The sequence below is a fragment of the Chionomys nivalis genome, chromosome 16, assembly GCF_950005125.1.
Source record: "Chionomys nivalis chromosome 16, mChiNiv1.1, whole genome shotgun sequence".
Taxonomy (NCBI): Eukaryota; Metazoa; Chordata; class Mammalia; order Rodentia; family Cricetidae; genus Chionomys; species Chionomys nivalis.
The window spans coordinates 65,759,297-65,903,475 of record NC_080101.1 but is presented as its reverse complement, the minus strand read 5'-3'; the positions used below and the strand labels follow the sequence as shown (position 1 = coordinate 65,903,475).

The following is a 144,179-nucleotide window of genomic DNA, read 5'->3' as shown; positions in this document are numbered from 1 at the left end:
AAATGGAGAAAGAAGCATTATTGATGCTTAAGAGGCCTAGTTAACTATATAAACACTGTACTGCTATGTGGAGATATTTTCTTTGTAATCTAACAAATAAAGCTTGCCTGAAGATCAGAAGGCAGAGCTAAGCCACTAGTTAGCCATAGAGGCTGAGCAGTGGCAACACACACCTTTAATCCCAGCACTTGAGAGGTAGAGGAAGACCAAGTTCTGTCAGTTCAAGGCCACCTTTTGCTACACCAGATTGAATTAGTCTAAAAGAGAAACAGAGCCAAGTGGTGTGGTTCACACATTTAATCCAAGTACTAGGGAGTTGCAGCGAGGAAGTAAGCTGACTGGGCAGAATGGAGAATATAAAGCAGAAAGAGACAGCTCATAATTCAGTCTGAGCTTTTGTCTGCCAGGTCCCTGGCCAGCAAGAGGCCCTGATCCTGTACAAGAAGATCCATCGGAGGGATGAGTGTGTTCCTGACCAGCGGCAGAAGCCCCAAAAAGGGAGCACAGACATTCCTCAACCCCCTAAACCTTCTGGTCATTCTACAGGGGTTTCTCTCACTGGCTACTGCCTCTCTCTTCCTATCCCATCCCAGCTTGCTCCCAGACACCCCTTCCCTTCTTTGGGGCCAGAAGATCCCCCAGCTCAGCCTGTTTGGGGGCTGGGATGGGGTGGTGAGTGCAATTGGGTGGGAATTCTTTTGTTTCAATAAGCCTGCAAGCAGCAAGCTAGGCCTTCTGTTTGTGAGGTGGCTAACCAGGAAGGGGCCCTGATCCTGTACAAGAAGATCCATTGGAGAGCATTTGAAAGAATACATGGGCAGGCACAAATGCACAAATTCCTCCAACAATCTGAAAAACTACAGGATAACACCAGAACCCAGGGAACATACAACAAGAAGACTTGAACACCCTAATCCAGAAGAAGTAGAAAAAGTAGACATTAGGAAACTGATAGAGTCCCTTAAATAAGATGTGAAAAACTCCCTTAAAGAAATGGATGAAAAGAATAACAAAAAATTCGAAGAAATGAATAAATCCCTAAAAGATACTTTAGGAAACCAAGAAAAACAATCAAACAGGTAACAGAAACAGCTAAAGACTTGAAAACTGAAATGGAGGCAATGAAGAAAACACAACCCAAGGGCCAGCTGGATAAAAAAATGAACAGAGACTACAGAAACAAGCATAACCAACAGAATACAAAAGATAGAAGAAAGAATCTCAGATGATGAATACACTATAGAGAAAATAAACTCACTGATCAAAGAAAACAGCAAATCCAACAAATTCTCATCACAAAATATCCAGGAAATCTGGAACAAAATAAAAAGATCAAACCTAAGAATAATAGTGGTAGAAGAAGGAGAATTACAGCTCAAAGGCCCAGAAAATACATTCAACAAAATTATAGAAGAAAACTTACCCAACCTAATGAAGGATATTCTTTTGAAGGTTCAAGAAGCATACAGAACACTGAATAGACTGGATCAAAAATAAAATCCTCTCTCAATATAATAATCAAAACATAAAACATACAGAATAAAAAAAGATTATGAAGAGCTGCAAAGGAAAAAGGTCAAGCCCGCTTGCATCCAGAACCCTTCTCCCTTCTGCCCCCTTTCCTCTTTGGGCACATAACACAATCCAGCTCAGTTTGTCTGGTGCTGGGGGCAAATCCTCAGGGCAAGTAGGCAGGCAAGACTTCCTTTGTTTCACTGGCCGGCCTGCAGCAAGCAAGGTAGGTGCTTTGTTTACGAACTACCCAACCTGCACAGAGACCTGATCTCGGCACCAGGAGAGACAGCAGTGTGGTGAGTTTGTGACTGGCGGCAGAAGCAGCCCTGGACAGGGAACTCTGAAGTTCCTCATCCCCCACCCTATACTCCCTGGGCTCCCTGCAGGGGCTCTACACCCTGCATACTGCCTCTCTCTTCTTGTCCCACCCAGCTTGCATCCAGAACCCTTCTTCCTTCTGCCCCCTTTCCTCTTTGGGCACATAACACCATCCAGCTCAGTCTGTCTGGCGCTGGGGGCAAATCCTCAGGGCAAGTAGGCAGGCGAGACTTCCTTTGTTTCACTGGACGGCCTGCAGCAAGCAAGGTAGGCGCTTTGTTTACAAAATACCCAACCTGCATGGAGATCTGATCTCGGCACCAGGAGAGACAGCAGTGTGGTGAGTTTGTGACCAGCGGCGGAAGCAGCCCTGGACAGGGAACTCTGAAGTTCCTCATCCCCCACCCTATACTCCCTGGGCTCCCTGCAGGGGCTCTACACCCCGCATACTGCCTCTCTCTTCTTGTCCCACACCGCTTGCATCCAGAACCCTTCCCCTTCTGCCCCCTTTCTTCTTTGGGCACATAACACCATCCAGCTCAGTCTGTCTGGTGCTGGGGGCAAATCCTCAGGGCAAGTAGGCAGGCGAGACTTCCTTTGTTTCACTGGCCTGCCTGCAGCAAGCAAGGTAGGTGCTTTGTTTATGAACTACCCAACCTTCATGGAGATCTGATATTGGCACCAGGAGAGCCATCAGTGGGAGAGCTAATCTCGGTACCAGGAGAGCCGTCTTTGGGCACGGAGATCTGATATTGGTACCAGGGGAGACATCATTGGAGCACCAGGAGAGCTATCACTGCAGAGTACCATCACTGGGAAGGTACAACAGTAGGCAAGAAGACCTGATCCGGTAAAAGAAGATCGATAGGGAAGCATTCGGAGAAAGAGATGGGCAGGCGCCAATGCAAGAATTTACCCAACAATCTGAAAAACTATATGAAACCACCAGAACCCAGCGACCTCACAACAGGAGGACATGAACACCTTAATCATGAAGAAGTAGATAAAACTGACTTTATGAAAGTGATTGACGCCCTTAAACAGCATGTAAAAAATGCCCTTATAGAAATGGATGAGAAGTATAACAGAAAGTTTGAAGAATTGAGTATATCAGTGAATGATACCCTAGGAAACCAAGGAAAAACAATCAAACAGATAATGGAAACAGTTCAAGACTTAAAAACTGAAATGGAGGTAAAGAAGAAAACACAAACAGAAGGCCAGATGGACAGGGAAATTCTAGGTAAACGATTAGAGACTACAGAAGCAAGCATAACCAACAGAATACAAGAGATAGAAGAAAGAATCTCAGATTCTGAAGATACCATAGAGAAAATAAACACGCTGATCAAAGAAAACAGCAAGGCCAACAAATTCTCATCACAAAACATTCAGGAAATATGGGACACAATAAAAAGACCAAACCTAAGAATAATAGGAATAGAAGAAGGAGAAGAAGCGCAGCTCAACGGTCCAGAAAATATATTTAATGAAATTATAGAAGAAAACTTTCCCAACCTAAAGAAAGATATACCTATGAAGGTTCAACAAGCATACAGAACACCGAATAGACTGGATCAAAAAAAAACATCCTCTCGCCATATAATAATCAAAACACAAAGCATACAGAATAAAGAAAGAATACTAAGAGCAGCAAAGGAAAAAGGCAAAGTTACTTATAAAGGTAAACCTATCAGACTTACACCTGACCTCTCTATGGAAACCATGAAAGCCAGAAGGTCCAGGAGAGATGTACTGAAGAAACTAAGAGACCATGGATGCAAGCCCAGACTACTATACCCAGCCAAGCTTTCGTTCACTATAAATGGACAAAACAAAATTTTCCAGGATAAAAACAAATTTAAACAATACGTAGCCACAAATCTAGCCTTACAGAAAGTAATAAAAGGAAAATCACTAACCAAGGAGTCCAACAATGACCACAATATCTCAGACAACTAGAGACCCTTCACCAGCGCAACACAAAGAAGGGGAACACACAAAATTTACTACTAAAAAAAAGACTGGAGTTAACAACCACTGGTCATTAATATCACTTAATGTCAATGGACTCAACTCTCCTATAAAAAGGCACAGACTAAGAGATTGGATACGAAAACAGGATCCAACATTCTGCTGTTTACAAGAAACACACCTCAACCACAAAGACAGGCACCTACTCAGAGTAAAGGGTTGGGATAAGGCTTATCAAGTAAATGGACCTAAGAAACAAGCAAGTGTGGCCATACTAATTTATAACAAAGTTGACTTCAAACTTAAATCAATCAGAAGAGATGGAAAGGGACATTTTCTACTCATAACAGGAACAATTCATCAGGATGAAGTCTCAATCCTGAATATCTATGCCCCTAATATAAAAGCACCCACGTACGTAAAAGAAACATTGTTAAAACTCAAGGCAGCTATCAAACCGCACACATTAATAGTAGGAGACTTTAATACTCCTCTCTCACCAATGGACAGGTCAATTAGACAGAAACCTAACAGAAAAATAAGAGAATTAATGGAGGTAATGAATCAAATGGACTTAACAGACATCTATAGAATATTCCACCCAAAGAGGAAAGAATATACCTTCTTCTCTGCAGCTCATGGAACCTTCTCAAAAATCGACCACATACTCGGTAACAAAGCAAACATTCACAGTTACAAAAAAATATTCATAACCACCTGTATCTTATCAGATCACCATGGATTAAAGCTAGAATTCAGCAACAATGCTACCCCCAGAAAGCCTAAAAACTCATGGAAACTGAATAGTCAACTACTGAACCATACCTGGATTAAGGAAGAAATAAAGAAAGAAATTAAAGTCTTCCTTGAAGACAATGAAAATAAAGAAACAATATACTCAAACCTATGGGACATTATGAAAGCAGTCCTGAGAGGAAAGTTCATAGCACTAACTGCCCAGTTAAAGAAAACAGAGAAAGCACACATTGGAGACTTAACAGCCCACCGGAAAGCTCTAGAAAAAAAAAGAAGCAGACTCACCTAGAAGGGGTAGAAGACTGGAAATAATCAAACTGAGGACTGAAATCAACAAAATAGAAACACAGAAAACAATTGAAAGAATCAATGAATCAAAAAGCTGGTTCCTGGAGAAAATCAACAAGATTGATAAACCCCTATCCAAACTAATCAAACGGCAGAGAGAGAATTTGCAAATTAATAAGATCAGAAATGAAAAGGGGGACATAACCACAGACACAGAGGAAATTCAGAGAATCATTAGATCTTACTACAACAGCCTGTATGCCACAAAACTGGAAAATGTAAAAGAAATGGACACTTTTTTAGATAAATACCATATACCAAAGTTAAACCAGGACCAGGTGAACAATCTAAATAGACCTGTTAGTAATAAAGAATTAGAAGCTGTTATCAAAAAACTCCCTACCAAAAAAAGCCCAGAACCAGATAGTTTCACTGCGGAACTCTAACAGAACTTCCAAGAAGGCCTAATACCTATACTCCTTAATGTATTTCACAATATAGAAACAGAAGAGTCATTGCCAAATTCCTTTTATGAAGCTACAGTAACTCTGATACCAAAACCACACAAAGACCCAACCAAGAAAGAGAATTACAGGCCAATCTCACTCATGAACATTGATGCAAAAATACTCAACAAAATACTGGCAAACAGAATCCAAGAACACATTAGAAAAATTATCCATTATGATCAAGTAGGCTTCATCCCAGAGATGCAGGGCTGGTTTAACATACGCAAATCTATCAATGTAATCAACCATATAAATAAACTGAAAGAAAAAAACCATATGATAATTTCATTAGATGCTGAAAAAGCATTTGACAAAATTCAACATCCCTTTATGATAAAAGTGTTGGAGAGATTAGGGATACAGGGGTCATACCTAAATTTAATTAAAGCTATATACAGCAAGCCGACAGCTAATATCAAACTAAATGGAGAGAAACTTAAAGCCATCCCACTAAAATCAGGAACACGCCAATGCTGTCCACTCTCTCCATACCTCTTCAATATAGTTCTCGAAGTTTTAGCAATAGCAATAAGACAACATAAGGGGATAAAGGGGATTCAAATTGGAAAGGAAGAAGTTAAACTTGCATTATTTGCAGATGATATGATAGTGTACATGAGCGACCCCAAAAACTCCTCCAAAGAACTCCTACAGCTGATAAACGCCTTTAGTAACGTGGCAGGATACAAGATCAACTCCAAAAAATCAGTCGCCCTCTTATACACAAAGGATATGGAAGCAGAGAGGGAAATAAGAGAATCATCACCTTTCACGATAGCCACAAAAAGCATAAAATATCTTGGGGTAACTCTAACCAAAAAAGTGAAAGATCTATTTGACAAGAACTTTAAGGCATTGAAGAAAGAAATTGAAGAGGATACCAGAAAATGGAAGGATCTCCCTTGCTCTTGGATTGGGAGGATCAACATAGTAAAAATGGCAATTCTACCAAGGGCAATTTATAGATTCAATGCAATCCCCATTAAAATCCCATCAAAATTCTTCACAGATCTTGAAAGGACAATAATCAACTTTATATGGAGAAACAAAAAACCCAGGATAGCAAAAACAATCTTATACAATAAAGGAACTTCTGGAGGCATTACCATCCCTGACTTCAAACTCTATTACAGAGCTACAGTAATGAAAACAGCGTGGTACTGGCATAAAAAGAGAGAAGTCGACCAATGGAATCGTATAGAAGACCCGGATTTTAACCCATAAACCTATGAACAACTGATTTTCGATAAAGGAGCTAAAAGTATACAATGGAAGAAAGAAAGCATCTTCAACAAATGGTGCTGGCACAATTGGATGTCAACCTGTAGAAGAATGAAAATAGACCCATATCGATCACCATGCACATAACTCAAGTCCAAATGGATAAAAGACCTCAATATCAATCTGAACACACTGAACCTGATAGAAGAGAAAATGGGAAGTACCCTACAACATATGGGCACAGGAGATCGCTTCCTATGTATAACCTCAGCAGCACAGACATTAAGGGCAACGTTGAATAAATGGGACCTCCTGAAACTGAGAAGCTTCTGTAAAGCCAAGGACACTGTCATTAAGACAAAAAGGCAGCCTACTGACTGGGAGAAGATCTTCACCAACCCCGCAATAGACAACGGTCTGATCTCCAAAATACATAAAGAACTCAAGAAACTAGACTTTAAAAGGATAATTAACTCAATTAAAAAATGGGGCACTGAACTGAACAGAGAATTCTCAACAGAAGAAGTTAAAATGGCCAAAAGATACTTAAGGTCATGCTCAACCTCCTTAGCAATCAGAGAAATGCAAATCAAAACAACTTTGAGATATCATCTTACACCTGTCAGAATGGCTAAAATCAAAAACACCAAGGATAGCCTTTGCTGGAGAGGTTGTGGAGAAAGGGGTACCCTCATCCATTGCTGGTGGGACTGCAAACTTGTGCAACCACTTTGGAAATCAGTGTGGCGGTTTCTCAGAAAAATTGGGATCAACCTACCCCTGGACCCAGCAATACCACTCTTGGGAATATACCCAAGAGATGCCCTATCATATGACAAAAGCATTTGTCCAACTATGTTCATAGCAGCATTATTTGTAATAGCCAGAACCTGGAAGCAACCTAGATGCCCTTCAATGGAAGAATGGATGAAGAAAGTGTGGAATATATACACATTAGAGTACTACTCTGCGGTAAAAAACAATGACTTCTCGAATTTTGCATGCAAATGGATGGAAATAGAAAATACTATCCTGAGTGAGGTAACCCAGACCCAAAAAGAAGATCATGGGATGTACTCACTCATAATTGGTTTCTAGCCATGCATAGGGGCCACTGAGTCCATAATTTGTGATCCTAAAGAAGCTAAACAAGAGGGTAAACCCAAGGAAAAACATATAGATATCCTCCCAGCTATGAGAAATAGACATGACTGATGGGCAAAAAATTGGAATCTTGGGGGTGGGGTGGGATGGGGATGAGGGGTGATGGGGAGAGAAAAGTGTGAAGGAGAGGATGAGGGGAACTGGGGGAATCGGGGTGATTGGGGATAAAGGAAGGTTGGATAGGGGAGCAGGCAAACTCATACCTTAGTTAAGGGAGCCACCTAAGGGTTGGCAAGAGACTTGAACTTGGAATGGCTACCAGATGCCCAGGGCAATGTCCCCAGTTAGTTCATTGGGGCACCTGAGGATAGGGAACCTGAAATGAACCTATCCTATAATCATACTGATGAATATCTTGCATATCGCCATAGAACCTTCATCTAGCGATGGATGGAGATGGAGACAGAGACCCACACTGGAGCACCGGACTGAGCTCCCAAGGTTATAATGAGGAGCAGAAGGAGAGAGAACATGAACAAGGAAGTCAGGACCATGTGGGGTGCACCCAACCACTGAGACAGTGGGGCCAATCTATTGGGAGCTCACCAAGGCCAGCTGGACTGCTACTGAAAAAACATGGGATAAAACCGGACTCTCTGAATGTGGCGGACAATGAGAGCTGATGAGAGGCCAAGGAGAATGGCACGGGAACTTTCATCTGGCGATGGATCGAGAGAGAGACAGAGACCCAATTTGGAGCAACGGTCTGAGCTCTTAAGGTCCAAACGAGGAGCAGAAGGAAGGAGAACATGAGCAAGGAAATCAGGACCACGAGGCGTGCACCCACCCACTGTGACAGTGGAACTGATCTATTGGGAGCTCTCCAAGGCCAGCTGGACTGGGACTGAATAAGCATGCGTTAAACCTGGACTCTCTGAACATGGCGGACAATGAAGGCTGATGAGAAGCCAAGGACAATGGCACTAGGTTTCGATCCTAATACATGAACTGGCTTTGTGGGAGCTTAGCCTGTTTGGATGCTCACCTTCCTGGACCTAGATAGAAGTGGGAGGACCTTGGTCTTCCTGTAGGGCAGGGAATTTGGACTGCTCTTCAGTATCGAGAGGTAGGGGGAATGGACTGGGGGGAGGAGAAGAGGAGTGGGGATAGGGGGAGGGGAGCGGGGGGAGTGGGCAATATGTGGGAGGAGGGGGAGGGAAATGGGAAACGGGGAGCAGTTGGAAATTTTAATTAAAAAAGAATAAAAAAAAAAGGAAAAAAAATAAAAGTTGAATCCAAAAAAAAAAAAAGGTCAAGTAACTTATAAAGTTAAACCGATCAGATTTAGACCTGACTTCTCTATGGAAACCATGAAAGCCAGAAGGTCTTGGAGAGATGTGCTGCAGAAACTAAGAGACCATGTATGCAACCCCAGGCTGCTATACCCAGCCAAGCTTTCATTAACCATCAATGGAGAATACAAAATATTCCAAGACAAAAAAATTTAAACAATACATAGCCACAAATCCAGCCTTACAGAAAGTAATAAAAGGAAAATCACAAACCAAGAAATCCAACAAATGTCCACAATAACTCAGACATCTAGCGACCCTTCACCAGCACAACTCAAAGAAGGGAAATACACAAACTCTACCACCAGAAAAGAAGAAAAAATAACCAGAGTTAGCAGCCACTGGTCATTAATATCACTTAATATCAATGGATTCAACTCACCTATAAAAAGGCACAGACTAAGAGACTGAATGCGAAAACAGTATCCAACATTCTGCTGTTTACAAGAAACACACCTCAAACACAGAGAAAGACATCTACTCAGAGTAATGGGTTGGGAAAAGGTTTTTCAATCAAATGAACCTAAGAAACAAGCAGATGTGGCTATACTAATTTCTAACAAAATTGAATTAAAACTAAAATTAATCAGAAGAGATGGAGATGGACACTTTATACTCATAATAGGAACAGTTCATCAGGATGAAGTCTCAATCATCTATTCCCCTAATATAAAAATACCCACTTATGTAAAAAAAACATTACCAGAACCCAAGGCTGACATCAAACCCTACACACTAATAGTAGGAGATTTCAACACTCCTCTCTCACCAATGGACAGGTCAATCAGACAGAAACCTAACAGAGAAATAAGAGAATTAAGGGAGGTAATGAATCAAATGAACTTAACAGACATCTATAGACCATTCTACCCAAATAGGAAAGAATATACCTTCTTCTCAGCATCTCATGGAACCTTCTCGAAAATTGACCACATACTTGGTAACAAAGCAAACTTCCATAGATACAAAAAAATATTAGTAACCACCTTTGTTTTATCTGATCACCATGGAATAAAATTAGAATTTAACAATACTACCTCCAGAAAACCTACAAACTCATGGAAGCTGAACAGTCAACTACTGAACCACCTCTGCGTCAGGAAAGAAATAAAGAAAGAAATTAAAATCTTCCTAGAATCCAAAGAAAATAAAGACACAGCATACCCAAACCTATGGGACACTATGAAAGCAGTGCTAAGAGGAAATTTCATAGCTCTAAGTGCCCACATTAAAAAAAAAACGGGGAAAACTCACATTGGAGACTTAACAGCACAGATGAAAGCTGTAGAAAAAAAAGAAGCAGACTCACCCAGGAGGTGAATAAGATTGGAAATAATCAAACTGAGGGCTGAAATCAACAAAATAGAAACACAGAAAACAAACCAAAGAATCAATGAAACAAAGAGCTGGTAAACAAGATTGACAAACCAGTATCCAAACTAATCAAAAGGCAGAGAGAGAACATGCAAATTAACAAGATCAGAAATGAAAATGGGGACATAACAACAGACACTGAGGAAGTTCAGAGAATCATTAGGTCTTACTACAAAAGCTTATAGGCCACAAAGTTGGAAAATGTAAAAGAAATGGAATTGTTTTTAGATAAGTACCATTTACCAAAATTAAAATAAGACCAGGTGATAGACCTATAAGTAATGAGGAAATAGAAGCTTCCATAATAAAACCTCACAACCAAGAAAAGCCCAAGTTTTAATGCAGAATTTAATCAGAACTTCCAAGAAGAGCTGATACCTATACTCCTTAATGTGTTTCACATAATAGAAGCAGAAGAGTCTTTGCCAAACTCTTTTTATGAAGCTACAGTCACCCTGATTCCAAAACTACACAAAGACCCAACCAAAAAAGAAAATTACAGACCAATCTCACTCATGAATATCAATGAAAAAATTCTCAATAAAATTCTGGCAAACAGAATCCAAGGACATATTTAAAAAATTATCCATTACAATCAAGTAGGCTTCATCCCAGAGATGGAGGACTGGTTCAACATACAAAAATCTATCAATGTAATCCATCATATAAATAAACTGAAAGAAAAACACCATGTGATCATTTCATTAGATGTGGAAAAAACATTTGACAAAATTCAACACCCCTTTATGATAAATGTTTTGGAGAGGTTAGGGATACAAGGATCATACCTAAATATAATAAAAGCAATATATAGCAAGCCAACAGCTAACATTAAATTAAATGGAGAGAAACTCAAAGCCATCCCACTAAAATCAGGAACAAGACAAGGCTGTCTACTCACCATATCTCTTCAACATAGTTCATGAAGTTCTAGCAATAGCAATAAGACAACATAAGGAGATCAAGGGGATTCGAATTGGAAAGGAAGAAGTCAAACTTTCTTTTTTTGCAGATGATATGATAGTGTACATTAGTAACCCCCAAAACTCTACCAAAGAATTCCTACAGCTGATAAATACCTTCAGTGATGTGGCAGGTTACAAGATCAACTAAAAAAAATACACAAATGATAGAGAAGCAGTGAGGGAAATCAGAGAAACTTCACCTTTTACAATAGCCACAAGTAGCATAAAGTATCTTGGGGTTACTCTAACCAAGGAAATGAAAGATCTATTTGACAAGAACTTTAAGGCATTGAAGAAAAAAATTGAAGCGGACACCAGAAAATGGAAAGATCTCCCATGCTCTTGGATGGATAGGATCAACATAGTAAAAGCGGCAATTATACCAAAGGCAATCTACAAATTCAATGCAATCCCCATTAAAATCCCAACAAAATTCTTCACAGACCTTGAGAGAACAATAATCAATTTTATATGTGTTTCACAAAATAGAAGCAGAAGAGTCATTTCCAAACTCTTTTTATGAAACTACAGTCACCCTGATTCCAAAACTACACAAAGACCCAACCAAGAAAGAGAATTACAGACCAATCTCACTCATGAATATCAATGAAAAAAAACCAGGAATAGCCAAAATAATCTTATACAATAAAGGAACTTCTGGAGGCATTGCCATCCCTGACTTCAAACTTTATTATAGATCTACATTAATAAAAACAGCTTGGTATTGACATAAAAACAGAGAAGTCGATCAAAGGAATCAAATAGAAGACCCGGATATTAACCCACAAACCTATGAACACCTGATTTTTGACAAAGGAGCTAAAAGTATACAATGGAAGAAAGAAAGCCTCTTCAACAAATGGTGCTGGCATAACTGGATGTCAACCTGTAGAAGAATGAAAATAGAACCATATCTATCACCATGCACAAAACTCAAGTCCAAATGGATTAAAGACCTCAATATTAATCTGAACACATTGAGCCTGACAGAAAAGAAAGTGGGAAGTAGTCTACAACATATGAGCACAGGAGACCACTTCCTACATATAAACCCAGTAGCACAGACAATAAGGGTAGCATTGAATAAATGGGACCTCCTGAAACTGAAAAGCTTCTGTAAAGCAAAGGACACTGTCATTAAGACAAAAAGGCAACCTACTGATTGGGAGAAGATCTTCACCAACCCTGCATCAGACAAAGGTCTGATATCCAAAATGTATAAAGAACTCAAGAAACTTGACTTTAAAATCTATTTAACCCAATTAAAAAATGGGATACTGAACTGAACAGAGAATTCTCAACAGAAAAAAAAATGTCCAAAAGACACTTAAGGTCATGCTGAACCTCCTTAGCAATCAGGGAAATGCAAATCAAAACAACTTTGAGAATAGCATCTTACACCTGTCAAAATGGCTAAAATCAAAGACAGAAATGATAGCCTTTGTTGGAGAGGATGTGGAGTAAGGGGAACACTCATACATTGCTGGTGGGAATGCAAACTTGTGCAACCAGTTTGGAAATCAGTGTGGCAGTTTCAGAGGGTTTCCCAGGTGTCCAAGAAGATGTCTCCAGCTTGTTCCTTGGGCAGCAGAGGAGAGGGTGCCTGAACTGTCCCTATCCTATAGCCACACTGATGAATATCTTGCATATCACCATAGAACCTTCATCTGGCAATGGATGGAGATAGAGACAGAGACCCACATTGGAGCACTGGACTGAGCTCCCAAGGTCCAAATGAGGAACAGAAGGAGGGAGAACATGAGCAAGGAAGTCTAGACCATGAGGGCTGAACCCACCCACTGAGACAGTGGGGCTGATCTAATGAGAGCTCATCAAGGCCAGCTGGACTGGGACTAATGGAGCATGTGATCAAACCGGACTCTCTGAATATGACTGACAATGAGGGCTGACTGAGAAGCCAAGGACAATATCACTGTGTTTTGCTTCTACTGCATGTACTGGCTTTGTGGGAACCTAGCCTGTTTGGATGCTCACCTTCCTAGACCTGGATGGAAGGGGGGGGACCTTGGACTTCCCACTGGTCAGGGAACCCTGACTGCTCTTTGGACTGGAGAGGGAGGTGGAGGGGGAAGGGGGAGGAGGAAGAAAATGGGAGAAGGGGAGGAGGTGAAAACTTTTAAGAAAAAAAAGAATTCATTCTGAGGTTTCATAGAGATAGCATCCAGTCTGATGACTTGTAGAGACAGGACTGCCCATTCAGTCTGAGGATTCAGTATAAGAACTAGTAGCTGGTTCTGCTTCTCTCATCTCTCACCATTTACCTCCTAGTATCTGACTCTGGGTGTTTATTAGTAAGATAAATTAGAATTCACACTACATTGGGTATAGTTCAGTAAACTGTTAAAACAGTATTTTCCTGCTAGTTGAGCACAGTTTTAGAATAAAGACCTTACTCCTCTTGAATTTCAGAGCATGCAAAGTCTTAGGAATCTGTGATGCATTAAGTCAGGACACAAAGAAGTTTCATTAGCAGATAACATTATTCTGTAAACATAGTTATCTTAATCATGGTGTTTGGATTTGCTTTTGCTTGCTGTGTGTGCATGCATGCATGCATGCATGTGTGTGTGGGAGGGTGGGGGTACTTATTGAGAGAGTGTCTAATGTAGTCTATTCTGACGTTGATGTCACTATAGAGCCAGAGTCAGTCTTGAATGTCTGATCCGTTCACTTTTACCTCCTAGATGCTCAGATTCTAAACATATGACACTGTGTTAGACTTTAGATGTGTGGGAAATAGTTTGCTTTTCATGATATTTTTGTTTTTGTTGTATGACCCTGGTCCAGGACCTCCTGCTTGCCCTTAACTATACCCCCAGTCTAAGCAGTATGATTAAATAAAAAAATACTACATTGAAAAGTTAAATAAATTTCAAAACTATTTTATATGTTTCAGTATCATTCCATGTGTGTGTACATGTTTATTTATAAGGAAAATAGTAGACAATACAGAGAAGGGTATGAAACTCATCCTTAACATTACAACTCAGTGGTAACCGTGATTCATATTATGGTAAATCTAGTGACATCTTATTTCTAAAAATTATTTTTTTATTTTTAATTATGTGGATTGTCAGGGGTGTTTATGTGCATGAGTGTAGATGCCCATGAAGACTGGAGATACAGATGCTGTGAACTACTGCATTTGGATGCTAGGAACCAAACTCAGATCCTCTACAAGAGCAGTTAGCACTCTTAAGCACTCAGCCATCTCTCCAGTCTCTCTAATGACATTTGAAAAGTCAGTGTGTCTTTTATATCACCGTGTTCAAGAACAGGAGAATTCTGTTCTTCCTCATTTCTAAAGAGCTACATTGGCCGAGATTCACTCACTGATGAAGGGCAGAGGAGACAGCAGAGAGGATAAAGTTTCCTGCTGATTGTATTGTGACTCTTCCCATTGTTAGAAACACTTCAGCAGTATTTGTTTTGTGAGGAAGCTGAATGAAACAGCTTTATAACTTTGCAGTTAAAGAATCTTGTCTTTCTTGAACTTTGATTTTATTAACTTATCCTATTTAAATTTAATTGTAAACAAAGCCTAGATTCACCTGAGAGAACTGCCTAGATTAGGTTGGCCTTTGGGCATGTTTCTGGGGATTATATTGATTATTATTTAATGGAGGAGGGCACAGCTCACTTGAGTGACACAGTAGCAGGCCCCCAGCCCTTAGCACAACTGTTTTCATGATGGAAATATCAACAACTGGAGACCAAACATTCAAATATATGAGCCTGTGGGAACCATTCTCATTCAAACCACCACAGAAAGACTGGAATCTGCTATAAGAAATAATCCCTAACTGGGGACATCTCCCTGGACACCTGGTTAGTTCCTTGGGCAGCTGAGGAGAGGGAACCTGAAATGGCCCTATCCTATAGCCATACTGATGAATATCTTGCATATGACCATAGAACCTTCATCTGGTGATGAATGGAGATAGAGACAGAGACCCACATTGGAGCACAGGACTGAGCTCCCAAGGTCCAAATGAGGAGCAGAAGGAGGGAGAACATGAGCAAGGAAGTCAAGACCGTGATGACTGAACCCACCCACTGAGACAATGGGGCTGATCTAATGGGAGCTCACCAAGGCCAGTTGGACTGGGACTGAAAAAGCATGGGATAAAACCAGACTCTCTGAACATGGTGGACAATGAGGACTGCTGAGAAGCCAAGGACAATGGCACTGGGTTTTGCTTCTACTGCATGTACTGGCTTTGTGGGAGCCTAGTCTGTTCGGATGCTCACCTTCCTAGACCTGGATGGAGTGGGGAGGACCTTGGACTTCCCACAGGGCAGGGAACCCTGACTGCTCTTTGGACTGGAGAGGGAGGGGGAGGGGGAGAGGAGTGGGAGGAGAGGGAGGGAAATGGGAGTCGGGGAGGAGGTGGAAATTTTTTCAATAATAATAATAATAAAATAATAATAAAAAGATAAAAAAAGAAAAGAAAAGAAATAATCCTCTTTTCCCCCTTAAACTGGTTCTGGTCAGAGTGTTTTGTCCCAGCCACAGAATGAAACTAGAACAGAAGTCGGAACTGAGAGCGCGACTGTTGCTGGGATGACTTGGTCATAGCTTTCTATATCTCTGGACTATTTTGTTGGAGGGCTGTGGAATATTTTGGAACTTCTGGTTAGAAAAGTGGTTGAATGCTCAGAACTTAACGGGCTGTTCTAAAAGGAGCTTAGAAAATAGTAATGCTGAGAAATACACTGCCTGTGAAGGCTTGTCTTGGGAAGTTTCAGAGGGAAATGAAGACTATCAAGATCTGAGATAGGGGCCATCCATGTAATTTTTGGCTAAGAACTTGTATATTCTGATCTACTGGGGCTAAAGAATCAGCTTTGATTAAAAAGAGAGCAATGTCATTGAGTGAAATTTTCTGTTTCATTGGAGCAATAAAAAATATTATCTCAGAATTAGTACACAGAGTTGGTCTAAGAGGAGCAGACTATATTTTGAGTTGCCTGGGTGGTATTAATTTTGAGGCTACAAAGAGGTCACAGAGAGCTTCAGAGGCTTGGCCCCATATGGAAGAGTCAGAGTCTCTGTACAGAGGCTGGAAGAGGTCACTGGTAAAGGTTCAACCTCATTTACAATGCAAACCCCTGAGTTATTAGAGATACCAGGACCATGAGACATTTGCCAAGGACAGCAGTGTGTGTGGAATGGAGCCCACCTAAGGCTACAATATGAATCATGTGTGCACAGCACTGTGTGAGTGTGTGTGTTTGTGGAGCCCACCTAAGGTTACAATATGAACTATGTGTGTACGGCAGTGTGTGTGGAGTGGAGCAAACCTAAGGCTACAATATGAATTATGTGTGCACAGCAGTGAGTGTGTGTGTGTGTGTGTGTGTGTAGCCCACCTAAGGCTACAATATAAATTATGTGTGCACAGCAGTGTGTGTGTGTGTGTGAAGTGAAGCTCACCTAAGGCTACAATATGAATTATGTGTGCACAGCAGTGTTTGTGTGTGTGTGTGTGTGTGTGGAGTGGAGCCCACCTAAGGCTACAATATGAATTATGTGTGCACAGCAGTGTGTGTGTGTGTGTGTGTGTGTGTGTGAAGTGGAGCCCACCTAAGGCTACAATATGAATTATGTGTGCACAGCAGTGTGTGTGTGTGGAGCCCACCTAAGGCTACAATATGAATTATGTGTACACAACAGTGTGTGTGGAGTGGAGCCCACCTAAGGCTACAATATGAATTATTTGTGCTGCTGATAGATCTTCTGGCGTCAGAAGAGTTAGTGAGTCTCAGGATTTGGATTCACATTGCTGGACTCGCGTCTTGCATTGACCTGATTTTTCTTACTCCTTTGTTCTTCCCTTTCGGGACAAGAAAGTACTCAATTTTTTAAAATCAAGCCCACAGTTCAGAGACTTTGGAATTTTAAAGGGAAATAGAGTTTTTAAAGACTGCAGAACTTTTAAAAGTTAGGTTGTGTTTTACTTTATGATATTAATGAGAGATCCTGGGGAAAAGAAAGGAAAGGTTAGAACCTGGTTATCTTCATGTTACCTCTCACTTCTATGAGTTTTCCTCCATCAGGGATTTCCCTTTTCTTCATAGCAAAAAAAGTTGACCTAATTTGTTTATTGTTTTTCTCATCTGTAAATGTTTGTGTTTCTTTAATCTTTAATCATACATCCCAAAGTATCCACAGTGGATGGGACTGATGAAAATGAAAGGATTGGTTTATATACATTGGCTGAGTAATATTTGTAAAACTTTATCAGGAACACCTGTAGATAGAATCAAGCATGCAAAACCAGAGCTGGGAGCTGCTCAAATGGTAAAGTGCTTGCTAGGCAAGCGTGAAGGCCTGAGTCAAGTCTCAAGAATCCTATTTGAAATGTCAGACATGGAGGTGTGCCTCTAATTCCCACATTGGGAAGGATGAGACAGGTATATACCTACAGCTCACTAGCTGGCCAGCCCACACTATTTGGAAAGTTTCATGTTAGTGAGAAACCATGTCTCAAATAAAATGAAACAATGGATGGAACCTGTGAAATAACACCTACAGTGTTATTTGATCTCTGAATGCACAGGCTTATGTGTGCTCATGTGCCCACACACATGAACACAGCAATGCACACACATAAAAGATATGATAAAACAGTAATTATTTACCTTCAGATAGGCAATTGTGACAATTTTGGCATCTTTTGTCAAATTTCATACATCCGGATAAATTCTGGTTAAATTCCTTGCACATTCCTCCATTTGGCTCAGGTAACATCTCTGGAGGCAGGTCTCTCTGACCCAACTCTGAGGGGAATACAACAATCACATGTAAACACTATGGGAATTTCACCATACGGGGCTGGGCAGATGGTTAAGTCAGTAAAGCACTTATTCCATAACTAGGAGGACCAACGATCCCAAGAACCCTTGAAAGAAACCAAGTATGGTAGCCTGTGATTTAATGCCAGGGCTGGGGAGGTGGAGACCGGAGGATCAGTGGGCTGATTGGCCCAGCTTGCTCAGCCTTCTTGCTGAGTTCCTGGCCAATGAGAAGGTTAATTCTTATAGTCGGGAGGCAGTGCAGGTGATTCTGGAATTGGAGACCAGTCAGGACTACACAGTGAGAGCCTGTCTCACATATATAAGAAACAAAAACACAATGAAAGAAAAACTAAAAATAAAATAGAAAAACAAGTAGGTGGCTCCTGATGAGCAACACTCCCCCCCACATGTATGCAAACCTAAACGGACATTAAATAAAGAAATTTATTTGATAAGTAAGTCTAAATCAATTAAAACTTAAAAACTTTATAAGCTAGGAAAGGGAGCCTATGTCTGTGGGATATCTCCTATATCCCAAGAGAGGTAGAGGCAAAGGATTACAAGTTCAAAGTTAGCCGAATGGGTGATAGTCAGGAGAGTAGTAGGATAAAAAGTTAGCACAGAAAAATCAGAAGCCTTTATCAACAACAGATGAACCAAGTAAGAATCAAGGAAACAATCCCACACCATAACCTTAAAATCAACCCACACCATAACCTTAAACATCAGTCAATCTTGGAATAAATTTCACCAAAGAAGTGAAAAGTTTACAATGAAAACTTTAAGACATAGCAGTCACACTCTGTGACCTCTAGTCTGGGCAAACCACAGCTGTCTTTACAGCACAGTGCTAGAATGTTTTGGTTGTCACCAGCTATGAATATTACTCCTGGAGCATGAGTTTCCTACTGTGCAAACAACTATTCTGGAATCTGCACTGGACCTATGCCTGTCCCAGAAAAAATCTGGATGAATTGCCTGCCTCTCCTCTGCCAGCTTTTGTTTACTGATTCCATTCATAGAAACAAAACTTTAGAGCTGGACAAGGCGGAACATGCCTACAGTTCTAGCTCTTCCAGGGGCTGAGCAGGAGGGCACCTTACTAAAGCCAAGGAGTTGAGACAACCCTGTGTAACATAGCAAGACCCAACTTCAGAAAACAACAACTACAAAACACAAACCCCGAGAAAAGTTCATAAAGTTTTATGTCCGACACACATGAGAATGATTTCCAAATATCCTGTCTCCAGCACTCATCTCATTATACTCTGGCAATCAGAGAAGGACCATGACTCTAAAAGTGGAGCAGATGCAATCAGTAACAGTGTGGTGGCATCTCAGTAGTATTTTAATAAATAAAGCTTGCCTGAATCTCAGAAAAGTAAACAGCCACACTGGCCATCCTTACAGACCAGGCATTGGTGACACACCTTTAATCCCACTAGCCACATTAGTTTGCCATAGAAACCAGGCTGCAGCAGTGCATGTCCTTAATCCCAGAACTAAAAAGGATTATAAAATGAGAGGAGGCAGCTCTCAGTCTCAGTCTTATTCTGAGGCTGCTGGAGGTAGGATCACCATTTTTGTACTGAGGTTGAGGTAAGAGCCAGTGGCTGGCTTCTTTGCTTTTCTGACCTTCAGGTCGAACCCCAATATCTGTCTCTGAGTTTTTACTAGTCGTGCTTTACAATGTCATCAATTTAACTTGACATAATCCCTACCCTAGAGGTTGCTGCTCTTTTGTAATTGAGTGTGGCACTGCCAAGCCAGAAGTATACTATGATTATACATACACTAATACAAAGAGTAAAATTTCATTCCATTTCATACATGACTCACTTCCTGAAGTGGGGAGGAAAATCCAGGCCAATCAAAGAATTTACTGGGCAGAGCATACCCTTTGTGAGTCACCACTTTCTAGAATTTCTCTGCCAAGAACAGAGCCAAAAGGCATAAAAAGAAAACGTGCCAGTCCTGCGGGCCACACATGGATAGGGCAAAAGGAGACCTGAAGGAATTCAGAAGAGGAAAAGCACACTGACATAAGGATGATGTGGTGTTGCACATCTGTAGTCATACCACATGGGAGACTACAGTAGGGGAATAATGGACTCAAGGTCAACCTAGGATACTTCTCCAGAACAGACTTTTACCATGAATCACGAGACAGGGAGAGAACAGTGAACCTAAGTGTTAAGTCACACATCTGTAACCCAGCACTTCAGGAGTGGAATAATCAGGGTCAGATGTGGTGGCTACATACTGAATTTGAGCACAGCCTGGGCTACATGTAGAATTGAGAAGGAGGGAGGGATGGAGAAAGAGATTCACATGCATGATTTCTAGGATAACCTATTAAATAAGTCTGTAATACTATAATTGAAAATGCAATTAGACATGTCTATTGGAAGCGCCCTCAAAGAAAGACACATAAAAAAAAATATGACCCTTGGCATCAATGAATTTACTGTCTACTTGGAACATGCCCACAAACAGTGAATTCAATGCAAAGTCAGGGATTCTGGGTTCTATTGGAGTTACAGAGTATAATTATAAGGAGAATAAACACTGATGGTTATACTAAACTATAAACGGTGCACACTCAGGTGGTGATATGTAGCATTGGTGTTAAATTCCAGATCATAAAAGGAAATTATTAATCATTTCCATTCAAAAATTAACATAATCTACAAATCAAGATGGCTTGGATGTCTTAAGAACCCCATAATGGTGAGTTGCCTTTTCTTCTTACCATATATTTTACAGAGGACCAAACAGGTTTGCAAGCTGTGTAAAATCTCATGCAGTTAATTTCCAGACATAGCCTTCATCATCCATCCCAGGAATCCACAGAAGATGACTGGCATAACTTTTCTTCTTTCTCCAAATGTTCTTGCACTTTGTTCATGAGTTCAGGAACTCCTAGTTAAAACGTAAAAGCACAGTTTTCATTTCCATTTCCTAAGTCTGTGTGTACCTTAGTTGGTTTCCTCTAAGTGTATATTAGCACCAGGGGTTGCCAGATCAGCTTCGTTGATAGGGTACTTGCCTTGCATGCCCCATGCCCTGGGTTCAATCCCCAGCACCACCTAAATAGGCACAGAGGCACAAACCTATAATCTCAGCTCTCAGAAGGTTGAAGAAGGAGGATCAGAAATTAAGGTTATCCTTGGCTACCTAGCAAGTTCAAGGTCATCCTTTGATACATTAGGACCTGGTTTCAGCAGAAATTAAGACCCTCTAAATGGCTTCAGTTTTCATCTTCACCATCCTCACTGATTTCTGTTTGATAAAGAGTCTTCTGAACGAGCCATTATTGAAGGTCATGGAAATCTCATTGTCCGCTAATTTGTTCACAAGTATTTATTGAATAATTACTGCACGATGAACATTGTACTAAATGTGGTTGAGCCAATTGTGAAGATATCATCCCTATAGGGAACTACAGTGATTGCCTTCTGAATTCTCAATCTGTATGGCTTACCTATGAGGGATACGAGAGGTTGGCTGTAAGGCTTAGGAAACTGATATTTTCTTTCATTTAAGCTTCCTTAAATTATTGTATTATTTAAACACTGCAAGATAGCACAATATTATAGTTATTGGCTTCTTTCTTCTTGTTTGTATTCCAAATGTGCCCTCTTGTGGTGCTGTTTGTATTTAGCTAGGGCCTGTTACTGTTGGTAAGGAGCCAACTGCAATGACAACTGTCTCAGTTCTGTCCTGTATCCCTCCCTGATTTGACTCCTGACCTTACTGCACACATGAACTTCTTGCCTGAGATGGAGCTCGGGAGAATGAGGCCTATACCAACCTTAAGAGCCAAAGCAGCTCTCAAGTAGAAAACAGGTGAGAGAAGTTTTTGTTTTTAAAACTATTTTATTACAGACCTTTGTTTGCCTGTTTTCTAAAAAAGGTAGTTCAGGCTTGCCCTGATCCTCCTGCCTCAGCTTCCTATATGCTGGCACTATGGATATTATAGATCAAGCGTGTGTGCATGCGCACATGTGTGTATATGTGTATGTGTGTGGTATATGTAAATGTATGTGTTTGTATATGTGCAGATGTATGTGTGACGGCTGGAGAGAGAAGCTGGGCATCTTCCTCTGTTGCTCTTTTGATACAGTTTGTTCACTAAATTCACAGAGATCTGTCTGCCTCTACCTCCTGAGTGCTGGGATTAAAAGCATACCAACACTGCCCGAATTTAAGAGATTTATCTTTTTTTCTCAGGTAACTTTTTGAATACCCAAACTTAGAATCTAATGCAATCATTTTTTGTGTAATGAATAAAACTTTAGGAATAACATTTCTACTAGTTGCTGGGATTTTTCAGGACCTGATACCCAATTTGCTTCCTTCGTCCTCACAGAAATTTTCTTTTCCTAGTATTGCAGCCTTAGCTTGTAGTAGGTGGCTTAAGAAAATAAAAACAATAGTCAGTCAGTGGGTCCCACATGCTCATACTGCTGGCTTTCTCAAGTTCATTCATATCAGTGTTGGAGCAACATGTTGGTTAACAGCTTTAACTTCAACTTTCCTAGCAGCAGAGATCAAAGTGTGGTTGACCTAGATGCATGAAGGATTCCAAGAGATGATATGTTTTATATTAGACATTTAGTGTCACTCTTCCCATATGGTCAGACTATAAGCCCGCCAGGGAAGAACTGGCATGGGGCCTTCCATACAGTCCCAATGAGGAGCTGTTTTAGGTTTCTTCACCATCTTTGGATTGCTGCCAAAAGGGAGGGCTGTTGCGGGAGCTCCTTCTGCTCCTTCAGCCAATAGCCACTGAGATGCCAGCCCACTGGGGTGTGGTCTCTCTCCCTTTAAAAAAGCGGCCACTTCCCTCTGCTCTTGCTCTGGATTCCCATTCTGCTTCTGGCGAGTAGGCTCTATTCCTGATTGCACAGAGGGCTGTTGTCTAGGACGGTGATCTGTAAGTTTTTCCCCCTTAAAATAAATAACCTCTCTAATAATCTAATTCCAAACTGGTGTGGGATTGTTTGTGACTTACGCCTCAGAGGGCTTCAGCTGCCAGCTGGGCCATCTCCTTTCTGCCTGATAAGTGAGCATTACACAGGTTTGCGGTCAGCTTGGCAGCTTCTGCCCTTACTGCTTTGTGGATTCCCAGAGATCACAGTGCTCAAGAATGGTAAGATTCTGGAAACTGTCTGGAATTTATCCGCTCCAACTTTATAGGAACTTAGGTAAAGATACAGTTGGGCATTGGAATTCCATTAGTATTTTTCTTATTTATGCATGTGCGTTATTTGTACACACGCACATGTATGGGGCCCAGAAGTCAATGTCAGATGTCTTCATCTAGTGCTAGGGTTTCGGTCACTTGCCACTATACTTCTTTTTGCTGCTCTGAACTCAGATCTCCAAGTTTGTGCAGCAGACAATTTACCCGCTGACTGAGCTATCTCTCCAATCCCCATTTGTGCTTTTTAGTTAATCATTTAATAAAGGGGAGGTTTGATGGAAGAGAAATAGGGTGCTGTTTATGCATGGATCTCAGCTCTTACAAAAGGAGAACAATTCTGGCAGTGATGCACAGCATTCTGAATATAATTAATACTACTACACTGTACTCAAATAATTAAGACAGAGGTGGGAGCAGAGCTCCGTCATAATGTGTGAGGTCCTAAATTTTATTCTTAGCACCTTAAAAGGGAATTAAAAAGAAAAAGGTAAAGATGGTGAATTTCATGTAAACATATTTTTCCCAAATTTCAACATTTCTTTAAAAACAAAAAGTAACTGTCGGCATCAACATTTAAAATATTCTCTACATTTCTTTTGTATTAATAAATTTAATTATTGATTAATTAATTTATTTTTGCTTTGTGACAGGAGTCCCTCTTCTGTGACCCAGACTGACCTTTAGTTGGTTTTGAACATGTTGTAATCCTTTTGCCTCAGGCTTTGAATATTGGGATTACAGATATAAGTCACTTACCTAGACTTTCCAAACTATGCTATTACAGTTTTTATTTCTTTGTTAATTATGTTGATTAATATAACCTCTTGAAAATATTTGCTTTGAATGTTGTATTAATTGTTACTATTATTAAACTATGAAGTATGTAGTATAGTTCTATACAACAGTTAAGGAATATTTTTTTCACATCTTCCAAGGACACTTGGATATCATATTTATTTTTTATTGGAAAAATACATATCTGGACTATAGTCATATATAAAGTTGTTTGATTTTTAAATATAGATTGAAAATGTGGCTCAGTAGTAGAGCCCAGTATGTATTCTAGCCCTAGCATCTGAAAAACTAAAAATAGAAAAATAAAATGGGACTGGGATGTCGCTCAGTAGTAGAGTCCCCTGTTACAACCACTGACAGTGCTAATGTATGTGTAATAATTGGGCTAGGCAGTGTTCTATGTCATATATTCTGGTGTCCATGAGAATGCTGTCAGACAGTCCAGATGCCACCTGTGTGAGGAGCCCGAGGAAGGGGTCCCTGCATTCCATAGGTATTGGCCAGGCGCCCAAGGAAGGGGCCCTTGCATTCGATAGGTATTGGCCTGGCCTCCCCTAGTTCTGTTTACTTTCTTCTAACTGTAATAATGAGGACCCTTCTCAGAGGATTCAAGTGTACTAATGCATTTTTATAGAGCTGCAGCTAGACTAACTCTCAATTCTTTCACCTTTATTTACTTGCGCATGCATGTGCATTTACGTGCATGTGTGGGTACAGGTAACAATGGTGTGCATGTGGAGGTGAAAGGAGAACTTGTGAAAAGTCCATTCTCTTGCCACTGGGTGGGTTCCAAGGACTGAACTCAGGTCATCAGGCTTGGTGGCAAGTGCTTTTATCTACTGAGCCATCTTGCTGACCTACAATTAAACTAACTCTTAAAAAATGAAAGGCTGGGGCCTTTAAAGGATTCTTGGGGGAAAGAAATCTAGAGAGGGAACACCCATGAATAATTGAAGTGCAGTGGTCAAGAAATAGGGCAGACTGACTGTTCTTCATTATAAGCTTGATATTGCCATGTGACAGGGTAACAGTGGTGCTCCAATCATATCTGGAAAATCAGATGATATTTTCTAACAACCAGGAAACTACTCAAAATGTAGAGTTCAAAGCTGGGTGTGATGGTAGATATATATAATTCTAGCACTTATGAAGTGGAAAGGTTGAGAGTTCAAGACCAGCCTCAGTTGTAGCCTGGGTTACATGAGACCCTGACTCAAAATAAATAAATAAGTAAATAAATAAACATTGAAAAAAGGAAAATAAATATGGAATTTTTATCCATCCTCACCTTAAATATATTTAGGAGTAGTGTCTAATTATTCATTTATTATTAGTGATTGGGACTAGAAATCCTTGGTCTAGTAAAAAGCTCTCCAAACAATTTGACTTATTAGCTTAAATGAGACTAAAAGTGAAGAATTTGGAGAAAGCAGTCTTCGTAACTAGGTATCAATCCCTAAATCGTTATGTTCACGCTCCTGTGGAAGATGATTAGACAAGAAAATGTAAAGCTTCCTTCCAATCCAGAAATATGTAATAGGGAAGGAAGTCACTCATGAATTGCACATATTTATTGTTGCAATTGTCGTAGCCTGGAAGTGCTTAAGCACACGTAGTTTTTGGTGATGGTACCTGCTTTCTTCTTTACATTTCTTCAAAGTTTTCATCAGTTGTGTGTGCTCCATCTCTCTTCTTTCCATCATGATTTTCATCTGCCTAGCGCCTATCAAAGCCTTCTTCACCTCTTCTCCTGTATCTGTCTTCCCCTCCTCTATTAGACCTAGAAGACATGTTTGAGGTTTCTTTTAAATTTATTAGGAAACAGTAACTTCACCAGTTTTTTGTGCCCCCTAAATTGATTGCTCTTGTACAGCCTTTCAATCTAAAGTGCTTCATGATGAATTAGCTGTCAGTTGTCTTGGTGACCTGCCTTCTGATTCTCACGTGACAACTCCTGAACAAACCTATGCTTATTTGATTTCAGTCTTGTCATTTTCTACAAGCCCTGTTTTCTTTTATCCACTTTTCTCTATCACTGGGTACTCAGGGATGTTTGTATTAGAAAAAAATCAGAATTTATTTTACAGTTTTTATATGAAACATTCAGCAGAGGAATTCAGTGAACAATTTCCCTTTTTCAGTTTAAATTACCTTCCAAGAAGCCATCAGACTAAGAATGTATGTCTTATAATACATGCATAGTAACTTTTTGTTTTGTTTTGTTTTGTTTTGTTTTTTTGTTTTTTGAGACAGGGTTTCCCTGTGGTTTTGGAGCCTGTCCTGGAACTAGCTCTTGTAGATCAGGCTGGTCTCAAACTCACAGAGATCCACCTGCCTCTGCCTCCCGAGTGCTGGGATTAAAGGCGTGCACCACCACCGCCCGGCTGCATAGTAACTTTTAAGTGTGGACACTCAAGAGATTATAGAAAAAAGTTCCAAGTTCCAAATCTAAATGTGATTTTATATCACATGAAGCCAAATCTGAATTCTTTTCTAAAAGAAGGGAAAAGAACTTGTTATGAGGATGGAAAGAGGGCACAGCTCTTTTGTCTTAGCTCTATTCTAGACATGACTAGATAGGATACACCCAGAGGCACGGATGATAAGAGAAGAAGTAGAAAGAAGCTGTTACTCATTCTGGAGCACCACCTTAAGACCACAGGTGGTAAGACAGAACCAGTAACCAGAAAGAGCAAGGAGCATGCACTGCTGACAGCACTGTGGAGCCACCATTTTGCCCCAGACAGCCTACATCTGACTTCTCACTCCTGAGGAAGCATCCTGGAAATTGTTGTTTGTTTGTTTTGTGAAGTTAGGGATATAACTCAACCATGGCTATACAATAAATTTAAGGACAGTATGGAAAATGACTCAGAAACAAACTAAAACAAAATCAAAAAGGAGGTTATGTATACAAGGGAATTATACATGTGTGCACACACAAACCGTCTATCCTAACCACATGAGTAAAAGCACACGGAAGCATTCACACTCCAGTAGCAAAGAGGATGAGCTCCCAATTCTTTGCTATAAATACCTATCGTCTTTACAAACCAAAATGCAAATGTAAGTTTCTTGTAGAAACGGCTGTCAGATTATTTTGAGAAGGTAAATAAGATACATAAGCTTCTTTAGGATAATGCAGAGAAACTCCTCCGACAATACTAAGCTGACTCTCAAAGTCTTTTTTTTTTTTTTGACAACATGTGCCAAATAAAACTCAATATTTGAAAAACTTAAAAATTTAACCTAAAGAAGGTCTGCTGTATCCTCCTCAATTTCTTTCTTCAAAGACTTAAAGTTCTTGTCAAATAGATCCTTCACTTCCTTGGTTAGAGTTACCCAAAGATATTTTATGCTATTTGTGGCTATCATGAAGGATGATACTTCCTGATTTCCCTCTCTGTATCCTTATCCTTTGTGAATGGGAGGGCAACTGATTTTTTGGAATTGATCTTGGATCCTGCCACGCTACTCAAGGTGTTTATCAGGATAAAAACAAATTTAAACAATCCGTAGCCACAATTCCAGCCTTACAGAAAGTAATTGAAGGAAAATCACAACCCAAGGAGTCCAACAATGCCCACAATAATTCAGACATCTAATGACCCTTCACCAGCACAACTCAAAGAAGGGAAACACACAAACTCTACTACCAAAGAAAGAAAGAAAGAAAGAAAGAAAGAAAGAAAGAAAGACCAGAGTTAACAAGCACTGGTCATTAATATCACTTAATATCAATGGACTCAACTCATCTATAAAGAGCCACAGGCTAAGAGATTGGATATGAAAACAGGATCCAACACTCTGCTGTTTACAAGAAACACACCTCAACCACAAAGACAGTCATCTACTCAGAGTAAAGGGCTGGGAAAAGGTTTATCAAGCAAATGAACCTAAGAAACAAGCAGGTGTGGCCATACTAATTTCTAACGAAGTTGACTTCAAACTAAAATCAATCAGAAGAGATGGAGAGGGACATTTTTTACTCATAACAGGAAAAATTCATCAGGACAAAGTCTCAATCCTGAATATCTATGACTTTAATATAGAAGCACCCACTTATGTAAAAGAAACATTAATAAAACTCAAGGCAGTCATCAAACCACACACACTAATAGTAGGAGATTTCAACACTCCTCTCTCACCAATGGACAGGTCAATCAGACAGAAACCTAATGGAGAAATAAGAGGACTAAGGGAAGTAATGAATCAAATAGACTAAACAGACATCTATAGAACATTCCACCAAAATAGGAAACAATATACCTTCTTCTCTGCAGCTCATGGAACCTTCTCAAAAATTTACCACATACTCAGTAACAAAGCAAACTTCCACAGTTACAAAAAAATATTAGTAACCACCTGTGTCTTATCAGATCACCATGGATTAAAGTTAGAATTCAAAAACAATGATACCCCCAGAAAGCCTACAAACTCATGGAAACTGAACAGTCAATTACTGAACCACACATGGATCAAGGAAGAAATAAAGAAAGAAATTAAAGTCTTTCTAGAATTCAATGAAAAGAAAGACTCAACGTACTCAAACCTATGGGACACTATGAAAGCAGTGCTAAGAGGAAAGTTCATAGCACTAAGTGCCCACTTAAAGAAAACGGAGAAAGCACACATTGGAGACTTAACAGCTCACCTGAAAGCTCTAGAACAAAAAGAAGCAGACTCACCTAGGAGGAGTAGAAGACTGGAAATAATCAAATTGAGGGATGAAGTCAACAAAATAGAAACACAGAAAACAATCCAAAGAATCAGTGAAACAAAAAGCTGGTTCCTGGAGAAAATCAACAAGATTGATAAACCTCTATCCAAACTAATCAAACAGCGGAGAGAGAATACACAAATTAACAAGATCAGAAACAAAAAGGGAGACATAACCACAGACACAGAGGAAATTCAGAGAATATTTAGATCTTACTACAAAAGCCTGTATGCCACAAAATTGGAAAATGTAAAAGAAATGGACACTTTTTTAGATAAGTACCATATACCAAAGTTAAACCAGAACCAATTGAACAATCTAAATAGACCTGTTAGTTGAAAAGAATTAGAAGTTGTTATAAAAAACCTCCCTACCAAAAAAAGCCCAGGTCCAGACGGCTTCAATGCAGAATTCTACCAGAACTTCCAAGAAGACCTAATACCTAAACTCCTTAATGTATTTCACAATATAGAAACAGAGAAGTCATTGCCAATTTCCTTTTATGAAGCTGAAGTTACTCTGATACCAAAACCACACAAAGACCAAACCAAGAAAGAGAATTACAGGCCTATCTCACTCATGAACATAGATGCAAAAATTCTCAATAAAATAGTGGCAAACCGAATCCAAGAACACATTAGAAAAATTTTCCATTATGATCAAGTAGGCTTTATCCCAGGGATGCAGGGCTGGTTAAACATACGTAAATCTATCAATGTAATCCATCATATAAATAAACTGAAAGAAAAAACCATATGATCATTTCATTAGATGCTGAAAAAGCATTTGACAAAATTCAACATCCCTTTATGATAAAGGTCTTAGAGAGATGAGGAATACAAGGGTCGTACCTAAGTATAATAAAAGCTATTTATAGCAAGTCGACAGCTAACATCAAATTAAATGGAGAGAAACTCAAAGCCATCCCACTAAAATCAGGAACACGTCAAGGATGTCCACTCTCTCCATACCTCTTCAATATAGTGCTTGAAGCTCCAGCGATAGCAATAAGACAACATAAGGGGATCAAAGGGATTCAAATTGGAAAGGAAGAATTTAAACATTCATTATTTGCAGATGATATGATAGGGTACATTAGCAACCCCAAAAACTCCAGCAAATAACTCCTACAGTTGATAAACACCTTTAGTAATGTGGCAGGATACAAGATCAATTCCAAAAAATCAGTTGCCCTCCTATTCACAAAAGATAAGGATACAGAGAGGGAAATCAGAGAAGTATCATCCTTCATGATAGCCACAAACAGCATAAAATATCTTGGGGTAACTCGAACCAAGGAAGTGAAGGATCTATTTGACAAGAACTTTAAGGCATTGAAGAAAGAAATTGAAGAGGATACCTGAAAATGGAAGGATCTCCCTTGCTCTTGGATTGGGAGGATCAACATAGTAAAAATGGCAATTCTACCAAAAGCAATCTATAGATTCAGTGCAATCCCCATAAAAATCCCATCAAAATTCTTCACAGATCTTGTGAGGACATTAATCACCTTTATATGGAAAAACAAAAGACCCAGGAAGGCCAAAATAATCTTATACAATAAAGGAACTTCTGGAGGCATTACCATCCCTGACTTCAAACTCTATTACAGAGCTTCATTATTGAAAACAGCTTTGTATTGGCATAAAAACAGAGAAGTTGATCAATGGAATCGAGTAGAAGACACTGATTTTAACGCACAAACCTATGAAAACCTGATTTTTGATAAAGGAGCTAAAAGCATTCAATGGAAGAAAGAAAGCATCTTCAACAAATGGTGCTGGCAGAACTGGTTGTCAACCTGTAGAAGAATGAAAACAGATCCATATCTATCACCATGCACAAAACTCGAGTCCAAATGGATTAAAGACCTCAATATCAGTCTGAACACACTGAACCTGATATCCCCAACAGCACAGACATTAAGGACAACATTGAATAAAAGGGACCTCCTGAAACTGAGTAGCTTCTGTAAAGCAAAGTACACTGTCACTAAGACAAAAAGGCAACCCAAAGACTGGGAATATTTCTTCACCAACCCTGCAACGGACAAAAGTCTGATCTCCCAAATATATAAAGAACTCAAGAAACTAGACTTTAAAATGCTAATTAACCCAATTAAAAAATGGGGCACTGAACTAAACAGAGAATTCTCAACAGAAGAAGTTCAAATGGCCAAAAGACACTTAAGATCATGCTCAACCTCCTTAGCAATAAGGGAAATGCAAATTAAACAACTTTGAGATACCCTCTCAAACCTGTCAGAATGGCTAAAATCAAAAAAACCAATAATAGCCTTTGCTGGAGTGGTTGTGGAACAAGGGGCACACTCATCCATTGCTGGTGGGAATGCAAACTTGTGCAACCACTTTGGAAAGCAGTGTGGCGATTTCTCAGGGAATTTGGGATCAACCTACCCCAAGATCCAGTAATACCACTCTTGGGAATATACCCAAGAGATACCCTATCATATGACAAAAGCATTTGTTCAACTATGTTCATAGCAACATTGGTTGCAATAGCCAGAACCTGGAAACAACCTAGATGCCCTTCAATGCAAGAATGGATGAAGAAAGTGTGAAATATATACATATTAGAGTACTACTCAGCGGTACAAAACAATGACATCGTGAATTTTGCATGCAAATGGATGGAAATAGAAAACACTATCCTGAGTGAGGTATCCCAGACCCCAAAAGAGGAACATGGGATGTACTCACTCATAATTGGTTTCTAGCCATAAATAAAGGACATTAAGCATATAATTTCTGATCCTAGAGAAGCTAAATAAGAAAGCGAACCCAAAGAAAAATGTATAGTCATCCGCCTGGAGAGGGGAAGTAGACAAGATTGCCGGGCAAAAACTGGGAACTTGCGGGTGAGGTGGCATGGGGCTAAGGAGAAATGGGGTGAGAAATGTGAGAGGGGAGGATGGGGGGAGCTTGGGAGAATGGGATGTTTGGGATATAGGAAGGGTGGATACGGGAGCAAAGAAATATATATCCTAATTCAGGGAGCCATCTTAGGGTTGGCAAGAGATTTGACTCTAGAGTGGCTTGCAGGTGTCCAGGGAGAGGTCCCCAGCTAGTACCTTGGGCAACTGAGGAGAGGGAACCTGAAATGACCCTATCCTATGCTGATGAATATCTTGCATATCACCTTAGAACCTTCATCTGGCGATGGATCGAGATAGAGACAGAGACCCAATTTGGAGCAAGGGACAGAGTTCTTAAGGCCCAAATGAGGAGCAGAAGGAGGGAGAACATGAGCAAGGAAGTCAGGACCACGAGGGGTCACCCACCCACTGTGACAGTGGAACTGATCTATTGGGAGCTCACCAAGGCCAGTTGGACTGGGACTGAATAAGCATGGGATGAAACCGTACTCTCTGAACATGGCGGACAATGAAGGCTGATGAGAAGCCAAGGACAATGGCACTAAGTTTCGATCCTAATACATGAACTGGCTTTGTGGGAGCTTAGCCTGTTTGGATGCTCACCTTCCTGGACCTAGATAGAAGTGGGAGGACCTTGGACTTCCTGCAGGGCAGGGAATTTGGACTGCTCTTCAGTATTGAGAGGGAGGGAAAATAGAGTGGGTGGAGGGGGAGAGGAGTGGGGAGAGGGGGACGGGAGTGGGGGAGGGAGCAATATGTGGGAGGAGGGGAGGGAAATGGAAAACAGGGAGTAGGCAGAAATTTTTTTTAAAAAGAATAAAATAAATTAAAAAGAAATTTAACCTAGATGAATGATATATGCAGCCTCAAAGGGAAAAATAAACTATTAAAAGCACTGAGGAAAGTTTACACTTCCACCAACTGTATCTACTCATATACGAAAATACCTTTGATCTTTTACCTATGGGTAGGCTGTATAAATATATGCACTCCACTTTCACAAGTGAACACATCCAGGAAAGGAGGAGGAAGACAATCAACTCTCTCAGAAGTGAGGAATCCCACAGTGTATTTCCAGAAGACGGTTGGAGTTACATCTTCTGAGCCTGCTTAATACTAAGGCCTGGAAAGTGCAAAGTTACAGAATGGGCTGCTAAAAGGATGGTGGGAGGGAGGGTAACTAAACATACTTACTTTTCTTTTTTTTTTTCTTGCTGATTTTTTTTATTAATTAATTAATTTAATTATTAAAGATTTCTGCCTCTTCCCCGCCACCACCTCCCATTCCCTCCCCCTCCCCCAATCAAGTCTTCCTTCCTCCTCAGCCCAAAGAGCAAGCAGGTTTCTCTGCCCTGTGGGAGGTCCAAGGACCACCCACCTCCGTCCAGGTCTATTAAGGTGAGCATCCAAACTACCTGGGCTCCCACAAAGCCATTACATGCAATAGGATCAAGAACCCACTGCCATTGTTCTTCAGTTCTCAGTAGTCCTCATTGTCCATTATGTTCAGCGAGACCGGATTTGTCCCATGCTTTTTCAGACCCCGGCCAGCTGGCCTTGGTGAGTTCCCGATAGATCATCCCCATTGCCTCAGTGTGTGGGTGCACCCCTCGCCGTCCTGAGTTCCTTGCTCGTGCTCACTCTCCTTCTGCTCCTCCTTTGGATCGTGAGACTTCAGTCCAGTGCTCCAATGTTGGTCTCTGTCTCTGTCTTCTTTCATCGCCTGATGAAGGTTAATATTCAGGGGGATGCTTATATGTTTTTCTTTGGGTTCACCTTCTTATTTAGCTTCTCTAGAATCACGAATTATAGTCTCAATGTCCTTTATTTATGGCTAGAAACCAAATATGAGTGAGTACATCCCATGTTCCTCTTTTTGGGTCTGGCTTACCTCACTCAGGATAGTGTTTTCAATTTCCGTCCATTTGTATGCAAAATTCAAGAAGTCATTGTTTTTTACTGCTGAGTAGTACTCTAATATGTATATATTCCATACTTTCTTCATCCATTCTTCCATTGAAGGACATCTAGGTTGTTTCCAGGTTCTGGCAATTACAAACAATGCTGCTATGAACATAGTTGAGCATATACTTTTGTTGTATGTTTGGGCATCTCTTGGGTATATTCCCAATAGTGGTATTGCTGGGTCAAGAGGTAGGTTGAACCCGACTTTCCTGAGAAACCGCCACACTGCTTTCCAAAGTGGTTGCACAAGTTTGCATTCCCACCAGCAATGGATGAGAGTGCCCCTATCTCCACAACCTCTCCAGCAGAGGCTATCATTGGTGTTTTTGATTTTAGCCATTCTGACCGGTGTAAGATGGTATCTTAATGTTGTCTTGATTTGCATTTCCCTGATTGCTAAGGAAGTTGAGCATGATCTTAAGTGACTTTTGGCCATTTGAACTTCTTCTGTTGAAAAGTCTCTGTTCAGCTCAGTGCCCCATTTTATAATTGGATTGATTAACCTTTTACGGTCTAATTTCTTGAGTTCTTTGTATATTTTGGATATCAGACCTTTGTCAGTTGCGGGGTTGGTGAAGATCTTCTCCCAGTCAGTGGGTTGCCTTTCTGTCTTAGTGACAGTGTCCTTTGCTTTACAGAAGCTTCTCAGTCTCAGGAGGTCCCATTTATTCAATGATGTCCTTAGTGTTTGTGCTGCTGGGGTTGTACGTAGGAAGTGTTCTCCTGTGCCCATGTGTTGTAGAGTACTTCCCACTTTCTCTTCTATCAGATTCAGTGTGTTTGGACTGATATTGAGGTCTTTAATCCATTTGGACTTGAGTTTTGTGCATGGTGATATATATGGATCTGTTTTCATTCTTCTACAGATTGACTTCCAGTTTTGCCAGCACAATTTGTTGAAGATGCTCTCTTTTTTCCATTGTATACTTTTAGCTCCTTTATCGAAAATCAGGTGTTCATAGGTTTGTGGGCTAAAGTCAGGGTATTCTATTCTATTCCATTGGTCGACTTCTCTGTTTTTATGCCAGTACCAAGCCGTTTTCAGTACTGTAGCTCTGTAATAGAGTTTGAAGTCAGGGATGGTAATGCCTCCAGACAATCCTTTATTGTATAAGATTGTTTTGGCTATCCTGGGTTTTTTTGTTTTTCCATATAAAGTTGATTATTGTCTTCTCCAGATCTGTGAAGAATTTTGATGGGATTTTGATGGGGATTGCGTTGAATCTATAGATTGCTTTTGGTAGAATTGCCATTTTTACTATGTTGATCCTCCCAATCCAAGAGCAAGGGAGGTCCTTCCATTTTCTGGTGTCCTCTTCAATTTCTTTCTTCAAAGACTTAAAGTTCTTGCCAAATAGATCTTTCACTTCCTTGGTCAGAGTTACCCCAAGGTATTTTATGCTATTTGTGGCTATCGTGAAAGGTGATGCTTCTCTGATTTCCCTCTCTGCTTCCTTATCCTTAGTGTATAGGAAGGCAACTGATTTTTTGGAGTTGATTTTGTATCCTGCCACATTACCAAAGGTGTTTATCAGCTGTAGGAGTTCTTTGGTAGAGTTTTTGGGGTCGCTTATGTATACTATCATATCATCTACAAATTATGAAAGCTTAACTTCTTCCTTTCCAATACGGATCCCCTTGATCCCCTTATGTTGTCTTATTGCTATTGCTAGAACTTCAAGCACTATATTGAAGAGGTATGGAGAGAGTGGACATCCTTGTCGTGTTCCTGATTTTAGTGGGATGGCTTTGAGTTTTTCTCCATTTAATTTAATGTTAGCTGTCGGCTTGCTGTAAATAGCTTTTATTACATTTAGGTATGCCCCTTGTATCCCTAATCTCTCCAAAACCTTTATCATAAAGGAGTGTTGTATTTTGTCGAATGCTTTTTCAGCATCTAATGAAATGATCATATGGTTTTTTTCTTTCAGTTTATTTATATGGTTGATTACATTGATAGATTTGCGTATGTTGAACCAGCCCTGCATCTCTGGAATGAAGCCTACTTGATCATAATGGATAACTTTTCTAATGTGTTCTTGGATTCGGTTTGCCAGTATTTTATTGAGAATTTTTGTGTGGATGTTCATGAGTGAGATAGGCCTGTAATTCTCTTTCTTGGTTGGGTCTTTGTGTGGTTTTGGTATCAGGGTAACTGTAGCTTCATAAAAGGAATTTGGCAATGACTCTTCTGTTTCTATATTGTGAAATACATTAAGAAGTATAGGTATTAGCTCTTCTTGGAAGTTCTGGTAGAATTCTGCATTGAAACCATCTGGCCCTGGGCTTTTTTTGGAAGGGAGATTTTTGATAACTGTTTCTAATTCTTCGCGACTAACAGGTCTATTTAGATCGTTCACCTGGTCTTGGTTTAGGTTTGGTATATGGTACTTATCTAAAAAAGTGTCCATTTCTTTTGCATTTTCCAATTTTGTGGCATACAGGCTTTTATAGTAAGATCTAATGATTCTCTGAATTTCCTCTGTGTCTGTGGTTATGTCCCCCTTTTCATTTCTGATCTTATTTATTTGCGTGTTCTCTCTCTGTCGTTTAATTAGTTTGGATAGGGGTTTGTCAATCTTGTTGATTTTCTCCAAGAACCAACTTTTTGTTTCATTGATTCTTTGGACTGTTTTCTGTGTTTCTATTTTGTTGATTTCTGCCCTCAGTTTGATTATTTCCAGTCTTCTACTCCTCCTGGGTGCGTCTGCTTCTTTTTTTTCTAGAGCTTTCAGGTGTGCTGTTAAGTCCCCAATGTATGCTTTCTCCGTTTTTTTTAAGTGGGCACTTAGTGCTATGAACTTTCCTCTTAGCACTGCTTTCATCGTGTCCCATAGGTTTGAGTATGTTGTCTCTTTGTTTTCATTAAATTCAAGGAAGACTTTAATTTCTTTCTTAATTTCTTCCTTGACCCAGGTGTGGTTCAGTAGTTGACTGTTCAGTTTCCATGAGTTTGTCAGCTTTCTGGGGGTTGGTTTGTTGGTGGCTTATAACTTTAATCCGTGGTGATCTGATAAGACACAGGTGGACACTCATATTTTTTTGTATCTGTGGAGGTTTCCTTTGTTTCCAAGTATGTGGTCAGTTTTCGAGAAGGTTCCATGAGCTGCAGAGAAGAAGGTGTATTCTTTCCTATTTGGGTGGAGTGTTCTATAGATGTCTGTTAAGTCCATTTGATTCATTACCTCCAACAATTCTCTTAATTCTCTATTAGTTTTCTGTCTGATTGACCTGTCCATTGGTGAGAGAGGTGTGTTGAAGTCTCCTACTACTAGTGTGTGTGATTTGATGTCTGCCTTGAGTTTTAGCAGTATTTCTTTTACATAAGTGGGTGCTTTTATATTAGGGGCATAGATATTCAGGATTGAGACTTCATCCTGCTGAATCGTTCCTATTATGAGTATAAAGTGTCCCTGTCGATCTCTTTTGATTGATTTTAGTTTGAAGTCAGTTTTGTTAGAAATTAGTATGGCCACACCTGCTTTTTTCTTAGGACCATTTGCTTGAAAAACCTTTTCCCAACCCTTTACTCTGAGTAGATGCCTGTCTTTGTGGTTGAGATGAGTTTCTTGCAAACAGCAGACTGTTGGATCCTGTTTTCGTATCCAATCTCTTAGCCTGTGCCTTTTTATTGGTGAATTGAGACCATTAATATTAAGTGATATTAATGACCAGTGGTTGTTAACACCGGTTATTCTTACTGCTTTTGGTAGAAGAGTTTTTGTGTCTCCCTTCTTTGAGTTGTGCTGTTGAAGGGTCGCTAGATGCCTGGGTTATTGTAGGCAGTGTTGGCAATGTTGGATTCCTTGGGTTGTGATTTTCCTTCTATTACTTTCTGTAGGGCTGGATTTGTGGCAACGTATTGTTTAAATTTGTTCTTATCCTGGAATGTCTTGTTTTCTCCATTGATAGTGAACGATAGCTTGGCTGGGTATAGTAGTTTGGGTTTGCATCCATGGTCTCTTAGTTTCTGTAGTACCTCTATCCAGGACCTTCTGGCTTTCATGGTTTCCATAGAGAAGTCAGGTGTAAGTCTGATCGGTTTACCCTTATAAGTTACTTGGCCTTTTTCCTTTGCAGCTCTTAATATTCTTTCTTTAATCTGTATATTCTGTGTTTTGATTATTATATGGCGAGGGGACGTTTTTTTTTGATCCAGTCTGTTTGGTGTTCTGTATGCTTCTTGAATATTCAAAGGAACATCTTTCTTTATGTTGGGGAAGTTTTCTTCCATAATTTTGTTAAAAATGTTTTCTGGACCTTTGAGCTGTGCCTCTTCTCCTTCTTCTATCCCTATTATTCTTAGGTTTGGCCTTTTTATTGTGTCCCATATTTCCTGAATGTTTTGTGATGAGAATTTGTTGGTTTTGGTGTTTTCTTTGATCAGTCCGTTTATTTTCTCTATGTTGTCTTCAGAATCTGAGATTCTTTCTTCTATCTCTTGTATTGTATTGATTATGCTTGTTTCTGTAGTCTCTGCTCGTTGACCTATATTTGCCATATCCAGCTGGTCCTCAGTTTGTGTTTTCTTCCTTGCTTCCATTTCAGTTTTCAATTCTTGGACTGTTTCCATTACCTGTTTGATCGTTTTTTCTTGGCTTCCCAGGGTATCATTTACGTATTTACTCATTTCTTCAAACTTTTTGTTATACTTCTCATCCATTTCTATGAGGGCATTTTTTACATGTTGTTTAAGGGACTCTATTGCTTTCAAAAAGTCAGTTTTTTCCTCTTCTCCTGTGATAGGGTGTTCAAGTCCTTGTGTTGTAAGATCATTGGGTTCTGGTGTTTTCATGTTGTTTTTCAGATTGTTGGGTGAATTCTTGCCTTGGCGTCTGCCCATCTCCTCTTACCGATGCTATCTATTGGGTTTGATTTAATTGTAGCGGGGCAATCTGTTCTCAGTGCAGGCTTCACTGTTTCTTGCCCGCACTATCCTGTATCCAGTGCCTCCGCCGCCCGGGCCTGCCTGCCGGTGCCTCCGCCGCCCGGAACTGTCTGTGCGCCGGTGTTTCCGTCGCCTAGGCCTGCCTGCCGGTGCCTCCGCCTCCTGGGCCTGCCTGCGCGTTGGTGCTTCCGCCGCCTGGACTTGCCTGCGTGCTGGTGCCTCTGCCGCCCGGGCCTGCCTGCACGCTGGTGCCTCTGCCGCCCGGACTTGCCTGCGTGCTGGTGCCTCCGCCGCCCGGGCCTGTCTGTGCGCCGTTGCTTCCGCTGCCTAGGCCTTCCTGCCGGGCCTGACTGCCGGTGCCTCCGCCACCCGGGCCTGCCTGCACGCCGGTGCCTCTGCCGCCAGGACTTGCCTGCGTGCTGGTGCCTCCGCTGCCCGGGCCTCCATACTTACTTTTCTTAAAGAAATAATAGTTTCCAAAAAAATTGCTATCATCCTACCTTAGAGTAGCTTACAGAATAATAACAGAACCTGCAATATCCAGAGTACCATTAATTTGAGATTGTCATTCGCTTTCTACAATGCCTTGAAAAGTAGTAAATACATGAAGACACATGACAGCTATTGTCCCATCACTGACATTATTAAAATTATATTTTAACCTAATTTCTAGAACATTCTGCAGAAGTATGGTGGAGGAAGGTCATTGGCTAATAAAGAAACTGCCTTGGCCCATTTGATTGGCCAGCCCTCATAGGTTAGAACATAGGTGGGGGGAGTAAACAGAACAGCATGCTGGGAGGAAGAGGAAGTAAGCTCAGATGCAGGGAAGCTCCTCTCAGAGGCAGATGCGATGAAGCAAGGCCGCCAGGTCAGACATGCTGAATCTTTCCCGGTAAGACTGATGCTACACAGATTATTAGAGATGGGTTGATCGGGATATGAGAATTAGCCAGTAAGGGCTAGAGCTAATGGGCCAAGCAGTGTTTAAAGGAATACAGTTTGTGTGTTGTTATTTCGGGGCATAAGCTAGCCAGGCCACCAGGAGCTGGGGCGGCAGGAACACAGCCTACAGCTCCCACAACAGAAGTAGCCTGAAAAACAAACTAATGGGGGAAAATCTAGTCAAATAGTGTAACATGAGAAGGGGCTGGCTTTTTTGTTTTGGTTTCTGTATTCCCACCAGGTCCCCACAACTGTTTAGCCCCAAAGAAAATCACATATAGGTCTTCGTAAATTATAAAGCTGATTGGCCCATTAGCTGTAGCCTCTCACTGGCTAACTCTCACATCTTGTTTAACCCATTTTTCTGATCTATGTAACCACATGGCTCGGTACCTCTTTTTTTTTTTTTTTTTTTTTTTTCGGTTTTTCGAGACAGGGTTTCTCTGTAGTTTTGGAACCTGTCCCGGAACTAGCTCTTATAGACCAGGCTGGAGTCGAACTCACAGAGATCCCCCTGCCTCTGCCTCCCGAGTGCTGGGATTAAAGGTGTGCGCCACCACCGCCCGGCTTCAGTGGGGCAAATCACATTCTGCTGGTTCGGTGGTCTGGGCAGGAGTGGGAGGAATCAACTTCCTCCTTCCCTGAATTCTCCTGTTCTCATTACATCATTTCTACTTCCTGTCTGGTTTTCCCACCTATATTTCCTACCTGGCCAATCAGTGTTTATTTATAACATGATTGACAGAACACAGACAATTCTCCCATACCACTTCTCCCTCTTTAAAAAAAAAAAAAAAAAGGAAAATATCCATAGTCCATTTTTTGGGAATGTGGGCGTAGTATTCTAGGCTACTTTCAGCTGCTTGGGGGAGCTGATAATCTTATGGGGACTTAAAGAAAATTTAGAGTTATGATCAAGTCCTGATTGAAGTATTCTGTGAGTCTTGATCATCTCAGACAGCAATCTTGAATCTGTTCTGGATGAAGAACTCAGACATCTGGGCCATCTTTCTCTGTTGGAGATTTCTCATGTGGTCTTCCTTGATCAAAGCTGATTTTTCTTGACTCTGAATAAATCCACAGCCTCTCATTTTCTGTGGAAACAAAAGCAAAATCTCTTCTCAAAAGTAACATACCTTTTGACTTCAATTTTTAAGCCAAGGTATTTTCAAAATACCTATCTGCAACATTTATAAGCAAATATCTTTTAGCAGCTGTTGCTCCTTCCTCAGCATATAAACAATTCAAAGAGAGCATAATAACATACAGAATCAAAATTCTCTGTGTATTTTCCATCTTTACATGGCTTTATTTAACCCCAATTTCTTTTATTTTTACTTTTAACTTTTGGCTTTTTGAGACAGGTTCTCTGTATATCTTTGTCCTGGAATTCCCTCTGTAAACCAGGCTATCCTTGAACTCAGAGATCTGTCTGTCTCTGCCTCACAGGCTATTCTTTCTTTCTTTCTTTCTTTCTTTCTTTCTTTCTTTCTTTCTTTCTTTCTTTCTTTCCTTCCTTCCTTCCTTCCTTCCTTCCTTCCTTTCTTTCTTTCTTTCCTTTTTTTGAGAACTTTAATCTTTAGCCTGTATATATTTTTAACTTTTAACACACTGTAAACCATTTAGAGGTTTTCTTACTCTTTGAATCTCTCTTTACTGTATATCTCTCTTTTTCTGACCACATGGGTCTTTAATTTGCTAAGGAATACGGAGAAGTTTTTTTTTTTTTTTTTTTTTTTGCCACAACTCTGTGATGGTTTAATGTCCTTTCCAGGAAGCAAGCTGCAACAATGTGTCCATAGCTCCATAGTCTGGACCCTCTGCTTGAAAGAGCCAGAGTTTTCCCTGGCAGGACAGCCCAGAAAGCTAGCATTTTAAAACAGCAATTTTTTCCTGCTATGGTTGGAAACAAAAATGCTTTACTCTAGTCTTTCCCAAGCTTTTTCAGGCTTTCTGTGGATGCAGTTATCGATGTGGGCACCATTCTATAACATGAAGGGCCAGGCTTGTTTGTTGTTGGGGTTTTTGTGCCACCCAGTACCCCCACAACTGTTTAGTCCCAGAGAAAATCACACATAGATCTCTTTAAGTTATAAAGCTGATTGGCCCATTAGCTGTAGCCTCTCACTGGCTAACTCTTATATCTTGATTAACCCATTTTTCTGATCTATGTTAGCCATGTGGCTCAGTACCTTTGTTCAGTGGGTTCGGTGGTCTGGGCAGGAGTGGAAGGAATCAACTTCCTCCTTCCCAGAATTCTCCTGTTCTCATTACATCATTTCTACTTCCTGTCTGGTTTTTCCACCTATATTTCCTACCTGGCCAATCACCATTTATTTATAACATGATTGACAGAACACAAACAATTCTCCCACACCAAAATAGTAATCAAAACACTAAGAAAGTAACAGTATCCAAAGTATACAAACTAAAATTTCAAACGTCTCCACATTCGTTCTTCTGCCAGGTGGCTAGATGAATGCCATGCCCAGTCGCACTTTACTCCAGCTTTGTTCTGACCTTCTCCCCTTGAGCAGATAAAGACAACTGTTATAAGTGCTGCATATGCTGCTGAGCCAGGTCAGACAGAAAACTCACTGTATATGGGATATAGTGCAATAAAAATGAAGAATAAAATGCCAGTTCTAGAGAAAGCAGACACCTGCATTTACAATCCTGTGTTGGATGAGACCTTCAGAACACAAACTGTCTAAGAGATTCAGTTTGACTCTGAATTCAAAAGACATTTCGATCTCTTATCTTGCATATCACCTTAGAACCTTCATCTGGCGATGGATTGAGATAGAGACAGAGGCCCAATTTGGAGCAACGGACTGAGCTCTTAAGGTCCAAATGAGGAGCAGAAGGAGGGAGAACATGAGCAAGGAAGTCAGGACCACGAGGGGTGCACCCACCCACTGTGACAGTGGAACTGATCTATTGGGAGCTCACCAAGGCCAGTTGGACTGGGACTGAATAAGCATGGGATGAAACCGTACTCTCTGAACATGGCGGACAATGAAGGCTGATGAGAAGCCAAGGACAATGGCACTAGGTTTCGATCCTAATACATGAACTGGCTTTGTGGAAGCCTAGCCTGTTTGGATGCTCACCTTCCTGGACCTAGATAGAAGTGGGAGGACCTTGGACTTCCTGCAGGGCAGGGAATTTGGACTGCTCTTCAGTATTGAGAGGGAGGGGAAATGGAGTGGGTGGAGGGGGAGAGGAGTGGGGAGAGAGGGAGGGGAGTGGGGGAGGGGGCAATATGTGGGAGGAGGGGGAGGGAAGTGGGAAACATGGAGGAGGCAGAAATTTTAATTAAAAAAGAATAAAATAAAAAAAAGAGTTATGTGGAGTGAGAGATGTTGTCCCAGGTTTGTTTTGACACATTATTTATTAAATGCATTTTGATTAAAATTTTTCCAAAACTAAAATAAAGACATTTCGAATATAGTTTGTCCTAACAAAGATGCATTGTTTGTCATTGTAGATATTAAAATAGTAACAGTGTTTTATTTATATATTTGAAAATCTGATGTGGGAGTGATTTCTTTCTAATCTGTTGCTTTCATTGGTTAATTAATAAAGAAACTGCCTAGTCCCATTTGATAGGCCAACCCTTAGGTGGGTGGACTAACAGAACAGAATGCTGGGAGAAAGAAGCCGGGTCAGGCAGTCGCCATGATTGTCTCACTCCAGACAGATGCAGGTTAAGATCTTTCCTGGTAAGCCAGCTCGTGGTGCTGCACAGAATATTAGAAATGGGTTAGATCAAAATATAAGAGCTAGCCAATAAGAGGCTGGGACTAATGGGCCAGGTAGTGTTTAAAAGAATACAATTTGTGTGTTGTTATTTCGGGTAAAGCCATGTGGGCAGCTGGGTGCCAGGGATGCAGCCCCACCACTCTTATTTCAACAGAGTGGCACCCAACATGATTAACTAATACCACGTAATACCTGAGAGAACTTAAAAAAGAGAGAGAGAGAATTTAAGACAGCTTTTTGCTGTTTGTAGGTTGCGTGCCGCTAAGAAATTGTTCTGACTCAGTAATGGGAAAAAACTGGCTGTTTTAAAATGCTGGCTTTCTGGGCTGTGCCTCCATTGCAATCTCTGTCTGGCTCCTGCAGGAGACAAAGTCTTTGAATGGATCATTTGGAGTAAAGTGCTACAACTTGCTTGATGGCAATATGTACTGCTGTGTGCCTGGAACTGTGAGTGGCTCAGGGACAACAAATGGCTCTGAGGCAGGCGAGGCTCAGCTCTGCCATGCTGAACTGTGCTGGTCTCAGGCAGGAACTACCATAATTACCATAATAATAGCACAGTTAAGGTTTAGACTGGGCAGGACACAGGCAGTACCATATTACTTGTACATGGTGCAACTTAGGTTTTTAAGAACTGCTTAACATTTTAAGAAATGCTCCTGGATAATAAAAAAATTACAGATTCACAATAAAACAGATTCAGACATAAATGAGTCACAGTGTTGGATAAATGTACGTAGGCTTGGGAGAGAAAAGAAAAAAAATATAGACAATAAAGTTAATGCCTTAAAAAAGGGTAAAGCCTTTAAAGAGACAGAGTACAGATAGTTATAGATTAAAAGAAATAAAGAAAAATAAGCCACATAACAATGGAAAATTCACAGAGAGTCTGGATTATGTACATTCTGTTTCCTTTAAATTTTTTGACTGTAAAGTAGCTAAGTACAGAAAGACATTTCATTATATGGGCTGCCAAGAATGGATATCATAAGGGTATTGTGATTTCAGAATTTGGGTCTAAGGATATGATGCTTTGGAAAGGAGTTTCTTCTTTTGTTTTCACAGAGGATGAGACCCTGTGGATTATTTCTATCCCAATTTCATATGATAGACCACACCCTCCTGAAAGGTTGCTGTCAAAACCCTCAAAAAATTACTTCACTCAACTGCTAACTGAAATGAATCTAGCACACAGGTTATCCCATAAAAGACCTGAATGACAGCGCCCACATTCAGCAAGAAGCAGTTTGGAGAGAAAAACTGTGCCCATGTTCCCATATATTGTTTATAAATGTTCTTTTACATTTAAAGGGGGATTGATATAGCTATGAATAATTTGCATTGGTACAGATTTTAAGGTCAATTTTGTTATATGTATATGCATATTTCTAATCTTGATTAAGGTACTGTGATTGTGTGTTCCTTTTCAAAATGTAATGAATAATTAGGAAATATAGGTTGTTAATGGATAATCATCAATAATAGTCAAGCTTGTAGCATTTGTTTCCCTGGCCTGCCTGCACCAAGCAAGGTAGGCGCTTTGTTTACGAACTACCCAAACAGCACGGAGATCTGATCTCGGTACCAGGAGAGCCATCATTGGACACAGAGAGCTGATCTTGGCACCAGGAGAGCCATCATTGGGCACGGAGATCTGATATTGTCATTAGGAGAGACATCACTGGAGCACCAGGAGAACCATCACTGGGGAGTACCATCACTGGGAAGGTACATCAGTAGGCAAGCAGACCCGATCCTGTAAAAGAAGATCCATAGGAGAGCATTCAGAGGAAGAAATGGGCAGGCGCCAATGCAAGAATTCATCCAACAATCTGAAAAATAATATGAAACCACCAGAACCCAGCGACCTCACACCAGGATAACATGAACACTTTAAACATGAACAAGTAGAAAAACTTGACGTTATGAAAGTGATTGATGCCCTTAAACAGCATGGAAAAAATGCCCTTATACAAATGGATGAGAAATATAACAGAAAGTTTGAAGAATTGAGTAAATCAGTGAATGATACCCTAGGAAACCAAGGAAAAACAATTAAACAGATAATGGAAAAAGTTCAAGTCTTGAAAACTGAAATGGAGGCAAAGAAAAAAACACAAACAGAAGGCTTGCTGTGCATAGAAAATCTAGGTAAATGAATAGAGTCTACAAAAACAAGCATAACAAAGAGAATACAAGAGATAGAAGAAAAAAATCTCAGATTGTGAAGATACCATAGAGGAAATAAACACGCTGATCAAAGAAAACAGCAAGGCCAACAAACTCTCATCACAAAACATTCAGGAAATATGGGACACAATAAAAAGACCAAACCTAAGAATAATAGGAGTAGAAGAAGGAGAAGAAGCGCAGCTCAACAGTCCAGAAAATATATTTAATAAAATTATAGAATAAAACTTTCCCAACCTAAAGAAAGATATACCTATGAAGGTTCAAGAAGCATACAGAACACCGAATAGGATGGATCAAAAAAAAAAACAACAAAAAAAAAACATCCCCTCGCCATATAATAACCAAAACACAAAGCATACAGAACAAAGAAAGAATATTAAGAGCTGCAAAGGAAAAAGGCCAAGTTACTTATAAAGGTAAACCTATCAGACGTACACCTGACTTCTCTATGGAAACCATGAAAGCCAGAAGGTCCTGGATAGACGTACTGCAGAAATTGAGAGACCATGGATGCAAGCCCAGACTACTATACCCAGCCAAGCTTTCGTTCACTATAAATGGAGAAAACAAAATTTTCTAGGATAAAAACAAATTTAAACAATATGTAGCCACAAATCCAGCCTTACAGAAAGTAATAGAACGAAAATCACTAACCAAGGAGTCCAACAATGACCACAGTATCTCAGACATCTAGAGACCCTTCACCAGCGCAACTCAAAGAAGGGAAACACACAAAATTTACAACTAAAAAAAATGACCTGAGTTAACAACCACTGGTCATTAATATCACTTAATGTCAATGGACACAACTCACCTATAAAAAGGCACAGAAAAAGAGATTGGATACAAAAACAGGATCCAACATTTTGCTGTTTACAAGAAACACACCTCAACCACAAAGACAGAAACCTACTAAGAGTAAAGGGTTGGGATAGGGCTTATCAAGGAAATGGACCTAAGAAACAAGCAGGTGTGGTCATACTAATTTCTAACAAAGTTTATTTCAAACTTAAAGCAATCAGAAGAGATGGAGAGGGACATTTTCTACTCATAACAGGAAAAATTCATCAGGATGAAGTCTCAATCCTGAATATATATGCCCCTAATATAAAAGCACCCACGTACGTAACAGAAACATTGCTAAAACTCAAGGCAGCCATCAAACCGCCCACATTAATAGTAGGAGACTTTAACACTCCTCTCTCACCAATGGACAGGTCAATTAGACAGAAACCTAATGGAGAAATAAGAGAATTAATGGAGGTAATGAATCAAATGGACTTAACAGATATCTATAGAATATTCCACCCAAATAGGAAAGAATATACCTTCTTCTCTGCAGATCATGGAACTTTCTCAAAAATTGACCACATACTCAGTAACAAAGCAAACATCCACAGTTACAAAAAATATCTGTAACCACCTGTATCTTATCAGATCACCATGGATTAAAGCTAGAATTTAACAACAATGCTACCCCCAGAAAGTGTACAAACTCATGGAAACTGAACAGTCAACTACTGAACCATACCTGGATTAAGGAAGAAATAAAGAAAGAAATTAAAGTCTTCTTCGAATTCAATGAAAATAAAGAAACAACATACTCAAACCTATGGGACACTATGAAAGCAGTACTGAGAGGAAAGTTCATAGCACTAAGTGCCCACTTAAAGAAAACAGAGAAAGCACACATTAGAGACTTAACAGCCTACCAGAAAGCTCTATAAAAAAGAAGAAGCAGACTCACCGAGAAGGAGTAGAAGACTGGAAATAATCAAACTGAGGGCTGAAATCAACAAAATAGAAACACAGAAAACAATTGAAAGAATCAATGAAACAAAAAGCTGGTTCCTGGAGACAATCAACAAGATTGATAAACCCCTATCCAAACTAATCAAACGACAGAGAGAGAATTTGCAAATTAATAAGATCAGAAATGAAAAGGGGGACATAACCACAGACACAGAGGAAATTCCGAGAATCATTAGATCTTACTACAAAAGCCTGTATGCCACAAAACTGGAAAATGTAAAAGAAATGGACCCTTTTTTGATGAATACTATAAACCAAAGTTAAACAAGGACCAGATAAACAACCTAAATAGACCTGTTAGTCGCGAAGAATTATAAGCTGTTATCAAAAACTTCCCTTCCATAAAAAGTCCAGGACCAGATGGTTTCAATGCAGAATTCTACCAGAACTTCCAAGAAGACTTAATACCTATACTCCTTAATGTATTTCACAATATAGAAACAGAAGAATCATTGCAAAATTTCTTTTATGAAGCTACAGTAACTCTGATACCAAAACCACACAAAGACTCAACCAAGAAAGAGAATTACAGGCCAATCTCACTCATGAACATCGATGCAAAAATACTCAACAAAATACTGGCAAACCGAATCCAAGAAAAATTATCCATTATGATCAAGTAGGCTTCATCCCAGAGATGCAGGGCTGGTTTAACATACGCAAATCTATCAATGTAATCCATCATATAAATAAACTGAAAGAAAAAACCATAAGATCATTTCATTAGATGCTGAAAAAGCATTGGACAAAATTCAACATCCCTTTATGATAAAAGTCTTGGAGAGATTAGGGATACAAGGGTCATACCTAAATATAATTAAAGCTATTTACAGCAAGCCAACAGCTAACATCAAATTAAATGGAGAGAAACTTAAAGCCATCCCACTAAAATCAGGAACACGCCAAGGCTGTCCACTCTCTCGAAACTTCTTCAATATAGTTCTTGAAGTCTTAGCAACAGCAATAAGACAATGTAAGGGGATCAAGGGGATTCGAATTGGAAAGGAAGAAGTTTAACTTGCGTTATTTGCAGATAATATGATAGTGTACTTAAGCGACCCCAAAAACTCCACCAAAGAACTTCTACAGCTGATAAACACCTTTAGTAATGTGGCAGGATACAAGATCAACCCCAAAAAATCAGTCGCCCTCTTATACACAAAGGATATGGAAGCAGAGGGAAATAAGAGAATCATCACCTTTCACGATAGCCACAAACAGCATAAAATATCTTGGGGTAACTCGAACCAAGGAATTGAAAGATCTATTTGACAAGAACTTTATGGCATTGAAGAAAGAAATTGAGGAGGATGCCAGAAAATGGAAGGATCTCCCTTACTCTTGAATTGGGAAGATCAACATAGTAAAAATGGCAATTCTACCAAGGGCAATACATAGATTCAATGCAATCCCCACCAAGGTCCCATCAAAATTCTTCACAGATCTTGAGAGGACAATAATCAACTTTATATGGAAAAACAAAAAACCTAGGATAGCCAAAGCAATCTTATACAATAAAGGAACTTCTGGAGGCATTACCATCCCTGACTTCAAACTCTATTACAGAGCTACAGTAATGAAAACAGCGTGGTACTGGCATAAAAACAGAGAAGTCGACCAATGGAATCATATACAAGACCCGGATTTTAACCCACAAACCTATGAACACCTCATTTTCTATAAAGGAGCTAAAAGTATACATGGAAGAAAGAAAGCTTCTTCAACAAATGGTGCTGGCACAACTGGATGTCAACCTGTAGAAGAATAAATATAGATCCATATCTATCACCATGCACAAAACTCAAGTTCAGATGGATCAAAGAACTCAATATCAATCTGAACACACTGAGCCTGATAGAAGAGAAAATGGGAAGTACCCTACAACATATGGGCACAGGAGATCGCTTCCTATGTATAACCCCAGCAGCACAACATTAAGGACAATATTGAATAAAAGGGACCTCCTGAAACTGAGAAGTTTCTGTAAAGCAAAGAACACTGTCACTCTGTCAGTGTCCATGTGGGTCCAACATAGATTCCCTAACCCGGCTGAAACGGAGTCGCGAGGAATAAAACTGACACAGCTTACAAGGTCATCTTGGAAAAGGCCAGAATGAATCTTTATTCCCGGAACATCTTATATCTACATCCAGTGCGGGGGGGGGGGGGGGAGGAACCCCTTAGGCTGTCTCCTAGGCAACCAGGTGCCTGGGCTTAGGTCACATCCGCATCTAGCAGTCAGGTAGGACATAAATTAGCATCTCTATAAGACATCCTCTTAGTTACAAAAGGAAGGAAGCACCGAACCTCTGAAATTCTTGAGTCATCAGCTTTAGCCAACATCTCTCCTCAGGTAATCCACATTCTAACAAAAGAAACTAGGAGCAGCACATCCTGACTTTTGTTAAGGAGGCGACAGCTTGTCTGCAGAGCTATGTGCCTAGCTCAGACCAGGCTAATGGCTACTGTGCCAAACCGAAATATGGGCCCACAATCCACTCTCTCTTATTAATTTTAATAACATGCCATGTTCCTCTTTTTGGGTCTGGCTTACCTCACTCAGGATAGTGTTTTCTATTTCCATCCATTTGCATGCAAAATTCAAGAAGTCATTGTTTTTTACTGCTGAGTACTATTCAAATATGTATATATTCCATACTTTCTTCATCCATTCTTCCATTGAAGGGCATCTAGGTTGTTTCCAGTTTCTGGATATTACAAATATTGCTGCTATGAACATAGTTGAGCATACACTTTTGTTGTATGATAAGGCATCTCTTGAGTATATTCCCAAGAGTGGTATTTCTGGTTCTAGAGGTAGGTTGATCCTGAATTTCCTGCGAAACCGCCACACTGCTTTCCAAAGTGGCTGTACATGTTTGCATTCCCACTAGCAATGGATGACAGCTAACATTAAATTAAACGGAGAAAAACTCAAAGCCATCCCACTAAAATCAGGAACACGACAAGGATGTCCACTCTCTCCATACCTCTTCAATATAGTGCTTGAAGTTCTAGCAATAACAATAAGAAAACATAAGGGGATCAAGGGGATTCGTATTGGAAACAAGAAGTTAAACTTTCGTTATTTGCAGATGATATGATAGTATACATAAGCGACCCCAAAAACTCTACCAATGAACTCCTACAGCTGATAAACACCTTTAGTAATGTGGCAGGATACAAGATCAACTCCAAAAAATCAGTCGCCCTCCTATACACAAAGGATATGGAAGCAGAGAGGGAAATAAGAGAATCATCACCTTTCAGGATAGCCACAAACAGCATAAAATATCTTGGGGTAACTCTAACCAAGGAAGTGAAAGATCTATTTGACAATAACTTTAAGGCATTGAAGAAAGAAATTGAAGAGGATACCTGAAAATGGAAGGCTCTCCCTTGCTCTTGGATTGGGAGGATCAACATAGTAAAAATGGCAATTCTACCAAAAGCAATCTATAGATTCAGTGCAATCCCCATCAAAATCCCATCAAAATTTTTCACAGATCTGGAGAAGACAATAATCAACTTTATATGGAAAAACAAAAAAACCCAGGATAGCCAATACAATCTTATACAATAAAAGATCGTCTGGAGTCATTACCATCCCTGACTTCAAACTCTATTACAGAGCTACAGTATTGAAAACAGCTTGGTATTGGCATAAAAACAGAGAAGTCGACCAATGGAATCGAATAGAAGACCCAGACGTTAACCCACAAACCTATGAACACCTGATTTTCGATAAAGGAGCTAAAAGTATACAATGGAAAAAAGAGAGCATCTTCAACAAATTTTGCTGGCAGAACTGGATGTCAACCTGTAGAAGAATGAAAATAGATCCATATCTATCACCATGCACACAACTCAAGTCCAAATGGATTAAAGACCTCAATATCAGTCCAAACACACTGAACCTGATAGAAGAGAAAGTGGGAAGTACTCTACAACACATGGGCCCAGGAGACCACTTCCTACGTATAACCCCAGCAGCACAGACATTAAGGGTATCATTGAATAAATGGGACCTTCTGAGACTGAGAAGCTTCTGTAAAGCAAAGGACACTGTCACTAAGACAAAACGGGAACCCACTGACTGGGAGAAGATCTTCACCAACCCCGCAACTGACAAAGGTCTGATCTCCAATATATATAAAGAACTCTAGAAACTAGACCGTAAAAGGCTAATCAACCCAATTATAAAATGGGACACTGAGATGAACAGAGAATTCTCAACAGAAGAAGTTCAAATGGCCAAAAGACACTTAAGGTCATGCTCTACTTCCTTAGCGATCAGGGAAATGCAAATCAAGACAACTTTAAGATACCATCTTACACCTGTCAGAATGGCTAAAATAAAAAAAAAAAACAATGATAGCCTTAATTTCTTTTTTATGATAAGAGAACGGCAATGGGTTGATGAATTTCCTTTGCATCAAAATGCCTCTGAGGAGATTCAGAATTACTATGCCATCTTCTCAGTAAGGGATTACAGTCAACCAACTAGATAATGACCACTGGGTACCCGTTATGTGTGCTGGTAACTAGATTATTCTTTTTAGGAAAATTGAATTCATAATATTATTTTTTTTATCAGAAAACTGTTCTCATTCCAGGCAGCATCTATGCCATGTTTATCTTTTGAGCATTCTATTCTGATGCTTGGATAAATGTGTGTATGCTACTGTTCATAATTGCCAAGTCTACCACAAGTAAAGCACTGGCAGTCTTCTCAGCCATAGCAAGCCATACGGTAAGATGGCCAATAGTTAGTACATGGCAGTGCAAACTGTGATATTGCCCTTTCTGATACCAGTGTTTGGTATTACACTGGTTTATTCTTTATTAAACATCAATTTGAAATTGACATTTGTTAAGAACATGTGATTTAACTTATATCATATTAGAAAATTACCCACTAGATGTATGATGTGAGAGAAAAATTGAATGAACATAAAGTAAAAAAAGAAAAATATTATCCATTTAGATCTTTCAGAATCTAAGGTGTTGAGAAGCCTAGCAAACCCTTCTTCAGAGATTCTTAGAATCACTATCTTCTGTTTTCTCAGATATAAGGTTGGAACACAACTGGGGTTTGTTTGTTCTTTGTGTTCATTTCCAATGTATATACCTCTTGGCACTATTACTCTTCTCACATAATAATGCTGCTTAGCTTAACTGAGTTTTTATTTCATAGTATAATAGACTTTTAGAGTCTATTGTCTCAAAAAGACACCATCATTACATGTTTATGAGATTGCTTGTAATGTATTGTTTTGGGTGATATTAACTTTTGTGAAGAACACTACATTCTTCTGTTGAGAATTCTCTATCTGTATCCCATTTTTAACTGGATTATTTGGTATTTTGGTGTTTAGTTTCTAGAGTTCTGAGATTAGCCCTCTCTCTGATATATGGTTGGTAAAGTTATTTTCCCATTCTGTAGGCTGTCATTTTGTCTTATTTACCATATCCTTTGCCTTACATTAGCTTCTCAGTTTAAAGAGTTTCCATTGTTGCTCTCAGTGTCTGGCAACTGGGGTTATTATATTTAGGATGTGGTCTCCCTGTGCCCATGCATTCAAGTTTTCTTCCCAGTTTCCCTTATATCTGTGGTTAGTTATCTTTGATCCAGTTGGCCTTATTTTGTGCATGTCAATAGATATTCTTCTACATGTTGCAATCCAATTATGTTGCAAAACATGTCATGAAGCTTCTGAAAACCTCCATCCTATTCCTTTGTTCTCAGCAAATTGGAGCTGAAAGGGGTTTCCTTATCATTATTATTGAATATTACATTGTTGTTGTTGTTATTGACCCCTGTTCTGTAGTCTGTCCTATTGATTTCAGAAAACCAGATTCTCACTGGCTCATAGACATAATATTGTGGATAAATTACATAACTTATTCAAAGGTCATTTTTTCTAGACTAATACAATTACCTCTACCCAACTCATACTTTGTTGTGAAAACTGTTAAATAGCTGAGTAAGAAAAGTTTAAATGTCATACAAAATTGACATTTGTATAGTTAACCTTGTTGCTCTTGGAGCTGTTCTCTCTCACATATTCTGTCCCATGGAGTTCAGTGTTGTAGGATGAGTATCTTTCTCTAAGTTTTTTGTTAAGGATTATACATTCTTTCAGACTTACAGATAGTTATGCTCAGTTGGATGATTTTACATATTCTCAGGTAAATAAATACTCTAGGCCTTGCCTCTTTTTTCAGTACTATTAATGCATATTTTAGTTGCTACTAAACATCTTAATCCCTTCTCTTAGGGGCATAAAGCACATTAAAGAATACACTAGGGGCTTGAGAGGTGGCTCAGTGGTTAAGAGCACTGACTGCTCTTCCAGAGAACCTGGGTTCAATTCCCAGCACCCACATGGTGGCTCACAACTGTCTGAAGATCTAGTTCCAGGGGATCTGACACCTTCACATCAATGAATATAAAATAAAGTTAAATAAACCATTAAAAAAAAGAATACACTAACACCGACCTAAGGGATTCCCCAACCTGATGGAGAACAAAGCACATAAAAGATGAAACTACAAAATGAGACAACTTCTTAAGAGAAACAGAAATAAAATGCTGGAATGTATTGAGAAGATACAGTGTATCTTAGCTCAGAATAGTTATAGTGTGTTAAACTCTGAACAAAATGGGGGGAAAGAAAAAAAAGCATATTAAAACTAGTAAAAACCGCAGTGGGAGGGGAAGCAGGCCCCTGCTGCTGGGGTTGCAGTCTCTGCTTGTGATCTCCTGGACCTGCTCTCCCTGCCCCCTATTTCCCTTGGTCCCGGGCTCATTGGGGCCACCAGGAATCCCTGCATAGGTGCTGAGAAGTCCCATCTGGATGGGTGAGTGTGTGCTATCCTGGGGCGCACTGTCCCGGTAGAGAGCACAAACGCCCCCCCCCAGCTCCTGCTGCAAGGCTTTCTTTCCTACACACCCGCCCCCCACCCCGACCCCCAAGCCTGCCTTGTCTGCAAGGTCCTTTACTGTGGAACAGTTTCCTGCCCTTTCACTAAGGCTACCAACCCAGAGCAGTGAGGGCCTGACTAGAGGGCAGGCCTCAAGGTCCCCGCCAGGGAAAGCGGGCCCCCGCTGCTGGGGCTGCAGTCTCTGCTGTGATCTCCTGGACCTGCTCTGCCTGCGCCCTACTTCCCTTTGTCCCTGGCTCATTGGGGCATCCAGGAGTTCCTGTGTAGGTGCAGAGAAGTTTCATCGGGACAGGTGAGTGTGTGCTATCCTGGGGCGGACGGTCCCGGTAGAGAGCACAAACGTCCCTACACTAAGGCTACCCTACCAGAGCAGTGAGTGCCTGCCTAGCGGGCAGGCCTCAGAAACCCCCGAAAGGGAGTGCAGGCACCTCCAGCTTGTACTGCAGTGTCGCCTGTGTTCTACTCGACCCTGCCCGACCCCTTGCATTCGGCCTTCTTTACGCGGGTCATTGGAATACCACGCATCCAGGTTTTGGTGTTGAGGAGTTCATCTGCAAGGGAACGGTTCCTGCCCCTACACTGAGGAGATACACCTAGAGAGTTAGTCACAGCAAAGACTGGTCCAAGACATCAGGCCTCTCCTGGCTCCATTTGAAGGAAAAGATGGGCAGGCGCCAATGCAAGAATTCCCCCAACAACTTGAAAGGCAACGTGACATCACCAGGATCCAGGAATCCCGAAATGAGAAGTGTACACCCTAATCCAGAAGAATTAGAAGAATTCAACTCAAAAGTGAATCTTATGAAAATAATAGAGGACCTTAAACAGGAGGTGAAAAACTGCCACAACCAATTAGAGATTACAAACAAAAAGGTAGAGGAAATGAATAAATCTCTCAAAGATACCCAAGAAAACCAAGAGAAACAAGAAAAAGTAATCAAACAGGTAAGGGAAACGGTTCAAGACTTGAAGAATGAAGTGGAAGTAATAAAGAAAACACAAACCGAGGGAAGGATGGAGATGGAAAATTTGAATAAACGAACAGGAACTACAGAGACAAGTACCACCAACAGATTACAAGAGATAGAAGAAAGAATCTCAGACACTGAAGATACCATAGAGAAAATAAACACTCTCATCAAAGAAAACAGCATAACCAACAAATTCTCATCACAAAACATTCAGGAAATCTGGGACACAATAAAAAGACCAAACCTAAGAATAATAGGGATAGAAGAAGGAGAAGATCTACAGCTCAATGGTCCAGAAAATATATTTAATAAAATTATAGAAGAAAACTTTCCCAACCTTAAGAAAGATATTCCTTTGAAGGTCCAAGAAGCATACAGAACACCAAATCGACTGGATCAAAAAAAAAAACATCTCCTCGTCATATAATAATCAAAACACAAAACATACAGAATAAAGAAAGAATATTAAGAGCTGCAAAGGAAAAAGGTCAAGTTACCTATAAAGGTAAACCTATCAGACTTACACCTGATTTCTCTATGGAAACCATGAAAGCCAGAAGGTCCTGGATAGATATACTGCAGAAACTACGAGACCATGGATGCAAGCCCAGACTACTATACCCAGCCAAGCTCTCATTCACTATAAATGGAGAAAACAAAATTTTCCAGGATAAAAACAAATTTAAACAATACGTAGCCACAAATCCAGCCCTTCAGAAAGTAATTGAAGGAAAATCACAAACCAAGGAGTCCAACAATGCCCACAATAACTCAGACATCAATGACCCTTCACCAGCACAACTTGAAGAAGGGAAACACACAAACTCTACTACCAAAAGAAGGAAAGAAAGAAAGAAAGGAAAAATGACCGGAGTTAACAACCACTGGTCATTAATATCACTTAATATCAATGGACTCAACTCACCTATAAAGAGGCACAGGCTAAGAGATTGGATACGAAAACAGGATCCAACATTCTGTTGCTTACAAGAAACACACCTCAACCACAAAGACAGACATCTACTCAAAGTAAAGGGCTGGGAAAAGGTTTATCAAGCAAACGGACCTAAGAAACAAGCAGGTGTGGCCATACTAATTTCTAAGAAAGTTGACTTCAAACTAAAATCAATCAAAAGAGATGGAGATGGACATTTTTTACTCATAACAGGAACAATTCACCAGGATGAAGTCTCAATCCTGAATATCTATGCCCCTAATATAAAAGCACCCACTTATGTAAAAGAAACGTTACTAAAACTCAAGGCAGTCATCAAACCACACACACTAATAGTAGGAGATTTCAACACTCCTCTCTCACCAATGGACAGGTCAATCAGACAGAAACCTAACAGAGAAATAAGAGGATTAAGGGAGGTAATGAATCAAATGGACTTAACAGACATTTTTAGAACATTCCACTCAAATAAGAAAGAATATACCTTCTTCTCTGCAGCTCATGGAACCTTCTCGAAAATAGACCACATACTCGGTAACAAAGCAAACTTACACAGTTACAAAAAAATATCGGTAACCACCTGTGTCTTATCAGATCACCATGGATTAAAGTTAGAATTCAACAACAATGCTATCCCCAGAAAGCCTATGAACTCATGGAAATTGGACAGTCAACTACTGAACCACACCTGGATCAAGGAAGAAATAAAGAAAGAAATTAAAGTCTTTCTTGAATTCAATGAAAACGAAGACTCAACATACTCAAACCTATGGGACACTATGAAAGCAGTGCTAAGAGGAAAGTTCATAGCATTAAGTGCCCACATAAAGAAAACGGAGAAAGCACACATTGGAGACCTAATAGCCCACCTTAAAGCTTTAGAAAGAAAAGAAGCAGACTCACCTAGGAGAAGTAGAAGACTGGAAATAATCAAATTGAGGGCTGAAATCAACAAAATAGAAACACAGAAAACAATCCAAAGAATCAATGAAACAAAAAGCTGGTTCTTGGAGAAAATCAATAAGATTGATAAACCCCTATCCAAACTAATCAAACGGCGGAGAGAGAATACGCAAATTAACAAAATCAGAAACGAAAAGGGAGACATAACCACAGACACAGACGAAATTCAGAGAATCATTAGATCTTACTACAAAAACCTGTATGCCACAAAACTGGAAAATGTAAAAGAAATGGACACTTTTTTAGATAAGTACCATATACCAAAGTTAAACCAGGACCAGGTGAACAATCTAAATAGACCTGTTAGTCGCGAAGAATTAGAAGTTGTTATAAAAAACCTTCCCACCAAAAAAAGCCCAGGTCCAGACAGCTTTAATGCAGAATTCTACCAGAACTTCCAAGAAGACCTAATACCTATACTCCTTAATGTATTTCACAATATTGAAACAGAGAAGTCATTGCCAAATTCCTTTTATGAAGCTGAAGTTACTCTGATACCAAAACCACTCAAAGACACAACCAAGAAAGAGAACTACAGGCCAATCTCACTCATGAACATCGACGCAAAAATACTCAATAAAATACTGGCAAACCGAATCCAAGAACACATTAGAAAAATTATCCACTATGATCAAGTAGGCTTCATCCCAGAGATGCAGGGCTGGTTCAACATACGAAAATCTATCAATGTAATCCATCATATAAATAATCTGAAAAAAAAACCCATATGATCATTTCATTAGATGCGGAAAAAGCATTTGACAAAATTCAACATCCCTTTATGATAAAGGTCTTAGAGAGATTAGGAATACAAGGGTCGTTCCTAAATATAATAAAAGCTATTTATAGCAAGCCGTCAGCTAACATCAAATTAAATGGAGAGAAACTCAAAGCTATTCCACTAAAATCAGGAACACGACAAGGTTGTCCACTCTCTCCATACCTCTTTAATATAGTGCTTGAAATTCTAGCAATAGCAATAAGACAACATAAGGGGATCAAAGGGATTCAAATCGGAAAGGAAGAAGTTAAACTTTCATTATTTGCAGACGATATGATAGTGTACATAAGCGACCCCAAAAACTCCAGCAAAGAACTCCTTCAGCTGATAAACACCTTTAGTAGCGTTGCAGGATACAAGATCAATTCCAAAAAATCAGTTGCCCTCCTATACACTAAGGATAAGGAAGCAGAGATGGAAATCAGAGAAGCATCACCCTTCACGATAGCCACAAATAACATAAAATATCTTGGGGTAACCCTAACCAAGGAAGTAAAGGATCTATTTGACAAGAACTTTAAGTCAATGAAGAAAGAAATTGAGGAGGATACCAGAAAATGGAAGGATCTCCCTTGCTCTTGGATAGGGAGGATCAACATAGTAAAAATGGCAATTCTACCAAGGGCAATTTATAGATTCAATGCAATCCCCATTAAAATCCCATCAAAATTCTTCACAGATCTTGAGAGGACAATAATCAACTTTATATGGAGAAACAAAAAACCCAGGATAGCCAAAACAATCTTATATAATAAAGGATCGTCTGGAGGCATTACCATCCCTGACCTCAAACTCTATTACAGAGCCTCAGTATTGAAAACAGCTTGGTATTGGCATAAAAACAGAGAAGTTGATCAATGGAACCGAGTAGAAGACCCTGATTTCAACCCACAAACTTATGAACACCTAATTTTTGATAAAGGAGCTAAAAGTATTCAATGGAAAAAAGAGAGCATCTTCAACAAATGGTGCTGGCAGAACTGGTTGTCAACGTGTAGAAGAATGAAAATAGATCCATATCTATCACCATGCACAAAACTCAAGTCCAAATGGATTAAAGACCTCAATATTAGTCTGAACACACTGAACCTGATAGAAGAAAAAGTTGGAAGTACTCTACAACATATGGGTACAGGAGATCACTTCCTACGTTTATCCCCAGCAGCACAGACATTAAGGGCAACATTGAATAAATGGGACCTCCTGAAACTGAGTAGCTTCTGTAAAGCAAAGGACACTGTCACTAAGACAAAAAGGCAACCCACTGACTGGGAGAAGATCTTCACCAACCCTGCAACAGACAAAGGTCTGATCACCAAAATATATAAAGAACTCAAGAAACTAAACTTTAAAATGCTAATGAACCCAATAAAAAAATGGGGCACTGATCTGAACAGAGAATTCTCAACAGAAGAAATTCAAATGGCCAAAAGACACCTAAGGTCATGCTCAACCTCCTTAGCGATAAGGGAAATGCAAATTAAAACAACTTTGAGATACCATCTTACACCTGTCAGAATGGCTAAAATCAAGAACACCAATGATAGCCTTTGCTGGAGAGGTTGTGGAGAAAGAGGCACACTCATTCATTGCTGGTGGGAATGCAAACTTGTGCAACCACTTTGGAAATCAGTGTGGCGATTTCTCAGGAAATTTGGGATCAACCTACCCCAAGATCCAGTAATACCACTATTGGGAATATACCCAAGAGATGCCACATCAAATGACAAAAGTATCTGTTCAACTATGTTCATAGCAGCATTGTTTGTAATAGCCAAAACCTGGAAACAACGTAGATGCCCTTCAATGGAGGAATGGATGAAGAAAGTGTGGAATATATACATATTAGAGTACTACTCAGCAGTAAAAAACAATGACTTCTCGAATTTTGCGTGCAAATGGATGGAAATAGAAAACACTATCCTGAGTGAGGTATCCCAGACCCAAAAAGAGGAACATGGGATGTACTCACTCATAATCGGTTTCTAGCCATAATTAAAAGACATTAAGCATATAATGTGTGATCCTATAGAAGTTAAATAAGAAAGTGAACCCAAAGAAAATCATATAGTCATCCGCATGGAGAGGGGGAAGTAGACAAGATTGCAGGGCAAAAACTGGGAACTTGCGGGTGAGGTGGCATGGGGCAAAGGGGAAATGGGATGAGAAATATGAGAAGGGGAGGATGGGAGGAGCTCGGGGGATTGGGATGGTTGGGATATAGGAAGGATGGATATGGGAGCAGCGAAGTATATATCCTATCTAAGGGAGCCATCTTAGGGTTGGCAAGAGACTTGACTCTAGAGGGGTTCGCAGGTGTCCAGGAATATGTCCCCAGCTGGTACCTTGGGCAACTAAGGAGAGGGAACCTGAAATGACCCTATCCTATACTGATGAATATCTTGCATATCACCTTAGAACCTTCATCTGGCGATGGATCGAGGTAGAGACAGATTCTTAATTTGGAGCAACGGTCTGAGCTCTTAAGGTCCAAATGAGTAGCAGAAGGAGGGAGAACAAGAGCAAAAAATCAGGACCACGAGGGATGCACCCACCCACTGTGACAGTGGAACTGATTTATTAGGAGCCCACCAAGGCCAGCTGGTCTGGGACTGAATAAGCATGGGTTGATTCCGGACTCTCTGAGCATGGCGGTCAATGAAGACTGATGAGAAGCCAAGGACAATGGCACTAGGTTTCAATCCTAATACATGAACTGGCTTTGTGGGAGCTTAGCCTGTTTAGAAGCTCACCTTCCTGGACGTAGATAGAAGACCTTCGTCTTCCCGCAGGGCAGAGAATTTGGACTGCTCTTCAGTATCGAGAGGGAGGGGGAATGGTGTGGGGGGAGGAGAAGAGGAGTGGGGCTAGGGGGAGGGGAGTGGGGGGAGGGGGCAATATTTGGGAGGAGGGGAGGGAAATGGGAAACGGGGAGCAGGTGGAAATTTTAATTAAAAAAGAATAAAAAATTAATAAAAGAAAAAGAAAAAAAAAAAAAACCGCAGTGGGAGGTGATATGACTAAGACAGAATAGGATACAAGTGCCAGTTCAGAGTATGAGGAAACCATGGCGCTTGTGAAGGGACAAAAGCAAATGCTGAAGGCAAATCACAGCACATTTTATATGCTATTTTCCCTAAATGTACTACAGCGAAAACCAAATTTCCCTTCCCTTCTTCCCTACTATTTTCTTTCCAAGCAGCAAGTCCTTTTCTGCCTTTGCTTCAGATCAGACTTCAGCATGTCTTTGGTCTTGACCCAGTGGACCTGGCACAGGCTTGGTACTCTCCTGAGATCTTGTATTGCTTACTCCTTTCTCCCACACCTAAAATACTTTACTTTCTTCACCTTTTAAGTTCTGTCCTATTTAAAATCCAATTCAAATTATTTTTTCTTTTTTCAAAATACTATTTAAAATTCCTTGGACTAGATTTGTATCTTTTATCTTTTCCAATAATTTTTAAAGAGTTTACTACATTGATCATTAAAAATTTGAAGTAGCAGAGAGATGGCTCAGTAGTTAATAGCACTGGTTGCTGTCAGAGGAGCCCGGTTCCATTCATGGTGCCCACATGGCTTACACCTATCTGTAATTACAGTTCCAGGAGGTCCAGAGGCATTGCATGCAAATGATTCACAGACATATATGTAGGCAAAGCACCTGTACACATAAATCAGATTTTTAAACATACTAAGGTGTCCTAATCTTACTGATTTGCTATGCTAGCTATCTATTTAAAACTTTCAGCATTCTATAACTTACCCAGTGTAAGCTTCTTTTATGACTTAATTTCGGATTCTCAGGTGCTTTTTATGCTGTTATTTGGTTTGGGTTTTCCTCATGGTGCTAGCAACTGAACCCTGGGGTTCTTGATGCCTACATTTCCAAGTGAGCAACACCTTCTGCCACAATTTTGAACTAAAGATCATGTCTTCTGATTTCTAACTTTTGTACTTTTTTTAAGATCTCTCCCTCCCACCCCTTTGGTTTTTTAAGACAGGGTTTCTTAGTGTAACTTTGGAGCCCATCTTGGAAATTTCTCTGTAAAACAGGCAGGGCCTTGAACTACAGAGATCTGCCTGCCTCTGCCTCCTGACTCAGGCGCCACCACGACCGGGATAACTTTTGTACTTTTTAATGGAATAATTATGCCACATTTTCCTCTTGTTTTGAGAATATGTTTCTCTTACTTAGTCAGAAATTGAAATAGTTAAATTGAACCAAAGTAATACATGAAATATTTCAAGCATTCCAAACACTTAGGTCAGAATCTTAATACATTGTTTGTCCCCTAGATTTCTTTCAGGTATCTTGTAAAATTTGAATTTTTAAGCATTTCAGATGGGTTTTTCATGTACATTTTATTTTTTATAGGTATGGGAAAATTGAGGCCACTCGCATAATACTAGAGAAAGAAAAGTGCAATCCAAACTTTTTAAATTGCCAACTCAGTTCACCTCTTCACTTTGCTGCTGGAGGGGGACATGAAAAATAGTGCAGATCCGCCTAACCCACCCAGACATTGACAGAGTAAGCTATTTTCTGTTTTTATATTTTAATTTTCAGCAACTAACAAGTAGTGGTGTTGTTATTTAAAAATGCTATAAAGTCCCAGGCGGCAGCTGCAGCCAGCGCAGTGGCCCTAGTGGTGAGGGCGATGCGGCTGGGAGAGCCAAGTGGTGGTGGGTTCCCAAAAGCAGGTTGGCATGTGTAAACAGGCTGTGGTAAAAGGCACATAGACACAGAAAATAGGCATAAACATTTATTAAAGGAGAGAGGGAGGGAGGGAGAGAGAGAGAGAGAGAGAGGGAGGGAGGGAGGGAGGGAGGGAGAGAGAGAGAGAGAGAGAGAGAGAGAGAGAGAGAGAGAGAGAGAGACCGGGATAGACACGTGTGCACACGTGAGAGAGGAACAGTAAGAGAGAGAATTTTCAGACAGGTAGTCAGAGGTCGCTGGGAGTGGGTGTGGTTTGTCCCTTAAAGGCACAAGCGACCAAAGAATAACAAGTGGTACAACAATATTTAACTGTATACTTAACATGTCAACTAACACCAACAAATTTTACTATATAAAATATAATGTATATATTAACTGTGCTTTTAATCATAAGTCTTGAATTGTTGTTATGATAAAATACATTTCACTTAAAATGTATTGTTTTAACAACTTAGATGCAAAGTTCTTAGCATTCAATGCATTTATATTGTTATATTTAGTCATTGCATACATACATCTCCAGAAAATATTTAAAATTCATTCTGCATCTTATTTCCCTCCAAATATCTTTTTTTAATTGAAAAAAAATTTCCGCCTCCTCCCAGCCTCCCATTTCCCTCCCTCTCCTCCCACTCCTCTCCCCCTCCCCATCCCTCTCCAGTCCAAAGAGCAGTCAGGGTTCCCTGCACTGTGAAAAGTCCAAGGTCCTCCCCCTCCATCTAGGTCTAGGAAAGTGAGCATCCAAACTGGCTAGGATCCCACAAAGTCAGAGCAGGAAGTAGGATCAAAACCCAGTGCCATTGTCCTTGGCTTCTCATCAGACTTCATTGTTCACCATGTTCAGAGAGTCTGGGTTTATCCCATGCTTTTTCAGTTTCAGTCCACCTGGCCTTAGATCAGTCCCTCTGTCTCAGTGGGTGGGTGCACCCTTCACGGTCCTGACTTCCTTGCTCATGTTCCCTCCTTCTGCTCCTCATTGGGACCTTGGGAGCTCATTCCAGTACTCCAATGTGGGTCTCTGTCTCTATCTCCATCCATCACCAGATGAAGGTCCTATGGTGATATGCAAGATATTCATCAGTATGGCATTATGATAGGGACATTTCAGGTTCCCTATCCTCAGCTGCCCAAGGAACTAACTGGGGACATCCCCCTGGGCAATTGGGAGCCCCTCTAGGTTCAAGTCTCTTGCCAACCATAAGATGGCTCCCTTAATTAAGATATATGCTTCCCTGCTCCCATATCCATCCTTCCTTTATCCCAACCATCCCAATCCCCCAAGTTCCCCCCATCCTCCCCTTCTCAATTTTCTCTTCCCATTTCCCCTTACCCCGATCCCACTCCACCCCAAAGATCCCAATTTTTTGCCCAGCAATCTTGTCCACTTCCCATATCTAGGACGTAACTATATGTTTTTCTTTGGGTTCACCTTATTTAGCTTCTTTGGATCACAAATTATAGACTCGATGTCCTGTATTTATGGCTAGAAACCAATTATGAGTGAGTACATCCCATGTTCCTCTTTTTGGGTCTGTGACGCTTCACTCAGAATAGTGCTTTCTATTTCCATCCATTTGCATGAAGAATTCAAGAAGTCATTGTTTTTTACCGCTGAGTAGTACTCTAATGTGTATATATTCCACACTTTCTTCATCTATTCTTCCATTGAAGGGCATCTAGGTTGTTTCCAGGTTCTGGCTATTACAAATAATGCTGCTATGAACATAGTTGAAATAATGCTTTTATAAGATGATAGGGCATCTCTTGGGTATATTCCCAAGAGTGGTATTGCTTGGTCCTGGGGTAGGTTGATCCCGAATTTCCTGAGAAACCGCCACACTGCTTTCCAAAGTGGTTGCACAAGTTTGCATTCCCACCAGCAATGGATGAGGGTACCCCTTTCTCCACAACCTCCCCAGCAAAGGCTATCCTTGGTGTTTTTGATTTTAGCCATTCTGACAGGTATAAGATGATATCTCAAAGTTGTTTTGATTTGCATTTCTCTGATCGCTAAGGAGGTTGAGCATGACCTTAAGTGTTTTTTCGCCATTTGAACTTCTTCTGTTGAGAATTCTCTGTTCAGTTCAGTGCCCCGTTTTTTAATTGGGATAATTAGCATTTTAACGTTTAGTTTCTTGAGTTTTTTATATATTTTGGAGATCAGACCTTTGTCTGTTGTGGGGTTGATGAAGATCTTCGAGTCAGTAGGCTGCCTTTTTGTCTTAGTGACAGTGTCCTTTGCTTTACAGAAGCTTCTCAGTTTCAGTAGGTCCCATTTATTCAACGTTGCCCTTAATGTCTGTGATGCTGGGGTTATACATAGGAAGCGATCTCCTGTGCCCACTTTCTTTTCTATCAGGTTCAGTGTATTCAGATTGTTATTGAGGTCTTTGATCCATTTGGACTTGAGTTTTGTTCATGGTGATAGATATGGGTCTAATTTCATTCTTCTCTACAGGTTGACATCCAGTTGTGCCAGCACCATTTGTTGAAGACTCTTTCTTTCTTCCATTGTATACTTTTAGCTCCTTTATCGAAAATCAGGTGTTCATAAGTTTGTGGGTTAAAATCCAGGTTTTCTATACGATTCCATTGGTTGACTTCTCTGTTTTTATGACAATACCAAGCTGTTTTCATTACTGTAGCTCTGTAATAGAGTTTGAAGTCAGGGATGGTAAGGATGGTAATGCCTCCAGAAGTTCCTTTATTGTTTAAGATTGTTTTGGCTATCCTGGGTTTTTTGTTTTTCCATATAAAGTTGATTATTATCCTCTCAAGATCTCTGAAGAATTTTGATGGGACTTTGATGGGGATTGCATTGAATACATAAATTGCCTTTGGTAAAATTGCCATTTTTACTATGTTGATCTTCCCAATCCAAGAGCAAGGGAGATCCTTCCATTTTCTGGTATGCCCCTCAATTTCTTTCTTCAATGCCTTAAAGTTCTTGTCAAATAGATCTTTCACTTCCTTGGTTAGAGTTACCCCAAGATATTTTATGCTGTTTGTGGCTATCATGAAAGGTGATGCTTCTCTGATTTCCCTCTCTGCTTCCATATCCTTTGTGTATAGGAGGGCGACTGATTTTTGGAGTTGATCTTGTATCCTGCCACGCTACTAAAGGTGTTTATCAGCTGTAGGAGGTCTTTGGTGGAGTTTTTGGTGTTGCTAATGTACACTATCATATCATCTGCAAATAATGAATGTTTAAATTCTTCCTTTCCAATTTGAATCCTTTGAACCCATTATGTTGTCTTATTGCTATTGCTAGAACTTCAACCACTATATTGAAGAGGTATGGAGAGAGTGGACAGCCTTGGCGTGTTCCTGATTTTAGTGGGATGGCTTTGAGTTTCTCTCCTTTGAATTTGATGTTAGCTGTGGGCTTGCTGTAAATAGGTTTTATTATATTTAGGTACGACCCTTGTATCCCTAATATCTCCAAGATTTTTATCATAAAGGGATGTTGAATTTTGTCAAATGCTTTTTCAGCATCTAATGAAATGATCATATGTTTTTTTTCTTTCAGTTTATTTATATGATGGATTACATTGATAGATTTTTGTATATGAACCAGCCCTGCATCTCTGGGATGAAGCCTACTTGATCATAATGGATAATTTTTCTAATGTGTTCTTGGATTCGGTTTGCCAGTATTTTATTGAGTATTTTTGCGTCGATGTTCATGCGTGAGATTGGCCTGTAATTCTCTTTCTTGGTTTAGTCTTTGTGTGGTTTTGGTATCAGAGTAACTGTAACTTCATAAAAGAAATTTGGCAATGACTCTTCTGTTTCTATATTGTGAAATACATTAAGGAGTATAGGTATTAAGTATTTTTGAAAGTTCTGGTAGAATTCCGCATTGAAACCATCTGGTCTTGGGCTTTTTTTCGGTAGGGAGGTTTTTGATAACAGCATCTAATTCTTGACGAGTAAGAGGTCTGTTTAGATCGTTCACCTGGTCCTGGTTTAACTTTGGTATATGGCATTTATCTGAAAAAGTGTCCATTTCTTTTACATTTTCCAGTTTTGTGGCATACAGGCTTTTGTAGTAAGATCTAATGATTCTCTGAATTTCCTCTATGTCTGTGGTTATGGCCCCCTTTTCATTTCTGATCTTATTAATTTGCATATTCTCTCTCTGCCATTTGATTAGTTTGGATAAGGGTTTATCAATCTTGTTGATTTTCTCCAGGAACCAGCTTTTTGTTTCATTGATTCTTTGGATTGTTATCTGTGTTTCTATTTTGTTGATTTCAGCCCTAAGTTTGATTATTTGCAGTCTTCTATTGCTCCTAGGTGAGTCTGATTCTTTTTTTTTCTAGAGCTTTCAGGTGGGCTGTTAAGTCTCCAATGTGTGCTTTCTCTGTTTTCTTTTAGTTGGCACTTAGTGCTACGACTTTCCTCTTAGGACTGCTTTCATAGTGTCCCATAAGTTTGAGTATGTTGTTTCTTTATTTTCATTGAATTCGAGGAAGACTTTAATTTTTTTCTTTATTTCTTTCTTGATCCAGATATGGTTCAGTAGTTGACTGTTCAGTTTCCATGAGTTTGTAGGCTTTCTGGGGGTAGTATTGTTGTTGAATTCTAACTTTAATCCATGGTGATCCGATAAGATACAGGTGGTTACTAATATTTTTTTGTAACTGTGGAAGTTTGCTTTGTTACTGAGTATGTGGTCAATTTTCGAGAAGGTTCCATGAGCTGCAGAGAAGAAGGTATATTGGTTCCTATTTTGGTGGAATATTCTATAGATGTCTGTTAAGTCCATTTGATTCATTACCTCCATTAATTCTCTTATTTCTCTGTTAGGTTTCTGTCTAATTGACCTGTCCATTGGTGAGAGACGAGTGTAAGTCTCCTACTATTAGTGTGTACGGTTTGATGGCTGCTTTGCGTTTTAGCAATGTTTCTTTTATGTAAGTGGGTGCTTTTATATTAGGGGCATAGATATTCAGGATTCATCCTGATGAATTGTTCCTGTTATGAGTATAAAATGTTCTTCTCCATATCTTGAGATTGATTTAAGTTTGAAGTCAACTTTGTTATAAATTAGTATGGCCACACCTGCTTGTTTCTTTGGTCCATTTGCTTGATAAGCCTTTTCCCACTCCTTTACTCCTAGTAGGTGCATGTCTTTGTAGTTGAGGTGTGTTTCTTGTAAACAGCAGAATGTTGGATCCTGTTTTCATATCCAATCTCTTAGTCTATGCCTTTTTATAGGTGAGTTGAGTCCATTGACATTAAGTGATATTAATGACCAGTGGTTGTTAACTCCGGTCACTTTTTTGGTAGTAGACTTTGTGTGTTTCCCTTCTTCTGGTTGTGCTGTTTAAGGGTCTCTAGATGTCTGAGTTATTGTGGGCATTGTTGGACTCCTTGGTTTGTGATTTTTCTTCTATTACTTTCTGTAAGGCTGGAATTGTGGCTACATATTGTTTAAATTTGTTTTTATCCTGGAAATTTTTGTTTTCTTCATTTATAGTGAATGAAAGCTTCATTTATAGTAGTCTGGGCTTGCATCCACGGTCTCTTAATTTCTGTAGTACATCTATCCAGGACCTGCTGGCTTTCATGGTTTCCATAGAGAAGTCAGGTGTACGTCTGATAGGTTTACCTTTATATGTAACTTGGCCTTTGTCCTTTGCAGCTCTTAATATTCTTTCTTTATTCTATATGCTTTGTGTTTTGATTATTATATGGTGAGGGAATTTTTTTTTTTGATTCAGTCTATTTGGTTTCTGTATGCTTCTTGAACCTCCATAGGTATATCTTTCTTCAGGTTGGGAAAGTTTTCTTCTATAATTTTATTAAATATATTTTCTGGACTGTTGAGCTGCACTTCTCCTTCTTCTACTCCTATTATTCTTAGGTTTGGTCTTTTTATTGTGTCCCAGATTTCCTGAATGTTTTGTGATGAGAATTTGTTGGCCTTGCTGTTTTCTTTGATCAGTGCGTTTATTTTCTCTATGGTATCTTCAGAATCTGAGACCCTTTCTTCTATCTCTTGTATTCGGTTGGTTATGCTTGTTTCTGTAGTCTCTATTTGTTTACCTAGATTTTCCATGTCCATCACTTGATCCTAGATCAGGAGCAAGGCAGGATGTGCACTTTCAACACTGTGATGAAGCATGAGGGTGGAAATTTTACACCCTGTAGTTAGAGAAGTAAATGAAATAGATTTCCAGACTAGACAGGAAAAAGAAAAACTGCTTATTTGCAAGTGACATTATCTTATGTATAGGAAATCCTTAATTATCCACAGGATAACTCCCTAAACTAGTTAGTAAATTATTTTGGAAAAGTTACAGAGCACAAACTCAACACACAAAAATTTTATATTTCTATATATCAACAAACATAAAAGCATCCAGAGCTGCAGTGAAGGTAGCTCTGTCGTCTGTGCTTGCATCTGAGTTCAGTCCCCAGTGGCCATACAAGCCAGGCATGGTGGAACATACTTATGATCCCACTATGGAGTGGAGAAACATGGATCCCTAGGACTTGCTGACCACCCAGACCAGCCTAATTAGGAAGTCAAAGTCTTAGTGAAAGACTCTGTCTTAAAAATCAAGGTTGACAGTTCCCATGAAATGATACCTGAGGTTGAACTCACACACACAATAATAAGAAAATTAATAGATTCTTTAACTGGATGTCTAAAACATTGAAATACCTAAAAATAAAAGTCCACGATCCATACATGGAAAATAGAGTGGAAGGAGGGACTTGACTCCTACATATTGTCCAAATACACACATAATAAATAATTATGAAAAAAGTTTCACAGAAAGTACAAAACATTGGTAAAAAGTTAGTAAGACATAAATAGCTGCAAAGATATCCATTAATGTTCAATGACAAAGATATTTTATGTTTAGCTCACAGTATAGCAAATTGACCTACATATTTAGTAATGTAAACTAAAATATATCTATTCAAATAACACAATCATAAACAAAGAATAAAGTTGGGGTATTCACATTTCATAACTTAATGTCATGCTACAAGCTGTAGTAATCAAAGTATTGTGGTATTAGCATAAACATGAATGTGTGTAGACCAAAAGGTTAGAAATGGAAGTCCAGAAACATACCAATACATCTATGTCCCCTTGATATATTGACAATCATGACAAATCCATGTGATGGAGAAAGAGTAGCTTCTACGGGTGACAGTGGGATAGCTGTGTACACTTATACAAGCATCCGTGATTGCTTAGAAAACTGAACAGTTACTTTTTAAAATCTATGTATATGCTTGGGAAATGAACCCATACAAAAGGCAGGCACAGTAGTGCATATCTGTAATCTCAGCCCTCCCATGATATGATGGATGACAGAGAGAGACAGATAATCCCTGAGTGTTCACAAGTCAGACACCCTGGTGTATGCACTGGCAAACAACTAGAGACCCTGTGTCAAACAAGGTAGAAAACCTCACGTTCATATCTGCACTCATGAACATCAACACACAGTGTGGGGCGGGGATATGTATGCATTTCCATTTGATGAAGTAATTCTACTTTTAGGTATATACATGAAAGGTTTGAAAACAGGAACTGGGACACTTAAATGACATCATTTAGTGTATATTACTGTAAATTTAAACATTGAAAGCAACCTAAGTGTTGGTAAATGAGGGGACAAGAAAATGCAATAAATATACACATAGTGTTCAATGATTAAAAGAAATTAATTTGCAATATATGACACATGGCTGAGCCTTGAAAATATGCTAAGTGGATAAACAAGACCAAAGGATAAATGGTATATTACTCCATTTATGTTAGTTAAAGAATTAAATTTATAAAACCAGAAAACACATGAGAAACTACTAAAGCCCTTATGCTGGGGATAATAGGAGGCTTGTCTTGTTGTGTTTTATTTGATTGGGTTGTGGGGATTGGACCTGAGTCCTTTACCAGCTAAACATTACCTCTAATGATGAGCTGCATCCAGGCCAAACATTAATTTTCTTCAGGACTCTGTTCACTGTTCAAGTGATGTAAAGTCCTTAGGAATAGTGATTAGGGCATATCACTTATACTGAAAATATAATTAATGCCATTAGATTTTATGATTACAAATGATTAAAATAGTAAGTTTTATGGTATATACATTACCACAGTTTTTTAAATTGATTTTATTGAGGTATACATTTTTCTCTGCTCACCTCCCTTCTTCTCCCCTCCCCTTCAACCCTCTCCCATTGTGCCCATGCTCCCAATTTACTCAGGACATCATGTTTTCTACTACTTCCCATGTAGATAAGATCCATGTATGTCTCTCTTAGGTCCTCATTATTGTCTAGGTTCTCTAGGATTATGATTTGTAGGCTGTTTTTTTTTGCTTTATGTTTTAAAAACACTTATGATTGAGTACATATGATAAATGTCTTTCTGCATTACCTCACTCACTATGATGTTTTCTAGCTCTACCCATTTGCCTGCAAATTTCAAGATGTCATTATTTTTCTCTCCTGTGTAGTACTCCATTGTATAAATGTACCACATTTTCCTTATCCATTCTTTGATCGAGGGGCATTTAGGTTGTTTTCACATTCTGGTTATGACAAACAATGCTGCTTTGAACATAGTTGAGCACATGTCCTTGTGGTGCAATTGAGCATCCTTTGGGTATATACCCAAATGTGGTATTACTGGGTCTGGAGGAAGGTTGTTTCCTAATTTTCTAAGAAATTGCCACACTAACACCCAAAGTGGCTGTACCAGTTCACATCCCCTTCCCCCAGCAATACAGGAGTGTTTCCTTTACCTCACATCCTCTCCAGCATAAGTTGTCATCAGTCTTTTTGATCTTAGCCATTCTTACAGGTGCAAGATGGAATCTCAGAGTTGTTTTGATCTGCATTTCTCTGATGGCTAAGGATATTGAGTATTTCCTTTAGTGTCTGAGCCATTTTAGATTCCTCAGTTTGATGGAGGAAGGCCATTGGTTAAATAATAAAGAAACTGCTTGGCCCTCATAGGTTAGAACATAGGTGGGTGGAATAAACAGAACAAAATGCTGGGAGGAAGAGGAAGTGAGCTTAGACTCCATGCCTCTCCTCTCTGGGGCAGATGCGATGAAGCTCCGACCCAGGATGGACGTAGGCTAGAATCTTCCCGGTAAGCGCACCTTAGGGTGCTACACACATTATTAGAAATGGGCTAGTCCAGGTGCGAGGGTTAGCCGAGAAGAGGCTAGATATAATGGGCCAAGCAGTGTTTAAAAGAATACAGTTTGTGTGTTGTTATTTCGGGGCATAAGCTAGCCAGGCGACCAGGAGCTGGCACGGCAGGAACACAGCCCGCAGCTCCTACTACATCAGTTGAGAGATATCTGTTTAGGTCTGTACTCCATTTTTTTAAACTGGGTTATTTGTTCTTTTGATGACCAATTTCTTGAGTTCTTTGTATATTTTGGAGTTCAGCCCTGTCTGATGTGGGGTTGGTGAAGATCATTTCTCATTCTATAGGCTGCTGTTTTGTTTTATTGACCATGTCCTTTGCTTTACAGAAGCTTTTCAGTTTCAGGAGGTCCCATTTATTTATTGTTGCTCTCAGTGACTATGCTCCTGGGGTTATATTTAGGAAGTGTTCTCCTGTGTCAATGTGTTCAAGTGTACTTCCTACTTTCTCTTCTGTGAGGTTCAGTGTGGCTGGCTTTATGTTGAAGTATTTGATCCATTTGGGCTTGAGTTTTGTGCATGGTGATAAATATGGATCTATTTTATTCATCTACATCTTGATATCCAGTTATGCCAGCACCATTTGTTAAAAAATGTTTTCTTTTTTCCATTTTATATTTTTTTGCTGCTTTGTCAAAAATCAGGTTTTCATAGGTGTGTTATATAGTTTATACTTTCTTTTTGACTCTTATTGGTGTCTTTTTGCTTTGAAGAATAATCTTCCTGTTATCATGATTTCTAAAGAAAATTCTGCTTCTCTTGTTTTTTAAGCATTATGTAAGTGGAGTATTATAAGCTAAAAATAGTTTTATTTGCTTTATAAAAATCATTCTACAATAAAGACTTTATTTATGACTTATATTTGGAAATACTCAGACTATAATTGTTAACTATTTCCAAGTAGAAATATATGTATAGACCAGCTTTGCTAATATTTATTTATCCTATATGATACTTTGTTTAAAATGTAAGAAAATATTAGGCTTTTCCTTTAATATATTTGAAAGTGTAAAGTTAAAAACGTGCTTGCCTTAAACAAAGCTTATTTCAACTATGTTTGTCCTTCTAGGGATTGATCAATTTTGTCTTCCAGGTTCACTACTATATTTTATGAAGCATAGATAATAGGAAAATGTTTCTGAATATAAACATTTAGATAAACTGTGCTATAAATTATTAACATTATATACTGTGATCATATTTATAAATTAGCAAATTACAAACTACCTGTGGTCACAGTGTGCCTGCTGCCTGTTCTCATGCAGTCTGCAGGCTGAGGAGATTTTGTAGAACATCAGTAGTTTAATACATCATACTGTGGAAATTTATGAAGTTCAAATTTCCATATATATTTAAGAGATGCTGCTTTTATACTATAATGGAGTATTTACAACAGATGTGTGACTCATAAAGCTTAAAATATTATTGTTTGAACCTTAGAATCAAAGCCTGCCAACCCCTCCTCTAGAGCTTATATACACAATCATATAGCTATAGTTTATTATATTGAGTAAGAAAAAGTTGTATATTTTAAAAGTAAATTGTATGTTAATAATCAAATTATACATTTTTTCTTTTAAGATTGAAGACCCATTTCCTGAAGGGATTTTATACAGCTTCTGATACTAACCTGATAACACTGGCTAGCCTGCCATTACAAATAGTTAATGGGAATTATGAGAGTAAGAAACACAAACAAGGTTTCTTAAAGTGAGTATTTGTTCCAGTGCATGATTTATGATATCAAGATTCTCTTTAGCTAACACAGTTTTGATATTACTGCAAAGTGTTTATGCATGGTGGCACTTATTCATAATTAGTGAGTCTGAGGCCAGAGAATCACAAATCAGACCAGCCTGAGCTGTCTCAGAACACACTTTATCCATTGCTAGCCAGGCGTGGTGGCACCTACTCATAGTCAGTGAGCCTGAGACCAGAGAGTCGCAAATCAGACCAGCCTGAGCTGCATAGTGAGACCCTGTCTCAGAACAGACACACTGTTTATACATTGGTTTAGAATTAACTAATGCAAAACACTGAATAAAAGAAAAAGACAGCTATAAAACATTAGTTGTTTTTTGGTTAGTAAAGCATTTTTAAGTTTTACTTATGTTTGCTGTATTTGATATCATTTATCTTTATAGTTTTGCTTTATATTTATTTATTTTGTGTTTAAACAAGTTGGCTACAAATTTGACTTAATCAAAAACTGTGAGTCAGATAATTAATAACCCCACCATAGAAAATAGTTTAATGTTTAATCCTTGAGAGAAGCAGATTGAAACACATCTAAAGTTTTTATATTGTGATCTTTCAGTTTGAAAAGATTTTCTGCTTATTGAAAAACATTTCTCTAATTTGGTGATATTAAGACTGTAGAGCATTTTTTAAACATCATATTCAGCTTAAAATTTCCACTATTTAATGCCATTTGTTACAGAGGATTATTGTACTTCAGGTACTAAAGATGACTTATTTAAAGGATGTTGACATGTGTGGTTCCAGTGAAGAAAATCTGAAATCCACCATCCTATTACTAAACTGAAAAGTAAGGCGCCTCACTGGATAAATCTAATACCTCCATGAGCCCTAGGAAAGCTGCTCCAGAAATGGAAGAAACTATAGGCCATTTGTATTAGTGTTATAATGTGTAAATTCTTAATCCCAGAATTAAAAGTAAATTTTCTAGTTCACAGTGCCTAAAACTGAAAATAAAAAGATGTATTTATTTCTAGGAATACAAAGTCTTTTATTGAGTACTTTATGTATGCTGAATACTGTGGCAAAGTCATGAGGTAAAACTGAAATAATGTACTGTCCTTGCCCTTAAAGCACTTACCTTCTATTAGCCTAGACAATACTTGTGGATCTCACCTTATTTCTTTTTAATATTAAGGCCACAAGAGAAAAGTCCACTTGGGATAATATACACCATAACTTCATTCTTGTTTGGAGACGTTTGTTTTAAAAATTGCTAGTTGTCCTCTTTGCATTGAAAAAAGGTCACACCTCGTTTTATTCTACCTTGTTTTCAGACATAGCAGGAGTGAGGGTGCCAGGAAGGAAATGCATCACCTGCAACACATTTTCTACAGAACTGCTGGGAAATCCCTTGTATGGAGCAGCTTTTATCAAAGGACAGATGATTACACAGGAATTCCAAGCAATCATAAAGTTGTCCCTGTGTATCTAGCAGTGGATATAAAAGGACTGCATCTCCTCAATATGGAATCAAAGGTAGTTCTTAAGCTATATCATGTATTATCTGGAATAGCAGTGCCATCACTGTGAAGTAGCTAGAAATGGCATGGATATACACTATATACATTAAGTGTAATATATTTTTGTATTTATAATATCTTTTGTCCATGCAACAGAACAAATAGTATTTTTGGTAGAATGACAAAATTATTTATTATATTTTTGTGTAAAGGGTACTGAACTTCATAAAATGTGCTAATATTAGTGTAAAGTTATAGACATTGAATATATTTACATAAATACAGATTGTATATGTATTTCTATATGAGAATTTTGTTTTTGTTTTTTGAGACAAGGTTTCACTGTGTAACTCTGGCTGTCCTGGAACTCGCTATGTAGACCGGACCTTAAACTCACAGAGATTTGCCTGAGTCAAAGCCCATGTGCTGGGATCAAAGGCATGTGCTACTATATCTGGCTCATATATGTTTCTAAAAAAATAAAATAGTCCATTGATAACTTTAGAGACAGGAGCCAGATATTGCTAACTCAGATTAAGAGACTTTTCCTTGTGTGTCTGACTTATTTCTGGCTACTATAACAAACTACCATAGGCTGGAGGCTTATAAACAATAGGTACTTGTTTCTGGACAGTTCTAAAAGCTCAAAGTCTGAGATGAGGGCACCAGCATGGGCAGATTCTGGTGAGGGTCCTCTTCTAAGTTATAAGCTGCTGCCAACTTTCTATTTTTTTCTCATACTTACCCAAGCATGGTGATACATATCTATAATCCTGGCACCCGAGGAGGAAGTAGGAAGATCATGACTCTGAAGCTACCCTATCCTAGAATACATAGTAAGACTATGATTAGAAGGAGGTGAGGTAAGAGGACTCCAGACTTAAGAAATGAAAGGTGTTTAATAACAATTAAAAGTGAAGATTAGTTACAGGAAGCTCTTCAGGGAATGAGGTTTAGTGTGGAAGGGAATATGGCAATCATTAGAATAACTGCTTTCATGGAGTCTTTGGGTTATTTTGTTCTTAATTTTTTTTATTTTTAATTGCATCTAAAATAAACATAATTATAAGTTTGCAGTATATACTTGTGAGTGCAGTTGCCCCCAGAAGCTACAGGTGTCAGATCATCCTCAAGCTGGAGGTATAGGCACTGTGAGCCACCAGTGTGGGTACTGGGAATCAAACTCAGATCCTCAGTAAGAAACGTGAGTGCTCTTATCTGATGAGCTGTCTCTCCTGGCCCAATACAGAAATTCTTCATACTATATTGTTCCTTATTATAATCAAATTGATTAGCATGTAAGAGATAAGCTTGACAGTTATTTTTATCATATTCAACACATTTAGGTACATGAACATCTTCCTAATTTATGATAGTAATTTGATAAAAAAAATCCCTAATTTATTAAGATTTGTCGAGGTTATATCATATTCAGCAGTGTTATAAATTTTATTCTTTTTTGTTTTGTGTCTTATTATGGACTTTCTTCTTTTTTAAATTTTATATTATGTGATGGGTGTTTTACCTATGTGTAAGTCTGTGCATCTCATGTGTGCCTGGTGCTCTCAGAGGTCAGAGGAGAGTGCTGGATACCTGAAGGAGAATTACAGTTGTGATATGCGCTGCCATGGCAATGCTGGGGGATAGAACCTGGGTCCTCAGCAAGCACAGCCAGTGCTCTTAACTCCTGAGACCTCTCTCCAGCCCTGGAGTGCCACTGAGGTTGGACTATGCAGTGAGAGTTCAGCACTTACTTCAGGGTCAACTAATCAGGGATGCATATCTCGTAGAGAACACACCTCATCTAGCAAGGTGGTGAAGACTGTTGTCACCAGAGATACACTTCTCATCAGTTTGATCTGCCATACGATAGGAAATACTGCCTTCTGAATATGGGAATCTGTCTGCATTGCAGACTTCTTGTGTTAAGAGCTCTTTCCCTCATGTTACAGCTTGGGGATTTTCCCACAGTACTACAGGGTATAAACATTTACTGGGCATAGTTTCTCTCATGCATTGGTATATTGGATGACTGAACCCAGCAGTATGTGATTCTGGGAAGAAAGGTATCACAGTCAATACCGTTACTCTCTCAACCGGGTCTTTGTATAAACTTAAATGTCTGAGCTGCTACAATTATCTCCTTTGGCAGACAGTTGGTCAGTGTTAGTGTCCAGGCAAAGAGACATTCACAGATGCCCATGGACAAGAATTATGGCATGTCTAAATTTGTCGAGCCATGCCTCTCAGAGAGATAGAGAACAGGATTTGGATTCACTCCTGCAGGTACCTTAAGTATTGTTGCTTTATGTGGCAACTAGGAAATGCTGGGACTTGTTTCCAAATCCATAGTATGGGAAATAAAGTGAACTTTATAATGCACACAAAACAGGCAAGTACTGATAAATTAGTTTGGACTTACGATGATAGACTATAGTTTTACTAAGGTTCTTTTTAAAATTGTTAGTCATTTACCTTCCCAGAAACCTTTAGTATTTGATGAAATTTAATATTTAAGATTGAGAAAAAATTGGATTTCTTTCCTAACTAAGGGAGCCAGAAACTTGGCAGATTAATTTATCTTTGTTTTAGAGCAGTTAAATGCTTCCTTATACCATTTATTTCTCTTCATTCTGATTAGTTATTCCCTGTTTTTAGAGTTCTTCCCTTTTCTTGACCAGTATACTATCTGAAGCAGTCACTATATTTAGTGAGGCCTTTACTTAACTCTCTTCAGAATCCTAAGTAAATTTATTCTCTATTCCTTTTATAATATGTTGTTAATTGAAGTAGATCACATTACTTTTTTTCCCTTTTCTCCCTGCAGCCTCTCTTAGATACCCTCCCTCCAGCACCTCACACTTCCTCCTCTCAAGTCAATAGCCTCTTTTTCTTTTATTATTATTATTGCATTTATGTGTAAATACATATGCACACATGTATGCAAATATACAAATACAGCCTGCCCAGGCAATTTTTGTTTTGTGTGTTTAAGGTTTCTGGGATAACCACTCAACAATGAACACTCAAAAAAGGGACTCATTTCTGGAAGAGGCTAATTCTTCTCTTAGCAGTCATCACTTGACTGTAGTTCTCTGTCTAGGGGTGAGAGAGACCTTTACAATTTTTCCCTCCATAGTAACATGTTCATTGATATTGCCATTGTCCAGGTCTTACTTACTGTTACTAAGAGAGACTGTTTCACCGTGGATTTTAAATGTTCTGATTCTTACAATCTTTGCACCCTCTCTTCAATGTTCCCTGAGCCATGTAGGAGCTGAGGTGTAGATATATTTGTTGATGCTTGATTTCCATAATTCATTGATCTCTACATTGCATCCAGTTATGGTTTCCTATGATGGTCTCTTTCTCCATCTGTGAAAAATGCTTCTTCTTCTTCTTCTTCTTCTTCTTCTTCTTCTTCTTCTTCTTCTTCTTCTTCTTCTTCTTCTTCTTCTTCTTCTTCTTCTTCTTCTTCTTCTGTTTTTCAAGACAGGGTTTTTCTTTGTAGTCCAGGCTATCGTGGAACTCACATTGTAGACCATGCTGGCCTCAAACTCAGAGGTTTGAGAGTTTAAAGGTGTGCACCACTACCTCCCGGCAAAGGAGAGAGGTGGTAGTTGTTCTTATGTGTTGGTATAAGGAGAGGTTTAGAATGTAGTGAGGAATCACGCTGCTCTAACAAAGTGGCAATAGTACATTCAAGTCTAAGGTCCATGATGTCACTAGCCAAGGGTATTAGCTAGGTTTCTAGTACCAGGCCTGATTTCCCTCTTGAGCCTTAAGTCTGACTGGACAGTTGTTGATTACCACTAACATGTAAATGCCACTTACTGGTACTTTATGTATATCTCGCCATGCTGATGATTGTTGTGGTCCCTAAGTGTTGCAGCTGGGTAGGACTGCTTAATCATGTCCTTCCCTTGGCAGCTTGCATCGTGTTTTCTAGAACTATGAAAGCTAAGCCACAGCATGGGCTTTCAGGCCAGATCCAGTTCACATTATCCAAGTCCTTTGTCCTAACTGTGTACTGTCTTCATCAGGAGGGGACAACCTTCAGACCACCCACAGAGACAACCAGCGGGGGGGGGGGCTATATTAATAGTCTATATTGGTTTGGGGCATCACCTGGACTCCCTAGCCAACCATCTAAAGGAGGTTCCTTATTGCTAGTGTGTGTATATACTAACATGTGTTGTGTATAACTGTAGATAAATATAAAATAATGATTCCTTGAGACTTTATCAAGGTTGGCTCTTGTACCCTGATCCTGGGTTGCCCTCCCTCCATGCTTCTTTGTCTCTTCTGGTTAGCATTAGCTTGAAGTTTATTTTGTTGGGTATTAGGATAACAATGCCTACTTCTTGATCCTATTTGCTTGGAATACCATTTTCTGTCATTTTACTTTAAGGTAGTCTCTATCTTTAACTAGCTAAATGAGTTCTTCTAGACAGCACATAGATGGATTTTCTTCCTTAATGCATTCAGTTTGTCTGTGTCTTTTCATTGGTAAGTTTAGTATTTAAAGTTATATTTGAAAGGTATATGTAGATTGGAGACATATTGATCTGTTTTGTTGGTTTGTGTTCTTGCAGTTATTTTTCTTTCCTTTTTTCTTTTTCTTTCTAGGGTCTTTTGGCTGTACTTATTCCTCTCTTTAGCTCAAAGCGTTTCTTACAATATTCTTCTTAATGTTTTGTTGTTGAATGCGAATTTCTTTTAGGACATTTGGTTCATAGAGAGTTGTTCTTTCTCCTTCAACTATGGCAGATAGTTTTGCTGGTTACAGAAGTTTAGTTTTGCAGATGTGGTCTTTTGGAACTAGGAGTGCTTGGTTTCAGGTTCTTCTCACTTTAGAGTTTCTAATTAGAAACCAGGTGTTATTTTGTGTTTCTTGTATTTGTAACTTGTGGGGTTTTGTTTTTCTCTTGCAGCTTTCAATATACTTTCTTTGTTGTGGATTCTTGATGTTTTTACCTGTGATATGCTTTTGTGTGTTTCTTCTCTGGTCTTGTCTAACTGGTGTTCTGTGTGCTTCTTGTATCTCTATAGGTGTCTTTAGTTGGACAAGTTTTCTTTACTCATCTTTTTAAATAGCTGGCCTAGGACATTGAATGCCCAAGAACTCTTCTTTTTTTTCTATTCCTGTAATTCACAGCTTTCATCTTTTTATAGTGTCCCTCATTTCATGTGTGCTCTTCCTATGTTAATTAAATTTTATTTTCTTTGTTTTTTTTTTTTTGTCTAGATCCTTTTATTTTCTAGTCCAGATACCTGTCTTCTGCTTGATTCATGCTACTTGTGAGACTTTCCCTGTTTCCCTGGGTTTTCTAACTGGCATATTGAGTTTTCAATTATAACTTCATTTCAGCTTGTGTTCTCATCAATGCTTCTATCTCTTTATTTGATTTCAGTTTTCAGATCCTGATTTATTTTTCATTCAGCTGTATGCATTTTCTTGGACAGCACTCAACTGTTTATTGTTATCCTCCCAGAGTTCAGTAAAGTATTTGTATCTTCTTTAAATCCTTGAATACTTGGATAAACTTTATGATTGTTCTTCTAAATCTTTATGTCCTGGGAGAACATTACTGAAACTGGTGGATTTACGGGAGAGATTATTTTGGCCAATTGTGCTTTTTTTGTTTTTGCTGTTTGACCTGGGTATATAGACTCCCTTTGTTAGTTGTGTGTCTGATGAAATAATCTGGCTTTACTTAGACTGGACCATGTGGCAGATGTGCAACCAGAACTGAGCCAAGTAAAGCTGGTGGATGAGCTCTTTAATTAGACCAGGGAAAGATGGCTCCCAACTAGTGTAGGACCGTGGTCTGTATTCTGCAAATTATATTTTATTTATTTATTTATTTTGGTTTTTTTGAGTCAGAGTTTCTCTGTGGTTTTGGAGCCTGTCCTGGAACTAGCTCTTGTAGACCAGGCTATGCCAATTATATTTTAAATAAATGCTGATTGGCCAGTAGCCAAGCAGGAAGTACAAGTGGGACAACCAGACAGGAAGTAGAGATGGGTCAATGAGAACAGGAGAATTCTAAGAAGAAGGAAGCCCCTTCCTCCGCAGTCCTTGCCCAGACACAGAAGAAGCAAGAATGTGACTGCCTCGCTGAAAAATGTACCGAGCCATGTGGCTAACACAGGCAAGAATAATGGGCTAATATATGTTATAAGAGTTAATAAGGGCCTCTCTCTTCCTATCCCACCCAGCTTGCATCCAGAACCCTTCTTCCTTCTGACCCCTTCCCTCTTTGGGCACATAACACCACCCAGCTCAACCTGATCTGATCTCGGGACCAGGAAAGCCATCATTGGGGTGAGTTTGTGACCCGAGGCAGCAGCCCGGGACAGGGAATTCAGAAGTTCCCCATTCCCCCATCCTTCCTGGGCTCCCTGCAGGGACTCTACTCCCTGCAGACTGCCTCTCTGTTCCTATCACACCCAGCTTGCATACAGAACCCTCCTCCCTTCTGCCCCTTCCCTTTTCAGGCACATAACACCACCCAGCTCAACCTGTCTGGGTGCTGGAAGCGAATCCTCAGGGCAAGCAGGCAGGCAGGAGTTCCTTTGTTACACTGGCCTGCCTGCACCAAGCAAGGTAGGTGCTTTGTTTATGAACTACCCAACCAGCACAGAGAGCTAATCTCGGCACCAGGAGAGCCATCATTGGGCACAGAGATCTTATATTGGCACAAGGAGAGACATCACTGGAGCACCAGGAAAACCATCACTGGGGAGAGCCACCACTGCGAAGGTACATCAGTAGGCAAGGAGACCTGATCCTGTAAAAGAAGATCCATAGGAGAGCATTCGGAGAAAGAGATGGGCAGGCGCCAATGCAAGAATTCACCCAACAATCTGAAAAATAATATGAAACCACCAGAACCCAGCAACCTCACAATAGGAGGACATGAACACTTAAATCATGAAGAAGTAGAAAAAAAATTCACTTTATGAAAGTGATTGACACCCTTAAACAGCATGTAAAAAATGCCCTTATAGAAATGGATGAGAAGTATAACAGAAAGTTTGAAGGATTGAGTATATCAGTGAATGATACCCTAGGAAACCAAGGAAAAACAATCAAACAGATAATGGAAACAGTTCAAGATTTGAAAACTGAAATGGAGGCAAAGAAGAAAACACAAACAAAAGGCTGGCTGGACATGGAAAATCTAGGTAAACAAATAGAGACTACAGAAACAAGCATAACAAACAGAATACAAGAGATAGAAGAAAGAATCTCAGATTCTGAAGATACCATAGAGAAAATAAACATTCTGATCAAAGAAAACAGCAAGGCCAACAAATTCTCATCATAAAACATTCAGGAAATATGGGACACAATAAAAAGACCAAACCTAAGAATAATAGGAGTAGAAAAAGGAGAAGAAATGCAGCTCAACAGTCCAGAAAATATATTTAATAAAATTATAGAAGAAAACTTTCCTAACCTAAAGAAAGATATACCTATGAGGGTTCAAGGAGCACACAGAACACCGAATAGGCTGGATCAAAAAACAAAATCCTCTCGCCATATAATAATTAAAACACAAAGCATACAGAACAAAGAAAGAATATTAAGAGCTGCAAAGGAAAAAGGCCAAGTTACTTATAAAGGTAAACCTATCAGACGTACACCTGACTTCTCTATAGAAACCATGAAAGCCAGAAGGTTCAGGAGAGATGTACTGAAGAAACTAAGAGACCATGGATGCAAGCCCAGACTACTATACCCAGCAGAGATTTCATTCACTATAAATGGAGAAAACAAAATTTTCCAGGATAAAAACAAATTTAAACAATACATAGCCACAAATCCAGCCTTACAGAAAGTAATAGAAGGAAAATCACTAACCAAGGAGTCCAACAATGACCACAATAACTCAGACATCTAGAGACCCTTCACCAGACAAGGGAAACACACAAAATCTACTAATAAAAAAGTGACCGGAGTTAACAATCACTGGTCATTAATATCACTTAATGTCAATGGAATCAACTCACTTATAAAAAGGCATAGACAAAGAGATTGGATAAGAAAACAGGATCCAACATTCTGCTGTTTATAAGAAACACACTTCAACCACAATGACAGGCACCTACTCAGAGTAAAGGGTTGGGATAGGGCTTATCAAGTAAATGGACCTAAGAAACAAGCAGGTGTGGCCATACTAATTTCTAACAAAGTTTATTTCAAACTTAAAGCAATCAGAAGAGATGGAGAGGGACATTTTCTACTCATAACAGGAACAATTCATCAGGATGAAGTCTCAATCCTGAATATATATGCCGCTAATATAAAAGCACCCATGTATGTAAAAGAAACATTGCTAAAACTCAAGGCAGCCAACAAACCACCCACATTAATAGTAGGAGACTTTAACATTCCTCTCTCACCAATGGACAGGTCAATTAGACAGAAACCTAACAGAGAAATAAGAGAATTAATGGAGGTAATGAATCAAATGGACTTAACAGACATCTATAGAATATAACATCCAAATAGGAAAGAATATACCTTCTTCTCTGCAGCTCACGGAACCTACTCAAAAATTGACCACATACTCAGTAACAAAACAAACTTCCACAGTTACAAAAAAATATTAGTAACCACCTGTGTCTTATCAGATCACCATGGATTAAAGCTAGAATTCAACAATAATGCTACCCGCAGAAAGCCTACAAACTAATGAAAACTGAACAGTCAATTACTGAACCACACCTGGATCAAGGAAGAAATAAAGAAAGAAATTAAAGTCTTCCTTGAATTCAATGAAAATAAAGAAAGCACATATTCAAACCTATGGGACAATATGAAAGCAATCCTGAGAGGAAAGTTCATAGCACTAAGTGCCCACGTAAAGAAAAGAGAGAAAGCACACATTGGAGACTTAACAGCCCACAAGAAAGCTCTAGAAAAAAAGAAGCAGCCTCACCTAGGAGGAGTAGAAGACTGGAAATAATCAAACTGGGGGCTGAAATAAACAAAATAGAAACACAGAAAACAATTGAAAGAATCAATGAAACAAAAAGCTGGTTCCTGGAGAAAATCAACAAGATTGATAAACCCATATCCAAACTAATCAAACAGCAGAGAGAGAATTTGCAAATAAATAAAATCAGAAATGAAAAAGGTGACAAAACCACAGACACAGAGGAAATTCAGAGAATCGTTAGATCTTACTACAAAAGCCTGTATGCCACAAAACTGGAAAATGTAAAAGAAACGGACACTTTTTTAGATAAATACCATATACCAAAGTTAAACCAGGACCAGGTGAACAATCTAAATAGACCTGTTAGTCATGAAGAATTAGTAGCTATTATCAAAAACCTCCCTTCCAAAAAAAGTCCAGGACCAGATGGTTTCAATGTGGAATTCTACCAGAACTTCCAAGAAGACCTAATACCTATACTCCTTAATGTATTTCACAATATAGAAACAGAAGAGTCATTGCCATATTCCTTTTATGAAGCTACAGTAACTCTGATACCAAAACCACACAAAGACTCAACCAAGAAAGAGAATTACAGGCCAATCTCACTCATGAACATTGATGCAAAAATACTCAATAAAATACTGGCAAACCGAATCCAAGAACACATTAGAAAAATTATCCATTATGATCAAGTAGGCTTCATCCCAGAGATGCAGGGCTGGTTTAACATATGCAAATCTATCAATGTAATCCATCATATAAATAAACTGAAAGAAAAAAAACATATGATTATTTATTAGATGCTGAAAAAGCATTTGACAAAATTCAACATCCCTTTAAGATAAAAGTCTTGGAGATATTAGGGACCCAAGGGTCATACCTAAATATAAATAAAGCTATTTACAGCAAGCCAACAGCTAACATCAAATTAAATGGAGAGAAACTTTAAGCCAACCACTAAAATCAGGAACACAACAAGGCTGTCCACTCTCTCCATACCTCTTCAATATAGTTCTTGAAGTTTTAGCAATAGCAATAAGACAACATAAGGGGATAAAGGGGATTCGAATTGGAAAGGAAGAAGTTAAACTTGCATTATTTGCAGATGATAAGATAGTGTACATAAGCGACCCCAAAAACTCCACCAAAGAACTCCTACAGCTGATAAACACTTTTAGTAATGTGGCAGGATACAAGATCAACTCCAAAAATTCAGTCGCCCTCTTATACACAAAGGATATGGAAGCAGAGAGGGAAATAAGAGAATCATCACCTTTCACGATAGCCACAAACAGCACAAAATATCTTGGGGTAACTCTAACCAAGGAAGTGAAAGATCTATTTGACAAGAACTTTAAGGCATTGAAGAAAGAAATTGAAGAGGAAACCTGAAAATGGAAGGATCTCCCTTGCTCTTGGATTGGGAAGATCAACATAGTAAAAATGGCAATTCTACCAAAGGCAATTTATGTATTCAATGCAATCCCCATCAAGGTCCCATCAAAATTCTTCACAGATCTTGAGAGGACAATAATCAACTTTATATGGAAAAACAAAAAACTCAGGATAGCCAAAGCAATCTTATACAATAAAGGAACTTCTGGAGGCATTACCATCCCTGACTTCAAACTCTATTACAGAGCTACAGTAATGAAAACAGCGTGGTACTGGCATAAAAACAGAGAAGTCGACCAATGGAATCATATACAAGACCCGGATTTTGACCCACAAACCTATGAACACCTCATTTTCAATAAAGGAGCTAAAAGTATACAGTGGAGGAAAGAAAGCATCTTCAACAAATGGTGCTGGCACAACTGGATGTCAACCTGTAGAAGAAAATAGACCCATATCTATCACCATGCACAAAACTCAAGTCCAAATGGATCAAAGACATCAATATTAATCTGAACACACTGAACCTGATAGAAGAGAAAATGGGAAGTACCCTACAACATATGGGCACAGGAGATCGCTTCCTATGTATAACCACAGTAGCACAGACCTTAAGGGCAACATTGAATAAATGGGACCTCATGAAACTGTGAAGCTTCTGTAAAGCAAAGGACACTGTCACTAAGACATAAAGGCAGCCTACTGACTGGGAGAAGCGCTTCACCAACCCCGCAACTAACAAAGGTCTGATCTCCAAAATATATAAAGAACTCAAGAAACTAGATGTTAAAATGATAATTAATCCAATTCAAAAATGGGGCACTGAACTGAACAGAGAATTCTCAACAGAAGAAGTTCAAATGGCCAAAAGATACTTAAGGTCATGCTCAACCTCCTTAGCAATCAGAGAAATGCAAATCAAAACAACTTTGAGATATCATCTTATACCTGTCAGAATGGCTAAAATAAAAAACACCAATGATAGCCTTTGCTGGAGAGGTTGTGGAGAAAGGGGTACCCTCATTCATTGCTGGTGGGACTACAAACTTGTGCAACCACTTCGGAAATCGCTGTGGTGGTTTCTCAGAAAAATTGGGATCAACCTACCCCTGGACCCAGCAATACCACTCTTGGGAATATACCCAAGAGATGCCCTATCATATGACAAAAGCATTATTTCAACTATGTTCATAGCAGCATTATTTGTAATAGCCAGAACCTGGAAGCAATCTAGATGTCCTTCAATGGAAGAATGGATGAAGAAAGTGTGGAATATATACACATTAGAGTACTACTCTGTGGTAAAAAAACAATGACTTCTCGAATTTTGCATGCAAATGGATGGAAATAGAAAATACTATCCTGAGTGAGGTAACCCCGACCCAAAAAGAAGATCATGGGATGTACTCACTCATAATTTGTTTCTAGCCATGGATAGGGGCCACTGAGTCTATAATTTGTGATCCTAAAGAAGCTAAACAAGAGGGTAAACCCAAGGAAAAACATATAGTTATCCTCCTGGCTATGGGAAATAAACAAGATTGCCAGGCAAAAAATTGGAATCTTGGGGGTGGGGTGGGATGGGGGTAAGGGGAGATGGCGAGAGAAAAGTGTGTAGGAGAGTATGAGGGGAATTTGGGGAAATGTGATGATTGGGGATAAAGGAAGTTTGGATAGGGGAGCAGGGAAACTCATATCTTAGTTAAGGGAGCCACCTAAGGTTTGGCAAGAGACTTGAACTTGGAGTGGCTACCAGGTGCCCAGGGCAATGTCCCCAGTTAGTTCCTTGGGCACCTGAAGATAGGGAACCTGAATGAACCTATCCTATAGCCATACTGATGAATATCTTGCATATCACCATAGAACCTTCATCTAGCGATGGTTGGAGATAGAGACAGAGACCCACACTGGAGCACCGGACTGAGCTCCCAAGGTCCTAATGAGGAGCAGAAGGAGGGAGAACATGAACAAGGAAGTCAGGACCACGAGGGGTGCACCCACCCACTGAGACAGTGGGGCCGATCTATTGGGAGCTCACCAAGGGCAGCTGGACTGGGACTGAAAAAGCATGGGATAAAACCGGACTCTCTGAACATGGCGGACAATGAGAGCTGACGAGAGGCCAAGGACAATGGCACGGGGTTTTGATCGTACTTCATGTTCTGGCTTTGTGGGAGCCTAGACGGTTTGGATGTTCACCTTCCTAGACCTAGATAGAGGAGGGAGGTTCTTGGATTTTCCACAGGGCAGGGAATCCTGACTGCTCTTGGGAGTGGAGAGGGAGGAGAAGAAGAGTGGGGGGAGGGGGAACGGGGCAGGAGGAGGGGGAGGGAAATGGGAGGTGGGGAGGAGGCAGAAAAATTTATTTTCAAGAAAAAAAAGAAAAAAAAGAAAATGGTACAAGCAGAGTAGATCAAACTTCCACATTTACAGAAACCCATACTGCAAGGATTGACCAATACCTCCTAAGATTATGTACTCTGTTTTGTTCAGATAGCAAATGAAATTCTTAATGCTTATGTTTCCAATCATTATACTTTCCTTATGTTATCATTCTGACCCTCAAGTTAAAACATGTCAAATTCAACCATCAACATTATAGCCACTGTTTTTGTCAAATAGTAATAACATCAAAACTTCAATTCCCATGAATTAAACATATTCAAAGTACGTTATTAACATACTCCAAGTACAGCAGATTGAAATAGTATGTCTTACCTTTATTTAAATAGACAGACACATCAGTTTAATCATATATTGCTATAACATAGCAATAAATTAGTGTACCACACAGGCTGTGCACGTGGAAGAAATGAAGAGGATACTGAAAGACCCTCGGAGAGGACCTTCCCTCAGGAGGTGACCCCGAGACCCAAAGAACAGTCCGAGACCACTCACTGGCTGCAAATAGCAAGAAGTTTATTGGGTATACACAGGTACCTGTGGGCGGCAAAGTCTTTTCGGAGGACTTGCGTGCCTGCAGTCTGGGAGAAGGTCTTTTTATAGGAAAAGGGCGGCAGAAGCAGGCATAGAGAAGCAGATGCATGGTTACAGGGATCTCATTGGTCAGTTTGAATGAGGCGATGGGTTCACTTGGGGACAAGCTCTCCTCCGGGACATGAAGATCTGATAATAGCTGACTTGGCTCTATCTAGGGCACATGTGGTTTTTCCCAGAACTTTTCGTTCCCCTTCTAGGCCTGATGTCTGACTACAGATATTCTGTTTGGCAGCCTAGGAGTACCGACTTTACCTTGAACTAATACTTGTTTGTGTGAAAGCCTTGCAAAATGGCGTTACAGCAGCTAAGCTGGGGTCTTTCAGACATAAGACATTGCCTTTGTTATAAGGGATAGGAAAATAAAATAACAAATCTAGGTGCAGAAGGGGACAGGTAGTAAGGCAGCAGCAGCAAGCTCCCGCAGTCAGGGCTTGCAAACCCATCTCAGCCCTGGCCCGGGTGCCCAATCAGAAGCCTGGCCCAGCCATGATCAAGGCCACCCACACCTTCAACATTCATGGGATGCCGCAGCTCTCCGAGTTCTGTCAACCATATAGTGAAGATCAGCAGCAGCGGATCATCAGAGAGATGTCCTTCTGGTGTCTAAATGAGGGAAGAATGTTTGTCGTTCTTTAGGGGGATGATTATTATAGGATCTGCCAACAAACCATAGACATTGTGGAACACTACATTTTGTCTTCTGTGTGGATTCCTCAGAAAGTGAGCTTGGCATTTTAGATCTATTTCAAATATTTGTGGAAACATTAGGCAACCATTTTGAAAAGGTCTGTGAAATGGATTCAATATTCCATGTAGACTGGGTTCTCAATAATCTTGCAGATGTGGGGGAGTGTTATTGAAAACCAACATGAATGAGATTGTTACACAAACTACAGAATGACTGGGGGAAACTGAGGCTAGCCAAGCAGGAGCTGCAGCCCATGGTGTAGCAGCTGTAAAGAGTATAAATCTTCCTGAGAATCTTCCAAGGTATTTTGGGAAGTAAGTTCCCGGATACAAACTGTCAATCATTTAAAAACTGTTGCTGTGGGAATGGGGGGATAACTCCATCATTAAAGTGCTCGGTATAAACCATGAAGTCCTAGGTCTGATTTCCCAACACTCGTGTAAGAAAAATGCAAGGTGGCCTATGTTCATAATCTCAGTATTGGAGTTGGAGAGATTCTTTTAATAGTCAAGAGCATTTAATACTTTTCCAGAGGTCCAGAGTTTAGTTCCCAGCATGCATGTTGGACGGTTCAGAATTGCCTCTAACACCAGCTCCTAGGGATCCGATGTTCTTCAGGCTGCTGTGGAATCCCACACATGTGGCATGCATTCATGCATGCACAAAATCATACAGATAAAAAAACAAGCATAGTTATCATTTAGAAATGAAATTAGCACCTAGAAGGCAGAGATAGTAAGATACCTGGGGCTCAGTGGAGAGCTAGCCTAGCCAATTGACAAGTCTCAGGTCTTGGTAAGAGAATTTCAGGAAACAAACTGGATGACTCCTGAGGAACAACACCAAGGTTGGTTCTGACTTTTATAAACAGGAGCACAGTCATGCCCATGCATACATGTAAAGATGTATACACACACACACACACACACATGCACACATACACATGAGGGTTATTCTTGGTTGTCAACTTGATTGCATTTGGAGGTAACTAAATACAAAACTGGAGGACACATCTGTAAGAAATTTAATTTGAAGTAGGAAGATCTACTTCTAATCTGGATCTTTGAAATAGGAAGATACCTTTAATTTGTGCCACACTTTTACTGAAAGCCTACATATGGACATGAAAGAAGGAAAATTATGCTCTTTGCTTGCTAGTACCAATTCCTTTGCTGGCATTAGAGCCTACTCCTTGGGGACCCAGTGTATACTGAAGACCATCTGAAACATCTAGCCTTGTGGACCGAGCAACAACTGGAGTTTTGGACCTTCCATTCACAGCCAGCTGCAGTTGGATTAGCTGGACTGTAGCTTATAAAACATTCCAATAAATCACCTTTTTATTTATATGTCTCATTCTATACATTCAGTTACTTTAGAGAAGCCTAACACAATGTGTGCATGTGTATGTGCATGTGTGTGTGTGTGGTGTGTGTGTGTGTATGGTTGTGTGTGTGTGTGTGAGAGAGAGAGAGGGGGGGGAGAGAGGGAGAGACACCAAATAGACAAAACAGGGTGTATTTATATATTTTGTTTATACATATGTAATAATAATAACTAAAGTAAAAGAGGCCATGAATTTGAGATGAAACAAGTGTTGAGAAGGAGAAAGGAAGAAATGTTATTTTAATTAAAAAATTTAATTAAAAATAAGTCAAACATTCAAAAATCTCCGGAAATTTTATGTTATAAGCTTATCATAAAATTAGAAGTCGGGTATGTATAGCACAATATAAATCACAATACTGGTTTTGCACATGGTAACTGATTGATAATAATTTTTTAGTATTCTCTCTCTCTCTCTGTCTCTCTCTCTCGCACGCGCGCGCGTGTCTGTGTGTCTGAGAGCACATGTGGAGGTCAGAGACAATCTTTATAAATATGTTTTTTCAAACTGTCTCCAGACTGGTTCAGTTTGATGTCTTTTACCGACCCAGAGGCATTGCTCTCTTGACAAGGGATGTCCTGGTAATGATGTATATATTTCTACAAGTATCTGTGAATACTTGGATCATCCATGTGTAGTGGCATTTCATTTGTATTTTAATAAATAAAGTTTGCTTGAAGATCAGAGAGTAAAACAGCCCTACTGGTGAGCCTTGCAGACCAAGCAGTGGTAACACACACTTTCAATCCCAGTAGCCACACTAGCTTGCCATAGAAACCGGGTGGTGCATGCCTTTAATCCCAGAACTAGAGAGGATTATAAGACAGGAGGAGACAGCTCTCAGACACAATCTCATTCTGAGATTCTTGAAGGCAGGATCACCATTTCAGACTGAGGTAGAAGTAAAAGCCAGAGGCTGGCTGCTTTGCTTTTTGAATCTTCATATTGAACCCCAATTTTTGTCTCTGAGTTTTAATAATCATGCTTTTGGTGCCCAACTTTGGGGACACAAATTAAAAAAACAAAACAAAACAAAAAACCCAAAAGCTGTTTGCCTGAGGCATTTTAGTCACCAGCCCAGGCCAGAGTTGGGATTGGAATTCCAGCTCTAGGAATCTGAACCCAAACCTAGCCATCATGTTTGGGAGAAGCACTAGCAACTCAGCTCCCATTGGCCCCGGGTTAGCTTCCTTCCTGTAGTTTGTATCACACTATCATACCAGTATGTCTTGCAGGAGGTCCTTGTTAATGGTTACATAGGGTAGTCATCTGTACGAGTAAAATTTAAAATACCTTAAGTGTAGAACTTTTCCATCATGGATATAGGAAATGGTAAATAAATAAATAAAGAGAAGTCAACGTCATGATGAAGTTTGAATTTGCCGCTTTAGTCATTTAGGGGAAACGAACAAACTAACGTAAATAGACCCACCAGAAAGGTCTCTTCACAGAAGAGATGAAGAGCATACACTCAGGGCACCTTCTCTGGTAGCAGGATCCTCACTGACTGAAGACTCGGTGCGTTCAGACACTCACGCACCTCTACGAAAAGGAAGTCACAGGGCTGTGTCAGATGACACAGCTCACCGCTACTGGAGCTGGGAATGCTCCGGCCATGGACACACAAGGAAGAAGAACAGACCAGGAATTCTCATCTGCCACTCACAACACAGCGGTGGAGGCCAAAGAAGTGTGTGGGTGGCACAGTGGTGTTCAAGGGCTAGATCGCTCGCTATTTACCCTGGAGAATGTGAGGCATGAAGGGTACCGGCCTGAGAACCCAGGGCAACTGCTGAGAAGTCTGGAATGGACACTTTGGAACAGTCTTCATGGCCAAGGGCATCCCTGTGGGAGTTCTTAGTAAAGCATTTGAAAGACACAGGGTGAAGAGTGCCTGTAAAACAGCAGAGATGACTTTACCACCTCGTTGAATTGCTTACTTGTAGAGATAGGGCTAATGAATTGAGGACAAGTAAAAAGAGCCAAAGTCAAATATGAGTGCCCTCACAAGGCACCTCTGAAATTTTATAGATGAGCCCTGGCCACCTGCAGGGGAAGAGCAGGTGTTCTAGGAACAGGCCTCCTCAGGCCTGTTTAGAGCAATAGAACTCCATTAAAAGCAGAATAGAATACCCTGGTCTACAGCTTCTTAACCCCTTTCAGCCTTCCCCACAACCCCAGACTGCACCGCCTTCCCTGGGCTTGATATTCTGGTCTACAACTTCAAAAGACTTCAACTTTACCAGAGGCTAGACCAGATCTAGAAACTCACAGGATCAACTACCCGAGCTCATAGGGGCTCACAGAGACTGAAACAACAATCAGGCAGCCTTCATGGGACTGACCTGGGCACTTTACATATATGTTACAGTTTAGTAGCTTGGTCCTCTTGTAGGTCTCCTAACAATGGGAACTGGTTTTTTTCTGACTTGTTTACTGGCTTTTGGGACCCTACTCCTCATACAAGTCTGCCTTGCCCAGTCTTTAAACATGGGGAGGTGCTTAGTCTTCCTGTAACTTGATATGCAATGTTTTGTTGATACTCATGAGAGACCTGCCTTTTCCAAAAGAGAGATGGTGGGGGAGAAACTGCAACTGGAATGTAAAATAAATAACTGAATTTAAAAAATAAAACAAAAATAAAAACAAGGGGAAAAAAGCCAAGTAGAAAGTTCTGGACCCTTCCAGGATGGCAGCTGTGGAGTCCTATTTGATGAAACTCCATGATCTCTGTCAATGCCACGAAGTCTGCTTCACTGGACTGTTGGAAACACTTTATTTCTCTGAGATCCCTGGTGTCTCGTTTCTTAGAGACTTTGCTGGGGAACATCTATAGTCATCAATTGTTACTCTAATTACCCATCCCCCACCTTTTTATGTTTTTAGAAATTCTTGCCTTTCCTTGATGACAAAACTGCATTGAGAATCCTTCCATATGATCCCAGTCAGGGTGGCTGTCATTAAGAAGGAAAACGGCACCAAAGGCTGGGGAGGATGGTAGCAAAGGACCACCTACTCATGGCTGTTGTAATACGAGCGGCAGGGCTGCGTCTCCGGCACCCGGCCGCCCGCATGGCTAGCTTATGCCCCGAAATAATTACATGGAAACTGTATTCTTTTAATCACTGCCTGGCCCATTAGCTCCAGCCTCTTATTGGCTAGCTCTTACATATTGATCTAACCCATTTCTAATATTCTGTGTAGTACCACGAGCTGGCTTACCAGGAAAGATCTTAACCTGCATCTGTCTGGAGTGGGAGAATCATGGCGACTCCTTACTCGGCTTCTTTCTCCCAGCATTCTGTCGGTTTACTCCACCCACCTAAGGGCTGGCCTATAAATGGGCCAAGGCAGTTTTTTTATTAAATGAAAATAACTCCTCCATCAGTTGGGTATCATAAACTGCTGCAGCCACTGCGAAAGTCAGTATGAAGGTGTCTTCTCACTACTGTGACAAAGCAACCTCATAAAAGAAAACTTAAGGGAGAAAGAGTTTATTTTGGCTTACAGTTCGAGAGGGCTGTATTCCATCACGGCAAGGATGACACGACAGAACCAGGGGAGGCCTGGTGGCATGATCAGGACACTGGTGTCACATTGCATCTCGTCTCAAGACACAGAGAGCCATGAATGCATGCTAGGGCTCAGATCAATGTCTGCATTCTGCATGGTTCAGGATCCCTGCACATAGAATGGCCCTGCCCAGAATTCATATGGGTCTTTCAACATGAATCATCGCAATTGAGACCATCTCCAGAAAGCATGCCTGGAGGGCTCCTTCCCATGTGATTCTAGATCCGATCGACTTGGCAGTCAAGTGTGCCCATCACTAGAGGGTTCTCAAAAACTAAAAGTAGGTGTACATTTTTTACCTTATTCCTCCTGACCTGGTGAATTTTTTTCCATGTATATTGTAGTCAGAGGCTGCTTGTTTGTTCCTGGACACCAGACCCGAAATAATCGCACAGAAACCATATTAATTACAACATGCTTGGCCAATCACTTAAATGTATTGCTTGCTAGCTCTTATACCTTAAATTAACCCTTTTCCATTATTTTATATTTTATCATGAGGCTTGTGGTTTGCCAATAAGGTTCCCTGGCTACATGTTTCCTTTGGTGGCTACGTGGCATCTCTCTGACTCTGCCTTATTTTCTCCTCTATCTCTGCTTGGAATTCCCATCTTGTTCCATTCTGCCCTGTAATAGTCCCAAAGCAGCTTCTTTATTAACCAGTGGTAATAAAACATATTCACAGCATACAGAGATCACCAGTGAAGCTTTAGGAAAATGCTCTGCATGCATTAGATTTGCAAATGCACATGCAAAATTCAGATCAGAACAATACATTTATATAGAATTGATGGTGATACTTACTCATGGATTCTCCTGAGGACTGTACTATTATTAGCTACAAATGGACTTTTCTTTGGACTGCCAACTTTCAAAAAAATGACACAGAGACTTATTTATTATGAAAGCTTAGCCTTAGCTTAGGCTTGTTACTAACTAGATCTTATTATAAACTAACACATATCTTTTTATCTGTTCTTTTAAGTGGCTTTGTTACCTTTATTCTGCACTGTTCATCCTGCTTCCTCTTCATGTGGCCAGTGACTCTGTTTTCTTCCTCCATTTTTTTTCCTCTCTGATTCCTCTCTGTCCACAGAAGTCCTGCCTCACCTCTTCCTGCCTGGCTAATGGCCAATCACAGAGAAAAACATCTTCACACAGTGTAAATGAATAACCCACAACAAGTAGCTTTTAACTATTCACTACTGAGTATTCTAAATTGATTCAAGCCATCTATACAGAGATTATTGTGTTGATTTAATTTTGATTCTCAATGGCATTTACTGATGTGAATCACGGATCATCCAATTCCTTAGTAGTTTTGTGCAGTTTCAAACACACACTTCAGAGAACTATAGCTTCTGTCAAGGTTTCAGGGGTCTATTGTTTAGAACTACTTGAGATATTTACTGACAAATAAGATAAATTGATATATTTCCCAAGCCCTGTCTCAGGGAAGGAAGGACAGTTCCTGGTGGAGCTGTTGAGGGTCTTGTTGAAGTACACAGATAATGTAGACAATGGCTGGACTTCAGATCCAATGTACAGAACACTGCTAGCTCTCCCTGAGATTAGAGTAGAAAATGGTTTGGCAGGGGTTCATGAAAAGGTTCAGACAGCTCTGCTGTTTGACTCCTTAATCTGCCAGGCTCTCAATCACAAATGGCAGTAGTGGCAGAAGATGGAACTTAAGTTCCATTCATCCATAATGGTGAATTCCAGTGAGTGAATTGGGATTTTGGAGCAAGATCATGACACCCTCAGTGGAGAAGGATGCTCCACGTAAGAATGACTTCTGGCCTGAGACCATGGCACAAATGGAATACTCAATCATGAGGCACAAAGTGAAATTTTGTCTGGAGCAACCCCTAATAAGCTGAGTTCTCCTAGACTCTCAATGTCATAAAGTTAGAAGTTCATCACAAATACCAGGTTGTACACTTTGGGTCAAGTCCAAGCCTGGAAGGGGTGTGCATACCTGCAGCCTAGCACTTGGGAAGATACAGGTGGTTCAGACCCGTGTCATCTTCTCACGTGGATTCCTTTGACACACTGAAGGGAGAAAAGAAATCCCAAGCTTGATTATAGCTAAGTGGTCTCATGATGTGATTTCATGTTGAAAGGAGTTGCTAGCAAAGATAATCACTGAAGAAAGAAAATCTTCCTGATGAGTGAAGTTATAAAGCGGAGAACCCGGTGACACACTCCGTGAAAGGAGTCGTGGACTTAGGGGGAAGGTCAGGCTCATTTCTGGACATTTGCTAATGTTAAGAGCTGACAGAAGACCAAGAAGAAGGAAACTGAATGACCAGAAAAAAGAAGGTGTTGAACAGAAAGGACAAGGGGGACGGGATCAGACAGGGAACATGTTGATCACAAGATCTAATAGGAAGCCCTCAGGATGGAGTAGCCACTCAACAGCGACAAAGACAGGATAATGTGGTCAGATGACATTAGCCACCCTGTCATTGACTTGCCAGTTCTGGCATGACAAACATGAATATAGTGGTCTTGCCATATTTCTGGTATTATTTGATCATGAACAAAGACCTGATTATGTTCCTGCTTTCTTTTAATTGAAACTAGCTCATATTTAACACTGCATTCTGGAAATTTACAAGTTTTTACATCTGTCCCTTCACTCCATATTTAATCCCTTAAAATATAAGGAGAACTCACCAATCAGAGAATAAATGGGTTAATAATTTTACCCCTTTCGCTTCTATTTGCAAGGATTTGTAGATTGAACTCAGGCAACAACCAAGCACATTTCCTGGCTGAGCCATCTTGCCAGTCCCTCTGTCTGCCCTTTGACTGTCTCTGACCTAGTCTCTGTAAAGAGTCAATCTCTAGGAAATGCCTTACTCTTTGTGTAAGGTAACTTCAGACATCTTTCTCCAAATTGCAAAAAATGCATTTTGGCATGGAGATACCAGAACTACATTATTTCTGGGAGATGAGAGAAGGGAGTGTTTTCTTTAGCTCCTTTAATTATTTTAAGTCTTCTTTTTGTTTCTTCTTTTGACTTCCTTCCTATCTCTCTTTTTATTAACATCTTTATTTTTCATTGTATAAACTTGTTTCATTTGAATAAAAACATACTTTAAGTTATTTTATTTTAGAACAAATTAGGGCATCCAAACTTTCTAAACAGTGTTTGCTTTTCTTCTAGATGTAGACACACAAAAATTCTCTACTTCAAAAAGTACTTAAACACTGGACTGAAATCTCAAGGTCCAAATCAGGAGCAAAAGGAGAGAGAGCACGACCAAGGAACTCAGGACTGTAAGGGGTGCACCCACACACTGAGACAATGTGGAATTTCTATGGAGAACTCACCAAGGCCAGCTGGCCCTGGTCTGAAAAGGCATGGGATAAAACCGGACTCCCTGAACTTAGCGGACAATGAGGACTACTGAGAACTCAAGAACAATGGCAATGGGTTTTTGATCCTACTGCACGTACTGGCTTTGTGGGAGCCTAGGCAGTTTGGATGCTCACCTTACTAGACCTGGATGGAGGTGGGTGGTCCTTGGTCTTCCCACAGGGCAGGGAACCCTGATTGCTCTTTGGGCTGACGAGGGAGGGGGACTTGATCGGGGGAGGGGGAGGGAAATGGGAGGCGGTGACGGGGAGGAGGCAGAAATCTTTAATAAATAAATAAATAAAATAAAAATAAAAGTACTTAAACAGTACTCAAACAATTAATACTTAATTTATTTTATCTACAATAGTCTAATTGTGTTATGAAAGTATATATGGACTTTTGCACTTGTGAAATTTATAATCTCGCATTAATCACCTGATCACAAGCATAACTAAGGAAATGTGTAGTGTCCAAATGAGAAATAGAGTACTCTTTGACTATAAGCCTATGTGATAAACCAAGCTCAGGGTTCTGATTAGTTGTAATAATAACAGGGTGGAAAGACCCAGGAAGAACATCTGGTTATAGGATGCATTTCATGATGCAGAAAATGAGATAATATTGGAGGGACAGAGGAGAAGTCCCTGGACAGATGAGTAAAAGGAAAGATTGTGTGAGGAGAGGTTAAGGCAGGAGACATGGGGTATACAAAGGTTTGGGTGTTTTGTAGAAAATAAACAAACGAACAAACAAAACAAGTAAAAACAACTAACCACAATATCACAGCACTAAAAATTTTCAAGCTGTGAGTGACTCATGAAGATGCTGGAGATCAAACCTTACTTTCATAGCTGCTGCAGAAGAGAAGCCAGCAAGAGAAGCACATAGGGCAAGAGAAGGCGTAGGTTCAACAACCAAATCCCCACAGCAAGAGAAGAGGTGAGATCAATAGCCTGGATCCCAACAGCAAGACAAGAGGTGACAGTCAACAGCCTGAATCCCAACAGCAAGACAAGAGGTGACAGTCAACAGCCTGGATCCCAACAGCAAGACAAGAGGTGAGGTCAACAGCCTGGATCCCAACAGGCCAATGGAAGAAAGGAGAGCTGAGTTCAGGCTTTGTGTCACATCTCCTGTTTTGGCTTTGGCAACAGAAACTACTGAAGACCTTTATGCTGAGCATGGTATGGCCAGTGTGCTTTCCATATTGTGGGCAGAAGAGACAACTGTGTTTGAGAGCAGCACAACAGCAATGCCCTTAAGAGGCTGCTGCAGAAGTACAAGTAAGAGCCAGCAGGGTCAGAGGGAGGGTAACCATGTTCAGTATTGTAGGCAGCTGTCAACAAATTTTAGCTACCAGTATTTGGAAGTAACGCAATAGTGTGTGGCTTTCTTCTAAATACCCACAGCAGACAGGACTGGGCTCTTTAGAGGGAGTTCTCAAATCACTTAAAGATGCCCATCAGTTGATATTAACAGTTTCTTCAATTAAAGAATTAAATTTCCCAGCTCAACAGAATAAAGACTCCCACTACAGCAGACACTCCCCTCACCAGAACAGGAATCCATCTGATCACCCTGGACTTTCCCAGAACGTGGTAAGGATTTGCATAGAAAATGAAAGGAAGTTGGTCAGTTTTGCTAATAGTCAATTATTACTGTTGTAATTGTTTATGTTCAAATGGTCAGGTGTAATTCTGAGTACAATGAAAAAATGAGAATTTCTTGGTTTTCAAAAATATAAAGTATAAAATTACTAAATATTTCTGCACATATTTTATTTGCAACAATTTTTATTGATAGATGAAATAAGACCAAATATAGACCCTGTTGAGACATGTTGGTTACTTTACTGTAATACAATTATTCCACCAGACCAGAGTTTTTGGAGTTTATTTGATCAGATTCTAAATCCTCATAGACCTCTCTTTCCAGCTTCTACCGCTATTAAATTTTCTTGAGCGATTAGCTTGGATATCCGCTGCCTTCACTGCTTTCACTGTTCTGCCAGCTGCAATTCTTCCTTTTTTAGCTCAGTGGGCAAACTCTAGTCAATGTCTGAGCTGGGCTTGCTGCAGGGACACAGGAAAATTTCCAGACTTGGTGGAGTCTACTCCCTCCTTTAATTATGCAATGATTTTATCTCCAGTTCATTTTCCTTAGCTTCCCTACTTGTTTTTTTAATGTATGCTCATCAGTTACAAATCATCCCATTATGCATGCTGTATGCATGCACACCTGTTACTGCTGTTGTTTAATGGATCTGATAAGGTCTGCCATAATTAGAGTTTATGATTATTTTTTTCTGCTTGCACATGTAAACTTCATGTTCAGGCTCAGGAATTTTCCAGCTTTTTTATCCTTCAGTCAATATGTTCTCCCACTCTCCTTGAGAACTATTTTAAATCCTTCTCCTGAGAGATAACCAGTATCAGCTCCCACTGCTTTCTGAGCAGGTGACTTCATACCCATTTCACCGAGGAAATAATAAGTGTCAAAAGGAATCCTTTTTTCTTTTTTTAATCATCTTTATTCAAAAGCTAGTGTCTATATCCACTGTCTTTTCTCTTGTTTACTTGTTTTGGTTTTCATAAGGTAGTAGATTCTAAGCTTTGCCTCCACATGACAATGTATAAATATATTTTTGTCTGGAATGAAAAACTTGTTCATAAACACAAGAAGTTAAACTGATATTTTCAATATTTATTAATAAGGCTGATACAACAGCCTTTATACAGCACAGTTTTCATAAATTATCAAGATACAACTTGTGTACGATCACAAAACCAATACATGTTTTTACATAGAGTGATACTCAAGATAGATTTAAAAGCATTTTGTTCTACACAGTTCTCATGTATTTTCAAGTCAGTTTATACAATCAATAGCCCAAGAATTTGCATTTGATCATTAAATTTTTTTCAGAGTGTTAGGTAGACAAAGAAATAATAAAAAGATTAGCAAATCACCAAGAAAGCATGCAACACATGGTCAGAAATGGGACACATCTCCAACTACTTCATGTTTTATTGGAAACAAATTTTATTAGGCTTTAAACTTTTCTTAGACAAGAAACACCTTTTGAAAGAGACGTGTTGGTAAGATATTAGCACACACATTGGTCAGTACAGGAGCACCTGAGCACATCACTGAACACAGACACAGACACAGTTGAATGAGAATCACAACCACATGCTGACTTCCAGAGGATGGGGTTAGTTCAACAGCTGCTGTGTTATCAGAGGTCTAGTTATATACAGGGCAACAGATTCAGAAAATGCTCTCAGGCTACCTATGGGATAAAGAACTTGATTAAATGAGTTTTGTTGAATGTGCATCTTTAACAACAGCTACACAAGACATACAGAAAACATAGATATGTCATATTCAATGAGACTGTTAGACTCACTCATTCATTTTTGTTACGCTAAAGGCCAACAACTATTCAGGGGAAAGCTCCTGATGAGTTCTCAAGAGTTCACTTTCATTTCAAACTCAAAAGGAGGGAAAGTCTCTTCTGTCATATGTATATTTATAAATACATGTTGTTGTAGTTGGCTAATTTTGGACTATTTGACATTATAACAATTAAAATAAGTTTTTAAAAATATTGTTAGTTGTGATTTAAATAATAAAGTAAAAATACTATAGACATCTTGATGGTATTTTAATGAAATGAAGAATTGATTAAATCATTTCTCATAAATTGGGCACAATATAGTAACAAATCATTTATTTTACTGCCACCACTATTGTTACTATGGCTACCACCAACATCATAACAGCCATTCTATAATAAGAATCAGTATCAGCTGGTTACCAGCTATAATTTTCCCAGGATACAATTATGCTAGTGTGTGTGATTCCCCAAATCAACCTCATATATATGCAGAGGATGTATATTTAACTCTCATTAATTACTAAAATATGGACAGTATTAAGGATCAAGGGCAATTACTATCTCTTAATGTTGAGTATTGTTTTTTAAACAGAAATGCTAATCAAACAAGTTCAGAGTCACCAAAATTTTTCTTAATATTAAGTAAAATCAGAGAAAACACCAACTTCTTGCTACGAGTGTCACGTAATCATCTGTAGCAATGATTCTATAATTCCCCGTTTTTATAAAAATTCACTCTGTGCTTTTTCTTGTCCAATTGAAAGATTCCTTACTACTCATCTTTAAGCCAACAAGCGACTTCCATCTTTGACGACTCAGTGGACTAGTAGGGAAAACTAAATGCTTCTCAAGGTGTAAGTGCTGCAAGAAGATTGATAGCCTAGTGATTAGAGATTATAAACTTTGTTCTGTTAAGATAGAAAAGCTAATTCTAGTAATAAAACATAATAAAAAAATGGAAAATCATGTGTTGTGTTATTTACCAAAAAAGTAAAAAAAAACACTAGGAGCCCTATTTGCAATTAAGAAAGAATTCCGTGGTGAGAAGGGCGATCGGCATCCCTCCAAATGCATTCCTGTAGGAATTGGTGTTGCTTAGAACAAGTCCAGTTACAACCTAGGAGCCTGGTCAGCTGCACACTGGCACACTGGCAAGACCTTTTTCAAGGGGAATGCTGGTGCATGATAAGAAGTCATTGACTCTCTCAATTGATCTCATTGATCTAGCCCTATAGCTAGTCCCTTGGAATGGAGGGGCAGCTGCCTTAGAAGAGCTTCCATTATTTCAGGCTTAAGAGCTACTCCTGTTGATTTTACTCTGGTGGGCCTTCTGAGTGTGTAAGCTGTGATGAGAACGGTGTAAGCTACCTGACTGTATAACCTTTAACCAAACCCTTGGAGTACCAGAGACTGTAGAGCAGGCTAAGAGATGGACCCGAGTTGTCTTTGAAGAGCTTTTAATGTCCCACATTCTCTTAGACCCCTTTTCTCCCCAGTTGTGACTGGTTACAGGTTTCCAGTACGAGTGTCTGCTGGAAATATCCATGACAACCACCAATATATCTAGTAGTCTCTAAAAATAAATGTTATCCTATCTTCAAAAATTTGCATCCTCCATGTTCACTTAGAAGACTATCAGTGATAAATGGTACTGCATTGGGAGGGGAGAAAAAAGAAAATAGGGAAAAGAGAAAGTTGGTATTTTAGGAAAAAGAAGAGTGAACTTTCATTTTTTTTAATGAGTGTAAGATATACAATTTGGCATATACTAGAAATGCTTACTTCTAGGATCTTGTATTACTTTCAAATTTAATGTTTTTCTCTAAAAATGAGAACATTCAATATCCAACCAATATTTTTGAGATGATTTCCTACAATCCCACTAAAACCTCATCTTAAATAAAGTAACAATTTTTAGTTCAAATACTGTGAAGAAAAGCAATTTTGTTTATTTTGAGTAGGTTTTGGTAGTGGAGTAAGAGCTGTGGACTTCAGAAAATTTTGTATGACAAATAACTTATTTAATATTCTATCTTTTTCAGGTTAAATGAAAGTCTGTTTAGATGGAAGTTGAATAAAATGAGTCTTGGAACAATTTACTGTTTTTATTCATGCTGATGCTTATCCTTGGTTGGAAGTTGTTTCTCACAAATAAAATTTGTGAATTAAAATGCTACACAATAATTGTCTTTCAATTTGTATTTAAAGCAGTATTTGGAAATGTCCTTTCCTAGTTCCTAGACCTCTTTATTTGAGCATCCTGGCATCCTGTTAGGAGGGATCGGAAAACACCATCATTTAGGGGGAAGTGAATTTGATCTGAATTTGAGAAGTGGTAACATGCAAGGTCAGTAGCAGAATCAGGACCAGATGCCAGGACTTCAGCCTCGGCTGAGCGCATGTCCCGCAGCTCCGTGCTACATTTTTTTTATTTTATTTTATTGACACTGGTGGTTGATAGAGAGAGAGTGCTTCGTTTTGGTGATGCACACATTGGTTGTTTGGTTCTTTATTATTAAAAGAGATCAAATTTTTTTTTAATTTCCAACATTGATTTTCCTCAGCCTTTCCCAACATTAGCTTTCTAACAATGATATTATCTCCAACAAGAAAGCAGAACAGGAGAAAGAACTTGAGGGTGTTTTCAGGGTGTTCATTATGTGTTACTGAGTATAGAGAAAAACCACAGAAAAATTAGAAAGTGACAACAGTTTAATCAATGTCATATGATAGATATGATTCTTTTCGCCAGAACAATAATTTGATGTCTCTGACAATACATTATGCAAGAGGAAAAAAATGCGTAGAATGATTCGTGTAGGGCAGCTCCAGGGTTCATAGGAGGCTCCCAGAGACAAAATTGACAACCAGGGAGCCTGCATCAGTCTGTCCTCAGTCCTCTGCATCATGTAGCTTTTGTGCTTTTGTGGAACTCCTAATAGAGGAATTAGGGACTGTCTATGACTATTTTGCCTGCTTTTGTGATGCTTCTTCCTACTTGGTTGCCTCATCAAGCCTTAATATGAGGGGGACATGCTTAATCATATTGCAACTTGATATGCCATGTTTGGTTGATGTCCCTAGGAGGCCTACAGGAAGAGTGGATCTGGGGAAGAAGGAAAGTGTGGAGAAGGGATTAGGAGGAGAGGAAGAAGGGGTGTCTTCCTTGGCTTCATTCTGCTAGCCAAAAATTTAGCATGCTTTGCAGCCTCTTTGTTTTTCTTAGTTTGTTGTTTCTACATCGGCACTTGTATTGCAGGACGTGTGGAGTAACAGGACATTGAATCTTAAGTGGTTTGGCCCTAGGCTTCTTACCTTCTTTGTGTGAAGGCTTTCTGATGACATGTTAGTAGATGTGAGGGCTATAATTGGTTGTCAGTGTAACCATAACTGGAGTGAAATATAAGCCAGAAGTAGAGGCCACATTTGTGATCCAGATCTAGAGACAGGATGACACAAGCCTTTAATCTTGACCTTGAGTCTAGAAGACACACCTTTAATTTGGGCCTTGTTTTCTGCTGGAAGCCTATATAAGGACAAGGGAAGAAGGAAGGCTTTGTTCTTCGCCTGCTTGCCCCCCCCCCCCCCAGTCAGCACATTCATTCCTTCTCCCGGACCCAGCAGACCAGCTGAGACACATAGCCTTGTGGGACTGAGCAGCTACAAAGTCAAGAGCTCTTAGATTGGCATCTATAGTGTATCCCCAAATAGCCTGTCCTTCCTTTCTGCAGTTCATGGACTGTAACAAGAATGGCCATTTCTCATCAGGTGCACTCTGCTATGGGGTCAAAACACCTTGTTCCATGGGAAAACTTCGTTTGTGGTTCCCACCGCTGATTCCAACCACATAACCCTTCCACTCTTAGCAACAGCAGACACTTCTGTGGCTATAATTCTCTCATAGAAAGTACAAAGCTTAGCCGGGCGGTGGTGGCGCACGCCTTTAATCCCAGCACTCGGGAGGCAGAGGCAGGCGGATCTCTGTGAGTTCGAGACCAGCCTGGTCTACAAGACCAGGACAGGCTCCAAAACCACAGAGAAACCCTGTCTCGAAAAACCAAAAAAAAAAAAAAAGAAAGTACAAAGCTTGTGTCCATGTCCACTTGAATGAATTTCTCACAGCCAGAGACTGGAAGGAGATATTCAACTTTATTTTGATGCAGCCAATTGGTTAGAAGGCATTGCAAAAAAATAAAAATAAAAAGTCTCACTATTTTTCTAATCAGTATGAGCAGGTACAAGATAGTGAAGAGAAAAATGAAAGTAGGGAAAATCAATTAAGATTTGTTAATATTTTTGGTGTCCTAGCACTGATGAGGTAGAGGTTGGAGGATTAAAAGTTCAAGACCATCCTCAGCTACATAGGGAGTACAAGGCCAGCCTGATGCTTATGGGATACTATTTCAAAACAAGTAAGCCAATTAACAAGTGGCTAAACAAGTAAGGTTTCATGGATACTTATGTGTTGGATCCTGATGCTTTTCTACAAAGGATCTCTTACATTGGGTATCAAGTGTTATAGAATATGCCATTTCCGAATTTATCAAATAATGCAAATGATATACTTTCCAGTACCATAGAAAAGGCATTGCTGCTCTGTGACGTTGTAAACACTTAGGGATCTTTTTACCCTCAGTTTTGGTTTTATTTGTTTTCTTTTATTTTAGACAGGGTCTCACTGAGTGACCCAGCCTGGACACAGAACTATGACAATTGTGATCCTCCTGTCTGGCCAGATTACAGACACATGTCACCACTCTGGGCTTCCTTCTCTCATTGTTCATGTTTTCTCACTTGATTTTGTGGCCATCTTTGTTTCTACACTAGATATAACCATAGCTTAATAAAGAATGAAGTATTGCTGGTTTTGATGACTCATGCCTGTCATTCCAGCACTGAAAGAGCAAATGAAGGAGGATTGTGAGTTTGAGGTCAACTTGAGCTATTAGTCACAGTTGCAATTGGGATGGGGGAAGACTACACCCTAAACCTTTAAAACCTACTGGTGCCAGTACTTGTATTGGAAACACTTAGCTGTGAACAAAATACTGTTATTTGCACCTCAAGCTCATTATCGTTCCCCATAACCCTTGATACTTTCATAGTGTTCCCATAATGTACCCAGTACATTCTGATTCATCACTGGTGTCATAAGTCAGGTCCCCTATGGCGCAGGAGGACAAATCTTTAATGCTTTCTCCCTGACTGGGCATGGTGGTGCACACCTGACTTCAGTCCTCTCGAGGCAGAGGAACTTGGGTCTCAAATCTAAAGCCAGCTTGGACAGCATAGCATGACCTTACTGCAAACAAATTTCTCCTTGCTTAGTCCTCTGTATGTTCCTGCAGTGCAGGGAATTGAAGGTAGCACTTACACATGCTAGGCAGGCCATACTCTTAGCCCTTTTTTCAAACTTGTTCTACTTTCTGACACAGTTTTAGGTAGTCTAGTTTGGACTTAGTCACCTGTGTAGCAGAAACTGGTCTTGAACCTCTCTTCCTCCTGCCTTCACTTTCACGTGCTGCCATGCCTGATTAAGTTTTGTTGGTTGTTGTTTTGTTTGTTGGTTGGTTGGCCTTTTTTTTTTTGTTTTGCTTTGTTTTGATTTTTCAAGACAGGGTTTCTCTGTGTAACTACCCTGACTGTCCTGAAACCTGCTCTGTAGACCAGACTGGCCTCACACTCAGAGAAATTCACCTGCCTCTGATTCCTGAGTGCTAGGATTAATGTTGTGTGCCTACACTGCCTGCCAAATAATTCTAATAATTGTTAATATTGTTTGAAATTTGGGCAAAATTACTTTGTTAATTTCTTCTGAAAGCTTAAACTTTTTTAAAATTATATTTTACTTATTTTGAATGTAGAAGGGCATAGGGTAAGGGCATGTTAGTGCCACTCTGTGTATGTGTCAGTCAGAGGACAATGTTTCTTCTACTATGTGGGGCCTAGGTAGCAAACCCAGGCCTTCAAACTTGACCAGTGCCTTTACCCACTGAGAAATCTTGTTGGCCCAGGTGTTTGTTCTTTTACTACTTTTTTCTTTTAATATGGGAAGGTTTTCAGTTTTAACACACTTTTTTTTTCCAGTCAGAAGTTGGAGGTGAGCTAGGAAGATGACTTGGTCAATAAAATCCTGACCCTACAAGCACAGAGATTGAGTTTGAATCCCAGAACCCAAGTAAAAGCCAGCATACATGTATGGCATATATCTTTAAGTCCATGCTGGGGACCAAAGACAGGTAGATCCCTGGAGCTTATTGGTCAGCCAGTCTAGCCAAATGGATAAGCTCCAGATTCAGTAAGAGCCTCTTTCTTGCATGGAGGTGGTGGCACATGCCTTTAATTCCAGCACTTGGTAGGCAGAGGTAGACAGATTTCTGTGAGTTTGAGGCCAGCCTGGTCTACAGGGCTAGTTCCAGGACTGCTAGGGGTGTTGCACAGAGTAACTCTTTCTTAAAAAATAATAATTAAAAATAAAAAGACCCTTTCTCAAAGAAAGCAAGTGAGGAAAACATCTAGCATCCGGTTCAGGTCTCCACATATACAGAGTGAGTTCCTGAACTGGTTCCATAGCTACAGAGAAACCCTCCCTTGAAAAAAACAAAACAAACAACCAAAAAGACAAACCAACAAAAAAGAAATACACTGACCTCATCTCCAATATTAGTTATTAAAGATATGAAGCATTATCATAATGGATTGCGTCACCTTTCATGTTATTTTAAATAAGCAAACAAGAATGGTAGGTAATAGGTGGGGTGTATCTATCCTATGGTCCATGAGCTACACATAATCCAGGATACTTATTGTGGTGATGTAAATGAATGCAGAAAGATTATAAAGATATATACAGCTTTAATAAGGAAATGGACTTACAGGACCACAGGTTCCCGCGAAGAACAGGAAAAGCGGAGAAAAAGGGCTGCTGGGATCACGCCCGGCAGATTTATCAGTAAACATTAGCCCAAGGCAAACATGCCCCCAGTGGGTGGGGCTATATCCCTACATCTCCCGCTTTTGTCTATATAAGATAGATTAAACCAAATGCAACTATATACAATAATAACAAATAATACATATAACAAACAATATTGAGAACAAAAGTTTTGCTAAACATTCTATCTCAAGGAGTCTAAATAACATAGAGAGTAACTACAATTATATAATCTTCAACTCCATCAAAGATCTGAGAAGGGAATAAATATTACTTAACAAACGAGAGATATCCAAAATGTGCAACAATTGACAGAGACAACTGACTACCTGGGCAATCACCCAAAGTCTCATTTGCAATGTTGAGTCAACCAACTTTGGCTAAGGCCTAATATAACTGACATACCATTCTTAGAACTATCCTACCCTGACTTGGCAGGATAAGACAATCCTGTTTCAACCACTTAGGGATATTCTGTATCTTTGTCAGAAGTTGAGGTATGGGCTTTTCTTAACCCAAAGGCCAGTTCTGCCAAGAAGACAAGCTCCCAGTGGAGTGTCTTTGGTGCTCAACGTTCTCTCGGGAATAGAGTGGCGTTGCCAGGAGTAATTGTGTCTCATTGGCACAGAAATTTTAGGTTAAAGGCCACTTTCTACAGCTCTTTGAAGAGGCTGAAGATCATACTATCTATACGAAATATAATCTCTATATAGCTAAAAGACCTGATTAACTTAAAAATAAATATGACAAACATATAATTCTCAATACCTATCTAACTTGAAAACTAAAAGAATAAACAACTGTGCAATATATGAAGACAATAATCTTCAACTGTAAACAATGTCATAGTATCAGAGGTAGAAATGTACATTGAAATATGGTAGATGTATCAATACAATATAGACAAAGTTATAAGCATACTCATACAAAAATAGAGGTAGGAACACTGATATTCAATATTCAATATATCAATATACAAGAAACAGTACCAATACAATTTTCTATAAACAGTAATTCACAAATACCAATCATCCCATAAAACCAGTTAATCCCCCTTCTTCTTCCTCTTCTTTTTATTTTCCCCCTAACTCCATAAAAATATCACCCCATCCCCTCAACCCTAAACCAACCACTAAAAGATATCCCTAACCCTGAGGGCAAACTCTGTTGGGAGAGAGGATGTCATCCTCTAAGATTGCTTCTAGCTGACATGGGGGTGACGTTCTTCTTAGGGGGTCCTGTGAAAGCAAATGATGGTAAAATTCCCAAATTAACCTTTGACCTAAGAAAATTGTAACTAGTCTCAGAGCGTTCTGAGAAGGTCCGGCCAGAGCGTTGTCAAAAATGTGCACCATTCGAAATTGTCTCATGTAGTTGGTACCAAAAAACAGGTCTAATATTAGCGCTTTAAAAAAAAAATTCATGACGTCATAAAAACCAGATTGAGTTGATGTCGTGGAGCCCCATCTTCATCCTGGAAACTTCAAAGATTACTGTAGGAAAATTTGTTGCTTGTTATGGGAAATTTAAACATTAACAACAAGGACATATACTGACATATAAAGAAAGACACAGATATGAGGAAAAGCAAAGAAAGTTTAAGACATATATATATATAAAAAATTAATACTTACAGAACATGTCCCTCCATCAGTAATTAAACATTCGGGGTCCCTTAAATTCTTTGAAGATGGATATTTTCCTGTGGAGATAAGAAGAGAACCCTGCCCCCAACCTATCTGTATTACTTACCATCAGTATGATTGCCATACATGTGATTGGATTGTTATTTATCTTTCCCAACTGGCTTCTCTTCATCAAAACGAACCTTTATCAATTTTGACGGTATCCACAATTTTTCCTCACCTGTGGAGAAAAGAGCAAATCCCCTTCCCCAACGCAGCACATCTCCTGGCTTCCATTGTGAGGTCAGCACATCCTTGAAATAAACTGGTTGATTTAGTTCAGTAGACTTTTCCATTATCCAATGTCTTTCTGCAGCCGATGTTCCCTTCTCATTAGCGTTGAGAAAATTCAAGGTTAACAAAGCATTATGTAACCTATTTCTGGGGGTATTTTCCACCCCTTTCTGTTTGTTCAACATATCCTTTATAGTTCGATTTGATCTTTCTATGACTGCTTGACCTGTAGGATTGTATGGTATACCTGTAACATGCTTGATATTGTAATAATCAAAAAACCGTTTCATTTTTCTAGAGACATAAGCAGGACCATTATCTGTCTTTATTTGTGTAGGTATACCCATGATAGCCATGACTTCTAATAAATGAGTGATAACTAAATCAGCTTTTTCTGAGCTTAAAGCCGTTGCCCACTGAAAGCCTGAATACGTGTCAATGGTGTGATGAACATATTTTAATTTGCCAAATTCTGCAAAGTGGAACACATTCATCTGCCAGATTTCATTCCTTTGGGTGCCCTTTGGGTGCAGGCAGTGGTGTCTGGTTATAGAAAGAGCAAGTAGGGCATTTCTTTACAATCTCCCTAGCTTGTTGCCATGTAATAGAAAACTCTTTCTTCAAACCTTTGCTATTAACATGATGTTTTTTATGAAATTCAGAGGCTTGTAGCACACTACCAATCAATAATTGATCAATTTCTGCATTACCTTGTGCTAGAGGACCTGGCAGACCCGTATGGGATCGGATGTGTGTTATGTACATAGGGCAAAGCCTGTTCCTAATCAAATCTTGCACCTGGATAAACAAAGACGTTAGTTATGTATCATCAGATATAAATTCAGCAGTTTCAATATGTAAAATAACTCTTTCTGCATATTGTGAATCAGTAACTATATTAATAGGTTCTTTAAAATCCCTCAGCACCATAAGAATGGCATAAGAATCATAAGGACTTTGTTCCACCTTACCCAAGTCTTCTGATTTGTAACCTGCCTTCCCTGATTTATTGGCATCAGTATAGAATGTACGGGCTCCAGTTATTGGAGTATCACGGACGATTCGAGGAAGGATCCAAGAAGTTCTCTTTATGAAGTTAAGCCTCTTGCTTTTTGGATAGCTGTTATTAATGTCTCCAAAAAAATTAGCACAAGCTCTTTGCCATGGTTCATTATCTTCCCATAATTTCTTTAGTTCATCAGCAGTGAAAGGCACTATAATTTCTGCTGGGTCTATGCCTGCTAGTTGACGAAGTCTCAACTTGCCTTTTATAATTAACTCAGAGACTTTTTCCACATAAGTTTTCAGTTTCTTACTTGGTTTATGTGGTAAAAAGATCCATTCCAAGATAATATCATCTCTCTGCATTAAAATTCCCGTAGGGGAAATTTTTGATGGTAGTATGACGAGAATATAATCGAGCTCTGGATTTACCCTGTCCACATGTGCCTGTTGTAATTTTTCCTCAATCATCGTCAGTTCCTTTTCTGCTTCAGCTGTTAATTCTTTGGGACTGTTTAAATCTTTGTCACCATCCAAGGTTTTGTTCAAATGAATTATTAGATCAGGTGTTATTTCAATAGCTGGCCGTAGACTGGAAATGTCCCCTAATAGTCTTTGAAAGTCATTAATAGTCCATAGGCAATCTCTCCGAATTTGTGCCTTTTGTGTCTTAATTTTTTGAAAACCTATTTAATAACCTAAATAATTAACAGAATCTCCCTTCTGAATCTTTTCAGGAGCAATTTGCAATCCCCATTTAGGTAAAAGTATTTTTATTTCTTCAAACAATCTGTTCAAGGTATCCATGTTTGAATTGGATAACAAAATGTCATCCATGTAATGATATACTATCGATTTGGGAAATTTCTTGCATATTATTTGCAATGGTTGATTCACAAAATATTGGCAAAGGGAGGGGCTATTTAACATACCCTGGGGGAGGACGGCCCAGTGGTACCTCCTCGAAGGTTGAGAATTATTATAAGTAGGCACTGTGAAGGCAAATTTTTCTCTATCTTCTTTTTGTAAAGGTATAGTGAAAAAAACAATCCTTTAAATCAATAACTATGAGAGGCCATCCTTTTGGCAATAAAGAGGGCAAAGGAATTCCAGATTGCAGAGGGCCCATAGGTTGAATAACCTTGTTGATAGCCCTGAGATCTTTCACCATTCTCCATTTACCTGATTTTTTCTTAACCACAAATACAGGAGAATTCCAAGGGCTGGTAGATTCTTCTATATGTCCAGCATCTAATTGCTCTTGTACCAACTGTTCTAAAGCCTGTAACTTTTCCTCAGCTAAAGGCCATTGCTTTGTCCATATTGGTTTCTCAGTCAACCATTTTAAAGGCAAGGCTGTTGGTATCTCTGAAGGGACATCGATTGCTTGTTCTTGTACAGCCCGAATGGCCGGTTTTCTCTGTTTGTAATATCTTTTAATATTATCCCCAGAAATATAGGCTCTAGAAGTAGCAGGAATGTTAATTTGGGTATTCCATTGTTGTAATAGGTCACGACCCCATAAATTCATTGCAATATTGGCTACATATGGCCTTAATTTTCCTATTTGTCCCTCTAGTCCTATACATTCAACCCATCTCATGCTCTGCCTTACTCGAGAAAGGGTTCCAATTCCCAGGAGCTGAACATTTACATTCTGAAGAGGCCAATATGGATGCCAAGATTCTGGGGTAATGATACTTACATCCGCACCTGTGTCCAGCAGGCCAGTAATAAAAATGCCATTTACACACACTCTCAGCTTTGGTCTTTGATCATTTATAGAAGTTTGCCAAAACACACGGAACACATCTTTCTGATCATTATTGCTTGTAACAGTAGGCATGGGGCTTTCTAACTGTCCTGACGAGTCACGTTCTCTGTAGTAACTGGAAATGACTGAACCATGTTTGCCATGGGGGCCTGTGAGGCCCCCCTCTCACGTTTCCCGTCTGTATCAGGTTGCTTTGTCTATCTCTTGTAGACCTGCACTCATTCGTCCAATGTCTGCCCTTTCCACATCTTCTACACAAACCTGAAGGCTGAGTCCTCCTATTTCTGTTATTTCTAGAAGATGCATTATTATTATTTCTGAAAATCTGTTGTCTACAATTCCTTTTCATATGACCCATTTTGCCACAATTAAAACATTTGGTATTCTGATGTCTCCTTTTACCATTGGAAATTGCTTCTTCTACCCATGCTTCAGTGTATCAACATTCAGTGTATACAAGACCCATTCTTCTAATGGCGCTGATCTGAGCTTTAAAGGTCCCCAAATACTTTTGCATTCCACATTTGCATATTCATAAGCCACAGTCTCGATTATTATACGTCTTGCTTCTGGGTCAGATATCCCTATTTGTACAGCTTTAGTTAGTCTTTGTAAAAAGTCACTAAAGGGTTCTCTCTGACCCTGTTTAACTCTGACAAATGATTCCATCCTCTGTCCTGGGTCTTGCAGCCTGTCCCAAGCCCTTAAGGCTGCTGTAGTACACATGGAGAGTGTGTTTTCATCCAAATTAGCTTGTTCCTGAGGGTCAGAAAATAGCCCCTCTCCTAGAATTTGATCTATGGAAATCTCAATTCCCTTTGCTCTTTCCTGCTGTTCTAAAAGTCTAGCCTCTTGCCTGAATAAGCATTTCCATTTCAATTGCGGTCCACTCTCAAGGACAGCAGAGCTCAGTTGTAACCAGTCAGAGGGCGGGGCTTTATTTGTTGTTGCCCAAGATCTTAGCATCTCTTTAACAAAAGAGGCAGTCATCCCAAAAGTCATTACAGCCTGTTTAATTTCTTTGAGATCATTCATACGGACAGGTTCCCATGTATCTTCCTTGATGACCCTAGGGTTTCTGGAACCAACTACTTTCTATGTTGTTACAACTGGAAAGGCAGATAGAACTGTAGGTAGAGTTTTGTGGGAATTGTCCCGGAGATATTTACCCACAGATTCAGTTAAAATTTGCCTTTCTACCTCTTGCTCTTCTTCCTCAGAATTTAGAAATTCCTCAATCTTTTCAATTCTATTTACCATTGCCTTCTGTAATATCTGAATCTCCTGTCCAGAATTATGTTCTAAAGCCTTCATTGAGGATTCTAAAGTATGAAGTTTGTCCATTAGAGATAACATCTCATCTTTGGACATAATTTTTATAGCATAAACCGTGCCTTCTTGTATTGACAATCTTTCCGCCAACCTGTCATAAGCTTTAGACAAAATCCGATTGTCACATTCAGCAGTTTTGATTCTCTCAGTTAATGTTTCAGTTCCTACTGAAAGGGACTGAAGCTTACGATCCAAATCAGCTGTTCCCTCTTCCATAGTAATGAATTTCTCCTTAATATCAGCCATTAATATTTCAGTTCCTACTGAAAGGGACTAAAGCTTACGATCCAAATCAGCTGTTCCCTCTTCCATAGTAATGAATTTCTCCTTAACATCAGCCTGTACCTCTTCTAAATTTTGTTCAGTTTGTCGAGTTGTGTTAAACAAAGATCTGTTCTTTGCCTGGAGAACTTCAAACTGATTTTTGAGAAGATTGTTGTCATTCTCAATTGTTTTTAAGCGTTCAACCTCGTCTCGTAAAGACTTTATCATATTTCTATTATCAAACCATATAGTACCAAGGAAAACTACGAATCCCAGAAAGATCCATATCTGTGGGCTGACAGACACTTCTTGTAAAATCTCCCACATGGTACAATTGAAAAGGCTGTTAAAGTCTTGAATGGTAATGTTTTCAGACATTTTTCTTATTTATAAAAGAAAATTATGTACCTGTAAGGAAGTTTTCCTGCCAGTGGTGGCGAAAGACATGCACCTGAGTCCACGTGGTCTAAGCCAGAGCCAGTCTGAAACAATTAACTCAAAACAAAAAATTTTGTACTGCCTGATAAGGGAAGGAGTTGGCGGCTTTTGCTTCAAAACCTCAGGTGCTTCCGTTAATTCAGGCGGTGAGTTTTTGGAAGAAGCAGGGAGCGATTAACTGCTCTGTGAGGGTTGCTGCTCTGTGACTGTATCGTGGCCTGGAATGGGGGAAGGGAAAGCAAGCAGGGAGCACGCTGCAAAAGCTAGCAGGCTATGCTCGCCCAATAGCACTTCCTGAGCTCTGGTAACTAACTTGCTCACAAAGGCTGGGAAAAATGGAGCTTGTGCCCCCCCCCGTGCCGGGGTGGGGGCAAAATAGCCCGACGTTGGACACCAAATGTGGCGACGTAAATGAATGCAGAAAGATTATAAAGATATATACAGCTTTAATAAGGAAATAGACTTACAGGACCACAGGTTCCTGCGGAGAACAGGAAAAGAGGAGAAAAAGGGCTGCTGGAATCACGCCCGGCAGATTTATCAGTAAACATTAGCCCAAAGCGAACACGCCCCCAATGGGTGGGGCTATATCCCTACAACTTATGAATGCTTCTCAATACATTTGGAGACAACAACATCAAATTGCCATGTCAAAGGTTGCAGATGTTTGATGGGTACAAAATCTGGAAATTTACTGCAATAATTGAAACTTGCCTGTAAGAACTGCAGCTAAGCCTTGTTTATATGGGGAGTTAGAGGTGAGCCAGGGCTGCATAGTGAGATGCTGTCTGAAGAAAAGAAATGGGCAGCAACTCATGGAAACAGAGGCAGAGACCTGCATCGGAGCACTGGACTGAGCTCTTAAAGAGTGGGAGGAATGAGAATATGAGCAAAGAGGTCAAGACCATGATGGGTTCACCCATTGAAACAGTCTACTTGAGCTAATAGGAGCTCACCAACACCAGCCGGGCTGGGAAGGAACAAGCATAGGACCAAACTAGTCCCTCTGAATGTGGGTTAACAGTTGCATGGCTCGGGCAGACTAAGGGGCCACTGGCAGTACTGGCTTTTTGGGAACCTACTCTCTTTGAATGGATATCTTGCTAAGCCTAGATATAGTAGGGAGGGCCTTGGGCCTTCCACAAATCAATGTGCCTTATCCTCTCTGAGGAGTGGATGGAAGTGGGGTGGGAGGGTTTATAGAGGGAATGGGGGGAGGGAGTGGGAACTTGGATTGGTATATATAATGAAAATAGTTCATTTTCTTTTTAATAAATAAATAAATATAAAAAAGAAAAAAATTGTTTTTTCTCTTTTCCTTGGTTCGTTTGTGCCATTGTCAAAGAATAAAAGGTATTCCTAATTTTTTAAAAAAAAATCCATGCCGTTTTCGCCCAATGATTGAAGAGAATGAAGCTGGAGAAGGGGAATATTTGAGGTACTGTATTGGTAGGTGTACTTCATTATACATTGGTCCAAACCTATAAATGAAAAAGACCAAGAAGAGGAAGATGGGTAAAAATACTCACTATGCAAGTCTGAGAACCTGTGTCTGAATCTCTAGAACCCACATAAACCTGGGCCAAGAGCATCTGTAATCGCAGTGCTCCTGTGGGAGGATGGGGTGGGCTACTTTAGTGTACTCAGCAGGAAGATAGTAAAGAGACCCTCTCTCAAACAAGGTAGAAAGTGAAGACAGCATTTGAGGTTGTCCTGACCTCACTCCACACATTCTGTGACACACACCTGTACTCCTTTAGATGAATGGACACACACACACAACAGAAATGCTAACAAAAATTATGCTTTGGTGACAAAGATGTGCAGGTGATAGTTCCCCAGTTGTACCAAGGCACCCTTCTGGTAGAGGACATGAACTATGGGGAGACCGAACACATATGGAGAGAAAATCCGTGAGAGGGGGAGAAGTATCTAAATTCCTTCCAATTTTTGCTGTAAACCAGAAACTTCTTTAGGAAAATTAACTATTGTTTGATTGATTGAGACAGGTTTTCCTTTAGCCCAGCCAGGACTCAACTCAATACGTAGAAAAGGATGGCCTTCAACTTCTGATCCTCCGGCCTCCATCTCCAGGATTACAGGTGTGAGCCATCATATCCATTATTTTTGTAAAAGTACACATGGGTGAGAATCCAGGTGTGAGGGAATGTTCACATACTGTTCATTGGTGTTCATGGTTGCCTGAGTTAGAACTACCTAGGTTTGGGGATGGAGACTCATTGGTTAAGAGCACTGACTACTCTTCCAGAGGATTTGGATTCAATTCCTAGCACCCACATGGCAGCTCACAACTGTCTGTAATTACAGTTCCAGGGGACCCAACATCCATGGCAGAACATCAATACACATAAAAAAATAAAACTTAAGTCAGAACCTGGAAACAGCCTAGATGCCCCTCAATGGAAGAATGGATGAAGAAAGTGTGGAATACATACATATTAGAGTACTACTCAGCGGTACAAAACAATGACATCGTGAATTTTGCATGCAAATGGATGGAAATAGAAAACACTATCCTGAGTGAGGTAAGCCAGACCCAAAAAGATGAACATGGGATGTACTCACTCATAATTGGTTTCTAGCCATAAATAAAGGGCATTGAGCCTATAATTCATGGTCCTAGAGAAGCTAAATAAGTAGGTGAAGCTAAAGAAAAACATATAGTTATCCTCCTGGATATTTTAAGTAGACAAGATTGCCAGGCAAAAATTGGGAACTGGGGGTGGGGTGGGATGGGGGGAAAGGGGAGATGGGGAGAGAATAGTGAGAAGGGAAGGATGGGAAGAACTTGGGGGAATGGGATGGTTGGGATAAAGGAAGGGTAGATATGGGAGCAGGGAAGTATATATCTTAATTAAGGGAGCCAATTTTGGAGTTGGCAAGAGACTTGAGCCCAGAGGGGTTCCCATGTGTCCAGGGAGATGTCCCCAGCTAGTTCCTCTGGCAGTTGAGGAGAGGGAGCCTGAAATGGCCCTACCCTATAGTCATACTGATGAATATCTTGCATATCATCATAGAACCTTCATCTGGCAATGGAAGGAGATAGAGACAGAGACCCACATTGGAGCACCAGACTGCGCTTCCATGATCCAAATGAGGAGCAGAAGAAGGGAGAACATGAGCAAGGAAGTCAGGACTGCGAGGGGTGCACCCACACACTGAGACAATGGGGCTGATCTATTGGGAACACACCAAGGCCAGCTGGACTGGGTCTAAAAACGCATGGGATAAAACTGGACTCTCTGAACATGGCGGACAATGAGGGCTGCTGAGAAGCCAAGAACAAGGGCACTGGGTTTTGATCCTACTGAATGTACTGGCTTTGTGGGAGCCTAGGCTGTTTGGGTGCCCACTTTCCTAGACCTGGATGGAGGGGGGAGGACCTTGGACTTCCCACAGGACAGGGAACCCTGACTGCTCTTCAGACTGGAGAGGGAGGGGGAGGGAAGCGGGGGAGGGGGAGGAAAATGGGAGGTGGAAGCAGGGAGGAGGCAGAAATTTTTAATAATAAAAAAAGGTGAAAAAAAAAGGGCCACTTCCCTCTGCTCGCTCTTTGGCTTCCAGTGACTAGGCTCCCTTCCTGGTTGCACAGAGGGTTGTTGTCTGGGACGGTGATCTGTAAGTTTTTCTCCCTTAAATAAATAACCATTCTATTAATCATAAAAAAAAATTAAGAACCAAAAAAAGTTGCCTCATTTTTGTGTGTATGAGAAGAGCATATATAAAGTAACATGAAACAGCTCTTACTTTTTAAACTTAGACTATAGGTAATTCTTTCTCAACTTCACAACTGGATTTCTTTTAAATTCTAAGTTTGACTTTTGGGTTTAATAAACATTGCTAGAAGAAGCCAGTTTGACATGGTAAGAGAGCTGTTAGAGTGAGGAGAGGTTTACAGTTGGATTTAAACCCTTTTAAAAGAACATTTGGAATGAGTGAAAGGGTACCTGGATATCAGCTGATTTGCAGCTTATAACTCCTTGTCCAACAGGGGTGACATCTACGTGCTTCCATTATTTCACACACTGTCTCAAGACAGCAGAAAGAAAGCAGCATCCCTGTCTTTCCTGCAGACTGAGTTTTGTTTCTCATCTAGGTTTTGGTTTCCTAAAAGAAAAGTCATCCATTCAGTGAAAATTGACTGTTTCTCGCACTCCTCTTGCGAGACCATTAGCTTCCTACTGCAGCATCCCCGGAAGTTGAGGAACACCACAAGTGGGCAACATTTGGCTCTGGGTGGCCACTGGAAACACGAGAGGTGAACACAGTTTTCTTTCCTGGCCCCCTCAAAGCTTGTAAGGTTTAGAGTTAAACCACGTGGAATTTTGCCAAAACCAGGCCCATTCCTCTCAGTCATTATCTGACTTGAAATGGTTGCAGCTCTTCTAAGCACCCCTTCTATTGCCCCTGGGGAGATAGCGCCTGGCACTATTGAAAGATGATCTGGGTTAGAAATGTTTTTTCTAGAAGAAACAGATTTGCAAGGACAGAGTAAAACAAACCAACCTGGATGTGCTACACACAGAGAGTCAGACATCATCTTCCTTAGTTACACACGCGCGCGCGCGCACACACACACACACACACACACACACACACACACACGGCCCACTTTGAAAGGCAAGCTACCCAGGACAAAATGGCTGAGATACTCTGAGTTTTCGTGGGTTTTTTTTTCTTGGTTTTAGAATAGCTGTTTCCTGCCTCAACAGCTACTGGGTGTGTCCCTTCTCCTGTTCCTGTGATCTAAACCTAAAAAAAGAATCTTGAAAAAGAATAAAGATCTTAAAGTCAAGTTCTAAGTTCACACATTTTCGCACCCCCACTGTTTATTTACAGGGTCCCATCTTAGATCTACAGGGTCTCAATTTTATTCTTAAAAAAACATCCCCGCATTCCTAAATCCCCAGGTGGTTCTAACGAGAAACGCTGGCAAGTCCCGAGCAGCCATAGGCAAGCAGCAGTCTCGGCAGAGATGGTTGTGGGTCCCTGCAAGATCCCCAGACGGGGCGGTGGCAGCAGTGGTGGCGGTGGTGAGTAAAAGGCACATAAACACAGAAAATAGGTGTAAACATTTATTAAAGGAGAGAGGGAGAGAGAGAGAGAGAGAGAGAGAGAGAGAGAGAGAGAGAGAGAGAGAGAGGAAGAGAAAGAAAGAGGGGAGAAGTGGGAGCACATGTGCTCCAGGAAGGGAGGAGAGGAAGAAAGAGACCAAGATGGCTATGGAATGTCAGAGGTAGTGGGAGTGGGCGTGGCTTGTCTCTTAAAGAGACAGGAAACCATAACATTCCCAGGTCTTCCTTAAAATAAAAAGCAGGAGATTAGACATCACAGTTTAACGGAATTGGGGTGACAAATTCTCAAGACTGCATCCTGCTGACCTGTGGGTGTCATCTTTGGGAGGGGGACTGGGAAGGCTGTGTGTTGGCTACATCCTGGCATAGCTGGTCTCTTTGCTTCTGACCAGTATCTGTGGCATGTGAATGTCTGGTGTCTCTAAAGTATTGGCAGAACAAAGAACAAAGTTAAATTAAGGAAAAAAAAATTGGACCAGGGAATTGAGGGGGTATCTGACCTGTTTAAGATGGATTCCTTAATTCGGCTCTCTGGAACTCCTTGGGTTTGTGAAAACAGAAGTTTTAGACACATGGAAAACAGCATAAAAGAGAAATTTGATTTGAAATTTATTTGGTGCGGTAATCTGGCAAAACCTCAACCTGGAAAAACCTCTCAGCTATCAAACTGTCAGAGATCTTTGAGAAGGATAAGGTTTTACTTGAGTTACTAATTAAAAATGACAGTGAACTTACTAGGTTGGCACCCAAAGCTACTCTTTTTGGGTCCTCAATGGTCGCTGAAGGTTGCGCTTGACCTTTGCTGTTTAGTGCAGGCCTGCCAGGCTCCAGAAGACCCTGTGGGCTAAGAAATCTGTAGGAAGATAGGCCTACCTTGACCTGAGCAGCTAGGCTTGTCGATCCCAGTGATTCCGTCCACGTCTAGAGGTCTTTAGTTTAGACGAAAGGCAGTTTTGCCCACTCGGCAGTCGAAGCGAACTGCAGGACACTGTTCTGCGCACGTCTACCTTCTGTCTTCTTTGGAGGGAGTAGAGAGTTTCTGATAGGAGCCAACCTGTCTCTCTTGTTATAAAAATGTTTTAAATAATTAAATACTTAAATATCACATTCCCCAGATCTCTGAGCAGTTGAGGGATGTTTATCAGGTATAACTATAGTATAGAATTTGTTTGGAGAGTTGGCTCTGAGCTTGACCACACTGGCTCTCAACTTAACAGGTAAGAAAGGCAGAAAGAAGAAAAAAAACTGCTTGTAATATAAGGTTAGTGGTAGAACTGACAATGGTAGAGAACAGCTAAAGGTACATACCAGTTTAAAATATGAGACTCATGGTTTTGAAGTCTGAAATGAGATGTAATGAACAATTATCATACATAGAAAGAGTGAACAGGAATTGGGCAACGTGGATGTCTTTGACAGACCCTATCAACGACATGCCATTGCGCAAAACACATGTAACAGGGTGAACAGGAGGATTTTTGTGAAAACCTTGTGAAAAGGCAGAGTAAAACTGGGAGAGCTTGGTCACCTGACCCACCTGGGAGAGCTTAGTCACCTGACCTGGCTCTCAGCCAAGATGGCTACGGCCACGTGTTGTCTGTTCTGTTGGTGAGCCGCCATGCCATAACAAAAGCCACAGAGGGGAGGGGCAAAAGGATGTAACCGAAAAAAAAATGACCATTTACAGATTTTTTTAAGGTATATTGGGGCCATTTTGGACACAGATGGATAAAGTGTGAGGTTTAAAGGGCATCCAAAGGGCGTCCCCAGCGGGGAGGCTGGAGTGATAGGTCTGGACGGCTTGCTTCCCATGGCTAAAGCCATGAAAACACCCGCAAAAAAAAAAAAAAAAATGTGGCACCTCAAACCATAAGGCAAGATGCAGATAGATGGCATGAACACTCAGGTCCTGTAAGCCTGGCTGAACCGACTCTAGCCTCTGAAGGGAGGTAGGTTCCCGGGCAGGAGGGGTTCAACCAGGGCCAGGCCACCCCATAGTGACTGGCCCGCAAAGTAGCGAGCCGAACGGATAGAAAAGAATGAAAAAAAAGAGAAGTAAAGAGAGCTGGGGACTCCTAGCCCCCAGGGGCAGGTGGGTGAGGGGCTGGCTAAGGCCAAGCCACCTCAGACACGGGTTTAGCCAAGGATGCAGGCCGGGAGTGAACTCTAGTGAAAGGAACAACCGACCAGGAAGTTCCCCTGACCCCAGAGAACAGCGGAGACTGCTGGGAGCTCAAGGGACAATCTCTGGGTTAAAGGGGGCGGTTTAGCTAGCCAAAATAGAAAAACTCACGATTAGAAGGTTGTGGAGCAGGGTCCTTGGTCCTGATCGTGCCCCGGGAGGCAGAGGGCAGAGCTCCGGGTGGCGCCAGGCAAAGCTCCAGCCTCAGGTGGCAATCCGCGATGAGCAGATCTCACCAGTCACGCAGCACCAATTTTATTCTAAAAAAAAAATATCCCTGCATTCCTAAATCCCCAGGTGGTTCTAACGAGAAATGCTGGCAAGTCCCGAGCAGCCATAGGCAAGCAGCAGGCTCGGCAGAGATGGTTGTGGGTCCCTGCAAGATCCGCAGATGGGGTGGTGGCAGCAGTGGTGGCGGTGGTGAGTAAAAGGCACATAAACACAGAAAATAGGTGTAAACGTTTATTAAAGGAGAGAGGGAGAGAGAGAGAGAGAGAGAGAGAGAGAGAGAGAGAGAGAGAGAGAGAGAGAGAGAGAGAGAGAGAGAGAAGGAAGGAAGGAAGGAAGGAAGGAAGGAAGGAAGGAAAGAAAGAAAGAAAGAAAGAAAGAAAGAAAGAAAGAAAGAAAGAAAGAAAGAAAGAAAGAAAGAGGGGAGAAGTGGGAGCACACGTGCTCCAGGAAGTGAGGAGAGGAAGAAAGAGACCAAGATGGCTACAAAAGGTCAGAGGTAGCAGGAGTGGGCGTGGCTTGTCTCTTAAAGAGACAGGAAATCATAACACTCAGTCCTTTCCATTTTGGAGAATGTTTTTGCCTTCCTCCAGGACTAAATCTTCTCAACCATGTTGCTTTATCAGAACAAAAAAGTTAACATTAAGGGGGCTGGAGAGATGGCTCAGTGGCTAAGAGCACTGTCTGAGTTCAATTCCCAGCAAACACATGGTGGCTCACAACCATCTGTAATGAGATCTGGTGCCCTCCTCTGGCGTGTGGGCATACATGGAGGCAGAATGTTGTATACATAATAAATAAATAAATCTTTTTTTAAAAAAGTTGACATTAAATAGCATATTGTTTCAGCTTTGTAAGTCTACAGCTTAATCACTGCTTCAGACTCAAAGCCACATTCCTTAAGATTCCCTCTCCCAAAGCAACCGCAGAAGGACGAGACAATAGAGGCCCTTAAAGGTTTAATTGTGTTGTTTTCTACTATGTGTTTCCCAAGCCTCTAAACCTGCTTCCAGGGGAGAACTATAATCCTGTGGGAAACAGCCAGTGGGATGGGAGGAAAAATGTCCTCCAGATATTTAACAGCTTGTGCTCTACACAAATCAGAGCTCCCATTTTCCTCTCTTCCTCTAGGAGCCTTGGAGCTCCATCCCTGATAGGCTTTTCTGTAGCTCTATAGCCAGCGAAATCACTTCTCCAATCAGTACCCTGTCCTCTATCCAGGACTGGGGAAATGCTGATAACTGGAGATAAATGATGTTTTTCTCTAGACGTGGAAACATGATTCTAAACAAACATAATCAACGCTGTACTGCATTTGCAAAATCATGACTAGTAATTCCTTAGTGGGTCAACCCATAGCAAACCTTATGGTAAGGCCCTCTTCAGTTGATCCTATTGAGAGATCCCTCAATCAATTTTCCACAAGTATGGTTTGGTATATGGAATTTCCAATTGGTACTGTGGTTTATTTAATTTCAGTTCATTTTGGTGTGTCTGTGTATATATGCACACATGCATGTGAGTGTCCATAGAGGCCAGAAGGGTGATCGGATGCAATGGAGCTGGAGTTACAGGTGACTGTGAAGCCTCGTGATATGCCCTTGACTGCTGAGCCATCTTTCCAACTCTCTCTCTCTCTCTCTCTCTCTCTCTCTCTCTCTCTCTCTCTCTCTCTCTCTCTCCTCTCTCTCTCTCTCTTTCATCTTTCTATTGCTTGTTTCTTTGAGACAAGGGTTTTACTGTGTAGCTTTGGCTGTCCTGGAACTCATTTTGTAGACCAGGCTGACCTTGAACTCACAGAGATTTCCCTTGCCTCTGTCTTCTGAGTGGAGAGATCAAAATCATGGGCCACCACTGATCCTGTTGTTTTCCATTAAATACAGTTGCTGCCTCTAAAACAACTGCTCTCTTAAACAGCAATTGCAACTCCAGCAGCTACCAGCAGCTGCACTGGCCACAGCCATGTGGGAATCCTGTGTCCACAGGCACTGATTCTACCACAACCAATAAAGGAACTTTATCTAGATCGCTGTCCTTCTACAGAATTTGGGACTCACCCAGACATTAAGCTCACCAGAGAGGCTAAATAGCAAGTAGCTAATCTTCTCTCCTTGCTGCTGCCTCCCCAACAGCTGTCGTTCTTCTGCTCAGCCCCCACTTAAGAACCCTAGCTACACTTAGCTCCTCCTTACCACTTCCTGTCTGCTAGTTGCTGATTCAGTCTCCTGACCCCAGGTTAATATTATTTTCAAAAAAATGTAACACATCTTTGCATGGTTAACAAAAGCAGCAAAAAGAAAGTAATACACATTTAAAATAATATTCCACAACAGCAATTGCTGTTTAGGACAGCAATTGTTTAAGAGGCAGTCACTGTATTTAATAAAAAAAAAAAAAAAGCAAAGAAACAAAAAACAGGGCGATGGTAACCATGATTTTAATTCCAGCACTCAGGGAGGCAAAGGCCAGGGGAAGCTCTGTGAGTTCAAGGCCATCCAGGTCTACAGAGTGAGTTCCAGGACAGCCAAGTGAAGTATTACTGTGTTGCTCTTATTGTTCTCTAGAATAACATTCTCTAGAATTTAAGCTCGAGATATCCTGTGCTTCCCAAGTTTGGACTACAGGTGGGCTTGACTTCAAAACTTTATTGTTTACTGGATGTCTTCTTAATTCTCTGAGACTCTCCCATAGAATTGAAATCCCATGACTCTTCCTTTTTTTCTTCTTATTTGATTGACTCCCCAGTTCTTCCTCTTCCCTCCTTTGTCTCATGAATTCCAGGTTGGCTTCAAATTCACCACATAGCCCAGCTCTTGAGACACAAGTGGGAATCATGTGGCCTTTTTAAATCTCAAAGCTCATATTCAGTAGCAATTCTCCCTATTCTTCCCAAACTGTTCCACCAACTGGTGGGGGGTAAGCAAACATGCAAATATATGAGTTTAATGGGGGCACATTCTCATTCAAGCCACCACAGCCAGTTTATGGGTTTCAAGCATGTTACACAAGTACTTTACCAACTAAGGGATGTCCCTAGCCCCCAGCTCCTTTTCTTTGCCATGGAATAGACAGACACTTTCTTATGGGCATGCCATCTGTAGCTATCAGTCTGTGGTTATCAGAAGATAACTCACCTCATGATTGCCAGGGAACAGAAGGAGGGCACTAGGTATAGCCTACACAGCTACTCCCTCACTAGTGACATACTTCCTCCAGCTGGGTGTCACCTAAAGCTCCTACTACCTCCCCAAACAGTGCCACCAGCTAGGGACCAAGCATTCCATATATGAACCTGTGAGGGGGTACTTCACATTCAATATATATTTATTCCAAAGATGCAGACTAAACCAGGTCTGCTATCACATGTCTGTGATCGCAGCAGTCTGGAGTCTGAGCCAGGATGACTATGAGCTGAGGGGCTGTAACTAATTTACTACCTAATTTCCTGAGAGAGGACGCTTTTCTTGTGATGTTGAAAGGTAAGCAAGGAAATGTTTTCTCATTATTCCATCCCTCTCAGTTTGCATTTTTTATGTGTGCATGTGTGTGTCCATGCACATATCTGTGCGTATACATGGAAGCCAGAGGTCTACTATAGGTATCCTCCTTTATTTCCCTATACCTTATTTTTGAGACATGGCTTCTACTGATTAGAAACTCACAGATTCCACTCTCCCTTCTCCCTCCACCTCTATGTTCCCAATTTTGTCAGGTGATCTTGTCTATTTTGACTTTTCAGGTGATCGATATGTGTTTTTTTTAGGGTGCACCTTGTTCCTTAGCTTCTCCAGAATCATGAACTATAGGCTCAATATCCTTTGTTTATGGCTAATAGCCACTTATACGTGAGTACGTACCATATTAATCTTTTTGGGTTGGGTTACCTGACTAAGTTTGGTGTTCCATCCATTTGCATGTAAATTTCAAGATGCCATTGTTTTTTTTTTCCCACTCAGTAGTACTCTAATGTGTCAATGTGTCACATTTTCTTGATCCATTCTTTGGTTGAGGGGCATCTAGGTTGATTCCAGGTCCAGCTATTATAAATAATGCTGCTATGAACATAGTTGAACAAATGTCTTTGTAGTATGATTGAGCCTCATTTTGGTATATGCCCAAGAGTGGTGTTGTTGGGTCCTGAGGTAGGTTGATTCCCAATTTTTTGAGAAATCACCATACTTATTTCCAAAGTGATTATACAAGTTTGCAATCCCACCAGCAATGGGTGAGTGTTCCTTTTACTCCACACCCTCTCCACCATAAGCTATCATTAGTATTTTTGATTTTAGCCATTCTTACAGGTGCAAGATGGTATCTCACAGTTGTTTTTATTTGCATTTCCTTGATGGTTAAGGATGTTGAACCTTTCCTTAAGTGTCTTTCAGCCATTTGAGATTCTTCTGTTGAGAATTCTCTATTTAGTTCTGTACCCCCATTTTTTACATTTTTATTGATATTTATTGAGCTCTACATTTTTCTCTGCTCCCCTCCCTGCCTATTCCCTGCCCACTTTAACACTCCTCCAAAGTCCCCATGTTCCCAATTTACTCAGGATATCTTGTCTTTTTCTATTATCTACTTGCCACGTAAGTCTCTCTTAGTGTCCTCAGCCACCCATGAGTTAGTACATGTGATAATTGTCTTTCTATGTCTGGGTTATCTCACTCTGAATAATGTTTTCTAGCTCCATCCATTTTCCTGCAAAATTCAAGCTGTTGTTATTTTTTTCTGCTGTGTAGTACTCCATTGTGTAAATGTATCATATTTTTCTTTTTTTTTTCTCTTTTTTTTTTTGGTTTTTCGAAACAGGGTTTCTCTGTGGCTTTGGAACCTGTCCTGGAACTAGCTCTGTAGACCAGGCTGGTCTCGAACTCACAGAGATCCACCTGCCTCTGCCTCCCGAGTGCTGGGATTAAAGGCGTGCGCCACCACCGCCCGGCAAATGTATCATATTTTTCTTATCCATTCTTTGGTCGAGGAGCATTTAGGTCATTTCCATGTTCTGGCTATGACTAATAATGCTGCTATGAACATAGTTGAGCACATGTCCTTGTGGCACTATTGAGCATTCTTTGGATATATACCCAAAAGTTGTATTACTGGCTCCTGAGGAAGGTTGTTTCCTAATTTTCTGAGAAATCACCACACTGACATCCAAGGGGCTGTACAAGCTTGCATTCCCACCAGCAATGCAGGAGTGTTCCCTTTTCCCCACAACCCCTCCAGCATAAGTTGTCATCAGTGTTTTTGATCTTGGTCATTCTTATAGATGTAAGATGGAATCTCAGAGTTGTTTTGATTTGCATTTCTCTGATGACTAAGGATGTTGAACATTTTCTTAAGTGTCTTTCAGCCATTTTAGATTCTTTTGTTGAGAATTCTCTGTTTAGGTCTGTACTCCATTTTTTTTTAAAATTGGATCATGTGTTATTCTGGTGTCTAATTTCTTAAGTTCTTTGCATATTTTGGAGATTAGACCTCTGTCTGCTGTGGGGTTAGTAAAAATATTTTCCCATTCTGTAGGCTGTCATTTTTCCTTGTTGGTTGTGTCCTTTGCTTTACAGAAGCTTTTCAGTTTTAGGAGGTCCCATTTATTAATTGATTCTCTCAGTGTCTGTGCTGCTGGGTTATATTTAGGAAGTGGTTCCCTGTGCCAATGCGTTCAAGTGTACTTCCCACTTTCTCTTCTATAAGGTTCAGTGTGGCTGGCTTTATGTTGAAGTCTTTGATCTTGAGTTGTGTGCATGGTGATATATATGAGTCTATTTTCATTCTTTATATTTCTTTACATGTTGATATCCAGTTATGCCAGCACCACTTGTTAAATAATCATTCTTTTTTCAATTTGATATTTTTTGCTTCTTTATCAAAGATCAGGTGTTTAAAGATGTGTGAATTGATATCCGGGTCTTCTATTCCATTCCATTGGTCCTCTTGTCTGTTCTTATGCCAATATCAGTCTGACTTCAGTACTATAGCTCTGTTGTAGAGATTGAAGTCAGGGATTGTGATACCTCCAGAAGTTCTTTTATTGTACAGGATTGTTTTGGCTATCCTGAATTTTTTGCCTTTCCATATGAAGTTGAGTACCATTCTTTCGAGATCTTTGAAGAATTTTGCTGGAATTTTGGTGGGCAATGTGTTGAATCTGTTGTACCCCTATTTTTTAAATTGGATTATTTGGAATTTTGATGCCTAATTTCTTGAGTTCTTTATATATTTTGGTTATCAGTCCTCCATCTGATGTGAGGTTGGTGAAGATCTTGTCTCATTTAGTAGGCTGCCTTTTTGTCTTATTGACTCTGTCCTTTGCTTTACAGAAGCTTCTCAGTTTTAGGAGGTCCCATTTATTTATTGTTGTTCTCAGCATCTGAGCTTTGTTGTTTTTCTTTTTGGGACAGGGTCTCACTATATAGTCCAGGCTGACCTGGAACTCATAGCTGTCCTCCTGCACCAGCCTTTGGATTTTTGGCATTACAGATATGCACAACTGGCTATATTCTTTAAAAACAGAGAACCCCAAAGTTCCCTACGGTGGCCTTTTTTTAAAGGTTTATTTTTATGTGTGTCAATGTTTTGACTACATGCAGGTAAGTGCATCCTTTGTGTGTTCAGTGCCCATGGAGGCCTGAAGCCAGTGTCACTCCAGCCTGGGACTGGAGTTGCAGATGCCTGTGAGCCACCATGTCTGTGCTGGGAACTGACTAGTCTTTTGCAAGAGATAGCAGAGCTCTAAATCACTGAGCCATCCCCATCCCCATGATGTGGCCTGTTTTGCTCCTGCACAGCCTGAGTTCTCCTCTTTTCTCAGAAGAGAGCACCTTACCCTCCTCCCCTCACTGAGTTGTCACCTGTCCCTTTCTCCATTTGTGTCTCTGATTTCACTAACGGGATGCATAGTACAAGATAGTGTTCTGTCCTCTCAGAGTTTTTCAGGCTGGCATTTTGGTTGCATCTTTAAAATCTGTTTCAGCCTTCTAGAAGGCCAGTACAGCCAGTAAATGCCATCGTCATGGGTTCATTTCTATTTCTTTAGCTGTGCATGTGGAACTTTGTGCTTGTAGATCAAACACTTCTTAAGGCCAGATCATCAGAGCTGACAGTTGACCGCCAAGGAAGGCCGCATCCATCTGAATGTCTCTCTGCCATGCTCCTTTACTCTTTACTTTTGACAGGGTCTCATGATCCTCTTCTCTCAATTGCTCAAAGGATTACAGGTATGCACTACCATCCACCTTCTTTCTTTCCTAATTAAGTTTTGCTTTTCAGCAGTTGGTGATAATTTTTCTTGCCTCGCAAACAAGAGGAGTTGAGTTTGGTCTCCATAGCACATAATCCAGACAAAGAGACTTCTAGTTCTGGTTCTGGGATCAAATCCAAAGGCTATGACATGCTAGACATGCACTCTAGCTAGCCAGAGCCTACTGCACCACTACTAGTCAGTTACACTAGATCATGTAAAGAAAATGAATTTCAAAGCTCTGGATTTTCCTCTGGGTTCCACTTTATTAACAACGGAGTTTTAAGATTTTCTAGCAATAGTTCAACAGCTCATGTTTTTCCAGACTATTTTCACTGTTTCCCTTTCTCACAGACAGGACAGCCTGTTGAATATTCAAGTCCTGGCTCCACAAGGCTGGAAGACACCTCACGGAGCCTGCTTGTTACCGAGTGCCCAGTTGATCTCGGTCAGTGCTGCTCTGCTGCTCAGTGAGCTCTCAGGAACAGCAGTAACCCCACCACTCTCAGTGAGTAGTCCCCTCCACAGGGTTTGCACACGACTTGTTTCTGACTCTAAGGTACCCCATACATTGGTTCTGATTGATTTGAACAGGCAGAGTCTTCCTCTTCCCTGACAGGTTCTCCTGAGTGCTAAAACCTCCTCTAGACTGTGTTCATTTAGCTCTATCTGAAGATAACTGTCTTTTAATCGACATTTCCTCATGGATGGAGTAGGGCCTTGGGGTTCTATAAAACATATATAATTGACTGGAGTGGAGGAACTTTGTGGTAGTGTAGCCTCCCTTATGCTGCCCAAAGCTCTTCGGTGGTGAAGGTGTTTGTGAGCTGTCCATGCTGTTGGCAGCACTCTTCATGGTCTAAGTATGCTGGAGGTTTCCTGGTGCTGTAGCTAGCTGCCTTGAGTCATTTGCAATCCTACAAGTGACCCCAATGAACTCACTGATTTACTACCCAGATTGGGATGGAATCCTTCCTTTAGTTTGTTGTTACCTTTTTCATCCAGGTGAAGGAAGGGTGAACAGATGCTTCTTCCCACCCTCCGAGGAAAAGTCACAAGGACCTGAGAGTCAATATGTCTAGCTCTGTAGGCCAAATGTTGTCTTCTTTAGATTGTTTAATGCCATCACGGTGGGCAAGCACTTGCAGAAAGTAAGGGAATGACTGTGTCTTACTTGGTTCACACTGTAGTTGCTAACTCCTGGTTTAGCCCATACCATGTACTTTCCGCAGAAGTGAGTCACAGAAATGGAGCAAAAAAGCACACTTTCCTAATGTACTTTATTAACTGTCTGTTACACTTAAAAAGCTAATCTACCAAGCTTGTACTGCAGGGTCTCCTGTGTTCTACTAGACCCCACCCTGCTCCCCAAGTTCGCCCTTTTGTCCGCGGTGTCCTTGGGGGTGTCCTTGTGCTACCAGGCGTCCCTGTTTCAGTGCTGAGGAGTCCAATCTGGACGGGTGAGTGTGGGCTATCCCAGGCCTGTCCCAGAATCTCTTCTGCTCCTGCTGCAGGGGTGTCTTTGTTACACATGACCCAGCCTCCACCAAGCCTGCCCTATTGGCTGCATGGTCCTTGGCTCAGAAACAGTTTCCTGCTCCTGCACTAAGGATATCCACCCAGAGGGGTGAGTGTCTGCGTGCCCAGCAGGCCTGAAGGTCCCTTCAAGGGAGTGCGGGCACCTTCAGCTTCTGCTACAGGATCTCCTGTGCTCTACTCAACCCTGCCCTGCCCCCCACATTTTCCCTTTTGTCCTCAGTGTCCTTGGGCTATCAGGCATCCCTGTTTCAGTCCTGAGGAGTTCCATCCAGATAGGAACAGTTCCTGCTCCTGCACTGAGGAGATCCACCCAGAGAGTCAGTCACAGCAAAGACTGGACCGAGACAAAAGGATTCTCCTGGCTCCATTTGAAGGAAGAGATGGGCAAGCACCAATGCAAGAATTCCTCCAACAACCTGAAAGGCAGCATGACATGACCAGAATCCAGGGATCCCGAAACAAGAAGAATTGAACACCCTACTCCAGAAGAAATAGAAGAAATCGGCTTTAAACAGAACTATATGAAAATAATAGAGGACCTTAAACAGGAGGTGAAAAACTGCCATAAAGAAATGGAGATGACAAACAAAAAGGTAGAGGAAATGAATAAATCTCTCAAAGATACCCAAGAAAAACAAGAAAAAGCAATCAAACAGGCAAGGGAAACGGTTCAATACTTGAAAAATGAAATGGAGGTAATGAAGAAAACACAAACTGAGGGAAGGCTGGATATGGAAAATCTGGGTACATGAACAGGAACTACAGAGACAAATATTAGCAACAGAATACAAAAGAGAGAAGAAAGAATCTCAGACACTGAAGATACTATAGAGGAAATAAACTTACTGATTAAAGAGCAAAACAAATCCAACAAATTCTTAACACAAAACATCCAGGAAATCAGGGACACCATGAAACCAAACCTAAGAATAATAGGGGTAGCAGAAGGAGAAGAATTACAGCTCAAAGGCCCAGAAAATATATTCAACAAAATTATAGAAGAAAACTTTCCCAACCTAAAGAAGGATATTCCTATGAAGGTACAAGAAGCATACAGAACGCCAAATAGACTGGATCAAAAGAAAGCATTTCCATGCCATATAATAATCAAAACACAAAACATACAGAATAAAGAACAGATATTAAGAGCTGCAAAGGAAAAAGGTCAAGTAACATATAAAGGGAAACCTATAAGAATTACACCCGACTTCTCAATGGAAACCATGAAAGCCAGAAGGTCTTGGATAGATGTGCTGCAGACACTAAGAGAACATGGATGCAAGCCCAGAAATACTATACCCAGCAAAGCTTGCATTCACCATCGATGGAGAAAACAAGATATTCCAGGACAAAAACAAGTTTAAACAATACGTTGCCACAAACCCAGCCTTACAGAAAATACTAGAAGGAAAAATCACAAAACAAGGAATCCAACAACACCCATAATAGCACAAGCATCTGACAACCCTCCACCAGCATAACTCAAAGAAGGGAAGCACACAAACTCTACAACCAAAAAAAAAAAAAAACTGTTCACTAAGATCACTTAATATCAATGGACTCAATTCACCTATAAAAAGGCACACGTTAAGAGAATGGATACAAAATCAGGATCCAACATTCTGCTGTTTACAAGAAATACAACTCAAACTCAAAGACAGACACTATCTCAGAGTAAAGGTATGGGAAAAGGTTTTCCAATGAAATGGAGCAAAGAAACAAGTAGATGTGGCTATACTAACATCTAACAAGATTGATTTCAAACTAAAATCAATCAGAAGAGACAGAAATGGACACTTTATACTCATAACAGGAACAATTCATCAGGTAGAAGTCTCTATCCTGAATATCTATGCCCCTAATATAAAAGCACCCACTTATGTAAAAGAAACATTACTAGAACTCAAAACATATATCAAACCCCACACTCTAATAGTAGAAAATTTCAACACTCCGCTTTATAGATACAAAGAAATTGTAGTAACTACCTTTGTACTCTCAGATCACCATGGAATAAAGTTAGAATTCAACAACAATTCTAACCCCAGAAAGCCTACAAACTCATGGAAACTGAACAGTCAACTACAGAACTACACCTGGATCAAGACAGAAATAAAGAAAGAAATTAAAGTCTTTCTTGAATTCAATGAAAATAAAGAGACAACATACTCAAGCCTATGGGACACTATGAAAGCAGTGCTAAGAAGAAAGTTCATACCACTAAGTGCCTACTTAAAGAAAATAGAGAAAGCACATTTGGAGACTTAACAGCCCACCTTAAAACTCTAGAAAAAAAAGAAGCAGACTCACCTATGAGGAGTAGAAGACTGGAAATAATCAAACTGAGGGCTGAAATCAACATAATAGAAACACAGAAAATAATCCAAAGAATCAATGAAACAAAAAGCTGATTCTTGGAGAAAATCAACAAGATTGACAAATCCCTATCCAAACTAATGAAATGGCAGACAGAGAACATGCAAATTAACAAGATCAGAAATGAAAATGGGGACATAACCACAGACACAGAGAAAATTCAGAGAATCATTAGATCTTACTACAAAAGCCTGTATGCCACAAAATTGGAAAATGTGAAAGAAATGGACACATTTTTAGATAGGTACTAACCATATACCAAAATTAAATCTAGACCAGGTGAACAGATTAAATAGACCTGTAAGTCACAAGGAGTTAGATGCTGTCATCAGAAACAGCTCTACCAAAAACAGTCCTGGACAAGATGGTTTCAGTGCAGAATTCTACCAGAACATCCAAGAGGAGCTACTACCCTTACTCCTTAACGTGTTTCCCAAAATAGAAACGGAAGAGTCATTGCCACACTCCTGCATTCTAACAATGCTTTTAACTGTTTGAAGACAGTGCTTCTCTTTTGATAGAAATGTATGAGCATTTTTCACAAAAGCTTTTAAGAAGCAAAACACACTTTCAAAAAAAAGTGCTTATCATTTGAACTACAGCATATAGAAAGAAATGGAATATTCCTTTCACTTCTAACCATGCCTCAAACTGTTTGAAAAAAGTGCTTCTCTTTTCAGAGAAACTCATGTGCGTTTCTCATGAAAGCTTCTGAAGAAGCTGCACACACTTTCAAAGGAAAGTGATTACTTTCAAATGACAGTATATAGAAAGAAATGGAACACTCCTGTCAATTCTAACAATGCTTCGAACTGTTTGAAGACAGTGTGTGTTTGAAAACACGTGTGTGTTTCTCAAAATAGCTTCTAAAGAAGCTAAACACACTTTCAAGAAAAAGTGATTATCTTGCAAACCACAGCATATAGAAAGAAATGGAACACTCCTTTCTCTTCTAACATGGCTTTGAACTGTTTAAAGGTAGTTTCTCTCTTTTGAAAGAAAGACATGTGTCTCTCACGAAAGCCTTTATGAAAGTGAAACACACATTCAAAAGAAAGTTCTTCTCTTTCCAACTATAGCATATAGTAATAAATGCAACACTCCTCTCACTTCTAACCATGCTTCGAACTGTTTGAAGAAAGTGCTTCTCTTTTGAGAGAAACAATGTGTGTTTCTTACAAAAGCTTGTAAAGAAGCTATACACACTTTAAAGAGAACGTGATTATCTTTAAAACAAGAGCATATTGAAATAAATAAAACATTCCTTTCAATTTTAACAATGCTTCAAACTATTTGAAAAAGTGCTAGTCTTTGCACTAGCATGTGCATTTGCAAATGTATGTGCATTTCTCATGAAAGCTTCAGTAAAAGCTGTACGAACTTTCAATAGAAAGTGTTTATCTCTCAAACGAGAGCATATAGAAAGAAATAGAAGAATCCTGTCAATTTTAACAATGTTTCAAACTGTTTGAAGAAAGCACTGCTCTTTTGAGAGAAACACATGTGTGTTTCTCACCAAAGCTTATAAAGAAGTTCTACACATTTAAAATAGAAAAGGATTATCTTTCAAATGACAGCATATAGAAAGAAATTGAACAATCCTGTCAATTCTATCAATGCTTAAAAGTGTTTGAAGAAAGTACTGCTCTTTTGAGAGAAACACATGCATGTTTCTCATGAGAGCTTCTAAAGAAGCTAGACACACTTTCAAGAGAAAATGGTTATCTTTTAAACTACAACATATAGAAAGAAATGGAATTCTAACAATGCTTTGAATTGTTTGAAGGAAGTTCTTCTCTTTTCAGATATAGACATGTGCGTTTCTCATGAAAGCTTCTATAAAAGCTTTACACACATGCAAAAGAACATTATTATCTTTCAAACGACAGTATACATAAAACAATGTAACACCTCTGTCAATTCTAACAATGTTTCAAACTATTTGAAGAAAGTCTTCTTCATTTGAGAGAAATGCACGTGTGTTTCTCACGAAAGTTTTATAAAGCAAAACACACATTGAAAAGAAAGTTCCTATCTTTCAAACTACAGCATATAGAAAGAAATGGAATCCATCTTTTACTTCTAACCATGCTTTGAACTGTTTGAAGAAAGTGCTTCTCATTTGAGAGAAATGCATGTGCATTTCTCACGAAAGCTTCCAAAGAATCTCTACACACTTTCAAGAGAAAATGATTATCTTTAAAACTACAGCATATAGAAAGAAATGGAACATTCCTTTCAATTCTATCAATGCTTCAAACTGTTCAAAGAAAGTGTTGCTCTTTTGAGAGAAACGCACATGCTTACTCTCAAAACACAAGCTTCTAAAGAAGCTAAACACACTTTCAAGAGAAAATGATTATCTTTCAAACCACAACATATAGAAAGAAATGGAACACTCCTTTCTCTTCTAACAATGCTTTGAATTGTTTGAAGGAAGTTCTTCTCTTTTCAGATAAAGACATGTGTGTTTCTCATGAAAGCTTCTAAAGAAGCTTTACATACTTGCAAAAGAAAGTGATCATCTTTCAAATGACAGCATATGGAAAACAAAGTAACACTCCTGTCAATTCTAAACATGCTTCAATCTGTTTGAAGAAAGTGCTTCTCCTTTGACAGAATGCATGTGCCTTTCTGATGAAAGCATCTAAAGAAGCTGTACACACTTTAAAGAGAAAGTGATTATCTTTCAAAAAAAAAAAGAATATAGAAAGAAATGGAACATTCCTACAATGCTAACAATGGTTTGAACGGTTTGAATATACTGTTTCTCTTTTGAAAGAAATGCATGAGTATATCCCAGAAAAGGTTTTAAGAAGCAAAACACACTTTCAAAGAAAGTGCTTATCATACGAACTACAGCATATAGAAAAAAATGGAATACTCTTTTCACTTCTAACAATGCTTTGAAATGTTTAAACAGAGTACTTGTCTTTTGAGATAAATGATTGTGTGTTTCTCTCGAAAGATACTAAAAAGCAAGTACACTTTAAAAAAAAAAGGTTATCTTAGAGAAGCTAAATAAGAAGGTGAACCCAAAGAAAAACATATAGGCATCCTCCTGAGTATTAACCTTCATCAGGCGATGAAAGGAGACAGAGACAGAGACCCACATTGGAGCACCAGACTGAAATCTCAAGGTCCAAATCAGGAGCAGAAGGAGAGAGAGCACGAGTAAGGAACTCAGGACCGCAAGGGGTGCATGCACACACTGAGACAATGGGGATATTCTATCGAGAACTCACCAAGGCCAGCTGGCCTGGGTCTGAAAAAGCATGGAATAAAACCGGACTCGCTGAACATAGCAGACAATGAGGACTACTGAGAACTCAAGAACAATGGCAATGGGTTTTTGATCCTATTGCACATACTGGCTTTGTGGGAGCCTAGGCAGTTTGGATGCTCACCTTACTAGACCTGGATGGAGGTGGGTGGTCCTTGAACTTCCCACAGGGCAGGGAACCCTGATTGCTCTTCGGGCTGACGAGGGAGGGGGATTTGATTGGGGGAGGAGGGAGGAAATGGGAGGCCGGTGGCGTGGAGGAGGCAGAAATCTTTAATAAATAAATAAGTAGATAGATAAATAAAGGTTATCTTTCCAACTACTAATATAGAAAGTAATTTAACACTCCATTCACTTCTAACAATGCTTTGAAGTGTTTGAAGGGAGTACTTCTCTTTTGAGAGAAGCGATTGTACATTTCTCATGAATATTTCAAAGACGCTAATTACACTGTCAAAAAAGGGGCTTATCTTTCCAATTACAGCATACAGAAAGTAATTAAACATTCCTTTCACTTCTAACAATGCTTTGAAATGTTTGAAGAAAGTGCTTTATTGGGAGGGAAACACGTGTGTCTTTCACAAAATCTTCTAAGAAGCTAAATACACTTTCAAAAGAAAGGGCTTTTCATTGAAAGTACAGCATTTAGAAAAAAATGCAACACTCCTTTCACTTCTAACAATGCTTTAAATGTTTGAAGAAAGTGTTTCTCTTTTGAGAGAAACAAATGAGCATTTCTCACAAAAGCTTCTAAGAAGCTAAATACGCTTTCAAAAAACAGGCTTATCTTTCCAACTACAGAACACCATTAGTATTTGAACATTCCTATCACTAATAACAATGCTTTGTAGTGTTTGTAGAGAGTGCTTCTCTTTAGAGAGAACCCTTTCTGCATTTCACATGAAAGCTTCTATGAAGATAAATACACTTTCAAAAGAATGGGCTTATTGTTCCAATTACAGCATATAGAAAATAATTGAACATTCCTTTCAATTCTAACAGTGCTTTGAAGTGTTTGAAGAGAATGCTTCTCTTTGAGAGACAGGATTGTGCGTTTCTCACAAAAGCTTCTAAGAAGCTAAATACAGTTTCAAAAGAAAGGGGTTATCTTTCCAAGTAAAGCTTATAGAAAGTAGTTGAACACTTCTTTCACTTCTAACATTGCTTTGAATTGTTTGCAGAGAGTCCTTCACTTCTGAGAGAAACTACTGTGAGTTTCTCTTGAAAGTTTCTAAGAAATTAAGAAGACTTTCAAAAGAAAACGCTTGTCTTTCCAACTGCAGCATACAGAAAGTAATTTAACACTCCATTAACGTCTAAAAATGTTTTGAAATGTTTGAAGAGACTGCTTCTCTTTTGAGAGAAACGACTGTGCATTTCTCACAAAAGCTTCTGAGGAAGAAAGTACACTTTCAAAAGAAAAAGCTTGTCTTTCCAATTACAGTATATAGAATGTAATTAAATCTCCTTTCACTTCTAACAATGCTTTGAAGTGTTTGAAGAGAGTGCTTCTCTTTTGAGAGAAATGACTGTACGTTTCTCACAAAAGCTTCCGTGGAAGTATGTACATTTTCAAAAGAAGGGGCTTACCTTCCCAACTAAAGCATATAGAAAGTAATTGAACATTCATTTCACTTCTAACCATGCCTTGAAGTTTTTGAAGAAAGTTCTTTCATTTTGTGAGAAACATATGTGTGTTTCTCACAAAAACATTAAGAAGCTAAATACACTTTCAAAAGAAATGGTTTATCTTTCTGACTACAGCATATAGAATGTAATTTAACATTCCTTTCTCTTATAAAATGTGTTGAAGTGTTCGAAGTGAGTGCTTCTCTTTTGAGAGAAACAATTTTTCATTTCACATGAAAGCTTCTAAGGAAGTTAGTACAGTTTCAAAAGAAAAAGCTTATCTTTCCATCTACAGCATATAGAAAATAATTGAACACTACATTCACTTCGAACAATGCTTGGAAGTGTTTGAAGATAGTGCTTCACTTTTGAGAAAGACACATTCCTTTCAATTATAAAAGTGGTTAGAAGTGTTTGAAGTGAGTGCTTCACTTTTGCAAGGAATGATTGTGCGTTTCTATAGAATGCTTCTAAGGAAGATACTACACATCCAAAAAAAGCTTATCTTTCCAACTACAGCATTTAAAAGTAATTAAATATCCATTCACTTCTAACAATGCATTAAAGTGTTTGAAGAGAGTGCTTCTATTTGAGAAAAACAATTCTGCATTTCTCATGACATCTTCTAAGAAGCTAAATACACTTTAAAAAGAAAAGGCTTATCTGTCCAACTACAGCATATAGAAAGTAACTGAACATTCCTTTCACTTCTAACAATGCCTTGAAGCGTTTGAAGAGAGTCCTTCTCTTTTGAGAGAAATGAATGTGCGTTTCTCTTGAACACTTCTAAGAAAATAAGTACAATTTGAAAGTAAAGTTTATATTTCCAACTGCAGCAAATAGCAAGTAATTTAACACTCCGTTCACTTCTAACAATGCTTTGAAGTATTTGAAGAGAGTGGTTCTTTTTTTTTTTCCTTGCTGATTTTTTTTATTAATTAATTAATTTAATTATTAAAGATTTCTGCCTCTTCCCCGCCACCACCTCCCGTTCCCTCCCCCTCCCCCAATCAAGTCTTCCTTCCTCCTCAACCCAAAGAGCAAGCAGGTTTCTCTGCCCTGTGGGAGGTCCAAGGACCACCCACCTCCATCCAGGTCTAGTAAGGTGAGCATCCAAACTACCTGGGCTCCCACAAAGCCATTACATGCAATAGGATCAAGAACCCATTGCCATTGTTCTTCAGTTCTCAGTAGTCCTCATTGTCCATTATGTTCAGCGAGACCGGTTTTGTCCCATGCTTTTTCAGTCCCCGGCCAGCTGGCCTTGGTGAGTTCCCGATAGATCATCCCCATTGCCTCAGTGTGTGGGTGCACCCCTCGCCGTCCTGAGTTCCTTGCTCGTGCTCACTCTCCTTCTGCTCCTCCTTTGGATCGTGAGACTTCAGTCCAGTGCTCCAATGTTGGTCTCTGTCTCTGTCTTCTTTCATCGCCTGATGAAGGTTAATATTCAGGGGGGATGCTTATATGTTTTTCTTTGGGTTCACCTTCTTATTTAGCTTCTCTAGAATCACGAATTATAGTCTCAATGTCCTTTATTTATGGCTAGAAACCAAATATGAGTGAGTACATCCCATGTTCCTCTTTTTGGGTCTGGCTTACCTCACTCAGGATAGTGTTTTCAATTTCCGTCCATTTGTATGCAAAATTCAAGAAGTCATTGTTTTTTACTGCTGAGTAGTACTCTAATATGTATATATTCCATACTTTCTTCATCCATTCTTCCACTGAAGGACATCTAGGTTGTTTCCAGGTTCTGGCAATTACAAACAATGCTGCTATGAACATAGTTGAGCATATACTTTTGTTGTATGTTTGGGCATCTCTTGGGTATATTCCCAATAGTGGTATTGCTGGGTCAAGAGGTAGGTTGAACCCGACTTTCCTGAGAAACCGCCACACTGCTTTCCAAAGTGGTTGCACAAGTTTGCATTCCCACCAGCAATGGATGAGAGTGCCCCTTTCTCCACAACCTCTCCAGCAGAGGCTATCATTGGTGTTTTTGATTTTAGCCATTCTGACCAGTGTAAGATGGTATCTTAATGTTGTCTTGATTTGCATTTCCCTGATTGCTAAGGAAGTTGAGCATGATCTTAAGTGACTTTTGGCCATTTGAACTTCTTCTGTTGAAAAGTCTCTGTTCAGCTCAGTGCCCCATTTTATAATTGGATTGATTAACCTTTTACGGTCTAATTTCTTGAGTTCTTTGTATATTTTGGATATCAGACCTTTGTCAGTTGCGGGGTTGGTGAAGATCTTCTCCCAGTCAGTGGGTTGCCTTTCTGTCTTAGTGACAGTGTCCTTTGCTTTACAGAAGCTTCTCAGTCTCAGGAGGTCCCATTTATTCAATGATGTCCTTAGTGTTTGTGCTGCTGGGGTTGTACGTAGGAAGTGTTCTCCTGTGCCCATGTGTTGTAGAGTACTTCCCACTTTCTCTTCTATCAGATTCAGTGTGTTTGGACTGATATTGAGGTCTTTAATCCATTTGGACTTGAGGTTTGTGCATGGTGATATATATGGATCTATTTTCATTCTTCTACAGATTGACTTCCAGTTTTGCCAGCACAATTTGTTGAAGATGCTCTCTTTTTTCCATTGTATACTTTTAGCTCCTTTATCGAAAATCAGGTGTTCATAGGTTTGTGGGCTAAAGTCAGGGTCTTCTATTCTATTCCATTGGTCGACTTCTCTGTTTTTATGCCAGTACCAAGCCGTTTTCAGTACTGTAGCTCTGTAATAGAGTTTGAAGTCAGGGATGGTAATGCCTCCAGACAATCCTTTATTGTATAAGATTGTTTTGGCTATCCTGGGTTTTTTGTTTTTCCATATAAAGTTGATTATTGTCTTCTCCAGATCTGTGAAGAATTTTGATGGGATTTTGATGGGGATTGCGTTGAATCTATAGATTGCTTTTGGTAGAATTGCCATTTTTACTATGTTGATCCTCCCAATCCAAGAGCAAGGGAGGTCCTTCCATTTTCTGGTGTCCTCTTCAATTTCTTTCTTCAAAGACTTAAAGTTCTTGCCAAATAGATCTTTCACTTCCTTGGTCAGAGTTACCCCAATGTATTTTATGCTATTTGTGGCTATCGTGAAAGGTGATGCTTCTCTGATTTCCCTCTCTGCTTCCTTATCCTTAGTGTATAGGAAGGCAACTGATTTTTTGGAGTTGATTTTGTATCCTGCCACATTACCAAAGGTGTTTATCAGCTGTAGGAGTTCTTTAGTAGAGTTTTTGGGGTCGCTTATGTATACTATCATATCATCTGCAAATAATGAAAGCTTAACTTCTTCCTTTCCAATATGGATCCCCTTGATCCCCTTATGTTGTCTTATTGCTATTGCTAGAACTTCAAGCACTATATTGAAGAGGTATGGAGAGAGTGGACATCCTTGTCGTGTTCCTGATTTTAGTGGGATGGCTTTGAGTTTTTCTCCATTTAATTTAATGTTAGCTGTCGGCTTGCTGTAAATAGCTTTTATTATATTTAGGTATGCCCCTTGTATCCCTAATCTCTCCAAGACCTTTATCATAAAGGAGTGTTGAATTTTGTCGAATGCTTTTTCAGCATCTAATGAAATGATCATATGGTTTTTTTCTTTCAGTTTATTTATATGGTTGATTACATTGATAGATTTGCGTATGTTGAACCAGCCCTGCATCTCTGGAATGAAGCCTACTTGATCATAATGGATAACTTTTCTAATGTGTTCTTGGATTCGGTTTGCCAGTATTTTATTTAGAATTTTTGCGTCGATGTTCATGAGTGAGATAGGCCTGTAATTCTCTTTCTTGGTTGGGTCTTTGTGTGGTTTTGGTATCAGGGTAACTGTAGCTTCATAAAAGGAATTTGGCAATGACTCTTCTGTTTCTATATTGTGAAATACATTAAGAAGTATAGGTATTAGCTCTTCTTGGAAGTTCTGGTAGAATTCTGCATTGAAACCATCTGGCCCTGGGCTTTTTTTGGAAGGGAGATTTTTGATAACTGTTTCTAATTCTTCGCGACTAACAGGTCTATTTAGATCGTTCACCTGGTCTTGGTTTAGGTTTGGTATATGGTACTTATCTAAAAAAGTGTCCATTTCTTTTGCATTTTCCAGTTTTGTGGCATACAGGCTTTTGTAGTAAGATCTAATGATTCTCTGAATTTCCTCTGTGTCTGTGGTTATGTCCCCCTTTTCATTTCTGATCTTATTTATTTGCGTGTTCTCTCTCTGTCGTTTAATTAGTTTGGATAGGGGTTTGTCAATCTTGTTGATTTTCTCCAAGAACCAACTTTTTGTTTCATTGATTCTTTGGACTGTTTTCTGTGTTTCTATTTTGTTGATTTCTGCCCTCAGTTTGATTATTTCCAGTCTTCTACTCCTCCTGGGTGCGTCTGCTTCTTTTTTTTCTAGAGCTTTCAGGTGTGCTGTTAAGTCCCCAATGTATGCTTTCTCCGTTTTCTTTAAGTGGGCACTTAGTGCTATGAACTTTCCTCTTAGCACTGCTTTCATCGTGTCCCATAGGTTTGAGTATGTTGTCTCTTTGTTTTCATTAAATTCAAGGAAGACTTTAATTTCTTTCTTAATTTCTTCCTTGACCCAGGTGTGGTTCAGTAGTTGACTGTTCAGTTTCCATGAGTTTGCCAGCTTTCTGGGGGTAGCTTTGTTGGTGGCTTCTAACTTTAATCCGTGGTGATCTGATAAGACACAGGTGGACACTGATATTTTTTTGTATCTGTGGAGGTTTCCTTTGTTTCCAAGTATGTGGTCAATTTTCGAGAAGGTTCCATGAGCTGCAGAGAAGAAGGTGTATTCTTTCCTATTTGGGTGGAGTGTTCTATAGATGTCTGTTAAGTCCATTTGATTCATTACCTCCAACAATTCTCTTAATTCTCTATTAGTTTTCTGTCTGATTGACCTGTCCATTGGTGAGAGAGGTGTGTTGAAGTCTCCTACTACTAGTGTGTGTGATTTGATGTCTGCCTTGAGTTTTAGCAATATTTCTTTTACATAAGTGGGTGCTTTTATATTAGGGGCATAGATATTCAGGATTGAGACTTCATCCTGCTGAATCGTTCCTGTTATGAGTATAAAGTGTCCCTCTCGATCTCTTCTGATTGATTTTAGTTTGAAGTCAGTTTTGTTAGAAATTAGTATGGCCACACCTGCTTTTTTCTTAGGACCATTTGCTTGAAAAACCTTTTCCCAACCCTTTACTCTGAGTAGATGCCTGTCTTTGTGGTTGAGATGAGTTTCTTGCAAACAGCAGACTGTTGGATCCTGTTTTCGTATCCAATCTCTTAGCCTGTGCCTTTTTATTGGTGAATTGAGACCATTAATATTAAGTGATATTAATGACCAGTGGTTGTTAACTCCGGTTATTCTTACTGCTTTTGGTAGAAGAGTTTTTGTGTCTCCCTTCTTTGAGTTGTGCTGTTGAAGGGTCGCTAGATGCCTGGGTTATTGTAGGCAGTGTTGGCAATGTTGGATTCCTTGGGTTGTGATTTTCCTTCTATTACTTTCTGTAGGGCTGGATTTGTGGCAACGTATTGTTTAAATTTGTTCTTATCCTGGAATGTCTTGTTTTCTCCATTGATAGTGAACGATAGCTTGGCTGGGTATAGTAGTTTGGGTTTGCATCCATGGTCTCTTAGTTTCTGTAGTACCTCTATCCAGGACCTTCTGGCTTTCATGGTTTCCATAGAGAAGTCAGGTGTAAGTCTGATCGGTTTACCTTTATAAGTTACTTGGCCTTTTTCCTTTGCAGCTCTTAATATTCTTTCTTTAATCTGTATATTTTGTGTTTTGATTATTATATGGCGAGGGGACGTTTTTTTTTGATCCAGTCTGTTTGGTGTTCTGTATGCTTCTTGAATATTCAAAGGAATATCTTTCTTTATGTTGGGGAAGTTTTCTTCCATAATTTTGTTAAAAATGTTTTCTGGACCTTTGAGCTGTGCCTCTTCTCCTTCTTCTATCCCTATTATTCTTAGGTTTGGTCTTTTTATTGTGTCCCATATTTCCTGAATGTTTTGTGATGAGAATTTGTTGGTTTTGGTG

The 144,179-nt window shown here is 39.8% G+C and overlaps 2 pseudogenes; both read left to right on the top strand.

Annotated features, from left to right (window-relative positions):
* The first annotated feature begins 24,622 nt into the window (after window positions 1-24,622).
* On the top strand, window positions 24,623-79,826 carry LOC130887799 (krev interaction trapped protein 1-like; annotated as a pseudogene).
* Window positions 79,827-88,969: 9,143 nt separating this feature from the next.
* Window positions 88,970-89,489, top strand: LOC130887798 (AP-3 complex subunit sigma-1-like; annotated as a pseudogene).
* The last annotated feature ends 54,690 nt before the right edge of the window (window positions 89,490-144,179 follow it).